Below are 140,730 nucleotides of genomic sequence, written 5' to 3' on the forward strand. Positions count from 1 at the left end.
GCCCTAACTGAGGATTAGAACCCACAATCTCAGTGTTACCAAGATGATGCACTAACCAACTGAGCTACTCAGCCAGGCCTTGCATTCCTGTTTGTTAACACCACCTACTAACCGAGGTAACCCTAAATCTGCTAAAAGGTTTTAAATGCCACTGCCCTGGTGTTTTTCCTAGTTGTCCCCAGTTTCTGCCCCCTGTGTGCCTCCTAACTTATAACTTTCCTTCCCTGGTATGTGGGTTGCTGTGGTTGCACAGGTGCGGGTGCTGTGGGCATTAAACCTCAAAGGATGGCATCTTATTTGATGGGGATGTGAGTTCTGAAAAGAGCCCTGTTGAAGCTCCACCACCCCATTCAGGTGCAAAATGCAAAATTCACTGCAGGGATCCCTTTACAGATCCATGAGACTGGCTGCAGGTGTCCCCCAAACTGCAGTGTGACCCCTAGGAAGAGCTGGGCCGTCCTCCATTTCACCCCCTGGTTCCTACCACATAGGAGGGCCCCCTCGGGGCTCTGGCCTAGTCATTTCTTGGACTGGCTGGTATCTAGGCCCAGCAACCTTTGGTGGCCTTTCCCGATGCCCTTCCACCACCCTGCTCAGGGACACTGCGCAGCTTCCGCCACCTCTGTCATCACATGCCCTGACTGATATTCCCAGCAGTCACAGTCCCTTATCTGACTAGTTAGCTAGGAGCTCTGCCCCTGACTCAACCCCAGTGACTTTGAGCAAGGGCTGGGAAGTTCTCCGACCAGTTTGCAAAAGGAGGGGCCTTTCTTCAAGGCCCAGTGTGAGGGTTAAAACGAGACGATGAAGGCGAAGCACTCCGTTTAATGCAGGTGAGCTCATGTACTGTCTGTCTAGTTGGCTGCAGGACCCGCTCAGTCCAGTCAGCCTCTGCCCTTCCTCTCAGTGGTACCGGCTCAGTCTCCTGTCCATTCCCCCTCGTGGAAGCCACCCAGAGAGAAGTGATGATGTCTCAGGCCCTGGAGCCAGGCTCTTCGACTCCAAATCTGGGTTCTCTCACTGGGACAAGTTTGAAGGGAACAGGTTGTTTTGCTTCTCTGTGCCTCAGTTTCTTCATTTGTAAAATGAGGATGTTAATAGTACCAACCTCACAGGGCTGGTTTAAGGATGTGGCCAGCACTGCTTTTGCTGGATGCGCCTGGAACTCCACCGGTTCGAAAAGAAACGTCATTTTCACTGTGTCAGATGATGTCAAAGCAGAGACCGTTTCCGGTCACTGACGCTGTGGAAGGCTGCACTGCAGGTGGCGGGCGGGGGTAGCCGGGAGTCGGGGACTCAGACATAAATCACGTTGGATATGTCCAGTGTCCGGTTCGGTCCACACCGGCACCCTCTGTCTCACCCCATTTCTGCCTCGCTGGGCCCTTCTCTTGTGAGGACAAGAGGCCCTCGGTCTCCCTGCCTCTCCGTCCCTTCTCTCGCCCCATCCTCGCCACCCCCTGACTTCCTGCAGCAGCTCCGAGGTCTTTCCCTGCTTCCTTCTACTTAGCTCCTGTGGGTCCCTCCCTTGCACCCCATGTGACCCAAACTGGAAGCTCTGCCATCTCCCCAAAGGAGTCGCCATTTCTTGCCACCAGGGCTGTGTTTCAGTCTCCCCCACTCCTTAGAACTTTCTTCCACGTTCGCCGTGTCCACATCCGCACCCCGTCATACCACCTCTCCGTGTCCCTGACTGCAAGGAGATCCCTCTTGGGCCCCGGCTCTTCACTCCCCAAATGTTTCCCGAGGGCACGTCTGAGTGTGTGTGTGTGTGAAGGGGGGCTCAACTGGTGAGGCCCCTGGTAACTTGGCAGGACTGCAGGCAGAGTCCATGTCCTGTTCTTTGACAGTTGTGTTTTTCTCCTTCCCGGGTTGCCAGTACTTCGAAGAATTTTTAATGATGTGCTTGTCCCAGGCCTGTCAAAGCGTCAGGAACTGCTAGCCAGGTCGGGATGGCTTATTAACATAATCCCCAGGTTCACGGGGCCTCCGCATCCTTGACCCTCTGAGCCTTATCAAGTGTTGGTTAAACAGCGGCCCGGCACAGGTGGGTTACTGGTGGGACTCTGCGGCCTGCCTGCAGTAACCGGATCCATTCGCGCACCAAGCAGGCAATTCACACACGCAGGTCCTGCCGTAAGAGTGGGGGTGCCGCGGGAGGAGGCAGCGGAGTTCATTAGCCCCCTCATTTGGGGTAAAGGGGATCCGTGTGGTGACAAACAATTGTCCGGGAGGATTTAGGAGGCTTTGGCCAAGTGTCCCTGTGGGCCCCAAGCCTCGTCCTAATCCGGTCCACATTTCAGACTACTTAGGATCGCATTAAATGTCAAAGCCGGCGTTTAGGGAAATATCTACATTTCGTATGCATCGTCCGGGTCAAAAGAAAAGCTGAAGCGAACCTTCGAGCACTTGGCCGGAGAAGCGCTCTGTGTGGTCCGGAGTGTGAATGGGGCGAGGGGGGCGGCGCCCTCGCGGCCTCTGGGCCCAGGAATGCGGGCTTTTCACATGTAGAAAATGCTAATGCTTTGTTCCAGCCTCGGCCTCCCGGAGGCTCGGAGGCGCCCGGCCGGATTGTCACAGCTGCATTTGCATGTGAGCGGCCCCTTGTCCCCGGTCCCCACCCCCATCCTCCCCTCCCCCACCCCAGCTCCCCTGGGGGACTTGCTGGGACAGAAGGAAAGGCCGTCTGCAATGTCCTCTGCCCCATTAATCCCCGCCAAAGCCACAGGTACTATTTGGGAACTTTCTGAAGAGCTTCCCCCTGAGGTACCAGGCAGGTGAATTGTTTTTTACTCCAATGTCGAGATGTTATTAAACACCTTCGATTATTTTATATAAAACAACGTACTCCGTCACGGAAGATCAAAGCGTTGGCTGCCCAGTTGCACATTCACGTGGGAAGAGCCCTGCATTTGATGTGACACTTTGCAGGGACTCCAAGCCAGCCAGTACGTGGCCCGTGCCCGGAGTGGGCCGCCGAGAGGCCGCCGGTGGCGGGGTGAGGAGGGAGACGCGCAGGGTTAGGGGGCGGCGGGGGTGCAGACGCGCGGACTTGGAGCCGCTGTCCCGGCGGCCCCGCAGCGCCTGGCGGGCTGGGGACCCGGGGACCCAGAGCGCCACCTACCGCGACACGGCCCTCCGCCCGGCGAACGAGCCCGGGAAGACCCGCGTTCCGGTCAAGCCCGCAGCGCCCCATCTCCCCGGCAGGGCTGCGCACGTGGGGGCTCGGAAGCCCACCCCGGGCGGAGGGAGGGGTGCAGCGTCGGGACCCAGCGCTTCTCAGCGCCGAGCTTTGCCTCTGGCCGACAGCCGGGGCCCGGCGATGCTGGCGGAAGAGCGCATCCTGCCCAACGAAAAATACTGCTGTTTCCTTCAGTGATTGTGGCGTTTATTTAATTTCCTTTCTTTTCATTTAACTTATTTCCTCTTATTTGTTTAGTTTTATTTATTTCCTTTTATTTAGTTTTTATTTCGTTCATTCCATTTTGTTACTTTATTTGGTTTATTTCATTTCACATTCGTTTCACTAATTTTTGTTTCATTAATTTCATTTTTATTTTCTCTACTTCCTTAATTTAGTTTTAATTTTGTTCTTCACTTAATCTCATTGTTTACTTTATTTCGGTTGTTTTATTTGTGGGTGAAGGAAAGACAGCTACCTCTTTCATGCTATGCTGAGGCTTACATGTTTTTCTGCCTCTGAGTCTTGAGTGAAAACAAATAATACCAGCTAATTATTCAGGTGTTAATAGGCTGAAAGTTATTAATGAGCACTTCCTCCGCTGACACGGTGTCAAACACTCACTGCCTGTCTAGACAATTCTGACTGTTCAACTCCATGACGAGATTGTGCCATGCAAGGTGCGTGGCCGGGGATATGGGACAGAAGACCAGGCAAGAACACATGGTCCAACCTAAAGAGCTCTAAGCCAGCTGGACAGAGAGGAGCAGAAAGCTGCCACAGGTAACTGGATGGCAGGGGACCTGCTCCAGATCCATGACATGGAGGGAAGTCCTGTGTCCCATTGCAGAGTCAGGGGCTGCAGGGAGGAGGGTGGTCTGTAATCTGAGGTAGGCAAGGGATCTTCCTCCAGGGAAGTCTTGCTTCCCTGGCTCTATGGTTTCCCGGGTTTCCTGGAGGGTCTGAGCTCCTGGGCCGACTCCCCTGAAAGACCTTGTACAAAACGGGGTGTGTCCTGGGTTATCTGGGGAAAGGGGAGCACCAGTCACTACTGATTTGCTATCGAATGCTGTGAATTGCATTTCTGAATGTTTACCTTATGTTCCCCAACCTTTTCTTTGGAAAAAAAATATATGTTATGTTTATAAATGTAATACATTAAATATATATATTTTAATAACTTTTGAGAATTAGGGTGTGGACAGGATTCTTCTTTGCTGAATGCTTCGCCTGCATCACTAAGAACAGGACCACTTTCTACGTAACCATAACAATAATTCCCAAGAAATTTAACATTGATACAAAATTTTATTTAATTAGACATGGTCCATATTGAAATTTCTTCAGGTGCCCCTCAAAATGTCCTTTATTGCTGTTTTTCGTTTAGGTCCGCCATCCACCTCAGGACGCTGCATTGTATGTGGCCGTCACGAGTTTTAATTCAGAACATTTCTCCAGGCTTCTGGTCACTTATGACTTCGAGAGTTTTGAGGGCTCCAAGCCAGTGGCTGTGGAGAAGTGTCCTCCACCTGAATAAATCGGATTATTTCTTGATTCTGTACAAGACACGGTCCCTCGCCCCCCAACTGAAGGACCTCTGCTCAGAAGCCAGGGCTGCAGCTTCTTAAAAGTTTTCTCCTCTTGCTTTCCTGTCTCTTCAGATTCCAACCCCTCTAGCCTTACACCACTGTCAAAACAACCCAGTAAGGAAGGCACCGAGACATCCAAATTTCCCTTTCTATAAATGGCTGTTTTCCAAGCTGAGAAACTCAACTCTATTCCCATTCTGTTACTGCGGCTTTCATTAGCACCGAACACTGCAAAGGCAGGAACCTGGGAGCTGTAGGAAGTGGCTGCACACCCAGGCCACAGGTCGGAGGCCAGCTGGAGGAACCCTGTGGGATCAGGAGATGGACCCCGTGGTGAGGAGCTGTGAGCTATGCTGGCCCTGCTGAACCTGCCTCTGGTGCAACGGGAGGTAGACAGCAGTCCTGAGCTGGGGGCTGATCCACCGCGTGTACGGGCGGGTCTTTGCAGACCTCTAGCTCACCTGGGGCTTTGAGATTGGCAAGGGGAAGGAGTGAGCCGGTATAAAGATCGAAGCCTCCTTCCAGGGCCTGGATCCTGTGGCTCACAGGGCCACAGTCAACAGCAGAGCCAAGGAGCCTGCTTGGACAGGATCCCTGCTGTAGCGGAGGGAAAGGGCTCCTCAGGAAGGAAGGGCTGAAAAAGTACCCAATGAAGATGCTGCCCAGGCCTGACTCCCTATGCGGCTCTCATCTGTCAAACAGGGCGAAAGACCGGCTTCCTTTCTGCGAATTTCGGGAGGTGCCCCACTCTGCTTTCTTCGTAATTTGTGAGGCATTCACCTGTACACCCTCTCCTCCGCGGGGATCTGGCTTCAGGGAAGGTCGGAAACAGACTCTGGAACCCGAGTGCCTGCGCCCAAGTCCCCATTCCACTACTTCCCATGGGACCTGGGACAAACTACCACACGTCTCTGGGCCATGGATCTAAATGCTATGAACCTCATAGGCCTGTTTTGAAGTGTCAATGAGCTAATATTTGAGTGCCTAGCTCTGGTGAGTACCAGATCAGTGACGGCTAAATAAATTAATAAATGCTGGGGCTCTTGTCAGTGCCATGCAGAAATCCTGAATCCAGCCCATGGAAAAGGAAGGATGGGCTCACAGAAAGTCGTGGGCCTTGGACTCAGACACTGTTAGAGTCAAAGCCCAGCTCTGCAATTTTTTGGCTGTGTGACCACGTGCAGGTTGCTAGCCCTCTCTGGACTTCAGGTTCCACATCTGTAAAACGAACTCAGTGCTCACTTTGCAGACCAGCTTAAGGAGGAGTGCTTTCCTTTAAGGATGCAGTGTAAGAAATGAATGGCCTCCAGCCATTTCAGGAGTGGTTCTGAGTCTCTCTGATTTCTGCCTGTTAAACTCTGCTCTGCTCGGGCGTAAGGAGCGGATGGGAAGGGGCCTCCCCTGGCCTGCCTCTCTCTTGCCTGGAGCCCCCAACTTTTCTAGGCCTTCTCTCGCAGAGAAGGAAATAGGCCTTTTCTTCCTTTCTGGTTGTCCCTAAGAACGGTGTAAACACCCAAGAGTGGCTCCATGAATTAGGACTCTGAGGTCACCAACAGCCCTCATGTGGCCTCTGTCAGCCCCTCAAGAGGCCACAGAAGCAGTGGCTGTTGGCTAACCCAGCGTTTCTGTTACAACTGTCCTCTCAAAATCAGAATGTTTTATAGAATTCTGAATATAGGTTGGCTTACCCATGCATCTATCACTTCTCTATCTATCTGTCTATCTATCTATCTATCATCTATCAATCATCTATCTATCTGGTACCTTTAACTGAAATCGGCTAGGCTGCTCCTGAAAACGAGGGCCGGGTTCTGGGAGGAAATGACAGGCTGTCAGCCTCTCATTCACTCACTCACTCATTCAGTAAAACTCATACATCAGAAGGACTCAAGGTTTCCAGAAACCTGCCTGAGCCCAGGGTTTCAGAGAGAAAGTCTAGCCTTTTCTTGGCACGATATTGTATTTTGGGAATTTCGACTATGTTTCTCTATACAAAAAAGTTTTAAATCAAAATAAAAAGTGTTTTTGTTTTAAATTTGTATTGTTTTGTTTTCACGAGGGTGGAGTTCTGAAAGGGGCCGAGCAAATGGAAGAAAACCAAGCCAATAGGAAGGTGACTCGGGCCACAAGGGAATGATCTTAGCCACCGCCCCCAACAAGTCAAAAGGAGAAAAATCAAATTTGAGAGGGTGCGTAGACCGAGCCTGAGAAAGCTAGTGGTTGGTTTCCCTTCCTAGGCCATCCTTTGCTGAGAAAGAAAAGGGGACTTTTTCATTATGACCCAAAATAGAGGTGAGTGTGGGGTGCCGCGCGGCCAGATTCCCACCCTTCGAACCCCCACTCTGCTCGGAAAAAGGCTTTAAAAAGGTGTAAGAGGCCTCTCTTGCTCGACCTGGGTAGTCGGTGCTCCTTTTTCAGAGGGCGATCCTACTGAATTAAAGTTCAATTAATCCGACTTTAAGGGCAAGAAAAACTGTTTGTGAAAAATCATTAAACAGCACATAAAACCCTTTGAGGAGGAGCGCGGACTGGGGGCAGTACAGCCCGGCTTTTGTTAAGGCGCTTTGAGCCCAACGAGTTCACTTTTTTCAGGAATTTTAACAAGATAGTGGTCAAAGTGGAATTTGTTCATGTAGTTTATTTAAGGTTTTACAAGGCCCTGCAGAGAGTCCCTCCCCTGAGTCTGGACCAGAAGAGAGTTGGGTAACAGCGTGGTGAGAGGTACAATCTTAGGGACGTTTTGAAACCCCTGAGCAAACAAAACCACTGGCCTGGATGCTTCTGAAAGGTCGGGGTCCTGAAAAACCAGGCAGGGCTGGGGACCGTGCCGGGTTAGAGGGGGCTGCACAGACGAGGACCCCTGAAGGCAGCTTGTTACCCCACACTGGGTCCTGGGAAGGACAAATGTGCCCAGAAAGGATGTTATTGGGACAACTGGTGAAAGGTGAATGCAGTCTGGGAATTAGATAATAGTGTTGTATCAACGCTAAATTTCCTGGTTTAGATAATTGTGCTTTGGTCATAAAGATACCGTTTGTATCCCTAGGAAATGCACAAGGAAGTGATTAGGCACAGAGGGGGCATTGTTACCCCCTCCCACACGTTTCAGAAGAACGTAAAACATGTATATACATATATGATACAGACACAGTATGTACGTGTACTATACACATATAAGCGGAGAGGGAGAGAAGGAGTAAAAACGCAAATGGGAAAAATGTTAACATTTAGGAAATCCGGGTGAAGGGAATACGGGAGCTCTTTGTCCTATTGTCATTTTTCTCTGCATTTAACGTTATTTCAAAATACAAAGTAAAAATAGGTAAAACTAAATAAACTTGAGAAGAGATAAAAGATTAAAAAGTGAAAGAAAGCAAAGGGGCAGGATGCAAAGAAATCAACCAAGTGTTCGCATCCAAGGACCACACTCACTGGCCCCGCGCCCCCACCCGCCGCTCCCACAGCTGAAGCCCTAACACAGGTGCCAACAGGCTGCACTCGAGTTTGGGGCCGCCCTGTGGGAGGTTTACACCCCCACTGGGCAGACCTAAGGCACCTGCGTGTAGTCACTGAGCCTCCACTGTCATCCACACACCCAGCGGCCAGCATTCAACAGTCACTGATGACTGATGCGCTGGCTGGTGTGGCTCAGTTGGTTGAAGCATCATTCCATAAACTGGGGGATCGCAGGTTCAATCCCAGGTCAGGGCACCTGCCTGGGTCAGGGTATGTTGCAGGCTGGGTCCCAGGTCGGGGCAACTGATCCATGTTTCTCTTACATCAACGTCTCTCTCCTTCTCTCTAAGCATGTCCTTGGATGAGGATTAAAAAAAAGAAAAAAAAAGAGTCCTGGTTGGTGTGCCTCAGTGGACTGAGTGCTGGCCTGTGACTCAAAAGGTTGCCGGTTCAATTCCCAGTAGAGGCACGTGCCCGGGGTTGCGGGCCAGGTCCCCAGTAGGGGGCACGCAAGAGGCAACCACACACTGATGTCTCTCTCCCTTTCTTTCTCTCTCTCTTACCCTATAAATAAATAAAAATCTTACAAAACAAAAAAGAGTCACCGAGGGCCACTGGTGCCCAGAGCAGAGTTTGGGACTCAGCCCCTGCCTCCGGGGACTGGCCGTTTTATAAGGAAGACAGACGTGTGTGAATTTCCTGCCGTGTGGCTTGGCGGGCACTGTGGTGGCAGCATGACTGTGCGTGCGTCCGGGTCTGGGTCTGGGGAAGGAGCCTACCAGAAATGACTGACTTCTCGATGGGACACTCGAAGTAGGCTTTGAAGGCTGAATAGAAGTTTTCCAGGAAAAGGGGGCTGTGAGCAACAGTAGAGGGGGCAGTCTGTCAGAGCACAGAGGTGGGAGAGAGAACGCGACCGCGACCGCGGGGCAGTGTTTGAGCAAGGGCCCACTGAGCAAAGGCCGCAGGCTGGAGGCTGGACAGCTGAGTCACTGCTGGGAGGCCTGGAGGAGGCCAGGGTTTCCGAGCTGGGATTTGAGGAGGGAGATTGCTACGGATGCATAAAAACCGAGTATTACATACAAATGGAAAGAATGCCTGGTACAAAAGCGCAGAGGTCAGCAATGAGCAAATCCCAAGGTGAAGGCTGGTAAACACCCTGGAGCCGGGGAGTCTGCACAAGGTGGGGTTGTGCAAGGTGTTTGCTTCTCACCTGAGCCTGCATGCCTTCATGTAAGTCCTCGGCCTATGGTCAGGCCTCGGCCTCGGTCCCATGGTCAGGGTCAGCTCAGAAAAACAGAGCTGACTTTACATATTTATACAGAGGAGATTTAATGGAGGGATTTAATTGGACAGGTGATGGAACCCAGAGGTCAGCTACAGCAGGAAACTGCTGACACTTCTTGGCTGGAAGGTCAAAGAAGCAGATGATGTTACCAGAGCCCAGGCGTTGGGGTCACCTACTGGAAGCTGAAGCCACAACAGGCATGAGAAATGTGTCCATGGCTGGAGACTGGAGTTGCTACCAAAGCTCAAAAGCGAACGGGAGAAACACCATGGCTTCCCTTCTTCCCACTTCTCCAATCTACTGCCAGACTCCTGTTTGCCAAACGCAGGCAGAAGTCAGCTGACTCAGGAACCCAGGCAACACTGCAAAAGTCAGCCCCTCTGTGACACAGGACAGAGCGGCGGAGGGCAAGGAACAGCTCTGAGGGCACTCAGGCCCAGAGGCAGCCCCGTTAGAACTTGTCCGCAAATTGCTTTCTGTCCGGTACATTCAGTGCACAGTCCCCTAATACCGGTACCAGCATAAACTCATTCAAGACCCCCACCCCCAGCATCTGCAGCGCAGGAAGTGGTACCACCATTTACCCAACTGTTCAGGCCAAAACTTTGGAGTCACCCCCACTCTCACCTCTTCACCTTCTCTCATTCAATTCTCCTTTCAAAATATACTGTAGCCAAAGCAGTCTTTAGAAAGAACAAAGCCGGAGGCATCACACTCCATGATTTGAAACTCTATTACCAAGCTATAGTAATTAAAACAGTATAGTATTGGCATTAAAAACAGACTTATAGGTAGTGGGACAGAATAATCAGCCCTGAAGTAAATCCACACATATGTACGGTCAATAAAGTCATATACAACCAAGGAGCCAAGAATACACATAGGGGAAAGGTAGTCTCTTCAATAAATGGTGCTGAGGAAATTGGACGGCCACATGCGAAATAATGAAACTGGATCACTAACTCACGCTATATACCAAAGCTAACTCAAAATGGCTTAGACGTAAACACAAGAGTTAAAACCATAAAACTCCTAGGATACAATATAGGCAGCAAGTTCCATGAGACAGATCTCAGAGATGAGTTTTTGAGTCTGACACCAAAAACAAAATTAAGAAAAGCAAAAATAAACAAAGGAGACTAGATCAAATTAAAAACAGAGAAGAAAACCATCAAGAAAATGAAAAAACAGTGTACTGAATGGGATTGAAAAAATATTTGTAAATCACCTATCTAATAAGGGGTAATATGCAAAATACATAAAGAGCTCATACAACTCAAGAGCAAAAAGACAAACAATCCTATTTTAAAAATGGGCAAAATGGCCCTGGCTGGTATAGCTCAGTGGATTAAGCACAGGTCTGCGAACCAGAGAATCGCAGTTCAATTCCCAGTCAGGGCACATGCCTGGGGTTGCAGGCTGGTTCCCTGCAGGCCAGTTCTCAGCAGGGGATGCATGAAAGGCAACCATACATTGATGTTTCTCTCCTTCTCCTTCCCCTCTAAAGATAAATAAATAAAATCTTTTTAAAAAATGGGCAAAAGTTCTGAATACACATTTTTCTAAAGAATACAGACACATGGATAGCCAACAATACATGAAAAGATGCTCAACACCATCCGGGAAATGCAAATCAGAACAAGGAGGCTATCACCTCACACCTGTGAGAATGGCTGTCATCCGAGAGACAAGGACTGTGTCAGCGAGAACGTGGAGAAAAGGGAACGCTTGTGCTTTCCTCGTGGGAAGGTACACAGGTGTGATCACTACGGAAATCCTCACAGTAGCTCTTTGAAAAGTTAAATGGAGAACTATCATGGGATCCTGCAATTCCACTTCTGGGTATTTTTCTGAAGAAAATAAAAACACTTCTTCAAAAAGATATCTGCACCCCCATGTCCATTGCAGCATTACTTACAACAGCCAAGACATGGAAACAACCTAAGTGTCCACTGATGGATGAATAGACAAAGAAGATGTAGTATTGCCCTGGCTGGTGTGGCCCAGTGGATTGAGTGCCGGCCTGCAAACCAAAGGGTTGCTGGTTCAATTCCCAGTCAGGGCACGTGCTTGGGTTGTGGGCCAGGTCCCTCCCTAGTTGGGGGCACATGAGAGGCAATCATGCATTGCTTTTTCTCCTCTCTTTCTCCCTTCCTTCCCCTCTCTCTAAAAACAAATAAATAAAAATATTTAAACCTATGAACCCCAATGTTCATAGCAGCACAATTTACAATAGCCAAATGCTGGAAGCAACCTAGGTGCCCATCAGTAAATGAATGGATCAAAAAACTATGGTACATTTACACAATGGAATTCTATGCAGCAGAAAGAAAGAAGGCGCTCCTACCCTTTGCAACAGCATGGATGGAACTGGAAAGCATTATGCTGAGTGAAATAGGCCAGGTGTAGAAAGACAAATACCATATGATCTCACCTTTAACAGGAACCTAAACAATAAAACAATCAAACAAGCAAAATATGACCAAAGACACTGAAATACAGAACAGGCTGATAGTGTCCAGAGGAGAGAAGGGAGGGAATTTCAGGAGATAAGGGGAAGGGTTTACAGGAACAAGTATAAAAGACACATGGACAAAAACTAGGTGGGGGGGGTGGAAATGGGAGGGTGGGGGAGGGCTGGTTGGGTGGACTGGGATGGGAGTAAAAGACCGAAAAATGTACTTGAACAACAATTAAAGTAAAATTTAAAAGAGATGTCTTGATCTAAAAAAAAAATATATATATATTCTAAAAAGTTGATGTACTGCTTATGTATACAATGAAATATTATTCGGCCTTGAAATAATGAAATCTTGCTATTTGCAATGACACGGACAGAACTTAAGGGCTTTATGTTAAATGAAATAAGTCAGACGGAGAAAGACAAATATGTGGAATCTAAGAACAAAAACAACCACAAGCAAAAAATGAACTCAAGTTCACAGACACAGAGAACAGATTGGTAGTTGCAAGAGACAAGGGGCGGGTGGGGAGAAATGGGTAAACTACTTTTGTTTAAGTAAACTGAATACATTTTAAAAAACCTCAAACATAGTGTATTTCATCCATCTGAAGAGGCACATTTTTTCCGCATGATGTTACTGAGATTGGGATTGATGGTGCAGAATAGCAAACTGGAAGTTTTCTTGTTTGTCTGTTTTTTAGTGATGGGTAATAATGGTATATGCTCCAGTTGTCCACTGCTGCTTAACAAACCATCCAGAACTCGGCAGCCTAAAACAAACACCATTTTTCTATGCTCCAGGATTAAGGGAGTCCGGGGTTCAGACAAGGCGCAGGGCGGCGACGTGAGCTGCGTGAGCTTCGCCAGGCCTGCAGTCTCAGCTGGGAAGGCCCAGTGGCTGGGGCGGCTCTAAGGGGTGGAGACTAGACTCATTTGGAGACAATTTCACTCACGTGCCTGGCTCCTTGGTCGGTATGATATGAAGAACTGGGGCTACCTGCCTGCCTGTCAGTCTAGCTTATCTATCTAATCTGCACACAGTCTCAGGATCCTTCAGGTGGACTCTCTATAGAGCCTCCCACGTGGCCTTCTGTGACTGAGCCTCTGAAGTCGTCAGGGCCACTTCCACTGTACCCGTTGCCTGAGGCAGTCACAACCTGCCCAGGTTCTAGGGGAAGAGACACAGACCACTGACCTCTTCGCGAGGAGAGCTGCCACAGTCGACCTTGCAGTCAGTGGGGTCTCGAGAGTCCATAGAACACAGTATGCTTTTTTTTTAAAAGATCTTATTCATTTATTGTTATTTTTAGAGAGAAGGGAAGGGAGAGAGGAGAGGGAGAGAAACACTGATCAGTTGCCTCTTGAGTGCCCCCAACCAGGGACCTGGCCTGTAGCCCAGGCATGTGCCCTGACGGAATGGGGGAACGGGACAGGGAATAAGAAGCATAAATGGCAGGGAGAAAATAGACAGGGGAAGTTAAGAATAGTGAGAAATGGAGAAGTCAAAGAATTTATATGTACAACCCATGGATGTGAACTAAGGCAGGGAATGCTGGAGGCAGGAGGATGCGGAGAGGAAGGGTATAAAGAGGAGGAAAAAAATGGGACAATTTAGCCCTGGCTGGTGTAGCTCAGTGCATTGAGTGTGGGCCTGCAAACCAAAAGATTGCAGTTTGATTCCCAGTCAAGGCACATGCCTGGGTTGCAGGCCAGTTCCCAGCAGGGGCCAGTTCCTGGCCGGGAAGTTCTGTCCCTGGTTGGGATGTGCATGGGAGGCAACTGATTAATGTTTCTCTTTCGCATTGATGTTTCTCTTTCTTTCTCTCCCTCTCTTTCTAAAATCAATAAATATATAACCTCTGGTGAGGATTTGTGTTTTTAAAATTATTTATTCATTTACTTTCAGAGAGAGGGGAAGGGAAGGAGAAAGAGTGGGAGAGAAACATGAATGTGTAGTTGCCTTTCATTTGTCCCCTACTGGGGACCCGGCCTGCAACCCAGGCATGTGCCCTGACTGGGAATCAAACCGGCGACCCTTTGCTTCACAGGCCCATGCTCGATCCACTGAGCTACGCCAGCCAGGATGGATTTTTTATTTAAAAAGCAAAAGGTCTGAACAGACACTTCACAAAAGAAGACCTATGATTTGCAAACAAACACATGAAAATACACTCAACATTATTAGACATTAGGGGCATGAAAATTAAAACAATGAGATATTACCGTATCTTGTATCTTAGAATGGCCAAAATGAAATCGAACACAAAAACGTTCGTAGAAACTTTTGGTAAGGACGTGGATAGAACTGAACTCTCACACACACTGCTGGTGCAAATGTAAAATGGTGCAATCACTATTTACAACTATTTTACAGATCAGATCCTTGAAAAGGTAACATACACCTACCATATGATCCAGCTCTTCCACTCACAGGTATTTTTCCAAGAGAAAAAGATATGCTTGTCCATACGAAGACGTGTATACAAATGCTCCTGGCACCCTTACTTGAAATAGCCAAAACTGGAAAACAAACCAAATGACCAACAGGTGCTTGAACCAACAAGTTGTAATGCATCCACGCACAATGGAATCCTACTCAGTAATGAAAAGAAATGAATTACTGATGCACACAATGGGGATGAATCTCTCAGTAACTATGCTGAATGAAAGAAGGCAGATCTCCACCCCAACCAAAAAAGTACAAATTGTACAAAAAAAAAACAAGAAAAACCCCAAACCATATCATATGGTTTCATTTAGAGAAAATGCAAACTGATCTACAGGGATAGAAAGCAGGTCAGCGGTTGCCCAGGATCAGGCGGAGTGGAGGGATTATCGGGGATCTCCAGAAAACTTTTAGGGGTGATGGACACATCCGTTCTCTTGGTTGTGGTCGTGGTTTCATGGGGATATCCATCTATCTAAACTGACCAAATTGTACACTTTGTTTGTTTTGGGGGTAAGTTTTGATTTCTCTTTTTCAGTTACAGTTCACAGTATTATTCTGTACCGAACTGTACACTTGAAACGTGTGTAGTTTGAGTGTCAGTCAGACCTTAAGGCCATTAATCTGGCAAAGCGTGGAGAGTGAGCTGGAGTGCAAGTGTCCGTGAATCATTTATTGCTGTGTAACAAAAGACCCCAAAATGTAGTGGCATAAAACTACCACCATTTTATTATATTTCACAGTTTTGTGGGTCAGAAATTTGGGCTGGCTCAGCTGTGACACCCCATGGCACCAACCTGGCACTCAGGCTAGATGGTCGGGAGGTGCCAAGAATGGCGTCCCTCACGTGCCTGGCACCTCATTCTGGATGGCTTGGAGGCTGAGCTCAACGGCGCCTTTCCCTGTCCATGTAGGCTCAGCAACTCTCCGTGTGATCTCTCCAGAAGGGATGTCAGACTGCTCACTCGGCGGTTCAGTCTGTAGAGTCCAGAACCAGCGGAGCATCTCTTCTGCCATATTCTACTGGTCAGAGTAAACCAGCTCAGATACTAGGGTAGGGGCAATAGACCCCACTTCTCAGAGAAAGGTCTGGGAAGGGGAAGAGGCTAAATTGGCACAGCCAGAATCAGGCAGAAAACATAACGGGGTCCTAAGCAGTTGAGTTTGGGAATATATGGAAGGTGGACAGGACTTTGTGGAACAGGGGATTGGGGACAGAGCAGAGAGGTCCTTGGCCATCAGGTTAAACCATTTGAGTTAACTTTTTTAGATAAAAGGAAGCCCTTGAAGTCTGGAGCAGGTGGAACAAGTGAGGGTCAAGGTCAAGCTGAAACAGGGATAACTTGAATGGCATAGAGTCTTTCTGCTACAAAATCAGAGAACATTTGCAATAAAAAGTCTTAACAGTAGGTAATGACTTATACATCTTTCGATTTTCTATTTTTAAGAACAACTTTTATAGGTTTTTTTTTGCCCCCTTCTTATGAAATACACGTTTCCTCTTTAGAAAGTTGAGGCTGAGAGCTTAGCTAAACCGTAATATGAGGGCCATAGGCAGCCGCAATGGGGTCTTGAGCAGAGAGTGACCGGAGGCAAGGTTCCAACTCTATTACGGAGGGGAAGGAGTATGTAAATGAATGTGTGAGATTCTAAGGTCCGGTGAAGGGTGGTGAGTAAGTACTGGCAAACTTAAATGCATGGACAGGCACTTTGCAGAACAGCCTGCTGAATAAAGATAATAAAAACATAAATATTTAAATGTGTGCTTGAGATGTGATTGGTACTATGCTAAAACTATACAGTTAGTAGCTCACTAACCCTGATTGGCTAGGTACTGGTACCAGTCCCGTTACATGCATGAGAAAACTGAGGCACAGAGAAGTAACTTGCCCAAGGTCACAGTTAAGAGTGAAGAAGCTAGGATGTAAGCCTCGCTGAGCTCTGAACTACTTTCAACTAAAGCTGGATGTTGACTTTTAGCTTTCATATGTGCAAATCAAGTTTCCTTACTATCATTTCTGAAGATCTAAGTGACCAGAGCTTACATACACTCTACCATCTGACTTGTTGCTATTCTGAATTCTGGGACATGGAAAGCACCTGACACACATCTGTTAATGATGCTAAGGCCAGAGTCAGGGTAGAGTCAAGAGGTGGTCTGGAGTGTATAACTCCATCCCCCCTCAACTGGCAGGATGCTAGCAATGCCTCACCCGAAGGTGGTCTATTAGGCTGGTACCCACCCACCTGCATAATTCAAAAGAGTCGTGATAGAATATTTGTTTTAACGTTTAAAAAAATACTCTGGTGTGTTATGTTTGAAAATAGTATGTGAATACACTCTGAGGATGATGGTGAAGGTGTAACTTTGACATCAAGACAAGTGGGTGCATCAGGTGTTTAATGAAAAGATCGGCTGAAAAAAAAGCAGGTGCAAAGTCACTCTGATGAAAATGGGGTCGAATCTCCAACCCCAGGTCAGAGAGCAGCAGCGTCTAGCGTCATCTTTGGAAACAAAATACGATCACAGGTAAGACAGAGAAAGAATGCAAATTTAGAAAGAAAGAAGGCAATATGGATGCCCTTTCTCAGCAGAGGAGGCTGCATACTCCCCCCTTGCTGAGAAAGGGTGTTTATTAGCTAGGATGCAATGAAAATTTTAATGCTAGTTTACAGCAGGTGACTGTCTTTGGCCTTTCATCTGGATATAAGGCTTTCGTTCCTCTCGTGGATAAGCCTAATTAGAGTGGAATCCTAACTTGTTCTTTATCATTATACCAAATTAAAAAAAAAACACCATAGCTGTATTTCTGTACAATTAGACTAAATTACTTGCTTTCAAGAGTTCCCTCTTTCCTACTACCTACAGTACATTAAATCAATGGAAATTAGGAATGTGCTAATTTAACAATTTGTATACCACGGCCCTCTTTCCTGACAGGTCTGTATCAATTCAAGGAAAGGAAAGCTATTTCATGAAGAGAGAGCAAAACCTTTCTTCCCCTAACTCCCCTACTCTCTCTTTTTTATCCCTTTTAGCTTACTCTGAGCAATTATCTTCAGGAAACTAACTCACCAACCACCGGCTGCCAAGTTTGATTTCTCTTTCTGGAGTTAGGCCTTCTGGCTCCTCCAAGTCTTTCAGCTGACTTCTCCTGTCATCTCTGCTACCCACTTGCAAGGTGCTTAAGGGTCGCACGATCAGAACTGTTCAGATCTGCCCCCAACCTCTTCCCTTTACCATCTCTTTATTTTTTTAAATAAACCTTGTAGGATGCTGGTGGGTGGGGCCAACCAACAGGGAGACAGCCGGTCTGGACCATCCTTTTTCTGACCCTCTGGGGCCGCCTTCCTCCTGGCAAATTCTCTTCCCCCATCTGTTTTCCTATTTTTTTTAAAGGGGGGGGGGAGGAATTAAAAACAAAGAAAGGAAAAGAAACCAACCCCAAATACCTATGACACCTCTAAGGCAGGGCCAGTGTGGTGGAAAATTCTACAGGTGTGTGTAGAGTCCTGTGTGACGTGAGCATGTTTACACACAGGTGTCAAACCATGGAAGAAACTACGAAATTCATAAAGGCAATGCGTGGTAGCATGAGACGCTGCTTTCTGAAGTAGAAACTGTTTACTTCTCTTCCCATTGGCAAATAAGGAACCCTGTTTTATTTTCCAGGTTTATTAAGATATAACTGACATATTTTGCTTTTATTTGTTAACAATTTTTGCACCTATCGGTCAATGTTCCCTGAGTTTGGATGGACCCCAGGTGTTGAGGAGACGACACCTAAGGGTGGCTGACGCCTTGGGCCTTCCCAGAGGGCCTGCCAGGCGCAGGACAGCACTTGGGCCCCAGGCTTTGTCCCTTTAGGGAGGTGTCGAAGCCTGGGACTTTTCAGCACATTTGTCCCGCTGAGTTGATTTAAAGGGTCTCTTTCCAGGTTGCTCTTTTCCTGGAAAACTCCCTGAATTCTGGTGAGCAAATTCACAGGAAGAGCTTGGGATACTAATGTAGTTCGTTTATTTATTTATTTATTTAAAGATTTTATTTATTTATCTTCAGAGGGGAAGGGAAGGAGAGAGGGAGAGAAACATCAATGTATGGTTGCCTTTTGTGCATCTCCTGCTGGGAATTGGCCTGCAGGGAACAGGTCTGCAACCCAGGCATGTGCCCTGACTGGGAATCGAACCTCGATTGTCTGGTTCGAAGGCCCGCGCTCAATCCACTGAGCTACACCAGCCAGGGCTCTCATTTATTTTTTAAATCTTTATAATCCAGGCATGGTTACTCAGGTTGGACACCAAATTATTATTTTTTCACTTCATTGAAATATAATTTAAACAGTAAATTCTGCATAGATCTTAAATGTCAGATTCACAAGTTTTGACAAATGTAGACACCAATATATAATATTTCTATATCATTACCTTAGATCCCTTATTCCCCTCTTCCAGTCAAGATACCTTCACCCCCAAGGATAACTTTCCTATCCCCATGGCTTAGTTTTGCCTCTTCTAGAATTTCCTGTAAATGGAACAACAAAGTATGGGCTCTTGTGTTTGGTGTCTTCCTCCTAACGTGATGTTTCTTAGATTATCCAGGTTGTTGTCTATAGAGGTAGAATCCGACGTGTCACTCATAGCTTGGCAGTGTTTAGAAGGGGACGACTGTTCAACCCCTTGGCCTCCTGATCAGATACCTCTAAATCCCGGTAGTATGTGGTCCTCTCTGCTCTTCCGAGTCAGTCTCCCTCCCGGGCCAAGCCAGTTCCTCTCCCAGAACCGCCCAAGCAGCCAGAGGAACCACCCAGATGGCCAAGAGGCCATCACCCAAGGAGCCTCCCCTGAACAGCTGCCCTCTGCCCCCACCCCTCATTAAAACTCGAAAGGAAACCGTCCCCTCCAGAGATCGGAATTCAGATTCGTTTAATTCCACCCATTCGACTGCACACAACCGAATGTTTGGTGTTGATCACGGATAAGCAGAATCCTTAAGAATACGTAAAAAAAAAAATAGTAATGAAATGAGAGAGAGAGAGAAAGGAAGGAAGGAAAGGTGGGGGAAAAAACTCAGATCTCACGGGCAGTGGATATCAGCTGCTGAACCAGTATTCAGAATGAAATCTTTTCCTTTCCTTTCTTTTTTAAGTAAACGTGAGTCGCTCTTCGTTCCTCGCTCGGAAGGTTTCAAAGGTCGTCACACTGAAGCTTGGGGGCGTTCATCTCCCCAGCGGCCTGGAGAAGGGAGGAGGTTGGAGGGAGGAGGGAGGGAGCACACAAAAGCGAGCCATGCAGAGAGGGCTAATGTTTCCTGTTTGCCTGGAACCCCCTCCCCTGTGTCCCCTCCCCCAGCCCCCTCCCAACACTCGGGCGGAAGTGAGTTTGCTCCTTTGGAGATTAAAAGGATTCCGAATTCCGATCAGTCCCAATAACCGGCGTACTAAGAAGAGGAGGAGGAGGACAAGGAGGAAGAGGCGGCAAAGCAGAGAAAGAGAGGGCTCGCGCGCGCGCGCGCGTGCACGCACGCAGTCCGAATTGGGGGAGTTGTGCAAAGCCCCAGGAGGTCAGGGCGCACGGCGCTAGCAAAGCCTGGTAGGCGCAGCGCGGCCGGGGCCACCGAGTCTTACACGGCGACTGGTTTCAGAAAGAAGATGACGCGGGCGCGGGCCGGCGGCGTTGGCCACGCGGCTCCAGAGCTCACCGCGCTGGGCCGTTGCCGGTTCCACTGATTCCTGCGCGGCCCGGAGGAGGTTCCGTCCCTGCGACTCGGGATCGGAGGGGGACTAAGGCGAGGGCGAAATGGCCCGATGACAAAGGAAATGTGATCCCCCTTCGCTGCCAAGGTTTCAGAGAGGACGGACGTGAGGAGGAGGAGGGGCGCGGGGCGCGCGCGGAGCTCGGATAGCATTGCACGACGGCTCGCGCGGAGCGGGCAGCGGGTACATCTAATATCTTCCTGCGGATGAATAATTCAGGACGGCCCGCGGGGACCTGCGGCCCCGCGCTGCAGCGCAGCTAAACCGAGAGGAAGGAGCGCGGGAGGTGCCCAGGCCGGGCAAGGTGGGGGCACGAGGGCCCTGAGCCGCGTAGGGTGCGCGTGCGTGTTAAGTGTCGGCAGCCGAGGCCAGGCAGGCGCGCGGGAGACTCGAGGCGCGTGGGACGCGCGTGCGTAGTACTACACGCGTGCGGCCGCGGCCGGGCCCGTACGACCTGCAGCTGCTGCGGGGCCCGCGCCCGGCGGTGCGCAAGCCCGAGCGCACACTCTGGGCCACCCAGGAGTCCCTGGCCGCCGCGTCATGCGGTGGGGTGGCCGGCGTCGCGCGGGGGGACACGGGCTTGGCGTCGCGCCGCTCCCACCTTTACTAGTTTGGGGGAACGTTTCTCTCCAAAGAAGAGACTAACTAAATCCGTTTAAAGAAAAGCAACGCACCAAATACTCGTCAAACCAAATTTTGCTTCTCCCGCTGGGACTGGGATTGCACATTGGACTTTAGAGGATTTATCTTCGCGAGCGAGAAGCTAAGCTAAAGGTTCAGCTACTCTAGGGAGTCCTCTGACCTCCCTGCCCCCGCTCTCCCCTCGCGAGTCGAGACTTGTTTCGGCGCTCCGGGTTCATAAAGCACGCAGTCCCCACGTCGTCCGGGAAGAATCTGTGTCACCTCTGGGTAGTGGCATTTAATGCCCGCAGCGTCGGGGGTGGCAGCGCGAAGGGCCGGACGCGCGGAGGCCAAGGGGGCCGAGCCACTCTGGTGCGGGCTCCTGGATTGCAGGCCTAATAGATGCATTTTTCTGAGTGAGTCGGCGGCTCCCCCACCCACCTCGTCCGCGCTCTCCTCTCCTCCTCTTCCTCTCTGGTCTCCTCCCTCCTCCGGGCCTGGTTGCAAATGGCTTCGTTCCCCGAGACCGACTTCCAGATCTGCCTGCTGTGCAAGGAGATGTGCGGCTCGCCCGCGCCGCTCTCCTCCAACTCGTCTGCGTCGTCGTCGTCCTCGCAGACGTCCACGTCGTCGGGGGGCGGTGGCGGGGGCCCTGGGGCTGCGCCGCGCCGCTTGCACGTCCTGCCCTGCCTGCACGCCTTCTGCCGCCCGTGCCTCGAGGCGCATAGACTGCCGGCGTCAGGCGGCGGCACGCCGGGAGAGCCGCTCAAACTACTCTGCCCTGTGTGCGACCAGAAAGTAGTTTTGGCTGAAGCGGCAGGCATGGACGCCCTACCCTCGTCTGCCTTCCTACTCAGTAACCTGCTCGACGCTGTGGTGGCCACGGCCGACGAGCCGCCGCCCAAGAACGGGCGTGCCGGCGCCCCAGCGGCCGCGGGCGGCCACAGCAACCACAGACACCACGCGCACCACGCGCACCCTCGTGCGTCTGCCTCGGCGCCGGCGCTCCCGCAGGCACCGCCGCCGCCGCCCGCGCCTTCCCGCTCCGCGCCTGGAGGACCTGCTGCCTCCCCGTCGGCGCTGCTGCTGCGCCGTCCTCCAGGCTGCAGCTCCTGCGACGAGGGCAACGCCGCCTCGTCCCGCTGCCTCGATTGCCAGGAGCACCTGTGCGACAACTGCGTCCGCGCGCACCAGCGCGTGCGCCTCACCAAGGACCACTACATCGAGCGCAGCCCGCCGGGTCCCGCCGCCGCCGCGGCCGCGGCCCAGCAGCTCGGCCTCGGGGCGCCCTTCCCCGGCCCGCCCTTCTCCATTCTCTCGGTCTTCCCCGAGCGCCTCGGCTTCTGCCAGCACCACGACGACGAGGTGAGTGTGTGGCGACTTTCGAGGAGGCTTTCCGGAGTAGGGTTTGGGCATGCGTGTGTGTGTGTGTGTGTGTCCACCCGGGAATCGCGGGAACACTTCCAAAAGGGCTGCGGGACGCATCCCAAATCTATGGGTGGGTGGGTAGGTGTGGGAGTCCTTTCGGAATGCCTTTTTCTCGTTGGCTAGGTGGCGGTCATAGCCACCGAGAAGGTAGCGGCTGCAGTAGTAGTGCGTGTTTAGAGGATAGGCTTTCTGTGTGCATTGCAGCGAGGTGTCCCCCTCGAGGAGTCCCAAAACGCGGACTTCCCTTCCCCCCTTTCCTCCTGATTTTCCGTGTGGCAAAACGTGGTAACCGTTTTTCTTTAATTAGGTACGAGCTGGGGAGAATGAGGTGTGTGTCCGTCTAGACCTGGTTTCCTTGTGAGGAGGTTCCCGCCGCACCCCCCCCCCCCCCGGCCCCCGAGGTTTGAGGACACCCCCACCCCCTCTTTGTGAACTTTGATTTCCTCACTTCATTTCTGTTTGACAAAGCGTACTTGCTATTGCTTTAATTAAGACCAGAGGTGGAAAAGCATGTGCTGTATATCTGCAGATGGGTCTCCTTGTGCGCGCACATTAGAGGCCTCTCAACGTACTGACGGTTCTATCCCTTCGTTTCCCCTTTTTGCTTGTAAAACTCCTACATGGGTTGCTTTGGGGTAGGGCGTGCAAGAGTCAGGAAGAGATGGTTGTGGTGGGGGAGGGTGCGTGAGACTCTGTAGAACTGGTTTCCGCGTGCGCGCTTATGAGAGAGGACTTTTTTTTTTTTTTTTTTTCCGTTGGGACACGGTGGCAGTCGTTGTCTCTTAGCGTTGGGTCTTGGGGCATCTTGATCTTTGACGGTCAAGGGGCCCTCGGTCTAAAGCCCTTCCCCGCAGTTGTTTACTGCATTGTGAGAAAAACGTATCATAGGCCCAGGGCCTCTTGGGCCCGGGGTTGCGCCTTATAGAAGCGGAATTTGGGGGACTATTGCTCTCACCCGGCTGGCGGTCCTTCGGGCCTTTCCAGACGGCCCCAGTTTTGATCCTTACTGGAACGGGTTCCCTGGTTTGTAGGTATCTTCACTCTGCTCAACCAGGGGCTCGACTTCTCTTGGGGGGAAAAAGCTGCACACAGCTGCCTGCGGCCTGAATTCTAGGGCTGCACTGCGGTCTGTTGGCTTGAGTTCTGTTTTGGCTGTTACTTATTGCTGATTTTTCACACCATCCTGTGACACTTTTCCACTCTTAGGAACCATGATTGGAAAGGGCCCAACATTTTTAGCAGCAAAGAGGGTCGGCAATTTACGTAATCTCTGTAGACCCGTGAGATACTAGGTGTGTGTTTGGTCCAGTCTTGGCGTTGGACGGAGAGCAGGAGACAGTAGAGGCTTTAAAAATCATAGTGGGAGTTGCTGCCTTCCCGTAGGAGGGCACGTGCTGGCAACACGCCGGGCAGGGGCTTGCAACGCAGCATGTCCCACTACAGAGCTGTTATTCCGGGAGGAAGGTGGAGCTGTTATTGCCTGGCGATGGCCTTAAGCCGGGGTCTCCTATTGGAAAAAAAGTTGAAATTCTAATCTACTTGTGGATGCTTCACTTTAAAAGTTTTCTCCTAGGGATGAAGATAAGGAGAAATGAGTCTTCTCCTTGGTTTTTAAGCTTTGAATGGACTCATTAAAATTTTCCACATTCGTGGGTGAATGTAGTATGTTCTTTAACCACTTTTAGAAAAATGATTGAGCTGAATATCAGTCCGCATCTCAGGAAAGATAAAGAGGGAGGGATAAAGATGAGAAGGGGGCGCTGGCCGGGTGCAGGCAAGAGGGGCTTTGCGTCCAGCACCGCTTTCCTCCTGGGAGTGGTGTTGACTCAACCCTCCTTCCCACCAGTTGATTTTAAATGTCGGGATTTGTTTATATTCCCAGTTAAAGATCCACATAATGTTTTATTTGGGCTGAAACAGTGGATGCTTAGTGTTGCCAGACTTGTAAAAGGTTTATACACTTTTTAAATGATAAAACCATTCAAATGGGATGGGAGAGTGTAAACTGCAAAATGAACCTCCCCTCACCCTGGGAGGTACCTGGCTGCCCTGAAATTTTACTTTTTAAACGTGCTACACTAGGTTAAAGTTGTTTGGCCCAAGTGTGAAGATGTTACATTGTTAAACTAAAGGTCCTTTAAAAACATGAAACTTTTAAGTTTTGAGCAACCCCCCCCCCACTATTAAGTTTTTCATTTAAAGAAAACTTGGAAATTGGATTTAGAATGGTAGAAAACTTGACGTCAAAGGTGACAAACCAGTGCTATGAATAAAAAGTAGGAAATGGCCTTAAGTTCACACACGGCCTGAAGTTCTCTTTTTCCTTGGAAGGAGGTGATGGGTAATAGTTTTAAAACACCGTTGCATTGAAAAGCCACCCCTGCAACCGGGCAAAGAGCAGCCTCCATCTGTGACGGATCTGCACCCCTAAACTCAGGTATATGGCTGTATGTACAATGCACCTCAATTTTAAAAACTCGCTACTTTGGCGAGTTGCCTGTCGGGACAACAGGCTCCATTAAATAATTCAGGGCGCTCTTGCTTTGTGGCGACTAACGCCACCTGACCTTGGGGAGGTGGTCTGACTAGGTGTTTGTTCCGTAATTTGGGGGAGGGCGCCTCCCACAGTTGGCCGTTCGGGGGAACACGGGAGGCTTTCCTCAAGCATCCTCCCCTCCCCCCGTTTCTGCAGTGGCTTCTCGCGATTGGCAAAGTGCTTTGAGCGCTTGATTTAAAATTAACTTTAAAACCTTAACAAGTGACGGGGGAGTTATGGTTTGCAAGGCATTAAAAGTTGCGTGCTCCCACTCTTCATAGCTGGTTTATAAGAAAGAAAATAACCGTTTAGGATTTCCGCCGGGCGCAGGTCGAGATGGCCAGCCCGAAAGGCCCGCAGGCACCGCGCCCCGGCGGCCATCCAGGCCGGGAGTCCGGCCCTCGACCCACCGGCTGCGCGGGTCCCGCGAGAGGCGCCGCGGAGTCCAGGCGCCGCGGAGCCCGACTGTGGGCCTGCGCCGCCGCCGCCTCCGCCGCGGGGCCCGCCCGCAGCCCCGCAGTCCACAGCCCGCGGCTCTGGTGACGCAGCCCGACCCGGGCCGCCGCTCCTTGGCCCGCGGGCACCCGAGAAGGAATTTGGAAGAGTTTGCTCACGAATGGTCACGAATACGGAAGAAGAACGCGAGGGCAAGGGAGTGCAGTGGTCAGAGGGCCCCGAGCCCGTGAGCGCGCTTTTCCAGCTGCTCTCGAGTTGCCCTTTAATGATGTATTAGGGGCACAGAGGACGCGACCCCTTTGCTGCCTCGGACGCGCCACTGGAGCAGGTTCAGGGTGCGTGGTGCGTGTAGAAGAGGTGGGCGCCAGGACCCTGCGAACGGCAGAAGGCCGAGTGGGGTCTGAGCGAGTTCCGGTTCCCAGGAAGGGCCTTGTCGTTAGCAGTGTGGGTGATGACACAGCTCGAGGGACACACTTGTCATGTTAGCCGAGAGACATTGCAGCCCATCTCATGGAGGATGGCAATAGTTGTTTTACGGTTTGGCAGGCCAGCCGCGGGATTTTCCTAAGCCCCTTAGATGGGAAAGTGGGGTGTAGGTGTTGGCGCTGTTTATATCCAGTCCCCTGTTTGGTCTTAAGAAAAGAAAATCCTGCTGGAAAGGAAAGTTTTAGAATTTCCGACCAGTAAAGAAAGACTCTGAATAACGAACCATTCTAGGTCTGGGGACTGTATTTCCCTGGGAAAACACTCCCCCCAAATTAACCTCAAACCACTTTGAGGAAGGCACTTAGCTGCCTAAAATGATTGGTTGTAGAATAAATTCTTGTCTTGTCTTACTTTGAATAATTCATGGTGAATGGGGATTGTACTGCCGCTGACGACGAAATACGAATTTATCGAGCATTCGCAATGTCGAACCTTTTTCAAGCAAGCATATCCAGTGTGTGCATGTTTAAGATGATGTGTGTGTTGCGTGCGTTATAAACCTATACCAGAAGACTTGGCAAGGACAAGAGAAAAGTATATAAATATATATTCTATTTCTGCACCCCATTTCCAAGCCTCCTGTGTAGGACTTACGTGGGGTGCCTATGTGTCCGCGGAATCAAGTCTTAAAAGTGTAGGGAGAAGGAATAAAAATTCCCATTTTCCGCCACAGTGTTCTCTCCCAGTGTTAGCTTCTTACAGATTTCAGGACACTGAAACCAACATTGGAATATATAGGTTCTTGAATCACTACTTTTAAAATGGAAGCAACTTTCCATCCGAATGTAAAATTTCCAGCATAGCCATTCCACTTTTTGTTTTCAATTTTTAATTCTGCATATAAAGGAAGGATGTTAGCTTTTGGGGAAGCAATAAATGAGGTGAAATTGTTAAAATGCTAAGTCAGGAGGGAAAAGAGTTTATAAGGTTTCTGGATTCAAGAGAAATTTTAACTTATTTGGTACACTCTATAGCTCTAAAACTCAACCCCGCCAAAATTTTATTTCCTTTGGTGCTGACCGAAAAGCCTTGGTTTGCCTAATGTTGCCACTTCTCCATCCAGTTCCTCGAGTGGGGCCAAGTTTGTTGTAGATGTTTCATCCTTGGTGTATAGAGGACCATTTTGGCGTCATTCTTCGTGAGCAAAAGGTTGAGGTCAATTCTACCGTGCAGGCAGTTCCAAAGTAGTGTTCTCTCCCCATGCCCCCCTGGCGCTGACAGTGACTTAAGGGCTTGGCTCACAAGCCTGTTTTTGCCATCTCTGTTATTGCCATCTATGTTATTTGGAAGAGAGCAAGAGAAAGCTTGGCAAAGACTTACAGTTGCCTAAAGGGGGCAAGACACCACCCATTGCAGTCCACCAGATTGACTGTTTTGATGGACAAGCCTCTGACTTAACAGAAAAATTGGAAGGGGTGGGGGCCGAGCTATTTACATCTGAAACTGACTCTCCACCTTATTCCAGTGCAATTCTTTCTCTCTTTAGTTGCCACGTTTCGGTTTGCTTGCAAGAGGCTTTGAAGGTAGGGCGGCATCCAGTGGGGAAAGACCCTGCCCCCAACTCTTCCTGTGTCTCATCTCCCACTCAGACCCAACTGGGATTTTGGGAGATCCACATTTAATCTGAAGACATCAGGCCAGTATTTGGTTTCACTCTCCCTATTGCAGATTTTCTACTAATCCTCAGGGTAGTTCTTTCCCCCAGCATCACTTCCCACCGAGTGAAATTTTCAGTGAATCTGGATAACGACCCCAGTTTCAGAATCAGTAGGCAAAAACATGCTAAGGAAGTGGTAATCTTTAGTGGTAAAAGTTACTGCTTTGGGCAAATTGAAGTTGTCAATTTTGGGAAGGGGAAGCTTGGCCATGAATAAGGGGATATTTCTTAATTGTGATTATTTACCAGGATAGACTCCTGCAGAATAGCACATTTTTGTCAACATAAACAGAATTGGAATGACGCAGAGCAGTGTACACTACAGAGAATCAAGTGGGTGAGAATTAGTTTCGTAGACTGAGGGGTATCCCCCTGTCATGGCTTGGCCACCCTGTGAATTTTGAGGCCCCCTGAGTGGACTTTGGAGCCTGGGAATGAGAGAGGAACCCCTCTGCCTTCCTACACGTGTGTCAACAGCTGTATCCTTTAGTTGTTACTTCTGAAAAGGGTGGCCAGCCGTTTCCTTCTAGCCTTGACCATTTGCAGTTAAAAATGTTTTTCTTGAAATGCTTATGGGTTTTGGGACCATCTTTCATATTCTGACTAATTGGGGTAATTATAAAAATGCTGTTTATAAAACAAATTTGCAGTTAGATTCTGCTGCTGGACATGGATCAGCTGTGACTACTTTAGCATAGTGTGGGGTTTTTTTTTATCCTCACCAGAGGACATTTTATTTTCAGCTCTTTTAGAGAGAGAAAGATACATGGCTTCATTGCCTTCTCTTACTCGAGCCCCAACCAGGGATCAAACCCACAACCTGGGTATGTGTCCTGACAGGGACTAGAACCCTGCCACCTTTTGGATTATGGGATGATGCCCCAACCAACTGAGCCACGCTGGCCAGGGCAGGTGTTTCAAAAATGAAAATGGTGGCCTGGCCAGGTGGGTCCATTGGTTGGAGCGTTGTCTGGTACATCAGAAGGCTGCATACGGAAGGCAACGATCAATGTTTCTCTCAAATCAATAAACATATCCTTGGGCGAGGAGTTAAAAAAAAGAGAGAGAGAGTCGTGAATGGTGGATCAGCAGTGAAAATTAATGATGTGTTAAGACCACATCTATACATTTTGATCTGTGCCCTCTGTCTCTTTGAGATCAATGTCAGAGGGGACATATTTCTCTCTTAACTTGGGGTCATCTACAGGCTTGTACTGAAAGTGCACACACACTGACCTGTGTGGGTAAGTGTTGAGCAGGAAAGGATCGGCAAAGAAAATTTTAGTGGTAGTTGAGAAAAGGGGTTTCCTGATGTTTCGTATTCAAGGTGCCTGTTTATCTGAGCCTGAGACAGCGTGATTCTAGGTTGAGTTCTTGGTGGTCTTTAGTTTTCTCGTGTGGCATCACACTCTTCGTGTGTTGTGAGGATTTGAGGCAACGTAAAATGTCACAGTACAGGGTTGTACAACGGAGGGCAACGGTGAACATTTGTAATATCCGTTATTAATAAGCTACGTACTAGAGTATTGAGGCAGACTCCTCCCTTGCTTTTCCTCCCTTTCCTTTCTCCTAAAAGGGGTTCTTGTCAGAGAAAACTAATTTGGGGTGGCAGAAATTGCAGCCGAGCTGGGCTTTGATCAGTTTACCATTATCTAAAAGATGATGAGGCAAGGTACACTGGAGAAAAATGCGTAAAAACTTGGAATCAACTTCAACTTCTGGTCTAGACCATTTTAGGGTTCTAAGGCTCCCAAGACCAAGGAGAGAAGATGGGTGCAAGGATGTTTATAGGCTATCGCAATACCTTCAGCTTTTTATTTTCAGATGGAAGTATTTGAGGGCCATTAATCTTTGAAGCCGTGATACTTCCCCCACCCCCAACGGGGTTGCTCAGGAGACAGATCAACTTGCTCAAGGGAACAGTCTGATTTCAGGGGCTGAAATATTATATAAGCTTTAATTTTACGTTGTTGTCAGGTGTGTATGTTGGGGGGGGTGGTTTGGAGAGGCATCTGAAGAGGAAAACTTAAGTTATTAGAGGGAAAGCTTAGGTCTCCATATGGGGGGGAAAAAAACCCTACTTCACAAGCCAGGGATGGTGATATGACTTCTGTCGGTCAGGCTCTTGTCTAGTCTGTTCGTCTTTACACGGTGACTGCTCCGAAGTCACCGTATTTGGCAAGTTTGTGTTTTTGAAACTAGCCCTTAAAACAGCTGGTATTCAACACACAACTTACTTGAATATTTAGCTTCTTGTGTTTTATTTTCTTATTTTGGAACCTTTCTAAGTTGAAGTAGGAAGTTAAATATCATACACACGGATGGGCCATGGTCTCTGCAAAAATGAGTGTGACATCCTTACTCTGGGTCTCATCCCGAAATTGAGTGACTTAATGTCAAGTGTTGCCAGAACAACCATATAGCAAGAAACAACTAAGTCTCAAAGGATATCCCCGCAGTAGCAGAGCGAGAAGAAGGTGCTGCTTCTGCCAGGTGCCATTTGTGCCATAGGCACAGTCTACTCTGGGTCTCAGGCCCCCACCCCAGTTCACCCACACTCTGGCCTCAGCTCAGCACCTCAGAGAAAGTACTTTGGTGGCGGTAGTGGGTAGGGGCTCTTGATGGATCTGGCCTCTGTGGATGTTAGTGGGTTTTAAGGACTTGATCTCGAAAGATTTTGCCGGATTGTCAATTTTCCTTGGTGACTGATGCAAATTCGGTTTGACCTTCAGAAGATGCTTATGCTGCTGCCAGTTTATTTCTTTGCCAGGAACAAAGGAGACTTTTTAGTTTAAAGCCAAAGGAGGAACACCCTTGAAAATATTAGGTTCTGATATTTGGAGCTTTCTCTCACCTTATGTGGGATGAAAGGAAGAAATTGGAAGATGCTTGTAGGTTTTCCGTGTAAAGGCAAGAGTATGAGCTCTTTAGAGTAAAAAGACCTGGGGTTCAGGCCGTGTTGCCCTAAAATAGCTGTGTGACCTTGGAGAAGTCATTTAACCTCTTGATCTCTGACCTTTTAGATGGGAGCAGCAAGAATGGAATGGTTACATTTTACCAAGACCTACCTATCTGTGGGAAGAGCTGTAATTTACATAAAGGTGCTTTGGAAGGCACTAGGGAAATTTGTTTTAATAACTTAGGTGCAGACCACTGTGTTAATATCCTGGGGAAAGCTTTGGCTTCAGCTTTGCCTGCGAGTTGCTGCCAAACAGGTAAGCTTTCTATTTCATGAAATTAAATATGCTGCTTATCTTTCTTAAATACTTCCCTGTGGGTGGCCGAGCGATATTTGATGCTACAAAATAATTTGTGCCATTCCTCATTGCTGACAGGACTTGATGTGTTAAGATTTGTCATCCAAATGTTTGAGTGTCTTTGCTGCCTAGAATTGTACTCCGCGTTAAAGATTTAAGGCCGGTCTGCCACCTGGCCTGTCCCCGAGCTTGTGGTCTGTTTGGGAAGGCAGAACCGAAAGGGAGATGAGTGGAGAGAAGGATTCTTATCTTTTCTGTGAGGGTGCTTTGTGTGTGTCTTGTTTAAATTCCTGGGTGAAGTCAGTGCTCAGGCTCAGGGCATCTGAACAGAAGTTTCTAGAGGGAGGTAAGTTTGGGCTGAATGAAGGAAGAGAACTGTGGCATTTAGGTCAGAGGCGTACTGACAGGCAGAGGGGCTTCTAGGGACTGGGAGTGGATGGACTTCAGAGGAGGGCGAGTCATCAAAATCTGCACCTAATTTTTCCTTAATCCTTTCAACATCTCTCAGGAGCGGGCAGAGGGTGTCAGGGTTCCCCCCTCTTAGCCGCTTCTTTTGGACGGATTACTGATAGGCAGAGGAAGCTGCTGGTGTGTCTGTCAGCAGCCAGAGCCACATTTCTCTTTCTCTCTTTAACAGGTAGTTTAGTGTAAAGAACTGTTGACTGGTAACCAAGTTGTTAACTAGGAAGCCCATAGGCAAGGTGAGAACACTAAGATATCTGGGAGGTAGCAGCCGTGGGAAGCGGCTGGCACCCCAGGATTGGGACCCACAGGGGAGAGGTTGCAGGTACTGATACTTAGGGGAGGGTTTCTGTGGGTCTGGCCCCTCGGGTGGGTGTGGGGGAGGTGGTGGCGAAGCGGAGTCCTCCACTGAAGTGACCCAACAACTCTGTTGCTGGTTTGCCGGTATGACCCAGGAAAATCCCCCCTTCCTGTAGCATTCCCTGTTGTCCCGAGGCACTCTGTGACCCAGGTGACAGGGGTAGAGATAGGCTTTGCCCCATCTCAATCCCTCTTCCCCCAGTCACAAAGGGGAGGGGCACAGAAGGAGGATGGGCGATGGGCTTTTGAGTTGAGAGACTAACTCAGGGAGCAGCATAGCTGGGAAGATGGCCTCCCATTCGGAGGGGCCGCGGCTCCTGGCAGTGGCCACCTGGCTTGATTTCATTGAGACTTCTCGTGAACGATGTGGGGGAGACCTCAGAGCGATGAGAACCAGAGCGTGTCCCCGGTTTTCAGTGCTGTTCTTCCCAGTGGTCAGCTTCTCCTCAGCCCGCACTGGCCTCCGCCAGCCCCTCTCCCTGCACCCAGCCCTCGTCGGAGGAGCTGTGTGCTTCCCAGGGGCGATTGCTGTCTCTGTGCGTTGTACTTGCTCCTGTAATTACACAGTTTAAGACAAGGTGCGGGGAAGGCAAGAAATTGTCATTTCTGTGCAAACAGGCCTGAATGTCTGGAAACCACTTGGGTAGAGGAGGAGGCCTTGGGAATCCAGCGGCTGGCGAAATAGCCCCAGATCCCTTCCTCACAGCCGATTTGGTATTGGGTGATCGATCCCCCCACCTTCCCTCGAGGTTTGACTTGTTTGGGGCCCCAGGGTGGGAGATAACACTGGTCCACAGAGCGGGCACCTGGTGTCCCCCGGTGCCAGCCCATTCTGGGTAAAATCTCGGGAGTGAGCTGGGGAGTCTCAGTCCGGGTTGGAGGAAGGAGCCTCTCCTTGCCCTGCTTCCCTTCCTGCCCCGCTTTCTTCAGCCTTTAAGATACTGCCTCCCCCCCCTCCCCGCCCCCCAGCTTTGTCCTGTGGTTGAGTAAAAAGGCCTGACTTCTTCTGGTCTGGTGTTTCTCTAATTTGTTTTTGTTTATTGAGGTACATAGTGTATAGTTCTACACATTTTAACAATAGTATACAATGTATAATTACCACAGTCAAAACAGTCCCATCACCCCCAGAATCCCCACTCCACCTCCACCCAGCCTCAGGCAGCCACCGCTATTCCTACAATTTGGTCCTTTCTAGATTGTCGCACATACAGTGGGACCATGGCGTTACAGGTTTTCTCGGTTGCCCTGATGCATTCAGGAGCCAGCCTCTCAGAGTTGGGCCTCCCTTTGTAACGCCGAGTACTTCTCCGTTGTCCGAATGTACAAAAGTTAACAAATGACCCATTGCGGGACACTCACGGTCCCCGTGTTTTGGTGATTGTGAACATTTACTTGAATGCCTGGCTTGTGCACAGAGCTGTGTGGAGTGGTGGTGGTCAGTCCTTAGTGCCGGAGACCCAGGTTTGATCCAGCGCAGACATGCAAGATTTTAGCCTCAGTTTCCCTGTCAGTCTGTAGGGGCTGGTAGTATTTCCATTAGTGAGCCTCAGGCTCACTTTTTTAGTTTGGGAAATCAAGTGAAGTATTTCTTGATGAAAAATTGCCATGTGCCCTGTGCTTAAATTTAAGTGGAGACCTTTGAAACAAAAGGACTGATTTGGGAACAGTGCTGCGGGGGTGGGGGGGCCAGTCAGTGGAAGCACCTGCCAGACCCACTCTTTTTTTTTTTTTTTTTAATATTTTATTTATTTATCTTTAGAGGGGAAGGGAAGGAGAGAGGGAGAGAAACATCAATGTATGGTTGCTTTTCGTGCGTCCCCTGCTGGGAACTGGCCTGCTGGGAACTGGCCTGCAGGGAACTGGTCTGCAACCCAGGCATGTGCCCTGACTGGGAATCGAACCGCGATTGTCTGGTTCGCAGGCCCGCGCTCAATCCACTGAGCTACACCAGCCAGGGCCCACTCTTTATTTTTAATAACCTGCTAGAGAAATTCCCCCTCGTTTTTATCTCCTTTGGTTTTTGTTGTTAGTTTTATCAGAGGTTTTAGGGACTTAGAGGGCTATTCTAAGAGGAAATTTTATTTCACCAATTTAATTGGATTCTTAAAATGCCACATGGGTGCAAATAAAAAATTAAACCCATAGCTGTGAGTCAGCTGGGGACCCAACCCAGTTATAGCTGGAGCTTTTAAGGGAATCTTGGAAAAGATCCCTCCACGTGGGGCGGATGGAGGAGGGTTTGAGTCCGCACGTTTAAACCGAAGGTTAGTTAGGGGAGAAGAGGTTTTGTGTTAGGGTTTATTTTTGGTGATAAATGGAAAATCATTTTGAAGGGGAGTTGCAAAGGCATCTCCTAGCAAGAGATCATGGTTAATTCTGGGCAACCTTTGGGACTTCGCCTCAACAACTGCTTAATGTTGTTGCCTTTTTCATCCCTCTGTTGGTTGTGCAATGAACGGATGGGCCTTGATGTTAAAGAAGTGAACTTCTCTTGCCTGTCTTCATCTGTAGCATTCTTCCTTTACTCTTGGTTTTCTGCTAACTGAATTTGTGTGTTCATTGTGTACACAGGCGAATGACATGCAACTACACGCGATGAAAAGCACTAACTATATTTGGACATCTCTCAGTGCAGCGTAACTTTGAAAACAAACATTTCCCTCTCTCGTAAAATGAGGGGCGCCGTGTCCACCTTTGCTGTTCCCAGCATTCGTACGAGAGTGGTTTTTCCTCTGGTGATTGTCTAGGGTCTGCCGCGCAGCTGAGCACAGTTTGTCTGAATTTTATGACAATCTGCATCGTTCACCAGTGCCTGTTTTTGTCCCCCGGCCCCCTTAAAACTTATTTTCAAGTTTCTTTTGTTTGCTTTCTAGAACACAAGACTAATTTTGCTCTTCACCCAAGGAAGGGGGGAGGTGGCGGGGGACAGGTAAAGCAACAAATGGAATGAAATTAGAAAGCCGCATGTGACATCAAGTCATGCTGATGAGGAGGAGGTGATGTTTGGCCCTGGTTTGGCCTTAAAGGAGATGGGGTTGCAGGCTCCATCGGGTCCACTTGTTGGCTTGTAACTTGGTGGTGGTGGAGGTGGTGGAGGTGGTGGTAGAGGAGGAGGAGGAGGAGGAGGAGGAGGAGGATGTTTCATGGGGGGCCCAGAATGTCAAAGGGGTAACTTGCTGTGGTTCCAGCAGATGAAGAAACAAAAGTCTTACAAAACTAGCTTGGGGGGGCGGGAAACCTAGCTTGGAGGTGGGGTTCTGTGCTGCCCGCCAGGTCCCCCCAGGTCCCGGACTCGCAGCCAGGACTTACCACTGTTGTCACTGTGTGAGGCTCTCACCCTGTCTTGATGCTGAAGGCAGACAGGTCTGCCCACCAGGAACAAAAAAGAGGAACCAGACCAACGTGCGCCTGATAAAAACTGCAGAAGATGCGCAGACACTTCACAGAGGTTAAAGGCGGGGGGGGGGGGGAGGGAACAATTTTGATTTAAATTTGTTGTTTTTAGCAACATTTAAGGTTTTTCTAAGCTGGCCTTATGCTTGACTTCACAGTCTCCCCCCATTCCTACTTCCCAGAGTGTTTATGATCTGGGTTTGTGCATTTTCTTTTTAACCTTAAACACACAGAAATATGGTCGTTTAAAAAAAAATCCTTTTGGTGATCTGTTTTTAAAAAATTAAATGTATTGGGGTGAAATTGTTGGTCATTCCTGCTCCGAACTTGGTGTTCCTGGTGTGGCATTTATTTAGCTCTTCCCTAACTGGGATTTTCTCTCCATCTGACCATTGCCATCCATGGGCCCCCCCCTCCTTGTCCCTGTTACTTCCAGAGGGAAGATCCCTCTCCACCCCCAGCCAGGGAATTGCTAGGAAGCTGGAGAGACACATTTGAAATGTTAATTTGCTCCTGAGAGCTTGCCTTCTACCAGCCACATTTCCTCCCACCCCACCCGTCCTTGTTGCCATCCATTTAACAGAGAAAAATGGCTTGTCCTGTTGTTTTGCCCTGCATTTCCGCGATTGCGGCCAGGTGGGCGTCTTTTTTCCTATGTTTATTGGCCATTTGGGGTTCCTCCCTGGATTGCCTTGGTTCCTGGGCCTATCCTGGGTTTTTAAAAAATCAATTTGTAGGATAAATGTGGAGTACTAGTTGTCGTGTCGCCAAGGATTTCTCCGACTACGTGGCTCACCACAATTCAGTTTAGCTCGGTGGGCATTTTAAATTTCAGGGCGGCAGATGGCGGTCACTTATTTTCTCTACATTTTGAACCTTGATTCCCACTTCAGTGCGTCCTATGAAGCGGGATCTAATCGTATTTAGAACGAATGATGGCCCTGACGTCCTGACTGTGAGCGAGTGGTCTCATTTCCCCCTTCGCTCTGAACGTCACATTTCTGGGAAACAGTGCGGAATATAGCTGTTGGCTGGGAGTGAGGAGTGGGTGTATTAAGGCCTTTACCTTGAGAGTGCCAGCTGGCTCACACAGTTTAATGTCTGTCACATTCTGGACACTCCAGTGATCTCTTTTCTAAAAAAATCTTGATAACTTGCAAACAGAATTCTCTGCAGATGCAGAAGGTTCAGTAGCAACACATCAGCAGCAATGCTTACGTTGGTCTAGGCCTCTAGACCTAGGCTGGGCCTCCTTTATTTGGCACGTTTCCTGCATGGTTGCCCGTGTTACACCAATTCCTGGGCAGGGCCTTTCCCCCCTCAATTTTTATCTTCATTCGGTTTTTACATCTCTAGAGAAGTAGTCTTTCTACCACCGGCAAATGCTAAGTAGCTAAACAAACAAACAAACAAACAAACACAAAATACAGCTTGCTAATTCCATTCCCTGGTTGTAATTGCTGTTAACAGTTTTGATTGTCGTATTTCCTATGCCACCTTATTTTTACGACGGTCATTTAATCATGCACACACTGTGACGATGATGAAGTTGCCATGAAATGTGTCTGTGTGCAGCTGTGGGTCTCCATTTTGTTTTTTAAATAATAACAAACCCAGCCCGTTCTTGCACGACAGACAGCAGGCAGCTCGTTTGTTCATCGTTTGTAGTGAGATACAGTGTTTTGTTTTTTTTTTTAAAGCAAATGCCCTCATTTGGAGGACTTAATGACAAATTTCTCTGTGTATCTGTGGTACTGCCACCACAATCGGGACAGAACATCTCCAGCATTCCAGAAAGTTCGCTTGCCATGGTGCCTTTTAGTGCTGATCTTGGGGGGAGAATCGGGCCTGCTACTCTGGTCACGGGTTTTGGGAGGATGTTTGGAAACTAGAGTGAGTGGGGGTGGGGGTTTGGATGAGAGCGAATCTGGAATGGTGGAAAGTTGCAACCTCTGATGTCCTGGTTTATCGTGGAAGGCGAGCTCACCCTTGAAATCTTTACCCTGAGACGTTTTAGCCTCTACCAAGAAGGCCCAGAATCTTTTTTTTTTTTTTAAACATTTGCTGTCTCAGGGCCACAATGCAAATGGCCATTGTTTTCTAGTGAGCAGATGCCTGGTGGGAGGCAGATTCCTCAAGGATTGCTTGGAAAATGTGGAAGTGAATTCCGTTCAATCAACATACCTCCCATTGAGCATCTGCCATGTGCCTGGCTCTCTCCGGGTGTTTTGAGGACACAAAGGGCTGGAACAGAGGTCGCCTCTGGGGACTCCTCACATCACCATAAAGGGAAATAGAATTACTCGGCAACTTTGGGGACCGTGCTGCACAATGTCCATGTAAAAGCACTAAATTATTTCGGAGCAGGTATTATATGCTCTTTTATACATTCAGGGGCTCAGACGGGGTGTGTGGTGCAGAACCGAAGTCCTAGCGGCGGAGCACCAACTTCCTGTGTTCTTCAGAGCCGGGTGGGTGTCAGGGGGCCAAGACTGTCCTGTCCTGGTAGTCCAGGCCCTTGGTGGTAAACACGTAGGAGAGAATTCATGGCTTTCCACGGCCTGCCAGGTCAGTGGGAGTTGACACCTTGGTGGCTTCCATTTCCAAAGACTCTTCTTTCAGGAAAACGTTGGTTTTGAGTTTCTTAGAAAATTTCACTCAGGGGCGGGGGGGGGGCAGTTCCTTGCATTGGCCCGACCATTGTGTATGTCACTCAGAACCGCCTTGCGCTGATTGACACGTGACCCCCGAGCCTGAGAACTTTACCCCAGGTTTGAGGCAGTTTCCTGTGCACCAAATTGTTGAGACCTCAGTTTAGAAAGATTGTTGAGCTTTGCTGTGGGGGAGGGTCCCGAACTGCCCAACAGCCCAGATTCAGAGTTGGTTTCTCTGCTCCCCCCTTCCCCTCAACCATGTCTTTGGTGTCTGCCCCCCCCCCCCCCAGAGAATCCACTCTATTGAAATAAATAGCAGGTTGCTGACCTGGAGCTGGAATGGAGCGTGGGTTGGATACTGTGAGAACCAGTTGTGAATCATGAAAGCAAACTTCTTTTGGTGTTGGGGTGTGTGTTGGGGGGAGACAAGGCCTCCAGTGGTGTCACAGGAAGGAAGACCTGGGAGCCTCTGAGGAGCCTGAAAAACTGGGAAGCACTTTGCTGAGGGTTTCTTTGGCGATGGGAACTTTATCTGCAAAGCAAATGTTCAACTAGTGTTTACGGAGTTAACTCAAACAAGCTCTAGGGAGCTTTGGGGCCCCATGAAAAAACCTGTGGTTGGGGACGGTAAGGGGGGGGGCGCTTTTCATGGGAATAGTCACTCGGCCCTCAGGCCCTCAAAGCAAAAGGCAACCGTTAGTTGTGTGAGTCTGCCCCCAGACTTCTTTGCAGGCGCCTTTGGAAGCACAAGTCTTCTAATCTTCCTTATTAGCTGTGTGAAGATCCCATCCACCACCCAGTCAATTGGGTGGGTGCACCAGCCTGCAGGAGGGAGGAGAGGTTGCTTTCATCAGCTTCTACTCCCCCCTTCCAAAGGTCCCTCTTGCTGGGGACCCCTGATGGGAACCTCCCTGAAATTATCTCCTATGGAATTATCTCCCGTGGCGACATAGAAGCCGCAGCTGAAAAAAACCAAGCCAACAAAATCCACCTTCTCTGTTTGGAAGGACAGCAGCATGTTTGCATTGGTTAGAGTAAGAGCCCAGTATATATCATGAATACAAAGAAGACCCTCAAGATAAAGTTAATGATTAAATTCAGAGGTTTTGGCCTAGTTCCTTTGGAGATTTTTCCCTCTTGAACTTTACTCCATCGCAGTGAGAGAGAGAGAGAGAGACTCAGCCCCCAAACGGCACACCACGTTTATAAAGTCCAATTTTAATGCCTGTGCTGGAGTCCGCTCCTTGGCCTTCCCATTCCTCTGGCTTGGAGGGAGCGGGCTTCCTAGGTCCCTGTTTTTCTGCCCAGTTTTGTTTGGATACCACCCCACCCCCCAGGCTTGGGGCAGCAGGAATTCCTCCTCCAGCTCTTTGTTCCTGCTGAAGGGCGGGAATGGCGGCCTCCTGGAATGTTGATCGCCTGGGCTTGAGTGGCGAGCCCCATTGAAGCCTTCCCCTCCTGTTCCCGGGGAGTTCCCAGGGCTCCAGTGGGCGATAGGATGGGCGCGGACACAGGCCCTGGCCCGGGTGGGTGGCCTCCCATCTCTGTCACCCCTGGGTTGCATTAGGTGAGCCAGAAGTACAATCAGACTAACCTCCCTCCCCAGTAAAAATGCTTAATAAGAATTTGGTGCTTATTTCTGTTCATTGGCTTAAATACATTCGTGGTTTCCCTTTTCTAGATTTGTGGGGCCTCCCCTAACTGGGACATCCGCCAGGACTGGCCAGAAAGTCTCCTGATCAGTGTTGCCCCCTTTAGCCCCACCTTCTGCCAGTTCACAAACAGTAAATAATTTTATTTAGTACAATTATGTACTGTGCAGTTTTGGGGACATACTTATACTAAAAATTGTCTGAAGTTTTAACTGGCCAATGCTGTTGTGTGTGTGTGTGTGTGTGTGTGTGTATTTCCCATGGTGATTCTAGTTCTGACATTCCTCCAGAAGTTATCATGGAGGCTGAAATTCCCAACATGAAAGGCTTCTCCCCATAGGATGTCCCCCTGGTCCCTTCCCATGACTCTGCATTTGGGCCTTATGAGATCATTTAGGCCTCCTCATAGATGACAGCAATTTGTCTCAGGACGCTATACCTGAAATAGGACCATTCTGACTCCCCCCATCCCACCAGGTTCTGGTAAAGAAGGGAGGGTGTCCCGCTAAGAGTGTGGTGGGAGATGGGAACCAAATGCCAGCCAGGAAGGGGAGGGAGCGCAAGCACCTCCCCCCACACTCCCCGCCATTCCTGGTCCATCACTGCCAGACACTCTGGGGTTTTGGTGCCCCCACAGGCCACTGTGTGTCATTAAGAACCATTCTAGTCTTCAGGGGTTTGAGCAGCAACGCATAGAGGAGAGAGGTTCTGGTTCTGGGTTTCTAGAAGAGGATTTTTAGGGTGCAGTTCTTGGCAACTTGATTACGTAGGATTTTATCAGGAGTTTCCACAGCTCAGAGAGCAGGTTATATGTGTGTGTCTGGCCGTGTGTGTGGGGGGCTGCCGGGGAGTGGTATTTAAGGTTACACTACCATGTCTGCATTTGCTGCCAGGAAGACTCTTCGTTCTCTCAGAGTGGTGGTTTGACAGTAACACAGTTGTATAGTTTTGCTCATTTTGCTATGGCTGCCAGGAAGCTCAGGGACCACACTCCTGGTCCCAATGTGGGAATTCTCAGCGACACGTTTCTCCTTTCTTGACTCATACTGCTTGTTTCTGTATATTACTTGGCTTCCTTTGACAGTTGCTCATCCTCGATTTGATTTGGGTAAGAACCATTGCTTGAAATAAATTTCAGTACGAGTGAGAAAGATGAGGGGGTTGTAAGCTGCCCAGGATAGTGACAGTTTTCGATCCAATAAATCTGGCTGATGAGCATGTGAAAGAATCAAGCCATTGTACCAGTGTACTGCTTGTCAGACAAACACGTAATTCTCATGTGCGCGCCGTCCCTCCCTGGACAGAGTCCAGACCTGTGCCGAGGGGCAGTGAGGAGGCTTTGGGAGAATGTGCCTCAGAGCTGCGGGGCAGCAGGACTACAAAGCCTCATCTGTAAAAATCAAAGCAATTTGAGAAATCCCAGGGTTAGTCATGTCCCCTGGTGGAGGTGTAGGATCGATCTTCTGACCCGACTCCTTACCCCCACCCCCACCCCCACCCCCGGGAACCCTCTATTCTGCAATTTGGTAAAGCTTGAAACCCCTTCTTGAGGGGTGGGAGGAAGTGGTTAATCCCCACTTCCTTCCCTGGGAGTTTTATGGGCCTCTGGGAGCCTGCCTTACTCTGGCCTTAATGGTCATAAATGACCCTCTCCCAGGGCAGGGGCCAGGGCCCTGTGAATCTTTGCCCAGATTCTGGGCTGTTAGGTGTTTAGTAAATGTATTTCTTTGGTGATGCTCTTGGTCTTAGGTAATTGGGAAGTGCAGTGTGGGAAGCTTTGTAGGTGGCTCTGGAAAGACGCTGTGACTGGGCAGGGTTGGATGGAGTTCGAATGGCAGGGGAAGCCCGGAGGGGCCAGCACCCCATCGTCCTCCTGAGGACCCTGTGCTTCCTGCTGCTTTCAGTCCCCCAGGTCTGGCCTGCGTGATAGCGCGGGCAGAAATGCGAAGGGAACCCTCATTGAGGTTTGAGTGATTGTTGGCTTCGGAGGAAACTGCCTACCCCCCCTCCCAGTTTCTCCTTTGCTTCATTCACCAGAGCTTTAAGTTTAATTTTTAATGAAAAAAGCACTCGGAGTGGCTCAGCTCTGGGGACAGGTTTGCCAAGTGGCCTTTTAGTAGGGGACACCTACATGGAGTGGTGGCCTTGCCCTGCTCAGCACAGAATCGAGCTAGCAGCCCCCTTCGGGAAGGAAGTTTCGTGGGGGGGGGGGCAGGCAGCACCTCTGCAAGCAGCCCCCTCCTTTCCGCCTACCAGCTAATCCCCCTGCCTCCCGTTCTGCAGGGTTTTAATTAACTGTGTTTAATCTTGCTCGGGAAGCGGGGCTGCCCTGCTGGGTTTTCAGTTCCAGCCCAGCCAAGGACAAGTAACATTCTGGGAAGGGCCATTTGAACCTCCCTGAAAATGCGCCTGTCTTTCCCGGAAGGTGGGAGGGTGCAGAGCCGACCCAGAAAGCAACCCGGGTGTGGGCAGGGGTCAGTCTGGGCTGTGCCCATGCGGTATCCCGGACCTCCTTTGTGCTGGAGCTCCATAAATCCTCGAGGATTAAATGGTATGCAAATCACTCCAGATAATGCACGTTGTCCGTCCAGGCGTAGAGAGGCCTGGAGGTGAAGTGTAAAAAAACCCCCCCAAAAAACAAACAAAAAAAAAACAAGTGTCCTAAACTATTAGAGCAGAAGTATTTTATGCATTTTTAGTGACTGCCTACTATGAACTTTCTTATGTTTTCTCATTTCATTCCTAAAATTCGCCTCTACCCCTTGAACAAGGACGGGAAGTTGATAACCCTGGGCAGCTACCCTGTGGAAATTCTTCTGATGCTTTAAAGCTGAGGTGGGAACCAAATTTGCATTTTTAACTAGCACCTGGTATAGGTGACCTCTGAGTAATAGATTTAAATGGTACTCTGGAGAGGAGAATTAGGTCATAGCTAGTTCTGAGCAGTTTTGTTTTTTATATTAACATTTAACCCCCAATTGTCGGCCATAAATTATCTCTATTTCATTTATCCCATTTAAGTGATTGCACCTGAGTTGTTACACCTGTTTATCATCAGGTGCCCTGATTTTTAAGCAGCCCTTGATAATACATGACTTATCATTATTTGGTGTTTCTTCAACTTTAAGCCCAAACCGTATCACCTTATAGCCAGCCCCCTCCTCTGAGACACCTTTGAAAAAAGAGGGTCAAGATGGAGAAAACATGAGGTTTTTAAGATACTACACAATATTCTCCAGATTCTCCAATCTCAATGACATTTGGGATGAAAACCCAATTGAGACAGGTCAACGAAGGCAGTAAGTTGTTTGGGCCTGTGTCGGGATGAGACCTCCCACAGTCGTGCGTGCAGAACTCAGCCCGACATACACAAAGCAGCTGGAAATAGGTTAGCCGCTCCGTGTCCACACAGCTGCCAAGGGCATGGCTTCGTCCCTCTGCCAGGTCTTCAGCTGCTGGTCTCGCTGCCAGTTGGCATCTCCTTTGTTTAAACAGAGTCCTAGGGCGGCCATCCGGAGGCCTTCCAGGTACCTCTCTGTAGGGCACCGAGTCCCCAGGGGTGTGGGGGGACCTCAGGGCAGCTCCCGGCAGAGTGGAAAGGCAGTCATCCCCATGAGGGGTTGGGGGAATGATTGTAGTGCTCCCCCGATTCGTCAGGATCGTGTAAAAGCGGTGCACACCCAACTTGAATTTTGGTTTAAGAAACGATCTTTTTAGAGCTACACTGTTTCATTCTTTCTTGGAAAATTCACCTGTTAACATTGTGTGCTATATCCTAGTATTACTGTTTATCATCTCCATGTTTCCAGGAAATAGTAAAACTTGGTAAATAACCTTTTTCTTTCCCCTCAAAGCCGACTGACATTGTTTCATTCAAACTCCTCCCCCGGAGCCATTGACAAATGAAGGGGGGGATGTTCAGCTGTGACAGATCTTCCCCAGGTGTCCTCTTGATTTTGAACATTCTATTAAAATGGCTTCTCCTGTGCTATGGAGAAAGAGTGCAGTAATTTTAAGACACAGCTGAAATGTTGAGGCTGTGTCCCCCGGAACAAGCCAGGGCTGCTGGTCACTGTCCAGGGTGACATGTGGGAGCATTTGTGGCTCATACCCTCCTTCTGACACCCTGCTTCTGACTCGGAACTAGACCCACAAAGACCTCACACAGATGTAGGAATCCGTGGGAGCCCCGGAAGGGGTAGGAGGCAGAGGGTGGAGGGAGAACGCAGCTGCTGACGCTCGCGCATTGCGAGTGGCCCAGAATGTGTCCCCACGCGTTCATCTTCGCTGCCTCCCTCTCACCCTCCCTCCTCTCTTCCTTTATTCCCTTTCAGTCTTGCCTATAAAACTGGTAGCTCTTGCACAAATCAATAGCTGTGCCTTTCGCACACCCTAGCAGATTTGTGGGGAGTTGTTCTGATTTACTTACAGATCCAAACCTTTTCTTAAAAAGCTGTGGACACTAGGTAACTGAGTTCTGCGAGAGCATAAGCCAATTGTGCATATTGTGGGTTAATTATATTTCCTCGCCCTGCCCTGTGTGAGAAGAAAGTGCCTTAGGGTCTTGCATGACGTTTCTGGGTCAGATTGCATACCCGAGGGGTGACATGGGTGTAACTGTGTTTCCACCACCTGTAAAGTGGTGGTGCGACCTCTGTCTCCTTAGGTTGTGCTTTTAAAAATAGGATGATACAGGGGAGCGCCAGCTCAGTTCCTGACCTACTACATCCATCCGTTTGGCAAACGTACGTGGAGTACCTATTGTGTGGGCAGTTGAATGTGGCCCCCTTCCTTCTCTGACAAACCTGCGTGCTGACAGCCAAAGAGGCCGCCCCCTCCCGCACCGGCCTCTGAGTCTGGGCTCGGGTTGCTCTCTCTGTGGGGCTGTGTTCTTGCTGCTTGTGATAGCACATGTTTGAGAGAAGTACCGTCGACTCTCAAACAGCTCTGGTGTTGGGGCACTGACTTCCGTGCAGTCAAATTCACATGTAGCTTTTGACTCCCTCAAAACTTAACTAATGACTCTTAGTCCACCATTGGCCGGAAGCCTTATTGGCAATATCAACAGTCAATGAACACATTTTATATGTTATGCGTATTATAGTCTGTGGTCTTAACAATGAAGCCAGAGCAAAGAATGTTACTTAAGAAAATCATAAGGGAGAGAAAATAAAGTTACAGTACTGTATGTAGCTGTTGAAAAAAATTCATGTGTAGGTGGACCTGCACGGTTTAAACTTGTGTTGTCCAGGGGTCAACTGTGCTGTGTTTGGGTGTGTGTTTTCTCCTACAGTGTCAGAGCAGAGCACCACTTAACTGCTGGGTGACCTTGTGCAAGTTAAAGTTAGTAAATCTCTCTTTGCCTTGATTTCCTTATTTGTTAAATAGGGATCATGGGAGCCACATTCCTCTGTGCACAGATCTGAGATGCGTGCGTTTTGGCAGGTGTACACCCCAGGGTAGGGTTCCTTTCTCTCTGGCCTCTTGGTTCAGCAGGACAGAGGAATCCTGCCAAAGGCGTTGCCCGCGCCCATAAACTGTTATCACTGTCTTTCCAGAAGTCAGCTGGTCTTCTATCTCCTGTTCCCTGGGGTGGTGAGGGCCTGAGTCATCAGGTCCTGGGGTTGTTGGAAGGGCCCCTCCAAAGACACACAGACACGGTTGGTGCTGTTACTTCATCCTTTCCCATTTCCAAAGATTGCTTCTTTCCATGCGCAGACTGGGACATGAGACTCAAAAACATACTTCACTTCGTTGGCTCGTGGGCAGATGTCTGAGGTGGCTTTCCTCTGGCCATACTCTTTTAAAGGGCCTGGGTCCTCTTCGTTTTTGGCCCCCCCCAGTCATGGCAGGCCCAGTGAATCCTGCCCAGAGAAGGAGCCGAGATCCGAGGCTGCCAGGAAATCCAGAACTAGGCGAGTCTTTTATGGCTGCATCACCCTGCAGCGGATGTACTGTTGTCCCCAAACCCCGACCCCAGCCCCAGTCAGTGAGCTCCCTGCAGCCACCGTGTCTGGGGGTGGGTAAGAGTTAAGATACTGCTTTAAAATTCTTCAAGGAAATAGGATCCTGGGGGATCCTGACCCTGGGAGGTCAGGGGGGCAGAGCTAGGGGGATGGTCACGATAACTGCAATTTCAACTTAAAAGCCACGCGTTAGAAAACGGCCTCGGTTTGGATGAACAGGGTCAGGAGGAACCGGATCTTCGGGGGGGGGGGGCTGCCGTGAAGTCTTGGTCAAAACATCTTTTCATGGGGAAGGCAGAGCCGGGTCCTTCAGGTGATAAACCTGGCATCCTGGCCCCGCCAGCCCCTCTCTACGGACCCGTTTAGACCAGTTTGTAAACGGCAGGGATAGAGGAAGGAGGAGCCTGGATAAAGGCCAGAGGACCACGTCCTAATCCTCCTTTCATTACCCGGCCCTGTCTCACCAGATACACCCGCCATCTTCCCCTCCCTCCAGTATGTCTGGTGCAGTGACGGCGTTGGGGACATTGACTACGAATTTTCCCTTTTGGAAATCAGGAACCAGAAAGGCGTGCACACTCCTACATTGTGGGTTGCACCAGCTTACAAGATTTTGTGGTTCAGAGTATTCTTGGGGACTGTCTTCAGTTGTTTCAGCAAGGTAGTCAGTCAGTCCTCTGTTACCCTAAGTTTTCCGAGTGGACCCCCCACCCCCACCCCAGCCTGGACGGCTTCAGACTTGAGCTCCTGTGGCGGAGACCCACCTCCGTGAAGCCTGCTAGGCCCTGTATCTGCTTCTTGAGGGGATAAGGTAGGTAATGGGGCAGAAAGGTGTCGAGGCAGTTACGAGCTTGTTTAAGATGCCAGCCCTGTTGGCAAACCTGGGGAAAGATTTGGAGAGAGAGAGTGGTGATTAGAGGGGGGAATTTGCATTAGTAATAGGAGTGCTGAATTTGACTCCCGAAGGGAATTGGGGCGGGGGGGAGCTAAGAGGAAAATTGCTTCCCAAAGGATTTTTGTTACGCATTCCCCTGCCCCTTGCGTTTCACCCACTTATGTACTTTCAGAGTGTTGATGTCCCAGCATTTCAAAGGGATATTGTATGTCTTAACTGGTAACTTCTTTTAAGTGGGCCTAAAATATCCCATCTCCACCAATGACAGTGGGCCCCCTGTAGTACTGGGAGTCGTCAGAGGAGGTCGGAACCCTCACCCCTCATGACTGGAGTCATTCTCCCGCCCGATTCTGGACCCCCTTTGACAGCGGCTGGCGTGCCATCGGCCAATAAAAATAACCTTTACGGAAATCGAGCTGGTGTAGAGGAAAGTTCTCTGGATTTTAAAAAATGTGTTTGAAGATGAAATCCTGAGAATGGGTTGGGGGGAAACCGTGCTTAACTGGAGTGTTTTTTCCCCTATTAGTGGGGGTTTCGTAGGGAAGCCATTCCCTGCGCCATCCGCCTGTTTCTCTTGTGGGATTAATCATTTCCTTTTGACCCCGTGCTCTGCCCCTAACATGTTGCATTGATCAAATCCCGAAATCTCAAGTCATTTCTCCTCCCCCACCCCCCAGCCCCATTCAAATGAGAAGTCCTGAGGTGCAGGGGGGGGGAGGTTTCGATAGAAAAAGTTATTTATCGAAACTACACAAAAATGGGAAAGGTTGATTGTTTAAAACAATCCTTCCCACCTTTCTGGGTTTTTTGGGGTTTTTTTGGAAGCACTGTTGTTAACAGGCCGTAATAAAAAGCCTCTTTTCCCAAAACATGAGTGGGTAGTGTCACCAGTTCAACTCTTGCATTTTAAAAAACCTTGTGCGGTTCTTAGGAAATGGGGAGGAGTTGTTTGGTTTTGTTTTTTTTTTTAAATAGGTGTTAGGTTTCCGTTCCCTCCCCTCCCCCACTCACACTTACAAAAAATCCAAGTAGATCCTGAAATTTAAATTTCTGCATACAATCAGCAGGAGAACTGCAGTCGGTAATAAGACCACTAGAGTCAGTGATGGTGCTGAATGCAGTTAGCAAAGAGCTGAGTCAACAGCAAGCAAAGGCGGAATTGACTTTGATTGTCTGCTTTCCTCTTTGAGAATCCACTCAACTAAAATACAAAGTTATCTGAAGTCTCTTAGTTGGTGTGATCATCACCTTTTATTCCAGTTGGTAAGGATGTTAGAGCTGGCACCTTTAAGAGGGGAAATTCTTGTTTACATTATTTAACTCTGGTGTGACAATCAGACAATTAAATTTGGGGAATGTAATGATTTCAGGGAGACAAAAAGGGGGGGTGGTCCTGAAGAGTGTATCACAAGGCAAACAGGGAAAAGAAAGAAGAGAAACCCGATTTTACCATCTAGGCACAGCTAATCTCTTTGGGGTGGGGTGGGATGGGGTGGGGTGGGGAGGGGAAGGAATTTTCTGTTCACTTCCTGCTTGCAAGAAGCAATAAAGTGGGAGAATGTACCTGGAACCTTCTTGCTGGACCCTGTTTGGGGGAACCTGGAGGAACAAAGGTTCTGCCTTGGGCCAGCTGCCATCTTGGACCATCTGTTATGTGATTGGCCCTAAGCTCTGGACTAAATTGATCGCAGACCCCCTGGGAGGGGTGTCCCCTTTTGGATCCAGGGGCCAGGAGTGAAATTAGGGACAGGGACAGTCTTGTGTCCTAATCGCAGCCCCTGGGGGCACATCCTGGAGAAGGACTTTGAGAGCTGTGTTCCTTTCCTCTGACCAGAGGGGGGAGGGGGGAGGGTCCGGAGACAGATAAATGGGCTTCTCCAGCCTCCTCACCAGTCCACTGCTGGGCTATGCCCCAGGGAGTTGTATAGAAATTTGAGGTATTAGGCGCCAAGATGAATGGTTGGAATAAATGCAGTGTAGGGAGGGAGGGAGAGGCTCCTTAAGAGCTGGGAGGAGGGTGGGGCCCTCAGAGGTGAGCATGTAGGAGCAGAGGCCCACGTAAGATGAGAACGTTTGGTCAGGGGTTGTATCATAAGTTCATGTTACAGTGCCCTGGGAATGTGCTGTTCAGTTCAGGGACACTCAGCTCAGTGAATTTATTCCCAGCCTGCAGGCAGTGGGGAGTTACTGGGATGGCGGAGTCCTTGTGGGCACACAGATAAAAAGCCTGTCCCGTGGGTTTCCAGAACCCGGCTGGGGTAGTTGGAAGTTTTTAGAGGTATTTCAAGGTAGTGGGTGAGGGGCGGGAGTGTTGTTGCGGTTCGTGGAGGCCGCAAAGCCTGGTGGCTGCTGCGTTGACTCTGGGGCCAGGTTCCAGCACTTTGTACTTCTGTGCTTGGGCGAGGCACTGTCTAACGCCTCGGCTTCTTCATCTATAAAATGGGGATGATAACAGTAGCTACCCCGTTGGGTCATGCAGAGGGTTAAACAGGTTTATAGGTCTAGTGCCTGCTTCAGGGATTGAGCCTGGCCAACACCGAGAGAACTGTTTGCCATTAAATTCCTTCCGCATCCGACAGAGCTTGGGAAATAAACCTCAGAGAAAGCCCCTTGGTTCGGTAAAGCCCCCAGTTATATATGCTGTGTGTGGAAACTTTCAAAATACTATGAAAAAATTAGCCCTGGCTGGTGTGGCTCAGTGGATTAAGTGGTGGCCTGTGAACCAAAGGGTCTCGGGTTTGATTCCCAGTCAGGGCACATGTCTGGGTTGTGGGCCAGGTTAGGTCCCCAGTATATGGGGTGCACGAGAGGCAACCGCACAGTGATGTTTCTCTCCCTCTCTTCCCTCTGTCTAAAATAAGTAAATAGAGTCTTAAAAAATAAATAAATAAAAATTAAATTGTTGGTCATCTTAACTAAGAGATAACTTAACAATTTTGTGTGTCGTTTTTTTTTCTTTGATGGCTTACAGGATAATGGGGCTCCCTCTGTTAACCTACTAAGGGCATACTGTTTTTTCATTTCACAATAACACATGTTGATAAGCTAGTATCTATTTAGTACAGCAGTAATCGAATGTGTAGCTTATCTTAGCAAATACTGTAGGGATGTAAGGGAAATAGCAGTTTTATTAAGTTCTAAGTTACTACTTAAAACACATCCCAGTTTGTCCTGGAAGGTACCCAGTAGTGTTCTGCAGCATCCAAACCACATCCAGGTGCACCCCTCTCTGTAGAGCTGGTCAGCAAGGCGTACTTGAACCCATTTTTCTTCCTTTACACTAACAGTAAGTAGCATTCTGTGTGCGTTACTCCATACGTTATCCATAATAATGCACTTGCAGATCATTCTGTGGGTCTAGAGCATTTCATTTTTTTGCATGTCAGTCAGTAATTGATCTACGTAACAGTCATTTAGCTGCTCCCCTACTGATGGGCATTTCGTGCGCTTCCCGTCTTAAACATGGAGCCATAAATCATCTGTCTGTTCAAGGAAGTGCCCGGTTCCTAGCCTACTGGCTTGAACGTAGAAAGAACTACCCTGTCACTTGTAAAGGTTCTTGTTTACTGGAGAAAGGAACACCCTGTCTTTTTCCTGAGAAGCAGTGGAGGTTAAGGCTCTTCCCGAGATCACACTGGGCCAGCGGTGAGAATAAAAACAAGAGCTCTGGACCTTGGATGTGTCAGAACTAGAATTCGGTTTTTGTCTGAAGTGTGTGTGAGAGAGAGAGTGGCCAAGGGAGACCCACGGAAAAGACGTCTTAGGGTTGGCGCCTCTGGGATCTCACCGGGGATTTACACCGTGTCCTTCCTGTTTAATGGCTGCGGTTTCTACCTCATTCCATGCGTGGTTATTTCTAGAGAACCATCAGGTTGATAGATACTATCTCAGACATGGAAGGATGCTTCCAGACATACTTAGCAGACTTGTGAGGCTCTGAGAGCTAGACACCAGCCCTTGGGGTTTGGGAATTGGAATTGTCCTGTGGCTCAACCTCCGTGGCTGCTGCCTGCCTGACCAAGCCTTTGGAACGGAGTCCGGGAATCAGTTTCGATGGAATTGGCCATGGCAGGGCTAAGAAGGAAGGAACCGTTTTGTAGATCTTGGGCCTCAGTCAAGGAGAAAGGGACTGTTCAGCAGTATCTGGCTGGGAAAAACCTAGCCCTCAGCTCCTACTTGCTGGAGAACTGTTTTATCTTTTTAAAATAAAAACGCTTTTCTCATGGTTCTGTAGGGCAGACTCAGCCCAGAGTCTTCTGTCCTATTTGTTACTGGAGGTGGAAGGCCAGCGGAGCGGAGCTAGGAGGTCCAAGTGGCTCGCCCACCTGGCTGGCGGTCCGGTGGGGCTGTCGCCCACCTGGCTGGCGGTCCGGCGGGGCTGCCCACCAGTGAGCCCAGGCTCTTCTCCCGGTGGCCTGGGCTCCAAGAGTGAATGGCCCCAGTACACAGCAGCATCGGCTGCGCTGCTGGGAGTTTGCGAGCGTGACTTGCACCACATCCGACTGGGCAAAGGCAAGTTGCAAAACCAGTCCATTCAAGGGGAGGGGAAGCGGACATTTTGATGAGGAACAGCAAGAAATGGGCAGTTGGCCACAAATGGCTTTTCCGGGAAACGTTCATAAACTTACCCAGATACCACCTCCCAGTGGTGGGAATTGGAGTCTCCTCACACAACCTAACTTCTGTCCACTGTTTTAGAATTGCAAACTGCGGGACCTGATGCCGCTGGCATGCCTCCTGCCCTGTCTTCGTCCACTTTCCCTGTTTTTTTCTTTTTAAGCTTTTGATTCAGGGGTTGGAGTGGGTGGGTGTTTTCATTAGGCAGATTGCTAAACAAAATGAAAGAAGTAGCCAGAACTTCCCAGATCACTGCCCTGCAGATGTGCTGTAGAACTTGCTGGTAGAGCTATGAGACTTTTCTAAGTTGCAGTTTTTATTCTGGTGGGACACGATGCTAACCGCCACCTAAAATAGCTGTCCGCGTATGTATTGAGCAAGCCTCCACGTGCCAGGCACGTTCAGGGGCTGGGAATGAAGCGATGAACAAGACAGAAATCCCTAGCCTTGGCAGTGCTCAAATTCTAGTGCAGAGACTGGCCGTGAACGAGCAGATAGATGATAACACTTTCGGGTAGTGAAAAAGTACTCCGAAGAAGAAGAAAACTCCGAGGATAAGGGGATGGACCCAGGACCGAACCACCAGTTTTGTGGTCAGGGGCAATGTCTTGAATGCAGCAAGGGAGGAGGGCGCGTGTATGTTGTGTGTGGGGGAGAATACAGTCAGCAAGTTCAGCTTGTGTCAACTGGACAGTGGGCTGAGTGGCCTCCTGATGGGGGGACCCCCCCCCCCCCCGCCCCACCTCGGGCTGGGATGTGAGGAGGGGGAGGAGTACTGTGGTCCATCTCTGCCTTTTTCAGAGGTGCTCTCTGCGTGGGCAAGAGACCTGTAGGGCAGGGATGGGAGAAGCAGGGAGGCCCTGGGAAACAAGTCCCAAGCCTGCTGGTGGTCTGGTAAGGGGTGGTATGCCTGGGAGTGTCTGAGAGAGGAAAGACTGTCTTGTCCCAGAATAAAAAGGTTCAGGGGTGGTAGCCGGGCGAACACAGCAGGGGCTCTGACTTGAGGGAGAGAGGAATGAGCTCCCAGGGACACATCTTGGGCAGGAAGGGACCCTGAGTATCAGGGCTGCCCCACCTGAGCTATACTGCACCTGGAACTTTCCTCCCTCCCCCCATTCCTATTTGTGACATTAACATCGCAGGCCCAGTGCTTCCTGGTTTTCTCCCCCCCGCCCCCCCGAAATTGCTGGCCTTACTCAGCTGTCCCTCCTACTGAACTGTCCTCCTTGCGGGCAAGGGCCTAGGGGCAAGCATGGTGCAGTAAGGAAATATGCATCTTGGGAAATCGTGTTAAAGACATAATGGCATTTATTGGTGGAAGCTAAAAGAGGCTGATGTCACCAGTCATGAGTTGGAGGGACAGAGGTGAGTAGGAGACAGGGCTAGGTCAGAGGTTGTCACCCAGGACCCTTTCCATTCGTGTTCATGGAATCTCGCAGCATCTTTGCAGTGGGGAAGTAAAGTAATAGCCCTGGAGAACACTGGCCCAGAAGCCACTGGAGTCTGCTACCTTTTCAGACGCCCCTTGCACCCAGCTTGCAAACGCAGGCCTGGAGTCGAACTTGCTCTGCTGACTCCCCTTGTGCTTGAACCCTCGGGCAGCCCGCCATCCCTCTACTTTGTGTTACAGATGGTCAGCATTTGGGTTTCCTGCACTTTGTCTGAAGAACAGCTCTTCACCACCATCTGCCCATGGGATGAGTGTGTTATCCCCACTTTATGGGCAGAAACAGAGCTCAGTAGCCAAGTCACCCAAACGAGCCAGGGAAGGAAGGGACCACTTCAATATTTGAACACAGGGTTTTTGACGACTCCACAGAAGATGCCCCAGGTGGTGTGCCCCCGTGTTGTGTGCTCGTGTCTCCTTGCACGTCTAGCTGAGTGCCTGTTCCAGTCACTGTAATCTGTCCCTTCAAGGTCACCCAGCTGCCATAAGCCCCTGCTCAGAAGCTTGCTTTCCCGCCCCATTCCTCACACCTGTGGCTCCCTCCAGTCTGCTCCACATGCTTCCCCTACACCCCGGCCCGAGAACAGTGTGCGTCTTCCTTTGCTCAAGTTGTTCATTTAATGGGATATCTGAGTCTTCTACCTGGTCCTCTTTTTGTTCCATTTTTAGAAGTCATTTTTGATTTACCTGCCCGCCCCCCAGGCCTCGGTGACCACGGCGAGCTGTGTGAAGTGCATCATTTTCTGGAGGGCAGATTTTTCTCTCTGCTCTTGAGTATTTTGGTAAATTCCTCTTTTGTCTGAATGGCCCTCTCCAGCAGGTTCCCAAACTGCCCTTTCGGAGAGTGAGAGAGGGTGCTGTCGATACTTACACCGGGACAGCAGGAGCAGGCTGGACCTCCCCAGAAAAACCAACCAAGATTGGAAGCTTCTTGAGTTGTTTTTTAATCTCCCAGGGCCCTAGGAGCAGAGCCTTAAATCCAGTGTAAATAGTAAAAAAGAAAAAGAGAGAAATAGCGGTAAACATACAGCACACTCTATAAGGGTCCCATGGCCTTGGACTCACCCATGCACAACTGGGGTGTGGGCTGAGGAGGAAGAGAGCTGACTCTACAGCGTGAAATCGACCACCCAGGGGGCTCCCCACAGCTGACCAGAAAGTGGACAGGCCAGCCTGAGTCCCAGGTCAGGGCCTCTTGGGGGGGGGGGCAGTTCCTTTGAGTTTCAGGTGCAGCCAGATCAGTGTTGCAGAAGGACTGCGAAAAGCCTCATGGGGCCAGAACTTCAAAACACAGCAAATATTTGGATTTCGCCTGCCTCGAATCTCCTCTTTATCTAGTGTAGGTGCTCCCCAAAGTAGGGGTGACTTAAAAAACGTCAACACAGGACCAGATGAAGCTGGTTAGAAGTTTTAGGACCCAAGCAGAGACCTGATTTCCTTCCTGAAATTTTAGATTACATGACTGAGATTCTACTTTTTTTTTTCCCCCCTACCCTATCAGGTCTGGCTTTCCTTATCTCTTTCAGTGTATCCTTGTATCTGCCTTGGTGGTGATGAAGTTCTGTAGAACCAGGGTCCCCAACTTCCAGGGTCCCTGACTGGTAACTGGCCCAGGCCTGTTAGGAACTGGTCACCCAGCAGGACGTGAGCTTGAATCATCCCCAAACCACTTCTGCCCCCCAGCCCGGGGTCTCCCACAAAACCAGTCCCTGGTACCAAAAAGGCTGGGGACTTCAGAAGATGGGGGGTGCGGTGCCTGATTTCATTCCCTGCTGAGACCAACACGCCGGGACAGTTTGCAGAGGTGCCTCACGTTCACAAGCTTCATTTGTTGGGACAAAGTGGGATTTCTGAGAAAGCTCCATATCTAGGACTTGGAATTATTATTTGTCATTACCATCATTTTCTTAATTTTCGGTGTGGGGCAGGGACACTGAATGATGAATGGTCCTGGGAACTCCGGCTTCTTAAGGAGGAGTTTGACTCCAATGGTTTGCCTACATTCTCCCTGAACATGGGCCTTTTTTTCCCCAAGATTGTATCTTATTACTAGTTAGTTGGCATTTTTCTGCCTGAAACCCTGGTGGCCTGGGTGTGGGGCTTCCCTGACTCCCTGCCAGATCCGACTGTAATTAGTGCTTCTTTAAGAGCACAGCTGTTAAGAGCCTTGCGCCCTTGTGGGAAGAGGGATGGGTGAACTCCCAGGGACGAGGGCTTTGCTTCTGGCTTTCGCTGGGCCCCTCTGTGATTCCTGATTGTCTGGTTTGGCAGCTGAATTGATCCTTCGCAGTTGGTGGGTTTATCCCGGTGTGTCCCCTGTGATTCCAGCACAGGTTGGGCCCTTCCTCCCCAGGTCACATCACTTAAGACTGGAATGCAGCTTTTCTGCCACCCAGTTCTTTTCTCTGCTGGACCAGTTTCTACTGGTTTGCGTAGGCTCCTTGTCTCACCCTTTGTTGAGTCTGGTTTCTGTTTCCCACACCCTTCTCTAAAAAGGCCTTTAAGTTTTAATTGTGCTTAATCTGAGATAAATGTCTTGCTTAGTGTTAGTGTCTTTCTGCACTGCTATCCCCACCCTACCTGTGCCTGACCTAGGACCTCTGTACAGTTTGCATCCCTCCCCCCCCCCCCCCCCCCCCCCCAAATCTGGGGCAGGCAGGGAGCAATAAGACCCACCCGGTAGGTAGCATTGCCTTGGATCGGGGAACAGCCCTGGGGCTCCCAGACCTCTGGTAATGCCCAGTGAGGGCAATAGGTGACTCTGAATTTAAGCCTGGTCTCCTTAGTCTGTCTGTGATTCTGGCCAGTGGTGTCCCTTTTTCGGCCTTTGTTGGAAGGAGTATCTTTGGAATTAGGTTTCCTATTGTTGGAGTAGAGGGGTGTGTGTGTGATTTAAATTAATCAATTGCCTAATGTAATGCTAGTCTTAAGCCCTTGAAAAAGGTTTAAAAAAAGATTGGCCCCCAGCTGTTGCACTAGAGGTTTGGTTTGAGCCCCCTCTGTTCTTGCTCAGTTTGCCTTTTACAGAAGAGGCCCTGGAAGGGCCCCGGTGATTCCTGGGGAGCAGGAGGTGCTGTGAGAGTGTGCCCGGCCTCTGTATGTAATGCCTCCTCCTGGGGCAGTGCAGAGGGTGCTGCGGAGAGGGTCTGGGCCTGGGGCTTGGGCTTGGGCTTGGGCTTGGCCACAAACCCCCACACTGCTTGCAGACACACACTGTCCTTGCCTAAGCCCCTCCGAGGCTCGGGCACTGAGTGGTATTGAGAATTCCCAGAGGCCCGCTGCCGCCTCTGTGATTGGTTCCCTCCCCAATTTAAACAAGTCCCCGCCCACGGACAACTCTGGATGGAAACAAGATTTCTACAGCAGTAAATACTTGGTTAACCTATTGATTTGCAGGCAGTGCCTGGTAAGGTAACCTGCTCTTAAAATTGTCAGCGGATGTGACAGAGCCTGTAAACCTGGGCCACCTGGGAAGGCCGGAGTTGGGTCAGACCCTTCTGTCTGAGGCTGAGGGCAGCTGACTAGCAGGAGCTTGGCTACTCCGAACATAGTAGAACTTGCTGGGATGGGGAGAAAAAAAGAACAAATCTTTATTGCGTTAGGTTGGAGGGAGAAACTATGCCTAGAAATGTTTTAAAACCTTTTTTTGTTGTGAATCGTATTCTTATCTGTGTCTTTACTTTTGCTTCCTTCTTTCCTTCTCAAGATAGTCGTCCCCGTCCCCCCCCCCCCGGTGGTGAAGGCCTTCCCTTGCTTTAAATCCACCTGCCTGTGTGACCTCTGCCACCCAGGCAACTGAAACCCCTTTGCGACTTTAGGAAGTGAAAAGGTTTCAGGTGCACAATGTCGCCCACTGTTTAAGAGGTGAGTGAGGACTGAGTTACACGGCCACCTACAGAGTCTCACCATTTAAAAAAAGAAAAAAGGCAGCCTCCAAGCACTGCCGACTCTTCTTGTCCAGAACACACACTTGGAAACTGTGCCTCTCTGCTTTCGAGACCTCGGAGGCAACGGGAAAACTGTGTCTCTGTGTCAAAAATCTATCTTCCGGGGTCTCGTTTAAAAATCTATAATTTACGTGGACAGCGATCTCGTGTTGGAACAAATCTTGATTTTATTTGCTGCTGGAAGCTGCATGGGCCACTCATTAGTACATCAGAGGTCAGATGCATGCAGGGGCGGCAGCTGGGGCAACTAACGATTTTATACAGCTTTGTATGCGCACAGGCCGCCTGCGGTGCTGTAAATCGGGCTCAGGGCTCTGATTTTTTTTTTTCCTCTCCCAAAACCTCCAGGGAATTAGGCCAAGGCTTGTCTCTTGTGAGCTAGAACTTAAGATAATATTTATAGTGGAGGGCAAAGGAGAAATCATACCTAATGGGAACATTGTGGGGAAAAGGGTAGCAACCTATTCAAAGTAAATTACATGGGGCCATCGGAGTAGCTCATTTAATAAGCTCAACGAGTATTTACTCGATAGCCAGGAAGAGGGCCACGCCAGGGCCAGGCACCGTGCTTCGCCCCGTCAGCAGCACGAGGTTATTGCTGGGTGGGCTTCCCCCTTGCTTTTTTTTTTTTAAGGTGTAATTTCCATAAAATAAACAGATTATAAATGTGCATTTTGAGTTTTGACAATTATATGTACACCTGTGTCTCCATCAAGATACTAGAACATTTCTATCACCCCAAACAGTTCCCTAACTTCTCTGATTTTTTTTGCCTTAACACACATGGAATTATGGCACTGTGTTCTTTTTTTAAAGGCTTTATTTATTTATTTTTAGAGAGAGGGGAAAGGAGGGAGAAAGAGAGGGGGACAAATATCAGTGTGTGGTTGCCTCTCATGTGTCCCCATTGGGGACCTGGCCCACAGCACAGGCATGTGACCTGACTGGGACTCAGACCAACGACCTTTTAGTTCACAGGCAGTGTGTTCTTTTTTGATTCTGGCTTTTTTTTACCAAGCATATGTCATCGATGCAGTCATACCAGTAAACCTCAATGACATATCACTAATTTGTTTTCATTGCTGAAAAATAGCCTGTTAGGATATACATACCACAGTCTGTTTCTCTGATGTGGAAGTTTTTATTTCTGAACGGGAAGAATTTCTAAACACCTGTTATATTTTAAGTAAATAGCTTTATTTGTGAAAGTATGTTTGGTAGGTGGTTAATCTAGAACACAAGTCTGGCATGTTTCAGGTGTCCCTTAATGTCATCGTAACCTGGTTCTGTTGCAGGAAACCCAAGTGCAAGTGTCATTTGCCAGTGTGGGCGCAGGGTAGAGCCTTCGAGAAACGTGAGGGAGAGTCCACACTGCCAGTAGCAAACTGTGCTGGCCTTGGTGGGCATGGCCGGCCATCAGTGTGCTTCAGGCCACGTGGTGGGGCCAAGGAAGCAGGCTCCAGCCTGCAGAATCAGACCAGAGGGACGAAGCTGGTACAGGCTGGGTTCCAAGAGGCAGGAGCTGGGAGCTGGGATGGTGGAGGGAGCAGATGCGGGCCCAGCAAAGGCCTCAGTGCCCACAAAACGGAATGAGCCTGACCCATAGCTACAGAGTTGCGTGTGTATTGTCCCACACTGGCTATTTTATGACATCAGGTTCATACTTTCAAAGATCAGGTGTTCCTTGTGATTTCACAAAGGCTCTGAGAAATGCTAACATTAGCTCATTGTGGGACGTGCTGTCTTTTGCCCATGAGTTTTTCCGCCCAAATCCCCCTGCACCCTCCCCACCTTGACTTCTGCTCTTTTAGCTCACTTGGACGTTTTTTCCCCCTGAGCTGTTGAAGTAACTGCAGCAACCTGAGTAGGGTCAGGATGCCAGGAAAAGACATGCATGGGTTATACTGTCATTGTTGCATCCTAAAGCAACACCCCTCCCCTTATACAATTTTTAAAAATTCATTGGTTCTTTTTTTTTTAAGAGAAACATCAATTCGTGGCTTCACCCATCTGTGCATTCATTGGTTGATTCTTGGAGGTGCCCCCGGCCATGGAAGAACATGCAGGGATGAAGGGAAGCCCCCCCCAGCTTATGGGGACCTCACTCACACCAACTGGGCTACCCGGCCAGGGCCTGGAGGCCCTTCCCTGAGTCAGGCAGATGGACTGCTGCGCCCTCAGCCCCAGGGAGGGGGCTGTGTGGTAGGAAACATTGTGAAACTAGTTTGCCTGTGTGACTCTGGCAGAGCTGGTGGAAGGCGTGTGTGCTGTGTTTCTCAGGGCGCCTTTGTTCTCTGGGTTTCATCTTTGAGCCCTCGCTAGAGGGGAGATGCTGTTCTTCCAGGGTGAACGCGGTTCCCTACATTTGAATAGTTCCAACAGCTCTGTGAGGCCCAAATTGGGTCAGTTCTCATTTTACCAAATCCGCAGCTGAGCTCAGCCAAATTCCGCCATCCAGCTAGGGAAACAGAATTTACCTAATTATCTGTCCCTTTGTATTTGGTCTGAGCTTTAAGAAGGTAATCTTTCTGCTTTTGCATATGCTAATGATAAAAGCCTTGTGCTGGGGGAAAACAAGGGCTGTGATGGTCAGCGGGGAGGGTCCTTGGTGGCGATGCTAGACTCTAACGTGGGGAACCACTCTGTGTGCCCGGGTCTGGGGCGTTGGGACCTTGTCCCAGAAGAAGCAGGGCGACAGGTGCTGGGAAGGACCTGCACACTGCTTGCGCAAGTGAACAACACGCGGCACCAGCAGCCTCACTGAGCCTGACGTTGTTAGAGTGAAGGGCCTCCCCCTCTGTGTTCCAGCTTTTTTCATGTTTGCCCGCGAGGCCTAAAAATGTGGTCTGGAGTGGAGCCCACTGTGCTTGGTGCACCACCAGGTACTCTTGACACCGTGGCCTGGTGAGAGAGCTGGTGATGAATTTTATTCAGCTGGATGGTCAGGCAGGTGGTATATAATTTGTCCAAGTCTTTTACCCTAACCCTTGGGATCAGATGTGCCTCAAAATCTCTGATTTTAGAAGGAGTTAATAACTGTGCGTGCGTATCTGCTCGTAACAACATCACAAAATAATGAGTATTACCATTTCTTCAGTGAACATATGAAAACTCACACTCAGTGGTAAGAATCATAAACCATTTTCATGCCAGTTCCAGTTTTGCTGTCAAATAACTTAAGTGAAAACTTTGGATTACCAGGGCCCTGTTGGGTTTTAGAATTGCAGAAAGGGGACTGTGGGTTTGTATGGGGGGTGGAATCCTTAACACCCTTCTTCCTGTGCATTGTCTGAGACCCCTTCCACCCACTGTCTGTCAGGTGCCCCCAACTAGCACCTCCTGCCTTGCGTGTGGGGTGGTCCACAGCACCCACTGTGCAGCACAACAAGGCGAGCTTTCTGCAGCTCCTCTTCTCGGCCTTTTTCCAGTCTCTCAGGCATCCACAGTAGCCACCCCTCAGTCCCCCAGCCTCCTCACCCGGCGTCCCCTCGCTGGCTGTTTGTGTTCGTTTGGGAGCAGAACCTGGCACTTACCAACCTGGGTCCACATGGTTGGAGGTCGAGTTATTATTCAACTGGAGAATCGTGACTGCCCACACTTAACAGGGAGGTGTTAACAGGGAGGTAACAATTGAACATGGTACCAAGTGGTAAATTTGGGTCGTGTGAAGAACAAGCATAGACACTGTGGCGTTGCTCATAAGACAGGCTGGCCTGCTTGACCTGGAGTATTCTCCAACCTGATACGTAGGTAAGGGAGGATGGCCAAGTATGATGTACAGGTATTTGTCTCTAAAAAATCCACACGCACGGACTCGAGCATGTCGTTGGACGATTGTGTACATCGGGAGAGATTTAAAAGTGTTGGCATGTGTGTATCTTTTTGCGTTACACACACATGTTATGTTCCCTATCAATAGTTTTTTTCAGACACTTCCCTTTTCTCCACCAAAAAACAAAAACAAAAAACAAAAGAACAGGGGTCCCGTTCCTCTCTCTCCCTCCTCCCCTCTGTCCCTCCTCCCTGTCCGAAGCAGCGGCACGTGGCCAAGGGTGTGTGGTGGGAGCCCCCACCTCGGGTTTGGACTTCGTATTCAGTGTCTTTTCCATAAATCATGTGAAGCCTGGTTTTCGTGTTATTGAATAGACTCAGTTTCTTGGCTGGACTTGACTCCTTGAACTTGGCTCACCACTTTTAAATGGGAGAGCCTGCGTAGCGGCACACACCGATAAGGCTTCTGGTTGTCATCAGCCATTCCTCACTTCATTTCTACAGTGGGGAGTGAAGCAGCCCTTTTGGATGGTTGGACACCTCCTTCCGTCTCATTGAGAGTTAGTGGGAAGCCAGAAGTCCCCGGTCATTCCTAAAGAGCTGCAGCGGGGAACATCGCAAAACTAAGTTTACAGCAGCGAATGCATTGTGTTTCGCTTGGTATTTTGGTGATGAGAGGCCCCTCCGTCCTTTGAGCCCACCTGTTTCTCACTGATGTGAGCCATGGTATTTAAAGCCAGAAGCCCATTCTTACACAAGGACGGTGTGTTTGAATCCCTTGTTGGATTGCAGGTAGTCTGAAAAGGAGGTTTCCAGAAGGCGATTGCGTGCACAGCATACAGTCATCTTCCTTAACAAAGCACTTGATTTAAGCTCTGGCCAAGGAAAACCTACCTACTTGGTATTTTTATTTATTTGTTTTTTCTCTAAAACTCCCCCTTCCTCTCCCGCTGGGCCCACATTCCTAGGTCTTTGTCTCCGCTTGGTATTTTAGAAATTTTGGGGAGAGGAAGGCAGTGGGTGGGGCCTCCTGGAAGCTGGGGGCAGGGAAGAGGGTGGTCGCTCACAAGGTCAGAGGTTGAGCCTGCTCCATTCAGCTGGGGCAGCCAGATTGTCGCCATGCAGGGGCGGGGGCGGTGGGGGTGGGGGCTTGTGCGTGCATCTGCCTGGGAAGCCCCAAACAGGCAGCCCCAGGCCCTGGAATTCCTCCCACCAGAGGCCTGAGCCTCTCCCCCACCCCCTTCCTGGAGCCATAGTTCGTGGCCTCTGCTACATTTCTGGCCTTGGACCCTCCACGCAACCCTTTCTTCGGAAGACGTGGGTTCCAACTTATTCTGTAAAAATAATCTTGCAGCTGGTCCAGAGAGCTGTTCCCCCCACACACCATCACCTATTTACGGGTCCTGGTTACGGGTCCTGGTTCACAGGCTCTGAAGTGGTGGGTTTTCGACCTCAGGCGCCAAGCTCGTTAGTGGGTTGAAAGTTCTACTCCAACTTTCTGCTACAACGTTTATAAAATTGGTCACGTTTTCCATATTTAGACAATGTGTTTTTTTTTTCTTTGAAAAGAAATCAGTGGTTTATTGATCACTAGCACCGTGATGCGGTGCGTTACTCACCCATAGCATTTGATGATAGACTAGCTGGGTGCTCCCCATGTCCAGCACCAACGCCCCCTGGGCCCGCACTTTTGAAGTCACAGTGTGATCTCGGACACCTAGGGTGGGGGGGTCTGCCCGTTGTGGAGGGTCTGGGCTCCAAGGCTGCACACGTGAGAGGCCTGCTGCCAGGGGCTTCTTTCTGGTGTTGGGACCCCAGAACCAGGGCTCCTGGGATGTCGGAGGTAGAATGGTTCTCCCGAGGCACCTAGTCAGACTGGCTAGGTGGTCCCGTGACCAGGTAGTGCCAGGCTCAGGTGAACAGCCTGAGGGACTTGGCCACCCCCTGCCTGTGCAGCTGAGCGGTTACACAGCACAGCGGGGCGTCCCGAGCACACAGCTGTCCCAACAAGAGGCTGGTCCTGAGAAGGGGCAGAGGAGATTGCTTCACTGATTGGCAGGAGGGGCAGGAGACAGAAGGTTCCAAGGCCCGCTTCCTTCTGATTTAAAAGGAACCTTCTGACGGAGGGTTTTCACACCAGCTGTTAGCAGAGGAGTGATCCCTTTATTCCCTTGACAAATGGAAGGAGCAAAGCAAGGGAATGTGGATGGAACCTGTGGGCGAATTGCTTTAGCATCACATCATTTAAAAAAAGAAAAAAGACTGTCCGGGAATCACCACCAGACTTGAGAACTTTAGGTTTATCAGATCAGAAAGATGAGCTCATCTCTCCATGGTGGCCCTGCTTTTGAAAGGGATTGGTCTCGAAGAGGGCAAATTGCCAACACTTGGTCGCAGTCTACCCTGGCTCACAGAGAGAAGGGTTGTAGGAACCGACAAAAAATGGTGGCAGAGCCACGACCCTGAGCACATTTCCCCCCTCTTATAAAGCTGAGTCCGTAAAACTTGCTGCGTCGGAGCCACTTCTTAAAAGTAGGAACAAAATCTCCTAAATCTTTTCCTCTGTCAGAACCCGAAGTTCCTGGAGAAGCAGCCTAACCCACACTGGATTACTTATCTCCCTGTTGTAACTGTTAACCTGGAGCGGGGCAGGCCTGTCTGCCAACTACCATTTGAGAGACTTTCCTAGTGGATGCCTGTGCTCCACACAAAGACTTGAGCAGGTTAATGAAATAACCCCGGGAAGGAGAGAAATGACCTTCTCACTGTGCTTCAGGGCTGCTTCTGTGGAAGACTTTCAGCCTTACAGGAACTTCCTGGCCCTTGGGGCCACCCCACCCCCCACCCCCCGCCCAGCCCCATGCTGTTTCTCTCTATCTGTCTCTCAGCCAGGTCGAGTTCTTGTACTGTTTCATGTCTTGGACCTCCAGCATGCCTAGCAAGGTGCTGTGGGCTCTGCATGAAGTAGCCGGTACCAGGCATGTGTGGAAAGCAACTCCTTAGGAGCCTCAGGTTGGCCCTGGCTGGTGTGGCTCAGTGGGTTGATTATGGGCCTGCAAACCAAAGGGCTGTCGGTTCGATTCCTAGTCAGAGCACACGCCTGGGTTGCAGGCCAGGTCCCCAGTGGGGGGCACGTGAGAAGCAGCCACACATTGATATTTCTCTTCTTCCCTTCCCTCTAAAAATAAATAAAAACTTTAAGAAGAAGAAGTAGAAGGAGTCTCGGGTTGGCCTCTGTGCTCTTGCCTTGCCCTTGCTAACTCTGCGGCCTTAAACAGCTTGCAGCCTCTTGTCTGCATGTGGGGATTCGGTCCGTTGTGTATGTGGGAGAGCTCCCCTTGGACACGGCTTCTCTGCCTCCTGTTGCGTGCCGGCTGTCTTTCCCTCACACCCAGGTGTACCAGAGGCAAATTTAAGCTCTGCTCTTGAAAGCAATCCAGCAAACATTTACACGGAGTGGCGCTAAGTGCCCTGCTCTGTGGAGGGAGACAAGACTGACCTGGTTTTCTGTGCCAAGGAGCTGTCGCTCCTGAGAGCTCCTCATTTATCAGCAGGTGGAGGTGGTGCCAGCCCTCCTCTCCCGCCCTCCCAGCACGCTGGGCCCCAGGGAGATGGAGAACATCGCAGAAAGCAGTTAAAGCGGTTTTCTCAGCATGGGCTGCCTCCCAGGGTCAGCTCCTTGGAACAACTTGGCAGGAAGAAGAAAAACAAGAAGCTGGCTGACCTTACCACTAGCTTTTGCCCTTAGCTTGCTTGAGTGCCCAGAGGACCACACTTTGCCTGTTGTGCTAATCTCCTTGATGGGAGTGGGGGGCAAAAACCTGTGGTGTGAGGCCCATTAATTCTGTCCCCCACTTGCTTTTTACATGCCCAGAGGCTGGGGTGGCAAGAGAAATTTTCTGGAATAGTCTTTCATTTGGGCCACGAATCTCAGTAATAACATAATCTTAGAACTTTTCTGGGTGAGTAATCTAAGATGCAGGGAAACGTTAACGCCTTTGCAGTGTCTCAGTTATCTCGGTTGTCTGTCCTTTGACCTGGGACAGGGGCGGGGAAGAAGAGCAAGCTGTGCTCCCAGACGAGTACCCTGCTCCCCGTCCTCAGAGGGGCTGTGCCCCTTCATTGGGAACGGAGTGGGCGGGAGTCTGGGATGCAGAGCGCCCTGCGGCTGTCCTGCCTGTCCCCAGTCCTGCATCGCTCGTTAATGCCTGTCCCGGTTTTGGTCCCCAGGTGCTGCACCTGTACTGTGACACTTGCTCAGTGCCCATCTGTCGGGAGTGTACAATGGGCCGGCACGGCGGCCACAGCTTCATCTACCTCCAGGAGGCGCTGCAGGACTCCCGGGCGATCACCATCCAGTTGCTGGCCGACGCCCAGCAGGGCCGCCAGGCAATCCAGGTCAGTCCTTCCCCACCCTTCACCTAGTTCCCTTGTTCTTCCTTGCCCAGAAAACCTTCCCGCTCCCTTCCAGATGGCGTGTGTAGATTACTGGGCAGACACCAGTGTCGGGGGAACGTGGAGAAGTGGCCCAAGTGAGCCACTGTGATGACCATACCGCACCTATCCTTGGGTCCCTGGGGGCTGCGGGGAGACCTCCTTGAAGTTTTGTGCAGATTGGGATGTGGCCAGAGTTACCGGCCCGTCTGGGTTTTTTCCAGACACCTAGCCTGGGCCCCTATCACACCATCTGTCTGGTCCCCAGCCAGGCCCTCCCCAAATCCAGGTGGATTGCTGAAGGAGGGAGCTCAGTGCTTTTCAGACAGAGGCCTTTGCTAGTCAGAGTTTGTTTGCTTGTTTGTTCATAGGTGAGAAATAAGTGAGCATGGGAGATTTCTCAAGATTCAGAGTCTCAAACTCTTTTTCTGGGTTGTAAGGTCACATCCTGGTAATTTAGACTCTCCATCTGCTTGGGGTTAGGAAGGGGCACATGGAACCTGGGAGCATAGCGAAGCTCTCTCATAGTCAGGTTGCCTCGTGTGCCAGAATTGATTTTTAAATCTTCTCTCCTGGTCCAGGTAACGAGGTTTTGGTACAACAGGAAAATACTGAATAGGAAGCTGTTGTTATTTACATTCTAGAGTATTTGACCAAGTGAAATTTTTAAAAAAATATCTTTTAGGAAAATGGTTGACCATGTGCTCTAATTGAGGGGCTCAGGGGTGCTCAGCCTGTAGCCCAACACAAAGTTGTAAATTGACTTAAACTGCTCTCAGCCTTTTTTTTTTTTGCTTACCAGTTTTTATTAGTGTTTGTATATTTTATTAGTGTTCGTGTATTTAATGTGTGGCCCAAGATAGTCATCTTCTTCCACTGTAGCTCAGAGACTCCAAAAGGTTGGACACCCCTGGGTTGGATTTGAATAAATTTCTCCACAGCTATCACATTCCTCTGCGTGATCATGAAGAAATCTTTCTAATGTGTCAGATTCTCTGATATGCAAGTCATAACATTGGAAGTTTGAGAGCCTGTATTTCTGGAGTCACTTCTTCTATCGTATTCTTAACGCCTTCAGAGTGTCTCTTGTTTGCTGTTAAATCTCTCTTGTCAGCATAGTTTGGTGTATAGTTTTTATTTCTATTTTATTTTAGTGACTCTGTTCCTGCAGCTAATGTCTGAGTGTGTCCCGTCCCCCCCCCCCCCCCCCCGTCCATTGTGGTATTATCTGACAAACCCCTTTCTGTCCTTGGAGATTGAGGACACACAGGGGGTCCTCAAAACATAACCAGAGAATTGCTGGTGAACTCTGCTCTGCCGGCATCTGTCGCTCAGGGGTGAGGAGGATGTGTGGTTAAAATGATGAATTCTCAGGAAAGGACAAACTCGAGCTTTCCGTGGGGAGGAGAGAGAAGAGCGGGTTTTGCCTGCCGCTCCCCACTTTCCGAACATGGCCAGTGGCAGCTGAGAGTCCGCTGTTCGGTTAGTGAAAAGGACATGGGCGTGAACATCAAATACTGGCTGGTACTATTAATAGCTGACACGGGTGCACATGCTGGATCGTGGGGCATTTGGGGGGGAGGATCCGAGTGGCAGGGTGGGCATCTGGGTTCTTGGGGTGAGTCGGGGTGCTCACTGTGTTAATAATCTGTATGGCCACACCGAGAGGCACCTGCTGAACGCCAGCCTCGGAAGTGCTTGTGTGTGGCCGCGCGCATTTGGGGGAAGGTGCGCTCTTTCCTGGCTCCTGGTTGTTACCCTTTCAAACCTGCATTCAGCCAGTGATTGGAGACTTGGGGTGTAATCGGACACCCGTTTCTGTCTAAAGTTCTTACCGTGTTGCCAATACATTGACCATTCCGACAAAAGTATCTGAAGGCCTCTGTGAATAGTAAAGTCCGGGTTCTTCATACCTGTTAACAAAGAAGTCCCTGGATGTTGGTAGAAAAACACAGCCCCTTTTCCTCTGAGTTGACTCTCTGATGTTGGCTCACACCTTTGGAGGCTGGGAGAGGAAGTCGAGGTGAAGATTGAGGACAAGTTACTATAACTTTGCTCAAAAAACATTTTGCTGAAAAGAAATTCTCTGTCCCCAAAGTCTGAAGACAGGTGTGATCTGGTTTCCAGTGTGAACAAGGGTTTGTTCCATTTGCACTCAGTTCCTTGGACCCATAACTCTGGTTGTCCTGACCCCACACAAGAAAGCCATGTCCGGTCCTAGACTGGTGGCTCAGTTGGTTGGCGCATCATCCCATACGCCAAAAGGTTGCAGGTTCAATCCCTGGTCAGGGCACACAGCTACATTGTGAGGTAAGTGTCCAGCTGGGGCACATACAGGAGGCAGCCAATCAAAGTCCTTCTGTCTGTCTGTCTGTCTCTGCCTCTCTCTGTCTTTTTCTCTCTGTCTTTCATCCCCTCTTTTCTTCTCCCTCTAAAAATAATGCACATATCCTGGGGCAAGTATTAGAAATAAAGGGAGGAAGGACGGAACCAAGGTCCAAGAAACTGAGTGAGAAAGGAGGAGAGTCTGCACGTCTTCAGCAGATGCTCAGCCGCGCATCTGCAGTGTCACAGGAGAGCACTGTTCCGGGAGCTTCGGGGGGGGGGGTCCCTGTTAAACCCAGATGTCACTTTTAAAGTATATCTGGAAAGACTGGGAAAGGCAGGCAGTATATAGTACAAGGTATGTTTTTGATTATATAAAAGGATTCTTAGATTTGTGTGTGGACATGCAGGTGTTTTCTCCTCCGCAGTGGTCACTGAGCGGTGGGCAGAATGGCAGCCATTGACATCTTGAGCCATGCCCACCCCACGGGCTACTGACATGGTGGTGAAGCGCCGTCAAGTAACACACTGATTTGGGTGGACCTGCTTCAGACACTTGGTTTCTTCCTGCAGTCGGTCGAAATGTTAAGTGAAGGGCCCAGACACACAGTATTTACACTGTCACTCTATAGCATTTATATTAAAAAGTACAGCAGAGATGGTAGGGAGACTGTTCTGTTCTTGATGTGTGAACATCAGAGAAGGGAGGAAGGAATATAGTCCATGAACACAATTTTGGAAGAGTGGTAAGTTTCTTGAAAATATACAGAGAACCACTTCCTTTAAAATATTTTTATTTACTTGGTTTTAGAGAGGGGAGAAGGGAGAGGAATCAATGTGAGAGAGATACACATCAGTCAGTTACCTCTGTCTCACCCCCACCCAGGGGTGTGGCCTGACAGGGAATCAGTCTGCCGACCCTTGGGTTCACAGCCCGTGCTCGATCCACTGAGCCACACCAGCCAGGGCCACCTCATTCCTTTTAAAAAAAAAAAAATCACGAAATACTGAATCCTTCTAGTCACAGGGTAAGAAGAGATTCTGATTCGGAAGTCATCGATCTAAGAAACTGTCCTAGGTTTGTGTAGTTGCTCATAATAGTGTTAATGTATTAACTATGTCATTTGAGGCTTTTAAAAGCCATTATTTGTACTGACAAATTGGCAGATCCAAGGAACAATAGATATACCAGAAATAGGCTTTATTTTGCTACTAACATAAGACAGTTAAGACATCAAACCCTGGGGTAGAGAACACACAATACAGTGTACAGGTGATCCGTTGTGGAATGGCGCACTTGAAACCTGTATAATTCTGTTAACCAATGATCACCCCAGGGTACATTCAGTAAAAATGAGCAAAACACAAAGACATCAAACCAATTATAAAGCATGGTAAAGGAGGGAGAAGGAATAGATTTTAATCAATCATAACAAACACCAAAATTCAAACCTAGCTAGATTAAAGGGTTACATGGAGAGCAGGGGGGAAAGTGTTAAAAAAAATACAAGTGGATACTTATGTATATTGAACACAAACTAGAAAATACAGCAGATGGTTACTCTGAAAAGATCATAAAAGTAGTTAAAACAGGAAGACATAAAGGAATGAAAGAGACAAAAACACACCTGTTACAGAGAGAAAATTCAGCAACTCAAAATATTTACCCCGAGCAGCTATCCATTTAAAACAACACCAGAACACTCTTTTGGATAAATAGAACGCACCAGAACACTCTTTTGGATAAATAGAACGCACCGAGCTCACTCTTTGTGGGCAGGAGAACATGTTTTGGAAAATACCCAGAGCTTTAAACGTGGGCGTAACTCATTTCTCTTTTGGGAATCTCCTGAGACAGGGCCCTGCATTTCAAAGGTATTTGTTGCACCATTATGAATCATCAGCAATAGGTATAAGGGTGTTTTTAGCTACTTAAATTTATAAAGCATTTGTGATCACATTAAAAATAAATACAGTGTTAAGTAAAATGAGAACGCTCTTTTAAGTGAAGTTGGTTCAAGAAAATTTAGGCAGACCCAGAAAAGAGTGCACAGAAGAATTGGTAGTAGAAGTAGATCTACACAATATTAATGTTTTCTTAGAAAACCATGATTGTATTTCATTGTGTAACTTCTGTACGACCCAAAGATAAAACACCACAGTAAATAACAAAAAACTTAGTATTTCATTCGCAGTGCATAACAGATGGCTAACAACCTTTTGTCATAAACGAGCTAGTAGTATTTTCTTTTAAGGTGGGACTGAGGCAAGAATGTTTCATATTTATTAAGGAAAACATGGACAATAAGCTGCACGTATTTAAGGTACCACATGTTTGGTATCTATTTCACCCATGAAAACATCACAGTCAAGATTGTGAACATGTCTGTTACCATCAAAAGTTTTCTTGTAACCTTCACTCTCTCAATCTCTCCATCTCTCCCTCTCTGTTCCAATGTTCCCAAGCAGCCACTCATCTGCTTTCTGTCATAGGTCAAGAGTTTGTTTTGAGGAGTTAGGACGTGAATTTAGCAACTAGTAACAGGCCTTCACTCTGCTCCCAAAAAGTAATGGTTTAAGGAAATATTCAAGGTTTTTAGCCTCTCATACTAAAAGATATACAGGTAGTGATTGGAGAGTCCTTTATGTCTGCCCTATTGTTCCTGGGTGTTGACATTTACCTCTGTTCCCCAGAATGGCTGCTGGAACACAAAGCCTTATATCTATGTTTCGACCAATTGGATGGAAGTAGGCATGCTCTTATTTTATAGAGATTTCCCATATGTCTTGTTTTTTTAAATTGACTTTGGAGACAGAAAAACATAGATTTGTTCCACTTACTGATGCATTCATTGGTTGATTTCTTGTATGTGCCCTGCCTGGCATCGAACTCACCACCTTGGTGTGTTGGTGAGATGCACTAACCAATTGAATACCTGGGCCGGGGCTCCCAGAGGTCTTGCATAACACATTCACTGGCCAAAAGCCCAGGGTCATGACCACATCAGTTGCGAGGGTGTTTTTATCCAAACTCACTGCAGCCTTAAAAAAAAAATAGAGCTTCTGTTACTTTTTATCGGGTATTAGCAATGAGTCAGTAGTAGGACAGACAGGACAGAAGTGAAACGGGTGTTCTAGCCAACCAGCTGCCTTTGCCCTGTTCCCTTCCTGATTTCCTTTATTGGACATGACTTCTCTACCCATTAAAAAAGTAAACGCTACTCTTCCTGTTAAAGCAGGAGTGATAGATATCCTACCATTTAGCACCCAAATGAAGAGAACTAAGCTTAATGATTAAGCATAATTTTCATTAAAATTTGTTTCAGCGGGGGAGAAAGAGGGAGAGAAACCTCAGTGTGAGAGGGAAACATCGAGGGGTCACTTTCCGTGTGCACCCCAACCAGGACTTGAAATGACGACCTTGCGCTTTGCAGGGTGACACCCAGCCCACTGAGCCACACTGATCCAGGGCTAAACATGATCGTTTTAAGTTGTACAAATGAAATTCTAAGTTAGTCTAGACTTTTTCAATTATTTTGGCCCCTTCTGTTTTTCTGTTACCATCTTAGACCAAAGTCAGCTGCAGGTGCACCTGCCTGCCGTGCTGGAAAGTGAGGACAGGGAGTGCTGAGCATGGCTACTAACTATCCCAGGAAGTAGGTCAAGGAAACAGTTTTTCTATTGCAGATATGGAAATGGAAGGACAAAATACCAGATCTCCTTAATCCTTAGGCCTCCCTTTTCGCCAGCAAGAGTTACCAGCCATGTTTACTGACCTTCAGCTTGGTCCCAGGCACTGAAATAGGTACTTGATGCATGTACGCAGGGGCGCCTGGATGGTGTGGGTGTCGTTCTTTCCATTTTGCAAAGAGAAGACTTTGCTGCAAAGAGGTTAACCTCAGGTAACCTGCCAGAGGCACATTGGCAGTGCAGAGAAGTGCAGTTTGTTTCCAGATCTAATGGATGCTCTCACTTGCGAGGCAGGTGTTCACCACCCCCTCCCCACCAATAGGAGTGAAAAAAATCATGATTAAAACAACTTGAATACATCATGACCTGATTTAAAAATTTCCCATGCTCTCTTAGTTAGGACTCTTGGTCAGAGTCAACTCAAAGAGGATGAATAGTCTCAGGTGACCGGGTAGAAGAATATTGACGGATCAGGCTTCAGGTATCCAGGGACGCGGGCCTGGGCGCCAGCACCGTCAGGCACTTGGCCCTGCCCCTCTCTCCGTGGCCATCTCATTCTTGCCAGTGGACCCGGGCTCGTCCGTGCAGTGGGGAGAGAAAGGTGGGCTTTCGTGGAGATCTCTTCAGGCCCGTGCTGTCCAGCAAGCCGTCCTCGGGGCAAGAGTGTGGGGTTTCTCTTTTCCCTCTGTCTCTCCATTTGGTCGGGAGGGGAGGAGGCTGGCATCATCCAGACGTAAAATCCCAGGGAAAGTGAAGAATATTGGGCAGCCAACTCTGCAGGTGAATTTAAGTCTTGATCAACTTTACACCACCTTTCCACCACCTTTCCATGAGTATCAGTATCCTAGAATTATATCCTACGTTGTGTGTGGGTTCAGTACAATTTGGGAACTGGGTGTTTTAATTCCCATTTAACAGCTTTTGTTTAGAAAAGCTCTTGCAGACACTCTATTCCCTTTCTTCACCCAGGGACATTTATTAGTTTCCCCTCCACAGTTGGAGGTAATACACGCTTACTGGAGGTTGAGCAGAAGGGCGTTTTTTGTTGTTGTTGTTTTGTTTTGTTTTTTTTCCTTTTTCCAGTCACTTCTGGACCCCGCCTCACACCGCAGACCCACATTTACATGTTTGCGTTGGTGCCAAAAGGTGTGAGATTTTCATGGGCTCCTCTCCTGCGGTAAGGAGGCAGCCCGGTACGGTAGGCAGCGCGTGTATTAATCTCCCGAGTGGGGCCCTCTTGTCTCAGACACCTCGTGTTCCTCCCAGCCTGACGTCTTCATCCACGAACGTTCAAGAGAAGTTTCTGTGTGAGCATCTAATAAATCATTTCTGGATGGGAAGGGCAGATGCAACAAAGGCACATCTCCGCCATTGCCTTTTTTCATCCAGTGTCAAACTACAAGTGTTCCACGGACAGCTGGGTAGGAGCCAGGGTTCCTACTTTGTGCCTCAGAGAGAATCACAGCTTGGCTGTGTGTAGCTCAGGAGTCTTAGTTTTGACAGAGCACCCAGAGGTGACCCCTTCGGTTGATTCAGTCCATACCTAGTCCCGTGGAGGGAATGGACCCCGACAAGGGTCTAGAGTTACAGCAAAGAAAGCCCGGAAGACATCTGTAGTGGGCCTTGTTTTTACTGCTTTTTAGAGCACCATTACTTCGACTCTTCCCGAAAACACACTTTTGGTCACCGAGGTAACTAGAGGATTGTGTAAGGTGCCTTGTTTACCTGGGGGTGTTCATAAGCTGGGTCAGGGATACCCTTGCTCTCCACATAGGAGAGCCTTGATTCCTTACTTTCTTCATCACATTTAAGGCGCCATTGAGTATAAGCTTCGTGTTTATTTTACATACGACTAATAAAGGGAAAATCCTACCGATAGTTTAGGATAAACCCATGACAAAGACAGTAAATGTGACTAAAATTGTATGTGGAGTGCACCACGGCCTTTTTCACATCTGGTGTGGCGGACTGAGTTTCTGGGTGCTGTATCGGCACTATTATGACCTGCTGGTTGTCAGGACACTGTACAGCACCAGCCACCAGGCCACCGCTGGTCTCCATAGCAGATGCCACTAATCACTGAGTACCACTTAACTACACTCTTCCCCAGGAAACCCACAGTAGGGCCTCAGGTTCCTCAGCACAAAGTGGCCATCGCTCGGGTCCACTGGACCCTCAAATTTCCAGTGTTTGCTTGGATCTGTTAACATTTAGAGCATGATGACATTTTTTCTCGCGCCCCCCCCCCAACCTGTGCTTGTCATTTTTTGTTTTTTAACAGCAAAGTGTACATCTGTTTTCAAAGTTTACCCAGCCCCTTCCCCCACTGTTCACGTCCCCCAACCCTCCTGCCTCTTGCCTCCTGCAGAGGCCTTGCTTTCGGTGATGGGAACTCGTTCCGCAGGTCCCAGTCTGCGCATCCTGCAGGGCAGTGCCTGGCCGCCTTGTGTGCGGTTTGGGGAGGGAAGATCCATTTTGTCTGTAATATAAAGCCTTTCTGACTCTCAACCCGGGGACTGATGACTATCTTTGCCTGCGTGGGGATATCACAGTAAGAGCTTTCGTACCTTCCACCTGCTTGAAAAATGGAAGTGGAAGAGACAGTTCCTAATAGAAGGTTCTAGACCCAAGGGCTTGCAGGGGCCTGGCTGGGCAGCAGTAGGGGAGAGGCGAGCAGACAGTCGCGTGCTAAACATGCCTCCCGCTCCCAGCCCAGCAAAGGCGGGTGGTCATTGCCCTCCCAGCCTTTTCTTGCCCCTGCAGGAGTGTGGGCCTGTTACTTCCTTCCATTTCTTGTGATTTTTTTTTTTAACAGAAAATCAGTTTGGTAAATAAGATGACATTGGTATAAATAGAAAGCAGTTTGCCTCCCCTGCTGACCATTGAGGAAACATCAAGAAATATGGGCATAGACTTGGTTGCATTGGTCAGATTTTTACTTGGACACCAGCTCCTTTGCTAATGATTAACCAACAAAACAGGGTGTGCCGAATACGAATCGCTCTCCCACCCGTTCACACGAGCGCCACGGGATGCCGGGCTGCGGCACTTACTTCCAACCACGTACCTGAAGTGGGAAGAAGAGATTCACTCTTCCTTCTTTGTGTTCTGATCAGGGACATGTTTTTCATCCTGTCTGCAGGACTTGGTTCCGATTTCTAGCTTTTTCCTCCCCAAGGATGAGCTGGGCAATGTCTTCTCTTTTTGTTCTAGCCCTAGAGGTGGTGGCTGCTTCCTGAGGCTACTATTTATATCTATAATCCTCAGTGTACCCTTTGTCTAGCACCTCTCCAATTCCTGTTTAACCAGATTCCCTCTGTTAAATTGTACCTGTTTAAATAAATGTCTAGTGAGGTCTCTCTTCTTCTGAATGAATGACTGCGGGCCTGAGATTTTTTTTTAAAAGATTTTATTTATTCATTTTTAGAGAGCGGGGAGGAGAAAGAGAGAGAGGAAGAGAAACATCAATGTGCGGTTGCGACTCATGCTGGGAACCGGCCTGCAACCCAGGCATGTGCCCTGATTGGGAATCAAAACATGGTTGTTTGGTTCTCAGGCCTGAGCTCAATCCACTGAGCTGCACCAGCCAGGGCTGAGATATTTGAGATCTATTAACCCCGTATGATATTTGCTTATATGTACACTTTTTGATTGGTCATTCTAATTTTTTATCTTAGGGATAATTGGGATGTATCCATCAGCTTCCATTTGTTGGCAACTGTATCAGTTTCCTGGAGGGTTTGCTACAACCGATGATCACCAGCTGGGTGACTTAAAAACAACAGGGATGTACTGTCTCAACAGATCTACAGGCTAGAAGTCCAAAGACAGGGTGTCAGCAGGAGCAAGTTCCCTCTGAAGGTTGGGGGGAAGGACTCTTGTCTTGCCTTGTCCTAGTTTCTGGCTGTTGCCACCAGTCCTTGGTGTTCTGGGTGTCACTCCCGTTTTCTGCCTGTCTTCACATGGCCTTCCTCTTGTGTGTCTCTCTGTCTTCCCTTGACCCTACGCGGGTGAGTACAGTGGATCTAGTTCTCACCCTTGTCCATTTTCACCTCGCGTTAATATCTGCGAAGACCTTGCTTCCAACTAAGGTCACATCCTGAGGATTTAGATGCACCTGAATTTGGCAGCAAAATGGGCAGTGTTTAGCCCAGTACAGTTACCTGGTGCTTTGAGGAACACAGCTCTGTCCATAGACATGAACAAGTTTGAAATGCATAGATGATCGTTGGTATTACCAGTCAGAGGCTGTGTACTTGGCCCTCACTTGGTTTGATACATAATGATACTTGTGGTAAGATTGTAAAGGTGGAGCAGAAGGATGGTGTGACGCTGTTTCTGAGCTGGGTTTTGAACCGGGTGCATTTGGAAGAGGAGGCGTTGGGGCAGTGGCCGGCCTGTGGGCTCTGCCGGTCCACCCACGGGCCCACGCTGATCAGCTCGGCGGAGCCTTAGGTCTCACGAGGACTGGAGCTGAGAATGCAGTGTGGGGGGTGGCTCTCCCGCCATGCAGGCTGAGGGCATTAAACCTGGTAAACAGGGGCCTCAGTTTTACTCTATTTTATTGGGGGAGTGGTTTTAAATGACTGAATGAGTTGTGACTGTTCAGCGGGACTGTATTCATAATAATAAGGTTGATTGTGGGTTGTTTGATTCTGTAGGTTATGGTTGCCTGGGGGGCAGGGTGGAGCTGGGATGGAGAATGACTGCTTAATGGGTGCCATGGTTTTCTTTTGGATTGGTGGAAGTGTTGTGAGTTTAATGTTCTGTATTTTGCCACAGTGGGAAAAAAAATAAGGCAGGATGTGTGACTAGGCCTAGGTGCTTGTTATCCCGCTCGTCTGACGAGGGCTGAGTGGGAGGAGGGGGGGTGGTAGGGTTTTGTTGGAGGTGTTTTCTGAGAACTGTTCGCAATCACCTGTGTCCGGTCTGTGGTCTGCTCCTTCCACGTCTCCCGTTTACTGTTCTCACAGGCCCCCTTCACCGAGGTTGGGGCCAGGAGCTCTATTCCAAGTTCTTCCAACTAGTGGGATGTGGAGTCTGGATCCCCGACTCCTACGGTTGACCGTCAGCCTCGTTTCCCCCATATTATCCCAGTTTTGGATGTGCTCTATATTCCAGAAGTGCCTCGCTCCAGGGTGCACGGGTGCTTGGTCACCCATGACCAATTCCTGGGCCCAAACTCTTTTTTTTTTTTTTCTTTCTCTTTTAAAAACTTTTCATTATTTTTAGAGAGGGGAAGGGAGAGCGATGGGGAGAGAGACATCAGTGCGAGCACGTGCCCTGACCCGGAATTGAACCGGTGACCTTTCGCTTTGCAGGACGGTGCCCAAATGCCTGAGTCCCTCTGGTTGTGGCAGCTCCAAACTGCACACTTCCCTGAGCCCGTCCTGGTCTTGGACACCTGCTCTACAACTGTTATTGCACCCTCAGCAGTCGGTTTGGAATCTCTGATTTAATACCTCAGTGTCTCAAAGAAATCCTTGTGGCTTTTGAAGACGTGTCATGTAATATTAATGAAAACATGAGGCCTTCTGTCTGGATTAATTTTTTATGAACAATAATACGTCTGATTAAACTGGCTGATTTACTAGAGCTGGTGGTACCCGGTGGGGGGGGGTGCAGTGGTGTGTAGATGGTCTCCGACCACAGGGCACGGTTTCTTAGGTGACCAGTATTCCCAGTATGCACTCGGTGTTGGTTCTGGGTGGAACTGACATGACAGGGAGAGGATGGATGACCGCTGGGCTGCAGCCTGTCTCACGATGCTCTCACCCAAGGGGTGTGCCCAGCCTTTGGGGTCCCCCCCAGGCAGGCAGGGCCTGAGGCCGGAAAGTCTGGGGAGTTAGTCGTGTGCCGGGGGAAGTGCATTTCACATCTGATCCTCATCCCCAGTTTTCGGCTGTGACCCAGCTACACTGGTTTCACTGTGTCAGAGTATCTTTTAATAGTCCTGACATTCACTGCGTAGGTGCCATTTCTCATACAAAGAAACCCAGCGCTTGCCAGCAGCTCCTTTGGTTACATGTCAGACAGATGCCATTCTCTCCCTAAGTGCCTGCTTTCTTTTCCAAGGAAGTGAATCCAGCGGCCTGGGGGGCCCAGGGTGTTGGCTTTTCAGGTCTGGGGAGAAAAAAAAACAAGTCTTGAGTGTTTTGTCTGAGGCCTGTGAAGGTCCTTCTAATGCCATGTGACTGTTTTTGGTCTTCCAGCTGAGCATCGAGCAGGCCCAGGCAGTGGCAGAACAGGTGGAGATGAAGGCCAAGGTGGTACAGTCGGAGGTCAAAGCCGTGACGGCGAGACATAAGAAGGCCCTGGAGGAGCGGGAGTGCGAGCTGCTCTGGAAGGTAATGGACGGTGCCTGTCCACCCCGGCTCTATTTTTAGAGTCCCTGGATCCCTGTGGGTGCTGTCCAGGCAGTAAAACAACAAGAAGCCTTTTCAGAAGTAGTCTGGTACCAAGACCAGAGGAAGAGTCCCGAGTGTTCTATTGCACACACGCAGAAGGAAGCAGAAAGGCAGTACAGTCGCAGCCGTTGCTATGGAAGCAGGCTGGTAGGAAACATCCTTGTTTTTGGAGTCCTGGCTGGATGCGCTTCCTGAACCCTTGGGGAAAGGCAGCTTTTCCACTAGTGAGGGCACGAGCGTGTGCCCTTTCTTCCTGTTGGGGCAGGAAGGCGTGCTGAGCACACTGGCGTGCTGTTGAGATAAAAATCAGCTGGGAAGGTGGCTCTCCCCACCCAACTCGCCATCCCAGCATTTTCTTCTCGGATCTTCTACCCCAGTTCTGAGGGAGGAGGGTAATACGCCTGCGAATGGGCCAGTCACGCCATTACTACACTCTCAGAACACACAAGTAAGACCGCTGCACACAAAGCCGATTTAAAAGGCTGCACTGAGGTGGATGCTTGCTTGTTTTTATTTTTAGAAAGAGGGGAAAGGAAATAGAGAAACATTTGTGCAAGAGATCCACCAATCAGTTGCCTCTCGCACATCCCCAACTGGGGGCCTGGCCCCCAACCCAGACATGTGCCCTGACCGGGAATGGAACTGATGACCTTTTAGTTTGCAGAGCGACACTCAATCCAACGAGCCCCACACCAGCCAGGGCTGCATGCTTATTTTGATCATCCCAATTATATGATGGTAGAGGTGACGTCTCAATTTCTGAAAGTGACCCTCACCAGTCAGAACGCTCTCTGGAAGGCCATCTCGGATTCTGCATTTTCCATTTAGTTAGCTTTCCGCCTCTTCAGACCTCTCAAAAACTGTGGCTTCATTGCTCTTGGACAAGAAGAGAAAGACTCCATAGGTAGAAACAAGTGTGAGATTTAATTCGGCACCTATTTTATTTAGGCACCTTTGTGGCCCTGACATGGTTTTCAGGCAGTCCGATGTCCCCACGGTCTGTCGGTCTCGTGCCACCCACGAATGTTAATTATAACTGAAAGGGGCCCGCTTCTTGCAACCTGAGAGCTCTGTGGTGAACTCGGCCACAAACTTGCTCTTCTGGATTTGCTGATGAAAAGGCCTTTGTGTGTTTCTGCAGATCTCACCTGAGTTATCCTCCCTCCTGTGAGGCTGACTCACGGCCACTTCTGCAGGCAGCGCTCTAAATGGAGAGCATGTTTTCGCTCTAGGAGAAGCAGATTTGGAAAAAAGAGTCAATTTCTCCGTGCAGTAAACTTTGTTTCTACTTGCCTAAAAACTCATTCTCAGATTCCTCCAAAATAGGCTTGCTCATTCTGGACACGCCTCAGTCCCATTGATCTTCACCTTTTGCTCTGGCACCTTGCTCCAAATCACGTGAGGATACCTGTTCTCTTTTATTAATTACTAATTTTTCTGCCCCAACCCAGCAAAGTTTTCCTGCTTGTATCTGCTTGGGCACCTCTTTGATACAATGTTGTATGTGTTTGTTTGTTTTGATAAAATATTACTGAGTGCCAGGGATACATAAACAAATTTATGTATCCGGATACAGCTTTCCCTTTTTTTCTTTAACTCATCAAATCATACACTTTATATTTTCTTAGATTTATTTATTTTTAGAGAAGGGAAGGGAGGGAGGAAGAAAGGCAGGGAAACATCTATGTGCAAGAGAATAGATCAGTTGCCTCTTCGCAGGCCCTCAACTGGAGACTCGGCCCACAACCCAGGCGTGTGCCCTGACTGGGAATCCAACTGGCAACCTTTGGGTTACAGGCCAGCACTCAATCCACTGAGTTACACCAGCCAGGGCACCTTTCATTCTCGTGGCTTATAAATTTCCAGTGTTCTTGGCTTCCTCTTGGAGTTAGCTACAACTACCTACCTAGCTGAGCAGTCAGAACTAAAGCCTGGAGGTTTGGTCCAGTGCAAAACCAAAAGACAAAGCCTGTCTTTGATCTGTTCCCACAAGATCCTCTCTGCACAGGTGTGTCCTGCTTCCAGAGTGGACAGATGAAAAAGCACATTGCACGGGTCAGAAATCACATCATCACTCCCTGAGGGAAAATTCGATTAGAATCCAGTGCACCCTTATTTTGAATTAGGCTTTCTGTGGCTTTCAGATCAGCATCGCACCCAAATTCACTGTTCTCTGCAAAGCAGCATGATCTAGCCGGGTGATCTGTGTATTCCCTTCATGGAGGAAATTACTTGAAATTAGAGGACTTTTAGTAGTTAGTTAATGCAAAAGAATGAAGAAATGACTCTCTATTTCATTGGTCAGACAAAATCTCTCATTCCCGAATAGTATGGTTTGAGAACCTTAGAAGCGGGAATTACTACAGCAGGTCAGATTCCATGTTTATTGTAGCATTTTAGATTTAGAGAGCTCCTTTCTCCAAATTTTCTGTGTTAGGCCTTTTGAGTTCCTTTTCGAAGGTTTCTAAAACTTGTTCGTTTTAGAGGGTTGGAGAGAAGAATAGGGGAGGTGTAATCTCACCAAATCCATTTTCTCTACCTAATCATGTGGGGGGCTGGGGGAGAGGGAGGATGGGGGGCTATCTTTCAAGACATTTCAGACTCTGTAGCTGCTTTGAAAAGTCAGTCTTTTGCTCTGGCTGGTGTGGCTCTCAGTGGATTGAGTGCCATCCTGCAAACCAAAAAGTCACCAGTTCGATTCCCAGTCAGGGCACATGCCTGGGTTGCAGGCCAGGTCCCTAGTAGAGGGCACTTGAGAGGCAACCACGCATTGATGTTTCCCCTCTCTTTCTTCCTCCCTTATCCTCTCTAAAAATAAATAAATAAAATTGAAAAAAAGAAAAGTCGGTCTTTTTAGAGTGCAAGACTGGCTAGTCAACGGGAAGTCCTGCTGGTTCTGCCTCTGGTGTCTTTTCCGGCCCCTTCACAACCACCTCCTTTGCCAAAGGTGCCGTCACCCCTCACCAAGGTTGATCGCCGTCTTCTCCTTCCTCACTTGTCTCTCCAGTGCTTGGTCCACACCGCTTATATAAGAACAGAAATCTGCCCTGCCTGGTGTGGCTCAGTGGAGTGAGCACTAGCCTGCAAAACAAAAGGTCACCAGTTCAGTTCCCAGTCAGGGCACATGCCTGGGTTGCAGGCGAGGTCCCCATTTGGGGGCACATGGGAGGCAACTTACTGATGTATCTCTTGCATATCAATGTTTCTCTCTTTCTTCCTCCCTCCCTTCCCCTCTCTCTAAAAAGTACATAAGTGAAATCTTTTAAAAAGAAAAAAGCTCCCAGCCCGTTTCTCTCCCTCTCTCCTTCCCTTCCCTTCTAAAGAAATAAAAAATACAATCTTAAAAAAAAAAAAGACACATCTTCATTTTCACCAATAACTTTATTAAAAAAAAAAAGGAAAGAAAAAGGAACATAAACCTACTCATATACTCCCTAGGAAGAACTATATAGTTTTGTTGACATTCCAAGCCAAGCACCCACCTCCAACGTCTTCGTGCTCCGATCACTTTTACGTTCAGCCTCCCTGGGCACTGTCTTGCATCCCTACCCTATTTCTGCTGTTAGACGCCCCCAGCATCACCTGAACTTGGTCTACAGTATTTCTCTGTGTGTTTGTTTAAAATGTGACCTCTGAGGGCAAGGACCATACTTTCTATTGGTCATTGGGTGTCCCCATGCCTGGCACAAAGTAGGTACTCAGTAAACAGTTGTTAGGTGTCGGCTCTTAACTTTCCATTTTATTTAATTTCTGACGTCACGGGAAAGTTGTAGGTGTCAATGATAGAGGAACTCTGTGTTATATCTGTTAACCCAGATTGACCACTCATTTACATTTTGCCCCGTTTCTCTCTAAATTCTAAACTGTTTATTTCCTCTGAGTGAGGACATTCTCTTAACTAATCACAGTTAATTAACATCAAGAGGTTGGATCTCGACTCTATACTGGTACAGAATCCTCCGTCAACAGTCAGATTTCACTAACGGTACTTTTAGTAGCATCTCCCCCAACCCAGGATCACTCGCTGCACTTAGCTGTCATGTCTCTCCAGTCATCTCCCGTGTCTGGAACGGCTCCTCGGCCCTTTTCCACTTTTGGAGTCTGCCGTGTGCGAGGAGTGCAGGCCGGTAGTTTCTGTGGAATTAGCCCTCAGCACGGGTTCCTCTGAGGCTTCCTCCTGACTCAGGCCAGGGGATGTGTTTCTGTGCTCGGTTCTAAGCCTCTGTCCTCTCTCCCTGTTCTCGCCTTTCTCTGCAGGTGGAGAAGATCCGCCAGGTGAAGGCCAAGTCTCTGTACCTGCAGGTGGAGAAGCTGCGGCAGAACCTCAACAAGCTCGAGAGCACCATCAGTGCTGTCCAGCAGGTCCTGGAGGAGGGGAGGGCGCTGGACGTCCTGCTGGCCCGAGACCGCATGCTGGCCCAGGTGCAAGAGCTGAAGACCTTGCGCAGCCTCCTGCAGCCCCAGGAGGACGACCGGATCATGTTCACGCCCCCGGACCAGGCGCTGTTCCTCGCCGTCAAGTCCTTCGGCTTCGTCAGCAGCGGGTCCTTCGCACCGCTCACCAAGGCCACAGGCGATGGCCTCAAGCGGGCCCTCCAGGGTAAAGTGGCCACCTTCACTGTCATCGGCTACGACCACGACGGGGAGCCTCGTCTCTCAGGGGGCGACGTGATGTCAGCTGTGGTCCTGGGCCCCGACGGCAACATTTTTGGGGCAGAAGTGAGCGATCAGCAGAACGGGACTTACATGGTGAGCTACCGGCCCCAGCAGGAGGGCGAGCACCTGGTGTCGGTCACCATGTGCAACCAGCACATCGAGAACAGCCCCTTCAAGGTTGTGGTCAAGTCCGGCCGCAGCTACGTGGGCATCGGGCTGCCCGGCCTGAGCTTCGGCAGCGAGGGCGACAGTGACGGCAAGCTCTGCCGCCCTTGGGGTGTGAGCGTGGACAAGGAGGGCTACATCGTCGTCGCCGACCGCAGCAACAACCGCATCCAGGTGTTCAAGCCCTGCGGCACCTTCCACCACAAGTTCGGCACCCTGGGCTCCCGGCCAGGTCAGTTCGACCGGCCCGCCGGGGTGGCCTGCGACACCTCCCGCAGGATCGTGGTGGCCGACAAGGACAATCATAGAATCCAGATCTTCACCTTCGAGGGCCAGTTCCTCCTCAAGTTCGGCGAGAAGGGAACCAAGAACGGGCAGTTCAACTACCCCTGGGATGTGGCGGTGAATCCTGAGGGCAAGATCCTGGTCTCCGACACTCGGAACCACCGCATCCAGCTGTTCGGGCCTGATGGAGTCTTCCTGAATAAGTACGGCTTCGAGGGGGCTCTCTGGAAGCACTTTGACTCCCCTCGGGGCGTGGCCTTCAGCCACGAGGGCCACTTGGTAGTCACCGATTTCAACAACCACCGGCTCCTGGTCATCCATCCCGACTGCCAGTCGGCGCGCTTTCTGGGCTCCGAGGGCACCGGCAACGGGCAGTTCCTGCGCCCGCAGGGCGTGGCCGTGGATCAGGAGGGGCGCATCATCGTGGCCGACTCCAGGAATCACCGGGTGCAGATGTTCGAGTCCAACGGCAGCTTCCTCTGCAAGTTTGGCGCTCAGGGCAGCGGCTTCGGGCAGATGGACCGCCCTTCCGGCATCGCCGTCACCCCCGAGGGGATGATCGTCGTGGTCGACTTCGGCAACAATCGAATCCTCATCTTCTAATCGCATTTTCTAGGCTTCTGTGTTTGGGGTGTGCATGTCTCTCTCGCTCTCCTCTCTGGTGCTCTGCGCTCCCCCCCCCGCCCTCCCCCCTTTTCCCTTTTGAATTTCAAAGAAGAAACAGTCTCAGGGAAATTTCTTTTTTTCTTTTGTTTAAAGAGAACAAGAAAAGTACAACATTGCTTAAGTCCTACCTCATCTTTATTTTTTTACAGATGAATGTACTTACCTTTTCTGCAGGGATTGAGCCTGTGAAGTGATAATTTCTATCTACCTCACCACTCTTCACATTCCCTCCTCCAGCAGGTCCTCTGCCCACCTTGCACCCTTGCTCAGTGGAGCTCGCGTCCCCTCTTCCCTCCGCAGGGCGTGACGTGCACAGGCCTAGCGTCTCTGGCTGGGGGGGGGCACTGGCTATGTGTGGTGGGCTAATATTCTGTAGATTGAGCCAAGGAAACATGAGGAAAAAAACTACTAAGAAAAAAACAAAAAAGTATAAAATGGAAAAAATAGGATTTTAAATGCTTAATTATAGATTATTTGTGTTCTTGAGAATACTGTGTTTATGGGGTTAGATTGCATTTTGTGATCTTGATCTTTTTGAAAAAAATCTTTTTTTTTTAATGCTGCAACAGAGAACGTTCCTATGTTCTCCTTTTATACCTCAGCGTGTTTATCTTCCTGTTCAGCATCTTTTCTTGTTCCTAGAAGTGGCTGTGGCTTGCTAGCCAAGAAAAGCAGACTGTTCCTATTTTAGGGTATGGGATCTCTCTCTTCTTTTTTTTTTGAGGTGGGGGGTGTATGTGTGTGTGTGAAGCCATCCGACACCAGATTAGTGAAGCCGAAGATGATACACCTCCTCCCAAAGAACCTTTCTTTGCATACTTTAGTGTCTAAAAATAATAAAGGTAGTTCAGGTTTTTTGATTAATCTCATCCTCAAAAGTTAAGTTGCTGTTGCTTATAAAGAATGAAGTGAAAGAAAGAACAAAGCGTGCCTCTTTCTCAGAAAGAGGGCTTCTGGACATGGCCTGGTGTTCGGACAAGAGTGGACCGGCACGCGTGTGCTGAGGTGTAGTCAGTTGGGGAGCGTGAGGCAGGAAGAAGTCACCTCCAAGCTCTTCTGGACTCTGCGGGCGGGTGGGGGTCCGTCCCCAACCCGAGACTGAACGGTGTTCTGTTAACGGAGACATTTCTTTTTCTAAGAAGAGTAGGCAAAGGAACGAACTTTTACTTTTAAAAGCACAATTTTTTTCCTGCCTTGGAAGTTCAGGGAAATAGACTGTTTGAAATGAATAGAACAGCCCAACCCCGTGTTCTGTGCGCGGGTCTCTTCCCAGAGGGGTCTGCTCCGGAGCCAGGAGCCACGCTGTCGGACCTCGTGGTTAACACCCCCCTGCCCCTCAGGCCTTTGAATGTAAAGGATTTACAAACTCAATTGCCACCAACTGAAAATGTAGGACGAAATGAGTATCTTTTGTTAAACCTGTATCTCGGTACCAAAGAAGGAACATGTAAGCCAGGCTCCCACTGCAGAACTAACCGGTGGGATGGCGTCTGTCACTTTACAGGGTTGGTTTGTTGTAACCTGGACATGGGTACACAAACCGTGTGCTTCTGTCCACCGCCTGTCTTTTCCGTGAAAATTCAGTGGAGCTAATACCCCCCCGCCTGTCAGAACCCATATGGGTCCCTGCATTTCCCACAAATACTGAAGGAAGAACCAAATTTGAGAATTGCACAGCTCAGGACAAAGTCAGGCTTCTCAGAAGGCGAGGGCTTACAGGAAGAGCTCTCGTTTGACCAGAAAGACCACCAGATCGCATTCTGTTCCTGTGTTTCAAAGAAATTCCTTTTGCAATGTGGATGTAGTTTTAAACGAACAGAATAAACTGACAAGTGAAGCAATTTGTTCTTGTCATCCCCAAAGACGGGAGGAGATGTCGGGGACAGTGTAGCCAGTCAGTCAAATGGCTTTTCCCACCCAGCTGTTTGGAAGTCTAATTTACCACTTCCCCGCTCCCTCCTGTGGCTTCACTTGTAGGGTATCCGAAAGACCAAAATGGGGAAAAACTCCTTTCTTAATGAACTGCAGTAGAGTATTCAAACACTAAAGAAGGATCTGGAACCTGCTGCCTCAGCTGCTGTGTTACGGAGGGAGGGAGGGGGCAGGAAATCTCATTTTGTGAAAGCGCCTTTACTTTTACCGGAGAACTTGGTAGTGAATCCTTCATTTTCTATTCAGTTGCCTTTTATTTTGTCCCTGAACTCTAAGCTCTTTGGTAAAGAGCTTGTGTAATGAAGCTTTTTTATTGTTTTTTTGTTTTGTTTTGGTTTGGTTTTTGTGTTGTTTTTTTTTATTATTATTTTAGAATTACTTGGTGCTGGTTCTCTTTCCCTTACCACTCCCCCCCCCACCACCACTGCCTAAAAAAATCACCCTCTAAACACCAAAGACGATGGTTTTAAATGCTTAAGAAATATTTTTTATTGAGGAAATGGGTCTTGAAAGTTCTTGGCCATGCTCAAGACACCTGGGTCATGATTGTGGCTGGGATGGGTCATCTCAGGTCATTTGATTCTTCCTTTGATTCTTCATCTTTGCTTTCACTGCCATTTCTGCTCTTGCCCTTTCTTTCCAGTCTCCTGCATGTGGAGCAATCTTGGGTCCTGCGTGGGGCTTATTTATTTTTTTGGTGAATAGCTGTAACTAAAATGGCTTAATGTAATGCTTTCCTATGGATTTGGTTGTAAAGCCAGGGTTTCCACGTGTCACTGAAATGACCAGCTTTTACAGTTAATACACTGACCAATTTGCCAGGCTTAAAGCTGGTAGGTTCTCCCTGAGATGAGTGTGTAGGTGGGTGGAGCTGCCCCCTTTCACCCTCAGTGGTGGGCCATCCGTCTCCACACCCAGACTTGTGTATCACTGCCATTCGCAAAGCATGGTCACCCTTGGGGAAGATTCTGTTTTTAAAACACTGGCCATCTGTGGCCTGCCACACTTGACTTCTGGCCCACGGGGATTGGTGCAAAGCACTTTGGAGTGTGTTTATTGGTTAATGCAGAATGCTCCAATCAAAGAAAGAGGAGAAAAGCCAGCCTCTGGAACTCCCTAATGTGCATGAGGCTGTTCAGATTAGGTGTATTTAAATGCATCTCTCTTGTGTATTAGGAGGTGATGCTATTAGGTGGAAATTGGGTCAAAAAGGGAAGTCTTTACCACAGTGAGAGGATAAGGTCCTGGGTGCTGTCAGAGAGGAGGATACTATGTTTCCAGTGAGTAAATGGGATGTTTAGACAACAATACCCCTGCATGTCTGATGTGGTCATGTGGCAAACTAAGGTGTAAAGTCACCATATGTGAAAAAGTTTTGCATGTAGGGATGGCTGAAGGATTTCCAGGTAACGCACAGAGAAAAACCACTTCTGGTTGCCACTGACTTAACATTTCAGAAGTGTTAAACTTTTGTTTAAAAAAAAAAATCATTTCTTTGTAAATTCAGTCGTGAGAAGCCATGCTCTCTCACCCTGTGCTGTCTGGCGGCTGGCACGCAGGTTGGCTGGAGCCCAGGGCCCTGGGCCACGCCCCAGGTGCGCCGACTCTTTGACTGATGGATGCCCTTTTAAGTCTAACTTATTTGGGGAAACACAAGGGTACCATAAACAGAATCTAAATTATGTGTTGGGCCAAAAAAGTTTGCCAGATTTAAGGCACTTTGTGATAGAGCTATAAGAATAGTTTGAGATTGGCTCAGTCTGTCTTATTCCAGTTAAGCCAAAGCTTAATGATTTGAGAAGAGAGGTCTTTTAGGCTTGAAGCATCAGAATACTGTTTGTATATGTGTTGTCTTCCTCTGCGGGAGATTTACGATTGCTGTGTTCTGGTAGATAGTGAAAGAAATGCCAAAGTTAATAGGCTCTTTTGTTTTCCCCCTGTTCTGTTAAAAAAAAAAAAATCTAATGGTGCCAAAAAATGTTTAGGGTATTTATTGAAAACATCACTGTTGCGTTTCCAACAGTCTGGGGCTGTATAAAAGTCAAGCTCTTCCACTTGCATGTGAATGATAACCACAGAGCCACAACCTCCCAAGGCTTGTTCGCCTTCTGGAGCTTCCTGCAGGCCAGGGGCACAGGATCCACACCCTTCTGCACACCACACCGTCTGTTTTGTTTTGGTTCTACCTCACTTTTGGCAGAAGTCATCTACCTCGGGTCAGCATCTGACGGGTCTCAGGAGAGAATAGTGTTAACCCACTGGGGAGCGGGTGGGAGTGAGAAGCTACCTCGAGGAGAAAAGGTTTTCATGAACCCCAGACTGATTTCTCTCAGGAGAAAACATTTCCTTGACCTTGAAAAAGACACTCTGAAACCAAATATTCCTATACTCAGGCAAATGTAGTCAGAAGTCCAAGTGTCCCTTACCAACCTGGCTCCCTGCTAACGCACACTGTGACCACGTTGTTTAGTATTACGGAACTACTGGTTCATCTGACCTATTGGAGGACTTAACTGCAAGCAAAGACCTTTAGGTCTCTCTCTCTCTCTCTTCAAGAGAACAGTATTTGTATTTTGAATGCTGACACGCATACCCCTTTAGGAGCAATTCTAAGGGTCTTCTTGTTGGAAACATCAGCTATTTGAAGGGAATGAGAACCTGTAGACTCCTGATGGTGTTTGTAGTTTTCCTGGACCCAGCAAGGGTCTTTCTCGCCATCACCGTGACATTGCAACAATCGCTGTTTCACTGGGCAGTGACTGGGAAAGTGTGTGTTTTTGCGTTTTAATATTTTTTCCCTACCAAAGGTAACATGTTGACGGGTTGTTCTTTTCCTCTGCTTGTTTATTAAATACTTGATAAAGTTGAGAAGCACATGACCATGATATACTGTATTGCCTGTCCGCCTTTTCTTCCCCTAGTTAATTTTTGTTTGGGTTGTAGGAGAGGGTCCTAAGACCACTGTAATGGTTGTGAATTGGGTTTTAAATGTCATGGTGAAGAGATGCCTCAATGATGTCTATTTTTAAACTGATCTTACGGGTCAACACACCAGCCTGGTGGGATGTTTTCCATCATCATTTAACCAGTAATGGTTCTAAAAGTTTTGTCTCTCCGCATGGTCTTAGACCTCCTTTTAATGATTGTATTAACTTACAAGCTCAGGTAGTATTTTTCTTAAGGCTCTGTCTTGGGGCGCACTGACTGAATGCTAACGTGTGTAGCAAAGTGTTTACTTTCTTTAAATAACCAGCTCTGTGATAGTTCTTTATGTTGCTAGGAGTCTGTAGGTTTCTCGCGCTTCTGGGGTTTTCTTGTTTTTAGGGTGCTAAGATTTCTTTCTTTTTTTTTTCTTGTTTCCCCCGCCCTTAAGAATCAATGCAGGGGAGAGGGTGGGTGGGGAGGGGGTGTTGTTTTTAACTAGCATGTTAGGTATACTTGGGTGGGTGGGAGGGTTTGTTAGTGTTTTTTAAAAGATAAATCTTGTTTAATATTGTCCATTAGCTGTCATGCCCGGTCAGCGAAATACTTTAAGTGTAGAACACATGACTCAGTTGAGTTGTTTTTTGTTTTTTGTTCCCCCCCCCCTTTTTTTTTTTTTTTTTTGGTGAGAAAGTAACTGCAGAATTGGAGAAATTAACATGGGCACGTTTCCTGGTGAGACTAAGTAAAACTTTTATTTAAAAAAAACTTTTTTTCCAAGGCAGACCTGAGGTGTTAAGGAACGTGCACCCTTGGAATAACTGTGGCCCAGGCAAACTACACCTGCAGGTCCATCTCGGGTGCTTTACTGCCTCTGGACACTTGTAAATGGCATCACAGTGGTGGGGCAGATCCCGCCAGTTAAGTGGAGAATGGGAGACCAAAAGTTTTCCCTCAAGCCTTTGAAGTGGGTGTTTGTTTGGGATGCGTTCTCCTCCCCGCTGTGGATTTTTACTTTTAAATCTTAAAATGTTATACTGCAGGCCGCAGGCATGTCAGGCAAAGAACCAATGAGAAAGTGTTCAAAAATCCTGTGTTGGCTAACGGGCTTCTGAATGTATCGCTTGGTCCACGGAGAAGGCTGGGGAAGGTAGCAAGGAGATGCTGTATCAGCTACCGCAGCCTTAAAACAAAGTTGGCATCTCTTTGGACTTTAAAATTGTTCCTATGCAGCTTATTTTATTTTCGTTTAATCAAATAAACAAGAGGGTGTTCTTTTTTTTTTTTTTTCCATGGAAATACGTGTCTGTGTGATCCTTTAATCCAGAATAAATACAGATGTGTGTGCTGCCTTTATGAAAGGGATTCCATGAGGGAGGGAGGTGGGCCAACAAGTGTCATCAAAGCAGGAGGATACAGCATTTTTTTTTAAATGGAGGAAATATTAAAGAGTCTAGATGTTTTAAAATCTGGACTTGGGGAATTGGGGGGAATTTCAGATCCGGTGGCCTCAGGCCTAGCTTTTCCCAAGGAGCTGTGTAGCAGATGTCTCTTTAGAGGGACAGAAACGTGGTACCTGCCCTGACCAGTGTGCTCAGTCATTGGGCGTCTTCCTGTAAAGTAAAAGGGTCCCTGCTTTCATTGCCACGTTCCTCTTCCCACTCAACCTGCGTTTACCCACGGAGACCACCACCCCAGTGGGCACTGACCTTTTGTCAGTGCTCACAGGTGCGTAACCCCTCTGCCTAGGGCCAGGGACCGACTGGGGTCTAAACTCTGGCTGGGGTAGTGACCCACACATGCAAATAACTTCAGCAGCGAGCCGCTGATGCCAGGTGGATGAAGACTCCTGTGGAGCTCACTGTTAGCAGCTTCGTTTTTCATCTCGCTTTCCTCCTGGTCTTTGTCCCTTCCCTGCTGTGATAATGGACGGACGCCCTGACGGCAGTGGGTCTGTCCCCTGCAGCACGGGGAACCTCCGGTCTTCCCCCAGACCACATGCTGTCCCCCACTGACACATGCTGGCATTGAGCGTTGACACGGTTTTGCCCCGTTTGTGCCTGCAGCTTCAGAACTGTGACCAGTCCTTCGCTAGCAGAGTCCTCACAGACTCCTGATGGGAGTGCAGCCGGAACTCCAATCCCAGTTCTCCATTTCCTTCCCTGTCCACTGTTTCTTGTGGACCCGGGTGGACCTGGTGGGAGACCGATACATAAAAAGTTGGGTGAATGTACTTTTGTCTTTTAAAAGGAAGGGTCGTTTCTCCTTAATCCTCAGAAGACTCAGGAGAAGCAGCCAATAGAATGAGGCAGGACCCACCGTTGAGGGATGTGCGAGGAAGGAGAGTAGAGAATCCACACGTGGTCTTCAAGACACTCCCCTCCCCATCTTCCCACCCCCATTCCTTCAGCCTCTTTTGGGGGGGGGGTCTGACCTTTTGGTGTTCATGGGCCACCCTGGAAGAAGAGTCATCTTGGCCACACATTAAATACACAAACACTAATGAAAACTAATGAGCAAAGAAAAGGTTTTAAGTAAATTTACGGTTCTGTGTTGGGCGGTATTCATAGCCACCCTGGGTCGTAGGTTGAGTGAGCTTGGAAAAACTCAAAACTAAGGGTGATTACACTCCTTGGCAGCTGGCCGCCGAGGTCACCCTTAAAAGCCCAAATCCAAAACTACAGTACATGGAGTAGTCGGAACACTCAGTATGCTATGGGGTGTAAGATGGTACAAACACTTTGGAACACAATTGGGCAGTGCGAAGTGTTAAGGAAGACCCAGCAGCGCCATTCCTAGATGGTGTCCGAGAGAAGTTACTCCTCCACACCGTGACCCGTGTGTGAACGTCACGGTGGCATTTGTAGCTGCCAAAACGTGGGAACAACCCAAATGACAGAGTTAATCCTGATGATACAGGATGGTATGTATCCTTGCAATTGACTACTATTCAGGCATAGAAAGGAATAAAGTGCCAGGACATGTTACAACACAGGTGAACCTTGAGTGTAAGTGAAATCGGCCAATTACATGACACCACATACAAGGAATACCCCAAGTAGGAAGTACATAGAGATGGCAGGTCAGTGTCAGGGACTGGGGGCTTGGGGGGAATTGGCAGTGACTTGCAGGTTTTCTTATTTAGGAAAAAGTTTCAAAGATGTCTCAATTAGCTAATGATAACTCGCAATGAATATAAACTGCTTACAACTCCTATAAAAGATTTTTTCTCTTGTTTCATTGATTTTTATTGAATTTATTGGGGTAACGTTGGTTAGTAAAATTATATAGGCTTCAGGTATATGGTTCTACAACACATCTGTATGCTGGATTGCGTGTTTGCTACCCCAAGTTGTCTCCTTCCAACACCATTTATCTCCCCTTCACCCCCTTCTACACCGCCCCCCCATCCCTGCGGAGCAGTTGTAGTTTCACATCAAAGTTGAGAGGAAGGTCCAGAAACCTCCCATGCATCCCATATTCCCGCCCCCCCCCCGCCACACACATGCAAACCCTTGGATTATCAACACTCTGGGGGTTCTTTCTGAGATAAACTGTTCTAGAATCTGGTAGTGTTGATGGTTTTACAAATAAGTGGGTGAATTTTATGGTATATGAATCTCAATATGAAAAGATACAGGCAGCAGGTACAGTCATTTAGTTCTATCTGGTGGGTTGGAGTAGCTGAGATTTGGTGCCCCTTCCTCGCTGGAGTATTTCACGGGCGGGGTGAGCCTTTTCAGAGTTCTGGTGCCTCTCCCGTGACCACAGGGCAGCCAGGATTTGGGAGGGGCCAACCAGCCAGCCAGGTGCGTGCATGTGGTCAAAATACACGTAGTTATTTGTTCGAATGTTTTTAAAATCTGTCCAATGACCAATTGAGAAAAACAAGCTTCAGTCTGAGAGAAGATACTTTATAAAGGTGTAAGTAAAGGATTAATATCCCCAGTCAGTAAGGAAAACAACCCAATTTTAAAATGCGAAGGATGCATTTAAGTAACTTGCACAGTTCAGCTGCACTCGGGCAAATATAAAAGCAACAGTAACATACAATTGCATACCCGTCCATTTGATTAAAATGTAGAAGACTAATTGTAGCAAGTGGTGTTGTGAAATGGGAATCGTCCTACACAGCTGGGGGCGCGGTAAAGTGCATCCCCTTCAAAGGGGAAACTTGTCAGTGCCAGGCGAAGCCAGAGACACAGGTGTACATTTGGATCCAGTGCTAATTCCACCTCCGAGAATATTCTGGGGAGAAACTGCAGCACAGGCAGGCAGTGACCACCCCCTGTGGCCTGGATTAGGCAGCATATCGTGTGGGTGGAAGACTGAATTTGATACTTATTCAATGGGAGTTAAAACCAATGGGGGCGCTAACTGGATACATCTAAGTATCAACAATGAGTGAAAAGAGCAAGTTCCAAAATGACTTCACAGTATTTGTCTGACAGGGTGTTTGAAAAAAAAAAAACCCACAAAACAATGCTACATATTTATTGCAGATTTGGTTTTTGTTCAGAGAACACGAAGTGGTTTGGTGGGTTGCAGGTTGGGTTTCTTGCCAGACAGAAACGTGAAATTGAAAGCAACCAACCCCCTTATGGCCACGAGAAACAGAATGACCAGGGAGGTAAAGAAAACCTCAGAATTTTTGTTTTCCCCTCTCTCAGTAGAGATTCCGACTTGCTCATAAAATATGACATTGGAGTCAGAAATATAAGAATAATGACGGTAGAGCTTTGTGTTTGTAGAAAGAGGTGTGAAATGGTGTAAGCAGCTGCAGATTTCCTCAGGGTACTCAAGTGAACCCCCTGCTCCACTCCACCACCCCCTTTCCTCAGACATGTTGGAAGTTTGTTTTCTCTGTCTGTCACGGGAGTTCTTCCTCCCGAAGTGTGTACTGCTAGACTTAAGCTTGCTTCGAAGTGAGTTTTAGGTCTCCTAGGCAGCAATGTTAGTTATTAAGATTTAACGGTGAGCTCCACCATAAATCACCACAAGTATATAATCTAATGGAACGTTTAGACAATTCAACTTTTCGAGACTAGCACTTTTCATTTTAAAAGTTTGGGTTTACAGACAATAAATTTCACTTTTTGGAGTACATACCTGCCTGTGAGTTTTGACAAACACCAATACCACAATCAGGACAGAAAGCAGTTTCATTAACCCCCAAATTCCTTCAGCGTCTCTTACAGCTGATCCCTACAGCACCCTCAGCTGGGCAGGCAGTTTTGTTCCGGGGATTTTTTTTTCCTCTAGAGCGTCACCTAAATGGAATCACTCAAAAGTTGCCTCTAGATTTTAATTGGGAAACTGGTTAGAATAACTATTGAGCAAAGAATCATGTTGACATGGCTTTTACACCTTCATGCTTATATTAAGAATCACATGCATTTTTTCCATAATGCAAACACCAAATACTAATAAAAGCTTGCACACATTCCTGGCTGATGTAGCTCAGTGGATTGAGTGCAGGCCTGCAAACCAGAGGACTGCAGTTCGATTCCCAGTCAGGGCACATGCCTGGGTTGCAGGCCAGTTCCCAGCAAGGGACACACGAGAGGCAACCACACATTGATATTTCTCTTCTTCTTTCCTTCCCTTCCCCTCTGAAGATAAATAAATAAAATCTTAAAAATAAATGCTTGCACACAAAGTAAGGAAAGAAAAAAATGCCTAAACTTATTTTCTTTCTACCACACTGCTCCAAAGAAACATAACAACAACACAGGCTGACACGCCAGGGCCCCAGTGACTGAAGTGGGGATCTGAGGGTCCAGGTGCGTGTGGAGTGGCCTTGCAACCCAGGGAGGTGCCGTCTCCCCACTGCCTTTCTCAGCGTCAACCATTTATTTGCTCCCCCTGAAACGCACACTGTCATTATAAAAAGTCAAACGTCCGTGAGTGGTTTGGGTGTGAAGATTTTATTGGGTTGGCCAAAAGGTTCATTTCGTTTTTTCCACACGATGGCTCTAGTAGTGTGCTTAGTCGTCCTTAACTTCATTTGAGACAGTTTTGTTAGGTTGTATCGTGACAACTGTCATATCAGTGTACATTTACAAAAAAAACAAAACCCCAACTCATTAAAACTGGTGAATTTTTGTGCAGCTATTTTAATATTGAAGATGGAAGATCTGCAACATTTTCAGCATATTATGCTTTATTAGTTTAAGAAATGTAAAAATGCAACTGATGCAAAAAAAATGAGCAGTGTAGGAAGAAGGTGCTGTGACTGATCGAACGTGCCAAAAGTGGTTTGTGAAGTTTCTGGGTACTATTGACATTTTGGTCAAATAATTCTTTGCCGTGGGGCTGTCTTATTTATGCATTGGGAGATGGTTAGCGGCCCCCCGGCCTCTATGCACTAGAAGCCAATAGCGGGAGACAGTTGACATACTCAATATCCAAATCAATAAAGTTATTGGTGAAATGAAAAATGTGTCTCTTATTTTACAGGAAAAAAACACATGAACTTTCTGGCCAACTCAATATTTATTTATTTTTAGAAAGATGAAAATGGAGGGGAAAAGAGGAGAGAGAAACATCAATCAGTTGCCCCTCTCATTCCTCCAACCGGGGACCTGGCCTGCAACTCAGGCATGTGCCCTGGCTGGGAATTGCGCTGGCGACACTTTGGTTCGTGAGATGGTGGCCAACCCACTGAGCCACGCCAGTCAGGGCTAGAAAGAATTCATTTTCTTGCCCTGGTTGGTGTGGCTCACTCAGTTGGAGTGTTGCCTCATAAACAAAGGGTTGAGGGTTTAATTCCCAGTCAGGGCACATGGCTAGGTTGTGGGTTCAATCCCTGGTCCAGGCACCTATGATTCCAGGGCTGGATGCATACTGGAGGCAACCAATCAATAGTTCTCTCTCACATAGATGTTTCTCTCCCTTCCTCTCTCTCTAAAACAGCAACAGCAATGGAAAAATGTCCTCAGATGAAGAATATATAGATAGATAGATAGATTTAAAAATCTATCTATATGTATATTTAAAAAATGATCAAATGAAATTACCTTTTTTCAAGCTTAATTTTGTGTGTTCATTGAATTACCACTTTCCGGAGACTTTCCCTGGACAGCTTCCAGAGAGACCTCGTCGGCAATTCTACCTTCCATGAAAAAGTACTATTGGCTGGAGCAGCGTCCCATAACCAAGGGTTGCTGGTTCCCCCTTCGACTCCTGGTCAGGGTGTGGCCCCAGGTTGTGGGATCGATTCCTGGTGGGGAATGTGTACAGGAGGCAGCCAATTGGTGTTTCTCTCTGGCATAGATGTTTCTTTCTCCCTTCTCCTCTCTCTCGAATGAAAACACAATAAACCTTAAAAAATTTTTTTTTGTTTGAGAGAGGGGAAGGTAAAGGGAGAGAGAAGGAGAGAAACATCAATGGGCTGCTTCCTGCATACCCCCAGCTGGGGACCAGGCCCACAACCCAGGCATGTAGCCTGAGTGGGAATCGAACCAGTGACCTTTTGCTTTGCAGGGAGACAGCCAAACAACTGAGCCACACTGGCCAGGGCAGAATAAAATAAACCCTTAAAAAAGGGTACTCTTGTCCTTTTGTGTTTAAATTTAGGCACTTTATTATATTCTTTCACAGTGCCCTCTCCGCAGCCCAAACACTTCATCCAGAGGGAGGGCCGAACGTTAGTTGGTGGGAAGTGAGCTATGCTCAGGGACATCAGCAGGGTCTATTGGGGGACCGAGCAATTCCACATGCAAGCTGGAGCTGCGTTCCCATCTGCAAAAGGATTTGGGTGTGTTTGCTTGTTCCTTCTCATAATTCACATTCAGGGAGTGATGGATCATTTAGTTTAGGCATTTTCTAGGATGACTTCAAACTGATTATAGCCTCCTCGCTTAACCCACTCCCGGTGTTGGGCGTCATCCCCCACGTCTAGCCTGCCGCCGGAACGACGGCGCTGCTGGCAGGAAGGGGGAGGGTGGGAGGGCAGGCCTTCGGTGGGGGAGGGGGAGGAGGCGTGGGGAGTTTGGAGCTCGGGCTGGGGGAGAATACGTCCTGCAGCCCCGACAGGCCTGTGATGGGGATGAGAGAGAAAGGGTGAGGGGTTCCCCCAGAACACACTGCCCCACACCCCTCCTGCCGGGCGGGCTGGGCAGGTACCGGCGTGTTGAGGCTCCCAGCACAGCCTCAGGAACAGGCTCTGGCGTGTGATACCCGCTTGTTCTTGCTACACCGTCCACGTAAGGACATCACCTCGCCGGAAGGTCTCCCTCTAAGATACTTTTCCTAAATCAAGGCAGAGCAAGCATCAGGCGGAAGCCCATTTCCACAGAATAGGGAATAATGTGGCAGACACAAGGACGGCCCAGTGTGTGGCTTCGGGGGGCTGGGCAGTTTGCCCAGAGGGGACACAGGCCAAGCGGCCCCCTCTGTGTCGGAAGGGCCACTCCATACTCACTTGGCTTCCTTTCTTGTCTGGTGAAAATGCTTCTATTCTTGATCACATCAGGTATGGGTGTACGTGTGTGCACGATGGTGAACATGAACGTTCATCTTCATACTTGTCGGTTCTCCCGGAATCTCTGCCGTCACCACACGGAAGGAGCTGTACAACTGAGTCCCTCTTCCTCTCCTTGCCAACCGGCTTCCCCTGGCAACCTCCTTCCTCAGGCCTGCCAGGGGTGCTTCCATTGTTACACTCATACCAGGGCGTTGATGCCATTTGTGTGTTCACTGGTTCATTCAGTAGCCAAATAGTCAGCCTGGCCAGGTAGTTCAGTTGGTTAGAGTGTCCTTCCCGACAGGCCAAGGTTGCAGGTTTGGTTCCTGGTCAGGGTACATTCAGGAATCAGTCAATGAATAGGGATTAGGTGGAGGAGCAAATTGATGTTTCTTTTTCTCTCTGTCTCTTCCTCTTTCTCTAAAATCAATGAAAGATTTTTTTTAAACAGTCGAATATTTGTTGAATATTTCTCTTTATTTTCTTTCTCATTTTTTTTTACTAGCATGTATCAGTATTTTAAGATATCTGGTTCCTTGATTAATTTGTCATTTTTTATCACGTCCCCCTCTGTTGAGCTCATTCACTGCTGCATTTCCATGTGAGAGGCAGTCACACATTGATGTTTCTCTCCCTCTTTCTCCCTCCCTTCCCCTCCCTCTAAAAATAAATAAATAAAATATACATAAAAGAAAGAATATCCTCATTACTTTACCATACTTGGGAGAATGTTCTCATCTTTAATAACCTCCCAAGCAGCTTAAAGACTGTATAATATACTATGTTATGTGTGCTCCATAAGTAATTGATTCATCCTCATATTGCTTGGCCTGGTCTTTAGATTAGTAATATCTATGCACTGTTTCAATAATGCCACCATGTCTTCCTTTTACATTAAACTTCATGATAAGCTCTCATTCATTCTGAAAGAAAAATTACTGGGAATAGGATTCTTGGGTCAAATGGTATACATTTCTGGCTTTTAATACATATTCTCAAATTTCCTATAAATAGGCTGAACTAAGTCTCTCACAAGAGTCTGAATGACTGTTTGCCTATACTTTATCAATGAGAATTTTCATGTTTTAAGAAGACTTGTGCCCTGGCCAAGTAGCTCATTTGGTTAGAGCATCCACCGTCCATGGACACCAGGGTTGAGGGTTCTGTCCCAGGTCAGAGCACACACAAGAATCGACTAGTGAATGGCACCAATAAGTGGAGCAACAACTCTCTCTCTCTCAAAAAATAAAGTTCTTGTATAACTGAGTTGCAAGCTTAAGTAACACTTGTTTTATACAATTCTCCTGTATATTTTAAAATATTTTCTGAAAATAAGTGTTCTCTTTGGGATTCAAAGGCACAATTTAAAATCGTGGCCAATACAAACTGGAAAATGCTGCTGTACCTGCTGCCCTCTGCTGGCGGGTTCCATTTCCTGAAAACAGCAATTCTCGAACTTCGGTCCTATGATCCCTGGGGGGAGAGAGAGTAGGTTTCTGTGCCCCTTTCCAGGGGATCCGTGATATCGAACCTACGTTTGTAACACTACCATCACTTTCTCTTTTCCACTCTGGTGATGTATGTGCTGCTAGTAAAGAGCAATGGTGGGTAAAACCACTGGGACCTTTGGACGACAAATAGAGGCAACAGACTTGTACTACAGACAGACAGACTCTTCACTGCCTGGCGCTCTCAGGGCCAGCTCTCCTTGAACTTGTCCTCCATGAAGCAGAAGACTTTGTTTTCTCTACCCTTGAATTCATGTGGAATTCCATTTAAAATTCCACCAACAACTTAGAATTTATGATTATTCAAACAGGAGTTTTGTAGACATTTGATTAAAAATGAAAGAAGCAGACCAGTCATTTCAAGTAAAACAACGGACAGCATTTGTTGCCAATGATAACATTTGAGCGTTCAAGTGAAAATGATCATCTTGGGCCCTGGGTGGGTGGCTCAGCTGTTCGGAGCATTGTCTCATACATCAGAAAGTTGTGGGTTCAATCCCTGGTCGGAGTGTGAATAGATTCGATGTTTCTCTCTCACATTGATGTTTCTCTCTCTCTCTCGCAAATCAATAAATATATTCTCAGGCGAGGACTAAAACAGGAGTATAATCTTGGAAAACTTATATTTACTATGATGAATATGACGACTTCTTAATCTTTAGAGTTTAAAAAAATATTCTATTTATTTATTTTTAGAAAGGGAAAGGGAGGGAAAAAGAGAGAGAGAGAAACATCAATGTGTGGCTGCCTCTCACATGGCCCCCACTGGGGACCGGGCCTGCAACCCAGGCATGTGCCCTGACTGGGAATTGAACCGGGGACCCTTTGGTTTCCAGGCCGGCACTCAATCCACTGAGCCACAGCAGCCAGGGCTGAATATGACAACTTCTTAATCTCTAGAGTTTTCTGATGAGATCAGTGGTGATATGACTGAATGCTGATGTGGTAAATAGAATCATGGGCCTTCGAGGTGTTTGCCTCCTAATCCCTGTCACCAATGAATGTGTTACCTTAGGTTCGAAAGGGATTTTGTGCAATTGATTTAAAACAGGGAGAGTATTCTGGTCTATCTGGGTGGGCTCAATACAGTCCTAATCGTCCTGAATGAAGAGTCAGAGAGGAGGGGGGGTGCCCCACTGCTGGCTTTAGCCACGCACCTGGTCTCCCGGAGCCAGAAACAGCGAAGAAGTGGATTCTTCCCTGGAGCTTCTTGAAGAAACCCGCCCTGCTTCAAAATCATTTCTGACTTCTGACTGCTGGAATTGTGAGATCATAAACTGAGGTTGTTTAAGCCACTTGGTTGTGTGACAATTAGACACAGTAGCAGCAGAAAATGAATACAATGGTATTTGGCTATTGTGTAATAAAATGACAATTTCACACTTTCTAATTTTTGTCATTCAGCTAAACTTATGGGAACCTTGACCAAATGGATCCCACTTCTCAACTCCAGGTAAGAGAGTCATTGACCAGCATTCAGTAATTAATGACGCCTGTCTTATTTTCCCCTCTTAGCAACCCCAGAGACTCAAAGATCTATCCTGGCATCATTCACAGCGTGTGCCTGCCCCATAAAGGAAGATGAAGCCAGATCCTAAATAGATGTACGGCGAGGGGCCGGCCACACTGCTGTATCATGTGTGTACTTTATCACGAGAGCCTATTGTATAGGTGTACCTACTGCTCACGTAAATAATTTTTGCACTCAAAACTATGTGTATATACACGTGCACACACACACTTGTTTGATAAATTGTTCCTGCTATCATTTTGTGATCTTATATAGAGTTGTAAATGTTTGCAGAGAAAGAGGAAATCATTTATTGTAAATTAAACTACCGTCTTTATCTTGGTTGGTGTGTCTTAGTTGGTTGGAGTGTTCTGTGAACTGAAAGGCTGCAGGTTCTATTCCTGATCAGGGCACATGGCTGGGTTGTGGGTTGAGTCCCCATTTTGAGCATGCGCCAGAGGCAACCTATCTCGATATTTCTCTCCCTCTTTTCTCCTCTCTCTTAAAAAAAAAACAGTAAGCATGTCCTCGGGTGAGGATAAAAATAAATAAACTACTATTTTTTGGAATTATTAATACTACATGAAAAAGGTTTTAAAAAAATGTTTTGTTTTTTTTTTGTTTTTTTTAGGGAGAGGGGAAGGGAAGGAGAAAGAGAGGGAGAGAAACATCATTGTGTGGTTGCCTCTCACATGGCCCCCACTGGGGACCGGGCCCCCAACACAGGCATGTGCCCTGACTGAGAATCGAACTGTGACCCTTTGGTTCCCAGCTCATGCTCAATCCACTGAGCTACACCAGCCAGGGTGAAAAAGGTTTTCTGATTAAAATTCCATTGCACATGAGACATCGCTTACCTTGGAATGTCCCCAAAGGCCATGGCATGAGGAAGCCAGGGTGGAACTGCTCAGTCACTCACATTTCATCTCCCCTCCACGCTGGCATCTGGCACCATGTGAGGCTTAGGACCCCAGCCTTAGCCCCGGGGTGCTGCTGTGTGAGCAGAGTCGGGCAGGAGCCTTGAAGAGGGTGAGGGTCAGGGGAATGGCAGGGCTGAGGGGTGGGGGGGAGGGGTGGTGTTAAGGGATGGGAGAGCCCACGTTTGACAGCTGGGTGGGAGCACCGAGAAGGGAGTACCCCTGAGCGTATTCTAAGCAGTCTCATTTTAACTGTTGTACACTCTCCAGTGTAGGCCCGCTTTGTGACCCATCACGGCGCCCTCATTTTCTGACATTGTCTTCCTCCTCTTCTTACCCTAGACCAAAAAAAGAAGCCGCAGAGGGTGGTGCACCCGTGTGGCCTGTCTTCCAGTCTTCCACCTCCTGCTTCCATGGGTTTCACCCCAGGATTCTCAGAACCGCAGGAATAAGATTTTCCCCCTCAACTTTCATCCTTGTGGTGACTTATGCCACCATCTTGGAGGCTATGAAAACTGTTTCTCTGGGCTACTCTCTCACTGTACCCCAATGTATAAAATGGCACATTGAACTGGTTTATAGTTTTAAAATATACAAACCTATGTGTATAGACTTTGTGTCTCTAACTGTGTTCAACAGGGAAGGGATAGAAGCTGGCGTTAGGGAGGGAGGAAGAACCTGAGCCAGGGCTGACTTAAACATGGAAAGAGGGGCTGGGTATTCCAAAGACAGGATTTAGTGGTTTGCAGTGTGGGTTGGATGGGTGGGGTGGGGACGGTGCAGAGAATGTGCCCTAGAGAACTGTTACCTTGTGATGGAACGAACATCTTGGTATTTGAGGGTGTTCAGGGGGTAGCTCTTCTTCGGGTTTTAACCCATCAACAGTCTCTCTGGGTATATTTTTATTTTAAGTTCCTGTGTGTAGGGGCAGGGGTGGGTGCTGATTTCACACATGAGGCTTCAGTCTGGGGAGTATGACATTTTGGGGATTTAAAAAATAAAAAATGTATTCAGTCTGTCTCTAGAACAGTCACTGCAGTTCACTTTTGGCCACTTTATTTTGTGTCTATGTTCCTATCCTTGAATCAGTACCATCAATATCAGTCAGGTTGTTTTTGGTCTTGTTGTTGAGTTGTAGGAGTTCTTTATATATTTTGGATATTAATGCCTTATCAGAGATTCGATTTGGAGAGAGAGAGAGAGAGAGAAACATCAATGTGAGAGAAACATCAATCAGTTGCCTCCCGTACATACCCCGACCGGCAATGGGACCTGAAACCTAGGAATGTGCCCTGACCGGAGATCAAACCCGCAACACTTAGGTGTACGTGGCAACACGCCAACCAACTGAGCCACCTGGCCAGGGCTCCACTGTTTTCTTCTAAGACTTCTATAGTTTTAGTTTTTACATTTAGGTTTTTAATCCATTTTGGGTTAATTTTTGTTTCTGTTGTCTGTAATCTAAAGGCCCAACTTTATTTTTTTGTGTAAGGATATTCAGGTTTCCCAGCTTCGTTTGTTGAAAAGACTGTCCTTCCCTATTGAATGGTCTCGACACCCTTTTTGAAAATAATTTGACCACATATGTGAGGGCTTATTTCTGGGCTCCATTCCATTCCATTGGTCTGTGTGTCTGTCTTTATTGCCATTAACCTATTTATTGATTAATAGCATGCTATTCGGTCTCCATTAGTTTGAATATTTTTGAATTTTTTCCCTTGAGGTTGGTTTCTAGTTTCAAGCCCTTGTGGTCCAAGAAAATACTTGATATGATGTCAACTTTCTTGAATTTGTTGAGGCTTGTTTTATATTCTGACCATATGGTCAATCTTTGAAAACATTCCATGTGCATTTGAAACGAATGTGTGTTTTGCTTCTTTGGGATGAAAAGTTCTGTACATATGAGGTAAGTCTATTTGATCTAATGCATCATTCAGTTCCACAGTATCCTCGTTGATATTTTATTTGGAAGATCTATCCATTGTTGACAGTGGGGTGTTAAAATCCCTAACTATAATTGTATTGCTGTCTATATCTTTCCTGACATCTTCCAAAATTTTCCTTATATATTTGAATGCTCCTATGTTGGGTGCATATATGTTTACAGTATTTATGTCTTCTTGATGAACTCTTCCCTTGAGTATTATGAAGTGTCCTTCTGTGTCTCTCTTTATGGCCTTTGTTTTGAACTCTATTTTGTTTGACATAAGCATTGCTACCCTGGCTTTTTTTTTCCTGTCTGTTTGCTTGGAATATTTTTTCCAACTCTTCACTTTCCATCTGTGTAGGTCTTTTATTCTGAGTTGGGTCTCTTGTAGGCAGCATATGTTGGGCCATTCAGCTACTGTATGTGTTTCAATTGGAGCATTTATTTCATTTACATTTAAGGTTATTTTGATAGGTACTTTTTCATTGCCATTTTACCTGTTTGTACCTGTTTTCCCCTCTCTTTTTCTTCCTCTTCTTAAAGCAGTCCCTTTAGCATATCTGTAATACTGGTTTCATGGAGGTGTATTCTTTTTAGACTTCTTTTATCCAGGAAGCTCTTTATTTCACTTTCCATTTTAATTGGGAGCCTTGCTGGGGAGAGTAGTCTTGGTTGCAGGCCTTTGCTTTTCATAACTTGGAGTATTTCTTGCCATTCCCTTCTGGCTTGAAGTGTTTCTGTTGAGAAGTGAGCTGCTAGCCATTTTAATGATGATGTGTCTGGAAGTGGGCCTCTTGGGGTTCCTCTTGATTGGAACCCCCTGTGCTTCCTGCACTTGTGTGACTTTTTCTCTCATCAAATTAGGGAAGTTTTCCATCATTACATTTTCAAACAGGTTTGCTATCCCTTGCTCTTCCTCTTCTCCTTCTGGTATCCCTATTGTGCGGATATTATTACGTACCATGTTGTCCTGCAACTCCCTTAACCCCTCTTTGTTTTTTCTGAATCTCTTTTCCTTTTCTTGCTCTTTCTGGGAGTTTTTTTTCTACCTTGTCCTCCAGCTCACTGATTTGATCCTCTGCTTCATCGAGCCCGCTTTTGATTCCTTCTACTGTGTTCTTCAGTTCAGAAATTGTATTCTTCATTTCCTCTTGGCCCTTGTTGATTGTTTCTATGTCCTTTTTCATGCTGACGTAGTTTGCAGTACGTGCCTCATAGTTTCCCTGTAGTTTTTGGTAATTCTCTGTGAGCTCATTTAGCTTCCTTATCATCATTGTTTTGAACTCAATATCTGATAGTTTACTTGCCTTTATTTTATATAGCATTCTTTCCAAGGCTTCCTACTTTCCTTTCAGTTGGGGGGGTGTTTCTTTGTCTTCCCCTTGCTTGTGAGACTCTTCTTGTTTGTTTCTGTTTCTTAAATAGATCTGTTTTGACTTCTTGGCTTTGTGGTGTGAATTTCTGTGGCAGGAGACCCGTGAGATTCAATGGGGCAGTCTCCTTGATCTCCTAAACTTGATGCTCTTGGGATGCCCTTTATGTTGTTTCTGTTGGTTTTCTGGATATAATCGCATTTTGATTGTAGTAGGGTCTTTCTTTGGTGGGTCGTTCCTTCCAGCTGGTTGACTGAGGGTCACTCCGCCTACCAGGTCTTGTGTGCTTTTGCACAGCCTGAACAAAACCACAAAGCCCAGGAAACAAACCCACATTTGCAAAAATAACTCCCACCCATAATCTCACTATCAATAGCAAATTAACCAGTATTAATAACAGTGTAAAGAGATTAAGACTATTTTAAGAAAGGACAGTGAATATGAGATGACTTACTGAAAGAAAAATAATTTTGAAAGGGTAGAGGGAAGAGCATTAAGAAGAGTTGAGAGGCAGAGCAATGTGAGGAAAGTAAAATTTACATCATGAATAAAAAAGGGAATGAAAAGCCCTGGCTGGCATAGCTCAGTGCATTGAGTGCTGGCCTGAGCACCAAAGGGTCACGGGTTAAATTCCCAGTCAGGGCACATGCCTGGGTTGCAGGCCAGGTCCACAGTAGGGGGTGCATGAGAGGCAACCACACATTGATGTTTCTCTCCCTCTCATTTTCCTTTTTTTCCTCTCTCTATAAATAAATGAATAAAAATCTTTTTAAAAAAGGGAATGAAGAATGTGGAATGGAGTATGAGAAGGGAAGCATATAGTATTAGGTTTAAACATAAAATAAAATAAAATAAAATAAAGTGAGAGGGAGAAAGAGGAAGGAAAAAAGTAAATAAAAAAATAAAAATATGGGAGCCAGCCCTGGCTGGTGTAGCTCAGTGGATTGAGCACAGGTCTGCGAACCAGAGGATGGCGGTTCGATTCCCAGTCAGGGCACATGCCTGGGTTGCAGGCTGATTCCCTGCAGGCCAGTTCCCAGCAGGGGATGCATGAAAGGCAACCATACATTGATGTTTAAAAAAAAAATGGGAGCCAAATTGGAGCGAGATCCACCATATCACTATCAGCAACAAATGAGCTGAAATTAATATAGGTGGTATGGGAATAAGAGGGAAAAAAGAAACAAAGAAAAGCTTAAGAGATGTCTAGATGGGAGGTCATTTTGAAATGACAGAGGGAGGAGGAATATTAAGAATGAGAAACAAAAACCAGGCTAAGACAGGGAAAAATTAAAATTTGAGATAAACAGGAGAAAAGGGGAGAATAAAGAAAAAAATGCAGGATGAAAGAGAAATAGAAAAAAAAACAAAAAAGAAAAAAACAACTAAGAGAAGGCAAAATTAAAAATTTGAGATGAAAAAATGAGTAGGGGAGGGGACCAGTAAAATTTGATATTTGAAATACAGAATTAGTGAAGATCTAGAGATAAAATTGAAAAAAAAGCAACAACTACCCTACCCACAACCAACTAGCAAAGATCGCTAAAGGTGGAGAGAGAACGTGGGTATTTTAAGAGCTGGGAAAAAGGATGTAAGATGACCATTGACAAGAAAATCAGTCTTGTGTGTCTGGATGGCGGAGAAATAGTAAGAGTGTGGGATGGAGACGAGCTGTAGCAAGAGGGAAAACAATATTTACAATGAAAATAATGAGAGGAAAGAAGAAGGTAGAATGGGGTAGAAGGAAGGGGCAAACTATGTGAACTGAAATAAACTATAGTATAAAATCTAGTGCTTTAACATGCAAAAATTTGCTGAACAAGAAATGAATGTTAAAAAGCTATGCAGGAAATAAAATATCTCAAATCATGGAGAAGACCACAGTGGATTTCATCTCCGTAGCCTCTAGTATTTACCACTGTGTTTTTCTTTCTAGATCCACCTCAGGTGATGTCAGATGTTGACCCCACGTGACCTTAGGCAGCCAGTTTGAGAATTCTAGTGATTTACCGTCAGTGGCTGTCTTCTTCCCTTGTTAATCTGGGCACTCTGCACGTAGCAGTCAGATTTAAGCACCGTAGGGCAGAGTCCCTCCTGGGGTGGGGGCTGTTGTTTCCCCTCAGGCTGCTGTTGCTGGGAAGGGAGAGGTCTGTCCAAGCAGGACGGCTGGCGCCGTGGGGGCGATGACTCAGCACTGGGATCCCAGTGTCTACTCTCTCAGTTCTCTCCCCAAAGCCTTTGTCTCCAGTCTCTCCGCAGTCTCTCCGTCTCCAGCCTGCTTTGCCTGCCACCTCTGCTGGAGCCCAGGTCAGTGCCTACAAATGAAAATTTGTGCATTGGGCCTTTAAACATTTCTCTGTGTCTCCAGCCATCCATCTCTGGCAGAGAACAAGCCTGCTGCTTGCTGCTGCTTGTTTTCTGAGTACTTTGGGGGCTCTGGTGCTCTCTTCTGGGGATCTCAGTTTAGGGGTTAGACCCCATTCTTCTCAAGGGGCTCCAACCAGTTGCTCAATTATCCCTCGTGTTCTGCCACCTGTGGGCACCAAGCCAGCCCTCTTGAGTGTCCACTGCACTCCTTACCAGTCAGTTAGTGCTAAAGATGATTCTTTTGTCTGTCCCAGATTATAAGGCTTCTCTCTTGCTATTGCTCAGTTTTTTGTTCTGGGTGACTTTTCCACAGTTTAGCTGTCATTCCAGATTGGTGGTGGGAGGAGGTTAGTGTGACTTCCATACACTCCTCCGCCATCTTCCTGAAATCAGCCATCTTACTGTTTTCATAGTTCATACTCTTTCCATGTCAGATGTCTCTTCTCTTTTATTCTGCTAATGTCCTGAGTTTTATTAATAGATTCTCTAATAGTAAACCAACTTCACATTTCTGAAATGAGCTAACTTGGCCAGTATGTATTTTCCAACTTCAGTGAGCTTGGTTTATTAATATTTTATATCAGATAATTGCATCAATATGTTCATAAGTGAAATTGAGTAATTTTATTTTTTCATTTGAACTGGTTCTTATCAAGGTTATACTCACTTCTTAAAAACGAATCCAGGAGTATTTTAATTATTCTTTTGTTAAGTTATATTTCATTGATTGTGCTGTTAAAATTGTCCTGTTGTTTCCTTCTTTGCCCTCTTCACTCCGACCTCCCACTCCCTCAGGCTGTCCCCCACCATTGTTCATGTTCATGAGCCATGTGTAGATTCTTTGGCTACTCCATTTCCTCTACAGTACTTTACATCCCCATGACTATTCATTCCTTAACTACCTTACCTATTGGTACTTCTAAAGCCCCTCACCTCTTCACCAATTCCCCTACACTCCCCTCCCTTCTGGCAACCATCAAAACACTGTCCATATCCATGATTCTGTCTCTATTCTTCTTGTTTGCTTAGCTTTTTAGATTTAATCGTTGATAGATATATGTATTTTTTGCTATTTTATTGTTCATAATTTAGACCTTATTTTTCTTAAATAAGTCCCTTTAACATTTCATATAATAATGGTTTGGTGAGGATGAACTCCTTTAGTTTTTCCTTGTCTGGGAAGTTCTTCATCTGCCCTTTGATTCTAAATGATATCTTTGCTGGGTAGAGCAATCTTGGCTGTAGGTCCCTGCTTGTCATGACTTTGAATATTTCTTGTCAATCCCTCCTAGCCTGCAAAGTTTCTTTTGAAAAATCAGCTGACAGTCTTATGGGGATGCCCCTTAGGAACTAACTGCTTTTCTCTTGTTGCACTTAAGATTCTTTTTTTATCTTTAACTTTTGGTATTTTAATTAGGATGTGTCTGGGTGTGGGCCTCTTTGCATCCATCTTCTGTGGGACTCTCTGTGCTTCCTAGATTTGCATGTCTATTTCCTTCACCAAACTAGGGAAGTTTTATTTTATTATTTTTCCAACTAGATTTCCAATTTCTTGCACTTTCTTTTCTCCTTTTATCACTCCTCTGATGTGAAAGTTGGACAGATTGAAGTTGTTGTGGAGGCTGTTTACACTATCCTTGTTTTTTATGGATTCTTTTTTCTTCTTGTTCTGATTGTTTGTTTTTTGCTTCATGTTCCAAATCATTGCTTTGATTCTCAGCTTCATCCACTCTATTGTTGTTTCCCTGTAAATTGTTCTTTATTTCAGTTAGTGCATCCTTCATTTCTGATTGGATCTTTTTTATGCTATTGAATTCCACACCAAGTTCCTTGAGCATCCTTATAACCAGTGTTTCGAGCTCTGAATGTGATAGATTGCTTATCTCTATTTTGTTTAGCCCTTTTTCTGGAGTTTTGATCTGTTCTTTCATTTGGGCCAGGTTTCTTTGTCTCCTCATTTTGGCAGCCTTTCTCTGTTTGTTTCTGTGTATTGGGTAGAGCTGCTGTGACTCCCTGTCTTGGTAGTGTGGCCTAATGTATTAGGTGTCCTGTAGAGTCCAGTGGCACAGCCTCCCCTATTACCTAAGCTGGGTACTCAAGGTGTGCCCTTAAGGTGGGCTGAGTACACCCTCCTTTTGTACTTGAGCCTCAGTTACTGTTGGCAGGTCAGTGGGAGGGATTTACCCAGGTCACTCAGCTAGTTAGTTAGTTAGAAAACTAACACCACCTGCTTGGAAGGATTGGCTGTGGCCACTGGCCACCAACCTCCGCCTTTTGTGTAGGATCAGCTGTGTGCAGGGCAGGGTGGTGCTGCTCTGACATGGTCTGTGGCTGTGCACTGGGTGTGCAGTCTTTGGGACTTCCTGGGTAGTACAGGTCCAGGTCAGCCCCTACCTGTGTTTTGCTCGGGGCCGCCCTGCCTGAGCTATAAAGTAGTCTGAGATGGCTGCTACTTGTATTAGGCTTGGTGATTCCTGGGTGACGCCAAACTGTGAATCTAGGCTGGTGGTTGCTGGTGCCAGGCCTGTGGCCTCTTAACAAAATGTATAGGGGCTGGGGCTCTCTGAGGCAGGCTGTTGCTTGTTTGAGAGGATTTAGTAAGTTGAGAAGCATGAGCCAAGACCAGCCATTCAGATGGAAAAGCAGCGAGGGTGGGCCCATAAATTGGATGGGACAGAGTCTGAGGGGATCTCCAGGGCAGGACAAACTGTGTTAGCTGGGTTGACAGTCTCAGATGTGGCACGAGCCCACCTCTGCAGGCTCTGTGGTTCTGTGGGGGGGAGAGGTCAGAAAAGGGACAATGGCTCCTGCTCGCCTTGACGCCAGACACTTCAGTTCCTCCCAACTGCTCTCCCAGTGCTGGAGCTTAGAGGGGGTGAGTCTGAGTAAATCTGCGTGTGGGTTCTTTAAGAGGCACTGCTTGGGATTCCAGGAGTTTCTTCCACCCACTCCATCCCCACTGATTTTTGTAGCCAGAAGTTATACAGACTCATCTTCCTGGCATTGGCGCCCTGGGCTGGATGGTCTCGTGTGGGGTGAGGACTCTTCGCTCCTGAGATATCCTTCCTGAATTTTATTCGGTTATAAGTATTTTACATTTTCCATGATGATATTTTCTTTGCCATTTAGGTTACACGAACACATGTTTTCTAATTTTCAAAAGTGCAAGGATTTTTAGTTATCTTAAAAAAAATCAATTTGTAATTTGTTTACAATCTTCTATTTCCTTACCCAAATTTTACCTGTTTATTCTGACCTCCCCTGTAACATAGTTTGTTTAAATGCTGTCTTGACTCAGTTTGAAGCCCTGGCTGGAGGTCTGTCAGTTCCTCCTTTGAGGCAGGTAGGTCCATATTGACAGTAACTTCCCATAATATCTTCTCATTTTCTGGGGTCACCATGCACCAGCCTCTCTGCTCCGGGCCCACAGAATTATTGAAGTTAGCCAACTGACAGAGAACCCATGAAAACTAACTAACACCACCTGCTTGCCATACATTATTGGCCCCTCTGGTGCCAGTTGGCTGTATAACCCAGATGCACCCAGTTTTGGGGTATCCACCCCCACCCCTGCCTTGTATGGCCCTGCTTGGCAGCCTTCTCTCATTTTAACCTGTGACAAGTCTGGCACCACATCTTTGATGCTTTGCCATCACTGTTTTACAGCGCAGTCCCTGAGCTCCTCCTGAAGGCCGTGGGTGGGTATGGCTTCCAGTGTCAGATACTATGCTGGTCCCTGTGGATGGCTTTGGTCCTGTGTGGGCTGGGTGAAGTACTTGGATGTCTTTGGTGTTGACTCCAAAACAAAAAAAAAAAAATTTCTCCTACCCAAAAAAAAAAAAAAAAAAAAAAAAAAAAACAAAATAAAAAAAAAATTTACCACCAAAAAAAAAAAAAAGGCTTTGTATCAAAAAAAACACCAGGGGGCGCTGTAGTTTCACGTTAGCGCTGTCTTTCGGGAACGCCCCGGCTGCCCCGGCTGCCCGGTGCTGCGCGTACCACCTGGGTTGGGAGGAGGGTTGCCCTGGGATATTTTTCTTGAGCTGCTCCTGTTTAGTTTTCAGAAACTCAGTCCAGGGGACAACGGTGTCCGCGAAAGCATGAGGAGTGCAGGTCCTGTGTCTTTGGCCGAGCACACCACCTCTCCTCTCCAGGTTCTGGTTTCCCTGTCTATGAAATAGGCATTACTAAAAACTTGATCCTTTTTTGGGAGGGCCTCAGGGGGTGGTGGTTAGTTTTGAAACCCTTTCCCGAGGGAGGACCTATTCAGTGTTTCTTCAGGACAGTAACCTTAAATCTGAATGCTGACGCTTGCAACTTGCAAACCTGAAACCTTTTTTAAATTTGAACACCGACTCAGAAATCAAATGTGGCCCACTGAGTCTAAGTCCAAATATTACTTGACTCCTAGTTGCGGCAAAGGGCAGCATGCCAGGCTCAGCTCTTTCAAGGGAGAAAGTCGTTCCTGTGCATTTTATTCGTCCCACTAATTTTCAGCACTGCTGTCACGGTTCTGCACCTCTGCACTGGGCATCCTACTAAGTGCTTCACAAACAGTAGCTCATTAATCTCTCCTCAGTCCTCATGCATTATCACCCTCCTACAGGTGAGAAATTGAGGCCCCGTAGCTAGAAAGTGGTGGCACCGAGCCCAAACCCAGAGTGAGCAGACCTCCAGGCAAGTGCTCTCAGCCAACGTGGACACCGAAGCTCATGGTCTGGTTTCTCTCACTCCTGACCTGTGATGCCCATCACATGGCCAGATCCAGTCTGGGGAGCACTCACGGGCTTTTAAGGGATCAGCTCAGGACCCAATCTGACCAATGATCACTTACAGTGGTTTGGACTCTGGATATTTATCACATGCTCTAGAACCTTAACAATCCCGCCCTGCCAGCCAGGGGCCCGGGAGACTTGGGCACTGTGCTCAGGTGGTCATGGCCATGGCCTTGCTGGGGTGTGTGCTTTCACACCATCCGCACAGTGCCCCTCAGCTCTCCAGTTTGTCCTTTAAGGTCTATAATTCCATGATAGAAACTTCCTCAGCCTCCACATTAAAAAAAATGATTATTTTATAAATTGCTCTGAGTAGTGGGTATAGATTCACAGGGACATTTTCATTCAATGCCTGCCTTCCAGAGTTCACAATGACATTAGCATTGGAAAGCCACGGGGAAGCATTATAGTCAAGAACTGTATTTAACCTGAACCCAAGCCCTGCATTAGCCAGACTGATTTGACCACAGATCTCTATTTGTTTTGCTGTTTTTCAGAGTATCTGCGAATCTGGATGCATAGTTCACACTCTGGGGAACATTGGTCTTGCTCAGGGTTTCTCACCCTCAGCCCTATTGACATTCTGGGATGGACAACTATTGCGAAGGGGATCTCCTTTGCCTTGTAGGACTTTAACAGCATTCCTGGCAAAAATTTGTCCTTAGAGGTGAAAAAATTTTTTTTCTATGTGTAAAGCACAGATACACATATATTACGTAAACAGATATATGGTTTGTGGTATTACAAGTTCATGGGGAGGTGATTCGGAAAAAACAACCGAAAAGACTCCTTGTGGGGGTGATAATGAAAAAAGTTTGGTCAACACTGCTTTAGGTCAATCTTTTCGTTTCTATGCGGGCAACTTCCTCAAGAAAAATGACATGAGTGGCTCTTTCAAGCTGAACTGCAAAACTAAGCAGTTCTGTTCATGTGGAGAAACAGCGTTTGAAAGCTGGCAGAAGCTGAGGCTAGATACACTAAAGACAGGACTGGCGTCAGCCGCTTGGCTACCAACTGCTAAGCAAACCCAAAAGGGACTCCGCCAAGATCACGTCAGTAAAATCACCACGATTTCTAAGAACAAGGGGCTTGGGGGTGGGGTCTTCCCATCGCCAAAGAGGCTTGAAAGCTACACTGTTCTGTCCTGTGCACAAGATTGAGGATTTCTCCACTATTGAATGTGGTTGACTAAGGTCTCCCAGATGTGTATATTTGCACACATTTCCCTTCTCTACCTGACTGCCCTTTTGCTTGAGTATGTCTGACTTCTTGCTCTGACTTCTTCAGACGCCACTTGTTCAGAGAATATCACATCACACCTCTTGACTGTTTGCCGCTGCGCATCCATGGTGGGGAAATAATGAACAGCCCCCTGATCCAGAAAGTCCAGAATATAAAGATCCCTTCTGCTGCAGACAGCCTGCTAAAAGGAGTGTTTTTAAATTAGAAATACAGCAGATCAATGATTTTTTTTACAGGTTTATCTTTTTAATAATTTACTTCATTTTTCTCCATCTAGCTTTCAGTTTTGGGAAACCAGTGACTAAGAGTCACTAAGAGTCATTAAGAGTCATTTTCTCTTTCTTCTAAAAAAAAAAAAAAACCCACTTGAACTCAGCAGTGATGGGTGAGGAACAGAGTCAGAGCTCACAGGAAGACATGCCCTTCAAAGGCACCTGTCTTTCTTGATTCTGCTTCTTGAGCAAGTCTGGCACTGCCTCGCAGACCTTCCTCAGAGCCACTATCAGAAAAGCAAGGTAAGTGGGGACAGATGGGGCCATTCCCAGGGCTTCATGCTGTGGGCTGATTTCTGCACAGGCGTGAGGACTTTGGAAGCCCTGTAGCTGGCCAGCCACCCCCTCAGTCCTATCCCTCGGGGGTCTTGGTCGGTCCAGTGCTCAGATTTGGCTCCTATTTTTGGAGGTCATACACGATCTACCCGGACCCACACCTTCTGAGTCCTCATCTGAGGGCACTCACTCATGCACACACCTGGCCTACGTCCACATGCTCAGAATATGCAGACAATTTTCACTGAACATACACACTTTTCTGACTCTTGCTTCTGCAAAGACTCCAGGTCAAGAAAGACTGCACAAATGACGCCAGAATAATTCCAAACACCTACCGGCTGTGTGTACTTTTGTGGGTTTTGATAATTTCCTAATTCCTCAGCCTCTTTTGTTTCTTGAATTTTCACTGGCAATAGGGTGCAGAAAGTCTACAATTGCTCTTCATTTCAATAGAATTGCTATTTGTTGAACACATTTTTTTTTGAGACCCTGAGATGCATCAGTCTTCAGCATCTGTTTGCAGGAGTAAACCAAAATCTCTCACTTGAGAAACAGAGAGTTTAGGTGTTTGGGTGTGTGCCAGTGAGGGTGGGAGGTAGGGAATAGCTGTGAATTACTCAGCACTGTGAAAAGGGTTTTAATAAAGAGCCTCGGGGTACCATTAAGGAGAAAGGGAGAAGAATAAAGTTAATAATATCATAGTAACTATGTATGGGGCCAGGAGGATACTGGAAATATTGCGGGGGGGGTACTCTGTAAAGTTCTTGATTGTCTAATCACTATGCTGTACATCTGAAACTAATACAGAATAATACTGGATATAAATTGTAATTTTTAAAAAAGGAAGCAAGAGGAATTGCCTTTGAGTCAGAAAGCTCGTTCCTCAATTGCTCTGATGCACATGTGAACTTGTGTGTGACTTTAAGGTTTTAACCTCCTCATCTGCCGATTTCGATAGGAGAGGAGAGTGTTGTGAACTTGTGTGCAACTTTCAGTAGGTTTTGACCTCATCTGCTGATTTTGATAGGAAATGAGGGTGGTGGAGGATGCAGAGATTTCATTTCTGGCTCTGATGGGTCTTTTCAAGATCTGTTATAGTAATCTCCACTCAGAGGATTCAGTGCATGGGATTGATTTTCACATATGATTTCGGTGAAAAGACCAGACATTTCCCTCAGTTTACCCAGCTAAGTAAGTACTGTAACCTTTGGAAGGGCCTGGAGAACAGGTTTGCTGCATTGGTGTCGAATTGGCCGGGGAGAGGCCAGGCTGGAGGGCCGGGCGTGTCCCCACCTGGGACGATGCTCTGGTGGGAACGTGAAACTGAGCGGCGGGGCACAGGAACCCACTTGCGCCAATACTCAGGAGTTGGTTGTGAAACATTCAGGAATTTTATGAGGCAGTTGGTAGCTCGACCTTGTCCGTGATGGGAGTATTTACACCATGGAAACCAGCAAAAACCATAACTAGGAGCCCTTCCAATCTCAGCACCCCTGACCAGCTTTGCCAGTGTATCCTGGGGCTCAGAGCCTGACAAGCAAGCTCTGCATATACCTGCGTGGCCTTCGGAAGTAACTTAACTTCTCTGAATCGTTCATGAGTTGTCTGCACAATGGCCCAGTATGCTTGGTTGGCTGAGAGGAGCAGTTTTTGTTGGGATGATGGGGTGCTGGGGACAGGAGCGTGGGAGCGGGGGGTAAATGGACGATACCAGTGAATGTGCCTTGAACTCTAAGAAGTGCAAAGCATGTAGGAGGAATGAGAATTTTCATATAAAGGCAGTTGCTTCCAGCTTAGTGATCACCTAATGCTTACTGAGTTTTTGGAGTTATAATCTAAAGGGGTAACAGAGGCAGATATTAAAATACTTTCTTTCTGTTTGTATGTTGGAAAGGCCCTTGGTGTAGTGCTGTTGGGGGATGTCAGCTAGTCTCGAACTTCCTGCAAGTGACTTCAGTGACCCAGACTACCTTTTAGAAACACATTCCCACCTCCAGAGGAGAGAGCTGAAGCTCCAGCACAGGGGCAAGCTCGGTGGCAGAGCTGGAATGTGGAGCCTGTCTGACTCCAAAGGGCAGGACTCTTCTTTTAAAAAGGGTTTTAAATTTTTTTAAATTTTTATTGATGTATTGATTTAAAAGAGAAAGGGAGCCGGGGAGAGGGAGACATTGATGTGAGAGAGAAACATTGATTGGTTGCCTTCCATAGGTGCCCCAACCAGGGAGTGAACCTGCAATCTAGGTGTGAGCCCTGACCGGAAATTGAACTCCCAGCCTTCTAGTGTACAGGCTGATGCTCCAACCAACAGAGCCACACTGGACAGGGCCAGAATTATTTCATTGGGCTGCACTGACCTGTGAGAAACTGAGCCCTTGAACATGGGAAGCTTGGAAAGGCTGCGGAATGATCTGGGGCAAAATATGAAGCAGCCGTTCACTGCACTCAGCACTGTTTTGACCTGCTTTTGTTTTTACAGAAATCCTGTTTGCTCTCCTCCTCATTCACTTCTTCTGGCTGGATTCCAACCTGCCTTGGGGAGCCTCTAGATTTGAAAATGAATACCACGGATGTAGCAGACACTACCATGGATGACAGCATCTACAACAATTACTATCTCTATGTCAATATCCCCGAGCCTTGCACCAAAAAAGGCATCAAAGCCTTTGGGGGAATCTTCCTGCCCCCGCTCTACTCCTTGGTCTTTCTGTTTGGTCTGCTTGGAAATTCCATGGTGGTTCTGGTCCTGTTCAAGTACAAGCGGCTCAGGTCCATGACTGACGTGTACCTGCTCAATCTGGCCATCTCGGACCTGCTCTTCGTGCTCTGCCTCCCTTTCTGGGGCTACTATGCAGCGGACCAGTGGGTTTTTGGACTAAGTCTCTGCAAGATTATTTCCTGGATGTACCTGGTGGGCTTCTACAGTGGCATATTCTTCATCATGCTCATGAGCATAGACAGATACCTGGCGATTGTGCACGCAGTGTTTTCCTTGAGGGCCAGGACCGTGACTTATGGGGTCATCACCAGCTTGGTCACGTGGGCAGTGGCCGTCTTTGTCTCCCTGCCAGGGCTTTTATTCAGCTCTTGTTACACAGAGGAGGGGCGTACCTACTGCAAAACCAAGTACACGCGCAACTCCATGCGGTGGAAGGTTCTGAGCTCCCTGGAGATCAACATTCTAGGGCTGGTGATCCCCTTAGGAATCATGCTTTTCTGCTACTCCATGATCATCAGGACCTTGCAGCACTGTAAAAACGAGAAGAAGAACAAGGCGGTGAAGATGATCTTTGCCGTGGTGGTCCTCTTCCTGGGGTTCTGGACACCGTACAACGTGGTGCTCTTCCTGGAGACCCTGGTGGACCTGGAGGTCATCCAGGACTGCGCCTTTGAAAGACACCTGGACTATGCCCTTCAGGCCACAGAGACCCTGGCTTTTGTCCACTGCTGCCTTAACCCGGTCATCTACTTCTTCCTGGGGGAGAAATTTCGCAAGTACATCATCCAGCTCTTCAAAACGTGCAGGGGCTCTTCCGCGCTCTGCCAATACTGTAGGCTCCTCCAGATTTACTTCCCTGACCCCTCCAGCTCATCTTACTCACAGTCCACGGTGGACCACGACCTCCACGATGCTCTGTAAAAATTGGGAATGCCGAAAATGGAGTTAATCGGCTTCCCAAATGAAGAACTTACTTAAAATTGTGTTATAGTAAGACTTCCCTGAGCGAGAAAGTGTCAGGGAGAAGATGTACATCCGCTGCAGTAAGCCGGGCTTCTCACCCTGCAGTCAGCTTTCCTCCTCTGCACACAGGTTCCCTGCAGCCAGAGCTCACCTGGGCTGAGCTGTCCTTCCCTGCACCAGGCTGGCTGGTGTGATAAGTAAACCCGAGGGGAACTCGGAGCAGCTTTTCAAAGAAGCTAGGAATAATGCTGGAAGGAGAAGACCATTCGCTTCTAATCTGACAGATGGGGTTCTCCTGAGGAAGTAGAAGAGATAAATTCTCTCCTTGAGAATTCGCTACTTCCTGCTGGGAAAAAAAAAAAAAAAAAGGTCTTTTTAATTCATTTCTAGCTTTCACGGAACAATATAGAAAGCTTTGACATGCTGTCCCGGGTTTTTTCTAATAATATATCTGAAGCCAGGTGTATGCAGAAAGGAATAGTGAAGTGATGAACTTAGATCTGATCCTTTGAATGTAAGTGATTATTTGTTAATGAAAGCCAAACTTTTAATGCTGATTCCGAGTACAAGTATACAAAGATGTTAGTATGGTCTGATCTCCAAATACAAAATTCAAGGTGTTAAAAAATCCAAACATACTTGTGGAAATTCAAATACTTTGTTTTAATTATGAGAGGTGAATATTGAAAATTGAAAAAGGTCACATAGTTCCTGATACATTTATTTGCAGTCTTTTGCTTATTTACAAACAGTGCCTTCCAAAGTGAAAATAACAAGGATGACCGAAGCATGACAATGCCCCCTTTGTCCCTTTGAAGTGTCCGCCATCCAGGCAGGTGAGAATAATCAGCAAAAACGTTTTCGTTGACGTGACATAAAAATGACTCAAAATGATGAAATTGTGAGAAGTGTCATCCTCTCTTTTAAAACATTGGCCCCGGTTTTTAACTTTGGCGTGACTCAAAAATGCAGTCATTTCCTGTCACTTTAATCATGTAATTCATCATTTTACACCATGAATATCGTTCTTACAGCCTTAATTCACCAGTTATGTAAAGACTTGAACAAAGTCTGGGCACGCTTGTAAAACAGGGACACTTATAAGCCCTCCAAAAACAAAAGCCTATCTTGCAAAAAAGCCTACCTTGCCATTGACTGAGCAACCCCATTCAAAACTGCTTCTGTAAATTTACACATTATTGCATGCTCTACATTGAAAAAGAATGCATTCCCCGAACATTTATTTTTAGAAGAGTGATTTGAAAAGGGTATGTTGATGTTGCCTTCACAGAAAAAACATAAAATAAATGGGTGTACAGTCCCATGAGCCTTTTTTCCTGATCGTGTTTGTTTCTGATCTGAGGGGGATGAGAGTCCCAAGCAGCCGAGGTCCCCCTGGGCTTGTCTTCCCTACATCAGCTGTAAGATGAAGATGCTGTGGATATGCCCACGGGGAGGAATCAGGGGGTTTGTTGTTCAGATCTCCACTTGGGGTGGGAGATAGAGTTGCTATCTTGTTCCAGTGCACTTGGAGATCAGGGTCAGTACGAAGTGGGGGTCGAGGGGCAGGTTCCAGGCAGATTTCTTTAGAAAACCCCTACGTGGTGTGCTGGGGCCTGCCGCATTCCCACTTTGCACTCCCTTGTGAGCCTGGGCACGTTTCCTTCCTCTCTTAGCCTCTGTTTTCTCTGGTCTGCCTCCTCTTTCCTGGTAGAGCATGTGATTTTATTCATTTAATCACAGGGAGACAGACCAAAAGACAAGGACTGGCCAAAGGGGTTACCATCACTTCACTCCCGATCACACAACGCTAACTAAGCAAGGGTGAGGTGCCAACCACACAGCTTCCAACCCTCCACCAGCAGTGGGGGGTCATCCATCACCTCAAGTCACTCGGGGCTTCCCTTGATCCAAAGCTGGGGGGATAGTTCCTCAGGATGGGACAGCAGCACCTCTAGGGACACCCAAACGTGACCTTCTCGGAACACTGAAAAGAAAGGTCCCTCCCAGTCAGTAACAGAAACATAGAAATGCAAGCCAGCGTGATTTCTACACACAGGTGGGCTAAACGATGAATTTTTCAGACATGAGGCCCGTTCCTTTGTTGTTAGGCAACATGCCTAACTTCTGGAAGAGTGGGTAGCATTTGTTTAAGAACAAGAGAACCAGGTTTGCTTCTGGGCTGATGTAAATGTTTTGAGACTGGACAGAGGTGGTGTCTGCACAGCGCTGTGAATCTGCTAAATGCCACTGAATTGCACATTTTCAAATGATTGGCTTTGTATTATGTGAATTTACCTTAATAACACCACCACCAACAATAAGAATAATAGGAAGGAGCTCTGGCAGCACCTGTCCATAGTAAGTGCTCAGATGAAACGGAAAAAACAAATATCATTTTTTTCCCAGGAGAGGAAAAAGTACAGGGTGATGCCAAAGTGTCTGCAGACCTTTAGGGAAATATTTCCTAAGAAACCCTTAGAGCAATTTGGAACATTGGATATAATTCCTATTTGTTGAATGGCTGTTTGGTGCCAAGCAGAATGCTGGGTTATGGAGAGAAGAATAGTATGAGAGAGTAAGTTCTGCACTCATCGAATTCACGATCTGATAAAGGATAACTCAAACACCAGCTCAACTATAATAGTAAACGCAGCAGATACGATCAGAGACTTAGGAACCACACGCTTTGGGACCCCAGAGGACGGACACGTGGATTCGGTTTTGAGTCTTTATAATATAATTAGGTTTTGAAGTAGGCCTTGTACACGGAGCTTGGTTTTGATGAATGGAAGGGAGAAAGGACGTTCTAGACTGATGAAATAGCACATGAAAAGGTAGAGTGGTGTTAAGAGCACACTGTGCATTCAGGGAGTGGTTGGTAGGTTTTTGTCAAGTGCCTGTGTGGGCGGTGGGGAAGAGCAGCAAAGTAAGCAAAGATGAGAGAGACAGCAGAGGCTGCAGTTCTGGGCCTGGGAGCCGCAGCGACCCTCCACCGGGCAGGAGGAGACCATCAGTGAGCTTGGACGTGTGCTGCGCGTACGTACACTCCCGTCCAGGACCGGAGCGCGCGTGCTGCGGCCACCGGAAGCACTGACAGGTGACAGCTCTCGGCTGGTTCCCTTTCAGAATTGTCCTCTCTGGGCACAGTTCACACCCAGTGAGTAGAAAATGACCGAAACAAAACACCTTCTTGCCTTAATTGGGGACAACTCCGAAGAGCCATTTCAACTCCAGAGCTCCCCGTAAGGTTAGCGGAGGCCTCTGTTGTAACTGACCTTGCAGTTCGCCTTTGCCTGTTGGTCTTGTCCGGCTTCCTTCATGCTCTTACGGGGGCTGCTCCCAAGAGGGCTCCCCGTCAAATCTGGATGCTGATCTGAGACCCAGCGTCTGTTTCCAGGAATCCCAATCTAAAAGGGGACTTTTGGCCCTGGCTAGTGTAGCTCAGTGGATTGAGTGCAGGCCTGGGAACCAAGCAACCATGGTTCGATTCCCAGTAAGGGCACATGCCTGGGTTGCAGGCCAGTTCCCAGCAGGGGACACACAAGAGGCAACCATACATTGATATTTCTCTCCCTCTCTCCTTCCCTTCCTCTCTAAAGATAAATAAATAAAATTAAAAAAAAAATTAAAATAAAATAAAATGGGACTTTTGGATCACAGAGGGGGCAAGTGAGCACCTAATATAAGTGGAAATAGAACTCAGGTGTGGGAACATGAAAGGGCATACTCTTTGCATCAGGAATGTCCTTCACTCATTGCCCTCTGACCATCAGCCCCAATTTGACTCTTGGTTCCAATGCTTCCTTTAGTCAGTCTTACATTTGCTCCCACAATTTGCCTGCCTCATGCCCTCAAGACCCTCCTGTCTTGTCTACCTGTGGCCATGCCTCAGTCATCTGACACCCTATATCCTTTACCTGCCAGTGACTTCCTTGGTTTAAATGAGCCAGACACAGCTCCAGCCATTTTTGTGGTCACAGTACTATACTCCTTAAAAAATTTGCAGTGGGGAAAGCCGAATTCCTCTGGGATGCATGGAAGTAAAAAGACAGCTGGCTCTCTGGCTCACGGGCTCTCTAGCTCCTGGGCTGGCTCTTTCAGGCTATCTGTCTCTTCTTTGAGGATGCCTGGATGATGGTGCTGCAGCTGCCTGCATTTCCCAACAGGTGGTATTTGGGATGGGAAGGAACTCCGGGAGCAGCCTAGGACTGGGCTGGCCTGGCAGAGCGGGGCAGGGTTATTCTCTGGGTGTTCTAGAGGGGACAGGCTCTGAAGCAGAAGCCTGCCATTCTTCCAAAGTTGTGTACATTTTGTATCTTATGTTTTACTTTGTAGACTAACCCTAAAGAAATAAGATAACTAAAAACAGGGGGAATTCCAGGAGAACCCAGGTGTTAGAGTGTAGCCTTAATTGACAAGCTGGAAGTGACTAATGCATGTGGACAGCTGTTTGTCCAAAACTGAAGCTTTTGAATAAAGACTCCTTTCCTTTATCACCAAAAAAAAAAAAAAGTTTATAATGGCTCCAAATTTCCTTTCAGAAAATCAGAAGCTCACTAAGTACTTTCATACATTGAAACTCTTCTTAAAGTAGATAAATTTGGTTTTATTCCCCCAAAGAGGTTCAGGGGAAACCGTATTCTAAGCATGAATTAGACTAACTCCACGGACAATAACCACCAGCTAAACTGCCTAGCAAAATGCCTTGTGCAAAGCAGTTCTTTAGGTTTTTTGGTTTTTTTTTTTTACTGAATGAGTGAATTTCCTTATCTCTTCATCAAGTTCTCTGCACGGTGATTCAAGTTTCTATTTCACCACGAAAACTTCACCAGTCCTCTCTCCAAAACCCCCATTAGGTTTCTAATAAAACTTTATGTGACACACTTCAAAGATTGATTGAATTGCCCCCTAGTTCCAGAAATTAGTAGGCGGTCTTTGGGTCAAAAATTACTTCATTAAGACTCTTGGTATGAACACAGCTGCAGAAGTCTGCATTTTTGCCTTCTCTGGGAAACTGCAAAATAACAGCAAGAAGAATGAATTTAAAACCCCACAAATCCCATCCTTGGTCAAATGGGGAAAGAGATATACCTTTCAGAGTCCAATATCTATGTAGTAAGTTCTACTAAAAAGCAGGTCAAAGCTGTGGGAAAAGATGACAAGAAGCAGGGAGAGGGTGCAGCAATGAACTTCAGGAAGAGCTACAAAGACCCATTTCCTGAAGCCTGGGGGACACCACGAGGTGCAGGAGCTGAGCCGAATAGGGTTGAGTCAGAAGTCCTCCTAGTCCCATTTTCGTTGAGATTTGCCAAGTTTCAGGTTTGCAGGAGGCAAGTCTGTTCTGTGGCAAAAGAGCCACTGGGGCCGTGAAACCGCTAGTCTGGAAAACTACAGGAGCCCTCGCCCCAAACACAAGTATGTTCAATAATTCAGAGATGGACTCTAAGAAAATGATCAGGATAGGAGTACTACAGACATCTAGGAATATGATATCAAATAGATACCTGTCCTGGCTTCAGTGCTTAATGAGGCACTGCAGAGGTGTCCCAGCAAAAAACGAAACAAGATAAGAAGGTTTTGCTCTGACCACGTCTGCGTAATATCACACTGCACGGACCAGCTCTGTGCTGTAAGAGGAATAAACCAGAGGGGTACAAACTGGACCAGAGGGACATTTTACAAAATGCAGTAGTCCTCAAAACTGTGAGCATCCCCAAAGACAAGGAAAGTCTGAGAAATCGTAGCCAAGAGGACCCAGAGGCAACTAAATGTAACTAGCTCTGGAAGAGGAAAAGGACATTAGCTGGAGACTAAGGAAATCTGAATAAAGTACGGCCATTGGTTAATAATAATGCATCAATATTGGTTCATTAAGTACATAAAAAATGCTTCATACTAGTGTCAGATGCTAGTGACGGGGACATTGGATGTGGGGGTAAAGGGGAATTCGCTGTACTTCACAGATTTCTGTAATTCTAAAACTGTTATAAAGTATAACGTTTATTTAAACAAAAGATAAGGTATCTCTAGTTGCAATGATAGTGTTAATAACTATAAAAATCAAGTTATTACTATAAGCAATAAGGTAATTAAGCAAGTTAATAGGGCAAAATATTAATGCACCCAAGCCCTGGCTGGTGTAGCTCAGTGGATTGAGCACGGGCCTGCGAACCAGTCAATTGCGGTTCAATTCCCAGTTAGGGCACATGCCTGGGTTGCAGGCTGGTTCCCTGCAGGCCAGTTCCCAGCAGGGGATGCCTGAAAAACAACCACACATTGATGTTTCTCTCCCTCTCTCCTTCCCTTCCCTCTAAAGATAAATAAATAAATCTTTAAAAAGTATTAATGCACCCAATTCAATTATATTTATATTTACAAGTAACGGTAAGAAGAGATGAAGAAAAGAAACAGCCCTGGCTGGTGTAGCTCAGTGGATTGAGCGCAGGCCTGCGAACCAAAGGATTGTGGTTCAATCCCCAGTCAGGGCACATGCCTGGATTGCAAGCCAGTTCTTATCAGGGGACCCACGAGAGGCAACCATGCATTGATATTTCTCTCCCTCTTCCATCTCTTCCCCTCTAAAGATAAATAAATAAAATCTTTAAAAAAAGAAAAAATGAACCCATATTTTGAAAGAGAGCAGAAGAAATCTTCATTAAAATACGTATTATATATCTGAAATATGTAGGAAATAGGTGGAACTTTCCAGAACACTCCCTGAGAAGCCAAGGAGTGGCGGCTTTCGGAGGTGAGCACAGGAATGCGTTATTTTCTGCTCCTTCACACCTGCACTGGCCCACTCACCTGCTGTCAAAAACGATGAAAGAAACCACTTGCTATGATGTTTTGGGTTCAAACCCAAAGCCACTCAGGAAGAACTGAAAAAGACTTACAGGAAGCTGACCTTGAAGTATCACCCACATAAGAATCCAAATGAAGGAGAGAAGTTTAAACAGATTTCTCAAGCTGCAAAGAAGAGGAAATTATATGATAAAGGAGGAGAACAGGCGATTAAAGAAGGTGGAGCAGGTGGTGGTTTGGGCTCCCCCAAGGACACCTTTGATATGTTTTTTGGAAGAGGAGGAAGGATGCAGAGGAAAAGGAGAGGTAAAACTCTTGTGCATTGGCTTTCAATAACCTTGGAGGATTTATATAATAGTTCAATGATAAAAACTAGTTCTGCAGAAGAATGAAATTCGTGACAAATGTGAAGGTCGAGGTGGTAAGAAAGGAGCAGTGAGCGCTGCCTCAGTTGCCGAGGTATGGGGATGCGAATAAGAATTCATCAGATAGACCTGGAATGGTCTAGCAAACTCATTGTGCGCAGGAGTGCCAGGGCCACGGGGGACAGATCGGTCCTAAAGCGAGATGCAAAAGCTGCAATGGAAGGAAGATAGTTTGAGAGAAGAAGATTCTAGAAGTCCATATTGACAACGGTGTGAAAGATGTCCAGAAGCTAGCATTCCATGGTGAAGGAGACCAAGCAACAGCACAAGAGCCAGGAGATATTATCAGTGTTTTAGATCAGAAGGACCATACTGTTTTCACTCTGTGAGGAAGAGACCTTTCCATGTGCATGGACCTATAGCTGGATGAAGCCTTGTGTGGCTTCCAGAAGTCAGGAGCTACTCTTGACAATTGAATCACAGTCATCACCTCTCCTCCAGGTCAGACTGTCAAGCATGGAGATATCAGGTGTGTTAAATGAAGGCATGCCAATTTGTCGTAGCCCTTATGAAAAGGGTCGCCTAATCATCAAATTTTAGGTAAACTTTCCCGAGAATGGCTTTCTCTGTCCTGATTCATTCTCTCTGCTGGAAAACTACTACCCGTAAGGAAGCAGGAGAGACTGATGAAGTGGGCCAGGTAGAGCTGGTTGACTGTGATCCAAATCCAGAATGATGGTGCCATTACAATGGAGAAGCATGTGAGGGGGACGAACATCATCCTAGACTGGCGTTCAGGATCAGAGATCTAGATGCGGCCAGTGAACAACACTTCCTGCCGGCACTTTATATGCAGTAGTGAATGGGTGAAGGACTATAACCATAATCGGCTTGCTATTTGCTGTTGTTTTTGTTTTAATATTCGACCACAGTAGTGCTTTAAAAATTAAATGAAGGATAAACTCAAAGTATAAAAGCTCAGAAAACAAAATAGAATACATAGGAAATAGATGCAGAATATATTTTAAAAATCCACTTTAAATCTGTGTTGCTGGACACCAGAATGATCTAATGAAAAGGCCTAGATGTTCTTGGACAAGAAGTTTTGAAGTTATAAAAACATTAGTTTTTCCTGGGATGGGAGAAATAGACAAAAAACTGTACTTGAAAAATAACTAAGTAAAATTAATTAAAAAAAAACTTTAGTTTTTCCTGTTAAATTCTAATATTCAATATTATTTTTCAAGACATATCAATGGTTCTTTTAAACTACATACAATGATTTAAAAATTCATGTAAAAATGAACAAGAAAAGAATAGCTAGGTTCACTCTGAAAAGGAAGAGCAATAAAGATATACGCAGTATGTTATTATGTGTATTAAATTAATCAGTGAATTGAAATAGTATGGCAATTGGCCCAAATGAGAAATATAGTAGTCAATTAAATTTACATGGGAATTAGCATATATTAAAGGTGGCATTTTAAATCAAAGGAGAGATACAAAAAATTATTTGCTTAAGAAGTGGACCGAAGGAACTGTCATCTGGGAGAAAAATTAAGCTTGATTTATGTCTCACATCGGTTACCTGGTTACACTGCAAGAAGATGAAATATTCACATGCAAAAATGGAAACAATGAAAGTTCTAATAGGAAATACTGGGAGAAAGTCTGAATAATTTTGGCATGGGTGAGGTCTTTCTCAAAATTCAGAGGTCATAAAAGAAAAGATTCTTAAAGTTGACTCTGTGACTATAAAAATAAGCATGAAAAACATCACCAAAAGAAAAATCAAAAGACAAAAGACAAATGGGGGGAAATATTGGTCATTGAACTGTTTTCTAATAACTCAGTGGCACATGGATGCTTATTACATTATTTTTAGTACTTATATATGTTTAAAACATTTAATAATACAAAAATAATGTGTATTCATACTACAAACTATGTCATTAGAGAGAATGACTTCCAGCTATATACCAACTACTCTGTAGAAATGTCCAAGTGCCTTTCATTTTATTTAAATTTAAAAAGTTTTTTATTTATTTATCTTTAGAAAGGAAGGGAAGGAGAGAGGGAGAGAAATATCAGCGTATGGTTGCTCCTTGTGTGTCCCATGCTGGGAACTGGCCTGCAACCCAGGCACGTGCCCTGACTGGGAATCAAACCGTGATCTTTTGGTTCACAGGCCTGTGCTCAATCCACTGAGCTACACCAGCCAGGGCCCAAGTGTACTTTAAAAACCTGGAATGATAAACCTCAAATTCAAACTCCAAACTGTTAGCCATTAAAAAAAATTTCCCCCTGCTCTTTTGAGATACAATTGATGTGGCCTATTCTCCAGAGGGAAAAATTATGCTTTATAATTTCTAGATTTCTTTATTTCTTTGAACAACATACATAACTTTCAAAATCTGTCCAAACAATAGAGATATTGTCATTTCAGGGAAAAAAATTAGAGGAAGGGCTCTGTGATTATGGGAAGCTGACTAATGAACCAGAGAGGGATTCTGAAACCTCAAGGCTCACAGGTGAGGTAAGCGGGCGGATGCTCCTCCTGGCACACTGACTGCCTACAAAGACGTGCAGTGCTTTGAAGGAGATGCTGACATAGGTCCGGGAGATGGGTAGCAGAGTTTACAGTCTGAGATGGATACAAGATAGCTGTGGGAGTCTGCAGAATGGTTGCCCTCCTTTGATCGCACAGGAGATAAACCAAAACCATAACTGGAGTCCAACGAGGCACAAAACGGATGTGCGTCAAGACTGGACTGAGAATTCACGGATGAGGTATCATGAAGTGGTACACTCGAAACCTATATAATTTTATTAACCCATGAAACTCCCATGAATTCAATTAAAGCAACACTTAAAAATGTGTGTGGGGGGGAAAGACTGGATGGTATAATCCCCACTTCACAGTTGCCTTGGTCAGAGGGAGTCCTCCTAATTTTAATGACATCAGCATGAACATATCTCATGCAAATAAAGTGGACAGTGGTTTGGGTGGTACGTTTTGTGGTTTAGCTGGGTTCCTTTTGGGAGAATAACTGAAGAGGAACTTGGGTGGGTTTGCGCAGTGGACGAAGTGAGCTTATGAGGAAATGGATTTAAGTGGTAAATGAAAGAATTGTCCCTTGAAAAATTCTTGAGGGTCACAGACTTGTTGAATCTACCACTTGGAAGCCGCCCAATTACGGTGCAGCAAGGAGTTCGCAGTTTAGAAGTTTTTCTGTTTCCTGAAATTCATTGGGATGATAGATAGAAATATAACAAGAGGGATTTAAAAGACGGTTGGGTACAAAATTTACCATGGAAAGCAATTTGACAGTTCTTTGTAAGGTTGAACGTATACCTACTCTATGATCCAGGAATTCTACACTAAGGTATTTGCTCAGGAGAAATAAATACCTCAGTCCATAAAAGATCTTGTTCAAGAATACTGATAATATTTGCCCTGGTTGGTGTAGCTCAGTGGATTGAGCGTGGGCCTGTGAAGCAAATGTGGTTTGCAGTTCCCAGTCAGGGCACGTGCCTGGGTTGCAGGCCAGTTCGCAGCAGGGGATGCACAAGAGGCAACCATACATTGATATTTCTCTCCCTCTCTTTTTCCCTTCCCCTCTAAAGATAAATAAATAGAATCTTTTAAAAAAGAACACTCATATCATCATATTTAGTAATGAAAGACTGAGTGCTTTCCCTTTAAGAGCAGGAGCAAGACAAGGATATCTATTTTTGCCACTTTTATTCGTATTGTACTAAAGATTCTTTTCAGGAAAAGAAAAAAAACATTCAGATTGAAAAGGAAGAAGTAAAATTATGATTATTTGCCAACAACACAATCTCTTATGCAGCAAATTCTAAGGAGTCCATAAAAAACAATTAGAGCTAATAAGTAAATTCAGCAGACTGCAGGGTACAAGATCAATATACAAAAAATCAATTGCTTTTCTCTATAGTGGCAATGAGTAATCCAAACATGAAATTAAGAAAAAAATTCAATTTATAACATCAAAAATAAAATATTTAGGAATAAATTTAATAAAAGAAGTGCAAGACAAGTATACTGAAAATCTAGGAAACATCACAGAAATAAATTAAGAGATCTAAAAAAGTGGAAAGATATTCTATACTCACTGATTGGGAGATTTAATGTTTTAAACATGGCAATACTCTCTAAATTATCTCCAGATTTAATAAAATTTTTGTCACAATTCTAGCTGGCTTAAAAGAGTTTTCTTCTTCTTCTTTTTTTCTTCCAAAAATCAACAAGCTGATTCTACATGGAAACAAAGGAACACAGAAGAGCTGAAATGGTCTTGAAAGAGAACAAAGGTGGAGAAATCACACCTCCTAAATTCAACACTTCATCACAAAGCTACTGTAATTGAGACAATGTAGAATGTCCTAAGGATAGACATATAAGTCAAGGGATTAGAACTGAGAGTCCAGAAACAAACCTTCAAGTTGATGGCTAATAGATTTTTGACAAGGGTGCCAAGATAATTCAATGGGGAAAAGACTGGTCTTTTCAACAGCTTGTGTTAGAACAACTGGGTATCCACATGCAAGAAAGTGAAGTTGGACCACTACCTTCCTCCGACAGAACAAAGTTAAAATGGATCACAGAACTAAATGTAAGATCTGAAACTGTCATGTTCTTAGAAATACCTAGTTATAAATCTCACGACCTTGGGTAGGCAAATTTACAGAGACAAAAATAGAGTAGTGGCTGCCTAGGGCTGGGAGGAGAAGAAGCTGGAGAGTGACTGCTGAGTATGGGGTTTCTTTCTGGGGTGATGAAAATGTTCTGCACTTAGATTATTATGGTCATGGTTGCACAACCCCGTGAATATACTAAAAATCACCGAACTATATATATATATTTGCAATGAGTACATTTTATGGTATGTGAATTACATCTCAAGAGCAATGTTTAATTATGTTTGAAACAGCTTTATTCGTAATAACCAAAAAGTGGAAATAATCCACTTAGCCATTAGCAAGGGAATGGATAAACAAGCTTGGTATATTCTTGCGATGGAATACGACTCAGCAAGGTAAATGAAGGCATCACTCATGGACGGACACAACAACACTGATAAACTTCAGAAATGTTACTTTGAGCAAAAGAAGCCAGGCACAGAAGGACGTATATTATATGATTTTATTTATCTGAAGTTCTAGAATGGGCACAGACTAACCCAGGGAGAAAAATATTGTAACAGTGTTTGCCTTTGGTGTGTGGGCGTCAGCACACAGAGGAATAATCTGGGTGTTGAAAATTTCCTGTATCTTATTGGGTGTGGGAGAGCTGAGTAAATGTTTTTATTAACTTTTATTATATGATGCACTTAAAAACCTGCACTTCAGTACATTTTGTGACATGCAAATTATATAATACATTAATGAAAATAATATTGCCGGAAAGTGATAGGGTTAAGTATCTTTGAGGAAGGACCACAGGTGGGACAAAAAAGCAACATAGTGAGCAAAGCCAAGACCTCAGGTCTTCTGTGTTATGGGGCATGTTGCTGGCAGTAATTTCCAGCAGTGTGGATCCTGTGGGGTAACTGCTCCAGACAACATGGGGGACTTAAAGTCAGTGGTGATGGCAGAGCATCTCTGAAGGGAGATGGCAAAACTGCTTGTTGGCAACTGTAGGCCTCGTTAGGCTGGAAGATAAATACAAACTCCAAAGGAAGATTCGAACCAAGCCCAAGCCCATGACTCAATAATCAGATAGATATGTGATACCCCAAAACCACCACTGGACTTCAGATTTCAACCACAAACATAAGTCCTGCTCACAGGCTGACTCTAAGCTGTTAACTGGAAGGACCTGTGGTTGGGTTCTTTAGAACCTAAGACAGATTTCAGTGAGAGTGATTTGTTGGGGGTTGTTCACTGAAGAAGTGGAGGAGGGATGTTGGACAGGGAAGGGGAAGAAGCTAAGCAAAGATGTGTTCTGTATTAATTAGGGTTTTCCAGAGGGAGGGAGGGGGAGAAAGAGAGAGAAAGAGAGAGAGAGCCCCCATTATAAAGTAACATAAATCTGTCATTCAAAATGAGCAAGCAAACCAAAATTCCATCATTCAAGGAAGAAACATAATTCTAAAACAATGAACAAGATTAACAATCAAAACAAGAGTTTACCTGAGATGAACTCAATATAATGTAATAGTGTGGAAAGTACTTTAAAATAAGTATTCTGGTCTACTTCCAGCAAGTAATAACACACACTAACAAAGAACAGAAGGTTCTAACATACTTACTGACATCAGGAAGGACTGATTTTACCTAAAGGTGTTAGGAATGACATACATGGGTGTCAACAGTGAGTTTCCTCTAGAACTGAACTTAATTTGTATCTTGAGTCCCAAGTCTCCTGGGAATCAGAAACTGAATCTCAGTCAATTTGGCGTTTCATCCACTCCCTCTTCCCTCAGTAACATTAGGAATTACAATTATGGTCTTTGTCATCACTGGAGTCAGCACTTCAACCTGTCTGGGTTGCAAGCATCAGTCCGTGAATCGACCTGCCGAGTTGATCCACGCTTGCATACAGAACCCCCACAAGGCTACTTCCCAGGTATTATGCACTCCTCAGGACACAAGACACACTGAATTTCCTCCTGCTCTACTCTGTGGTCTCAAAGGGCTTAGTAGGGCTATCTAGAGCCTTTGCTACATTATTCTGCTCTAGCTGGTATGAAACCATCCTACTCTCTACTCCGTGTCTGGTTTTTGGGGACCCTTTGTCCATGTGCAAACATCCACTTACATCCGGACAGGGAACTCAGGGATCTTGCTTCCTCCCCAAGCTGGACTCTTAGGAATGATGTCTCAAAAGCACTGTTTGCTTAGATCTCAAAACCTTAGGGAAATTCTATTGTCCTTCCCAAACCAGGGACGAAGCCATGGGAAGTGGCAGGGCCAGGACTCGTCTTGAGGATGCTCACTCCCATCTGAATTTTTGCTTTCTCTGACTCCTCTCTTCCTCTCTGTTAGCCCATGGGTTTCTCATGCCTCACAGGGCCCCTTCCTAAGAAGCTGGACCTCGAGGAGAAAGACAAGCATGTGTCACTTCAGAAATACATGTAAGATACATTTAGTTTTAAATGATTAGAAATTCAGAGGTGGGAGTGGATCAACCGGAATATCTAATATTTAATACTATTGAGCTTACGTAGTTGCAATGGAGACTGCTTCTTGCCCTAATCTCTTCAAAGCTTCCGAAAAGTTCTAAAGACAAAAGGCCCCGTGTGGGTGAAGTTTTTGTGAAATTCAAGGGACTCAGTTCCACATTTGAGTCATGGCGCTGCAAGAGAACGTGTGGGACGTCGAGATCACTTAATTCGCTTCTGAAATTCAGTGGAAGCAGAGGCAGAATGTCTAGCCAGAGGAAACTGAGAAAGTGAGCCCCCCACCAGGGTTCACAGAAACCTCGGGAAGGTCTTAACGACAGATCTTATCTAGATTTTTAAAGAGAAGGACACCTCGGCTGCCATCTCTGTTAGACATGCCTAAAGCAATGGGGAGAACACATGGACCCACTCTCAGCCTGTGACTGTTGCCACGGACACATTCTTTCATGCAGGAAGCATTAACTGAGGACCTACTATGGACTGATTTCGGAAAAGGAGAATTAAAGCCATGTAGGACTTGTCATAAAGGCTCTCTTGGTCAGTGATACACAGATAACTACAATATTGTGAGCTTAGTGCCAGAGAGAGATGTAACCTGAGAAAGATTGACAGCCCCTGCACTAATAAACATCAAAAGAACGTAGCTCTAGGAGGCCATGGGAGAGTTTACTCTCTGTCCTCTCAATTTCTTCCTCTGCCATCAAGGTTCTCAGAATGGTTCACCAATGGGGTCCTAATCCACAAGTCTGAGTTTCTGACATGGTGTCCCTGGCCTAATTAAAAGTAAGTTTCTCTTCTTTTTTGATTATTGTTATTATCCTTAATTATCGCTTTGTGAGCACAGAACTACGCTGTAGAAGCTCCATGACCACCACTATAATGATGCTGCTGTTAAGCTAATAGGAGAGTGCAGATAAAATATTAACAACAGGTGTCTCAAAAACAGGAAATTACCCATCACCTCAAAAACCTTCTTGTGAGAAAGCTGCCTTGTTTTGATTTGCGTTTTCCATCTTTTGACTTTCAGCCTTTTGGTATCCTTATATTTTCATTTGCTTTCTTTTTAAATTTTAAAACACTTTTATTTTAAAAAATTTACTTTACTTTTAAGTATATTTTATTGATTATGCTATTAGTTTTTTCAACTTTTCCCCCTTTCTCCCCCCTTGGCCCCAACCCTCCAGCATTCCCCTACTTAGTTCATGTTGATGGGTTGTACATATAAGTTCTTTGAATCCTCTGTTTCCTATATCATTCTTTACCTCTCCCCATCTATTTTATGCCTACCAATTATGCTTCTTATTCCCTGTACCTTCCCCCCATTCTTTACCTGCCTCCCCAATGAAAACCCTCCATGTGATCTCCATTTGTCTGATTCTGTTCCTGTTCCAGCTGTTTCCTTAGTTTTTCTTTTCGTTTTTTAAGGTTCGGTTGTTGATAGTTGTGAGTTTGTTGTCATTTTACTGTTTTTGATCTTCTTTTTCTTAGATAAGTCACTTTAATGTTTCATATAATAAGGGCTTGGTGATGAGAACTTCATTAATTTGACCTTATCTGGGAAGCACTTTATCTGCCCTTCCATTCTAAACAATAGCTTTGCTGGATAGAGTGATCTTGGATAGCGGTCCTTGCCTTTCATGACTTCAGATATTTCTTTCTAGCCCCTTCTTGCCTGTAAGGTTTCTTTTGAGAAGTCATCTGATAGTCTTATGGGAACTCCTTTGTAGGTAACTGTCTCCTTTCCTCTTACTGCTTTTAAGATTCTCCCCTTATCTTTAATCTTGGTAACTTAATGAAGATGTGCCTTGGTGTATTTCTCTTCAAGTTCAATTTCTTTGGGACTCTCTGGGCTTCCTAGACTTCCTGGAATTCTATTTCCTTCGCCAGATTGGGAAAGTTTTTCTTCATTATTTGTTCAAATAAGTTTTCAACTTCTTGCTCTTGTTCTCCTTCTGGCACCCCTATGATTCTGATATTAGAGTGTTTAAAGTTGTCCCAGAGTTTTCTAAGCCTCTTCTCATTTTTTTGAATCCTTGTTTCTTCATTCTGTTCCAGTTAGGTGTTTATTTCTTTCTTTTGTTCAAAATCATTGATCCCAAAAGGCCTCTAAACCAGTCACCACAACCAGCACAACAAAATATGAGACCTTTTTATACTGTTACTGTCTTATAGTTCCTGTTTTTGTTTATTGTAATTCAATATTGTGAGATCCACTGGTCATTACTATTATTGAATCATTAATTTAATGTTTTTGAATATTTACAAGTGGACTTATCACTTTTTTCCTCTGTTCTTTTTTACATTCTAGACTTTCCTTCTAGAGTCATTTTCCTTCTCCCTGAGGTATATGCTTTAGTAAAATTTTAGTAATAGTCTCTGTTTATGCTTTTCAAAAATGTCTCTACTGGCCCTGGCTGGCGTAACTCAGTGGATTGAGCGCGGGCCTGCGAACCAAAGGATCGAGGTTCGATTCCCAGTCAGGGCACATGCCTGGGTTGCAGGCCAGTTCCCAGGAGGGGACGCATGAGAGGCAACCATACATTGATATTTCTCTCCCACTCTTTCTCCTTCCCTTCCCCTCTCTCGAAAAATAATAAATAAAATATTTTTAAAAAATGTCTCTACTGCCCACCATTTTTGAGAGATAGCTTTATTGGGTATAGAATTTTAGGTTGACAGTTGTTTCCTTAATGAACATTGAAGATATCATTCTGTTATCTTTAGTCTTTTATTTTTGCTTTTGAGAAATCATCTTTCAATCTGTTGCCACTCCACTGAAGGTAATCTTTATTCTCTGGCTACTTTTAAGATATTTTTATTTTTTGCTGGTATTCTTCAGTTTTACTATGATATGTCTAGATATAAACTTGCACTTAATTTAAATGTTTGGGATTTGTTGGGCCTCTTGAGTCTATGGACTGGCACCTGACATTGATTCTAGAAAATGCTCATCCATTGTTTCTCTAAATGCTACCTCTGTTGCATTCTTTCTGTCTTCTCCTTTTGGAACTTGTTCAACCATTTCACTCTGTCCCCCATGTCCCTACTCCTCACCACACTATATCTGCATTATTTTTTTGATCTATATTCCAACCCATTTATCTTCTACTGTGTCTAACCAGCCCCCAAAACCCACACTGAGTTTTAAATTGTGATTTATTTTATTTTGAAGTTCCGGAAGTTCTGTTTAGTTCTTTGGCAAATCTGTGATGTTTCATCATAGAGTTTCCTATCCCCTGCCAATATTTTCAAGGTTATTTAGTTGCCTTTAAATATTGTAGAATATTTAAAGTTTATCTCATAATTTCAATATCGAAAGCTGCTGTGGTCTTTTTCTGATGGTTCTTGTTTATTTTGCTTTGTTTTCTTGTGCACTTGGTTATATCTGGCTGTGACTACTCTTTGACCTTGAAGATTATTTGGGGGGATTTCCCAAGATGTAGGATAATTAGTGCCATTATTACAAAGATGATTTTGAATTTGCTTCTGTCAGAACATAAAAAGGCATTATCGACCCTGTATAACACTTTACTTCACTGCCTGAACTTTAACGGACAATCTCAGTGATGCAAATTTAGACCATAAGTCCCTGACCTTTGCTCATAACCTATCAGGGATGGGTTGTTAGTTATTTCTGCCTTGCTCAGAATCAAGGTGCTTGTCCCTACATCTCTTGGGAATTCGGACAATGGAGGGAGGTTTTCATTTATTTCACTCCTGAGAATTGCAGCTACCTACTTTAATGGGGACCGGTCATCTGTTAGACTTTCTAAACTTTATGAACACCAGGCATTGACTTCTGTGTTCCTTGCCTCATGACCCCAACTAAAAATTGTTTTCAATTTCACCGTCAGTTTACTTTGGATCATCAAATGCAAAAATGTCTCTGAATGATTTATTTATCCTGTCAGCTTTTCAGTGCTCTATGATAGAGGGCTATTAATTTCTCCCTGTAGTTCAATCAGTTTTTCTTTATATATTTTATGTATAAGTGTTTACAATAATATAGCTTCTTGATGAATAGTCATTTCATAATTTTTGTGGTGACACTGTATTCCTAATGGTGTTTTGAAGGTTAAAGTCTGTTTTGGTTGTTTGTGTTTAGTATCACTTCAGGTGGAGGCTTTGAGAGTCAATGTGTGATTTCCCACATTCTCATCTGCCTTGTTTTGGGAACTGTGGAAAGGAAGTTCCAGGTGGTGACTGCTCTGCCACCCTGGGTCCTAGTGTGAAAAAAACAAATCAACAGGAAACTGAGATTCCCCAGCTGATTGGCAAAGAACATGTAGCAAGAATGACAAATAAATCTTGTTTTAAATTACTAAGGTTTGGGTGTTGTTTGTTACTGACTGATAACAGAACTACCGTGCTAATACCCCAACCATGAGGACGGTATAATATCCTCATTATACATGTAAAACACTTCACGTGTGGCTCCCTGATTTTGCTGCAGCTCCAGGTGTTCTCAATAGTGTCCCTCCCTGTCACATACATTTCTGCGAATGGTCCTGCTCTCTCTGAGCTCTGGCCATCTGCCTACACTGTTAACTTTACCTGGAATGCTTTCCCCCACACACCCTCCATGGGATTGACTCCTCAGGTCTCAGTTTAGTACCCATAGCAGATGCTGCTCATGCCTGCCCAAATCTCCTGTAGGAACTGGTGCACCCCGTGTCAAGCTGCTATGGGCATAGGCTTCTAATAGGGCATTGGCCTTCTCTTGTTTTTAGACAATCCCCCACCACTTTCCCATAGTTCAATAGTTCCTCCTCCCCTCAGTGGCAGCCTGCAGCCAAGGGCTGCTTGACATAGCAGATGGGTATAAAAGTCTGGCCCCCTTGAATCTACATGGTGCACTTGAATCACCAACTACATGGTGCACTTCATATATGTGAGTTTTTCTGAAACTAGCCAGCCCAAGCTGACCTACTGACTAACCTCACACGCATGGATGAGCTAAGCCAGCATCAGCATAGCCCTGTCCAAACCGGAACTTCCCAGGAGAATTATGAAATAAATAAGGTTATTTTAAGCTGAAGGTAGTCTCTGTTTTTATTCCCCTGCCCCATGTTCTTCCCCTACCCATTTCCTTCTTATAGCGCCCCCTCTATAAAGCACATGTGTCCAAACCCTTGTCTTAGGTTCTGCTGTGAGACAGAGTCCCTGGCTGCCTGGGCCTGGGCTGTGAACCCTTCCCCCGACTCTGGGCTCTCCTGTCCTGTACAGCCCATGAGACTGCCTTGAACGTGTCTGTTTACCACTCCTCTCATTATAAACCTCTTGGAGTCCTGGCCACATTTTTATTATTATTGCTATTGATAGTAGCTCTATACTTTCAAAAGGAGTCATTGAGAGAAGGTGTTGTGCAGCAGTTACTATTTTGCCCTCAATGTCTAGCATGTATTAGGTACTCACTAGTAGCTGAATTAATGAATGAATGGATGGACGAATGAAGGTTGTCCTAGATTTAACAAAGACATGGAGGCTACAGGCACTTTTGTGGAGCATTTTTAGAGATTTAAGCATTTTCATAAAGAATGGAGCTTGGAGACTTTTCAGGTTCAAAGACCAAGGACTTAAGTGATATGACATCTGAAATGAAGAAGGGGCAATTCCAATGTATAATAACATGGGAGCAGGAAATGGCAGAATTTTGTTACCAAGAGAAAGAGGAGCAGTTGAGACTAGTATGATACTGAAGGGTCCTGCTCAGTGAGAAGGGACTGAAAGTTTGGTTCACTCCTGCTGGTGTGGTTTTTGCATTCTGTATGTTACTAGTCAGGCACTGAACTTTTACACCTGAGTGAGGACTTAATTCTTCTCAAAAGCATGGCGTTATTTGAAAATCAGAGATATCCCCCGCTGCTGTGGCTCGGTAGATTGAGCATCGGCCTGCGAACCAAAGGGTCGCTGGTTTGATTTCTAGTCAGGGCACATCCTTGGGTTGCAGACCGGGTCTGGTCTCTGGTGGGGGTTGTGTGAGAGGCAACCACACAGTGATGTTTCTCTCCCTGTCCTTCTCCTTCCCTTCCCCTCTGTCTAGAATAAATAAATAAAATCTTAAAAAAAATAAAAGAAAAGAAAACAAAACCAGAGAGAGATGATTCCTTCCTACCTATCAAGAGGAAAAAGTTTGGTCTTCGGAGCAGAGAAAAAGACCAGATTATTCTTTCTATCTTCCACTTCTGCCTTCCTGAGCAATCAGAATTCCATAGGTAACCAGACTGGCCTCTGGAAAGTTTGTAATGAGACTGCTGTGAATCTGGGACCTAAGGACAGGGCCTGAAAGACGTGTTCCAATAAATTCTGCCTGTTATCAGCTTATCAGGTGGTCACAGAACATTTTAATAGAAAGATAGAACTAGTCTTCCACCCAATTGTCTTCCATCTGGCCCTTCTTTCCCATGGATATTTAGTAGAGCAGGTCCTCAAATAATGCCTTTTTGTTCAACATCATTTCGTGACAATGTCAATCTTGTTTATATCCATTAGCTCGTGGTACAGTTGGTTTCATTATACGTTGTTTCACCACATTTCCCAGAACCCACACACAAAGGTTTAGCAAGGACTTACCGTACTGCAAAAATCCCATCTGGTGGAAGGATTGGCATTTAGGTTCTAAGGGGTCTCAATTTTAGAATCAAAACCATGAAAGCCTCATGCAGGGCTTTGGAAACGGTCCAAGGACGTGTGACCCATTATAAATGAACTCTTTGCTGTGGTTTCTCAAGTCCTTTACCGAGTGTGTTCTTTGCAACCGAGTGTTGGTGTCTACCCAGCACGGCAGGGATTGAACAGAGGAGTGCAGTCACCCACAAGGCATGTTGTGAGGTTCTTACCTCCCAAGTGCTGGAGTGGACGTCAGCCTGCAGGGCTTGTGTGTCCACTCCCAGTCTCCTCAGCCCCGTCTCACCGCTGCGAAGAGCTCCTTTCAGAGGAAAACCCGGAGTCACTATTGGACTTCTCAACTACAATTCCATGTAAAGTCTCTCTGGTCACTTCGTTCAGAGAATTCGGTCATGGAACTCTTTGGCTAAGTTCCCGGGGAAATTTGCTGAGTGTCAAAGAACAAATTAAAGTGGAAGAGAGGCTGGGCTCTACAAGGGTGGTTTTGTGAGAGAGGAAGGCCCAGCCTTGGGAGCGAGCCATTTACCTGTGTGGGGGGGTTCCCTGCTTCCTGACCTGTGTCCATGAGGGCCCCACCCAGACAGGCCACTCTGCTGTCCTCACCCCACCTGTGAATATCTCACAGGTCATTCACCAAAACTGCAGCTCACATCTGGCCTGATAGAAACCAGGCAGTGTGGCTGAAAATATCATTCTTCTGTGTTTTGAGTTTTCTCAAATGGAGTACAAAACTTTTTCCCCGCAGCCCCATCAATCAAGGTTTCCTGCCTTTGAGAAGATTTGGAGGCAAGAGTCTCAGTTTCGGCCCTCCCAATTTTGGGTAAATCACAATCCTTCCTACCTCTCACTTTCCTAAATGGCAAATTGGGCTGCGTAGCACCTGCCCCATTTCTTCAAAAGGTTCTTACAAAGACTCAGTGAGACCCTGGCTGGGTAGCTTAGATGGTTAGAGTTCCACCCTGATATGCTAAGGTTGCAGGTTTGATTCTGGGCCAGGGCACATACAAGAATTAACCAATGAATGTATAAATAAGTAGAACAATAAATTCATATTTCTCTCTCTCCCATTCTTCTTCTTTCTCTCTAAAATCAATCAATATAACTTAAAAAAAGACTCAGTGAGATATTGCATACAAAATTAAATGTTAAAAGTATTTTACAATTGTTATTTATTTATTATTATTTTTCGCATCATCACAGGAAAAAGCCGCGTGGAGATGCTTCAGCTGACAGACCCAGTCTGAGCTCACGTCCAGTCGGCCCAGCCCGAATGCCGGACACGCGAGCGGAGGAGCCCCCAGACGATTCCAGGAGCCAGCAGAGGCCCGGGTGCCACATAAAGAGGACAAGCCCCTCTGTCCTGCCTGTGGAATTCCAACCCCGAGCAAGCACAAAACAGCTGTTTCATGTCACTTATGCAAATCTGTTGAGGTGGTTTGATATGCAGCACAGACAACAACCAAAACAACACACAGTGATGAGAAATGCCCTTCGGGCTAGGAAGTCAGCATGTGGGCCCTGGAAAGTGCTTAAGTGTTGAGGACAAGGGAACAAACAGAGGCTCTAAGGAAGCGGAGCACTGAAGAAGTCCATGCTGAGAGGTCTCTGAAGTCCAAACCGGAGATGTCCAGTCTTTCCCAGAGTCTCAGGCCCAGCAGTGTCAGGTTAATGTCATGGCCTCATCGGGCGATGCGCCTCCCCCTGTCTGTGCAACCTCCTCCTCCGTCTTCCAGTCTGCGTCGTGTAGTGGACTGTCTCCTTCACCTTTGCATCCTTAGCCAGCACGGCGGCTGGTCAGGAGAGGGACCAAGTTGTTGAACCTGGCAGTAAGGGATGCGGGAAAAGGGTGGTGTGTCCTGGGGGGTGTGTCTTCTCCGCTTGTCCCTCGGGTGTCCACACGAGCCTTGCCCGCTTCGCTGGAGGAATGTGAGTGGAAAGCCTCACACTGGCCTCATCCAGCCAGTTCCTACCACATGGCTGGGGCCGTGTTGGGAGCTTTCACAACTGCTGCATTTGGGTGAAACCCCCCATGAGGTAGAAACCACACTTAGGAGATGAGGAAATTGAGGCTTATGGGTGAACCAGTTACTTGAGATCTCGCCACTGGTGAGTGATGGAGCAGGAGCATGAACCCGCGTCTGCCCTGAGTCTGTCTCGTTCGCTTGGTGAGTCAGTGCCACTGTCTCGGGAGTGCAGAGGACTGAGGCTTGTGGGAGGCTTCCTCGCACGTGGGAAGTCCCCCTGGAGGGTTAGCAGAGCAACTGTCTAGTGGGTAATCGGTGCAGAATCTCCGCTGGGCATTTACAGGCAACCAGACGGCCACCGGGTGTCCAGTTGACAAACCCCGGGACCAGAAGGCTGGAAGGCAGTGGCTAACCGGAAAGTTATGCTCAGTCAGACCAAGAGCAGAGGCTGGGCTTGAACTCAGAACCACCCACTCCAATGCTCCGGACACTGAGCGGACTTTCCTCGTGGCCCATGAGCCTGGTCCCCACTAGCTGTCTATTCTACCACAGACCAGACAGAATCCCTCATCCTGACTGAAAAAGGGAGTTCAGAAAATGACTTTTTTTTCTTATGCGGCAAGAGCCAAAGACCATAGAAGATCATTTCCTGTTTGTGTCATCTGACAGATGATGTATTGCTTGTTGGGGAAACAATGAAAAAAAACCCAGACTCAGATTAGTGGCAAACAATTTTCCTCTGAATAAACTGGATTTGCTGAGACGCAAAGATGAACAGAGGCAAAGAGACAAAAAGAGAGAGACAGTGAGCAGCCCGAGGTGAAGCAGGGGACAGAGAGGACCGGAGAGGGGCCTCATGCTCCAGACCGGACTGGGCTCTGCTGAGGGCCACTCGCCCGCTATTTTGTTCCTCGTGAGCCCCGAAAGAAATGTTGTGAAATTGTTTGGCAGTTTCTTCAAAGGTCCAACGTGCATTTACCATATGGCTAAATAATTCCGCTGCGAGGTATCTACCCGAGGGAAAGGACAACAGATGACCACACAAAGAATGGTGTGTGGATGTTCAGGTCAGCATTATTCACAGCCGTTCAAAACGGGAAACAATTCAAATGCTCATCAGCTGACAGGTAGGTGGACAAAATGTGGTAGGTCCACGCAATGGCACGTTCCTCCGCAATAAAAGGAACACGCTCTTCGTCCTGGCCAGTGTGGCTCAGTTGGTTGGAGTTTCATCCCATTCACCAAAAGGTTGGGGGTTCGATTCCAGGTCAGGGCACACGCCCGGGTTGCAGGTTCAATCCCCAGTTGGGTCATATATGGGAGGCAACCAACTGATGTTTTGTTTTGTTTTTCTCTGTTTCCCTGGCCCCTTCCTCTCTCTCTCAAATCAATAAACCTATTTTTAAAAACTTTAAAAAGGAACACATTTTTCAACATGCTACAACACAGATAATCCTCAAATATACTACGCTAAGTGAGTGAAGTCAGACACAGAAGACTTCCCCATTGTGATTCAGTTATAAGAAATTCCTATAAAAGGCAAAACCATATAGACAGAAAACAGGTTGGTGTCTGCCTGGTGTGGGGCAGGAATGAGAACATCCTGCCTGAGAGCTTTCGGGGGCGGGGGTGTGTGTGTGTGTTTTAAAACTGGACTGTGGAGATGGCCGCACCACTGTGTAAATGCAGTAAAACTCATCAATACGGGCGTACCTTAATATGGGTGAATTTTATGGTGTGAAAATTATGCCTTTATAAAGCTGTTTTAAAAGAAAATGTTCTGTATCCCGGGATGCAGATAACCAATGGTACAAAGGAGAGGGCCGAGACATTCATCACAAGGACGACTGAGAATATGGCAATGTTCCAAGATCCTCAGTGTTATGGCTGGGTTAGCACAAGCCTGCTGAGAAAGGCCCGGAATATTACAATCAGCTTAGAGACAAAGTTACTATAAAAGGTTTGCATAGCAGTCGATGAAGGCACCGCCTTTACTATTTTCAAAGGTAGCATCTGTACACAGAGTTCAGATATCAGGAGGCGTAAAAGGCACATCACATTTTGAGAATGACATTGTAGAAGGTGAACGTATGCCCCTCAGAGGAAGCATAGAGAGTTGACGGGTTGGGAGCAGAGTCCAGGTAGTACTATTTATGTATCAAGACCCTGTTTTCCAGAACATGACACCCTGGAAAAAGGCAGGCATGTGCTGTAGAAAGGGGCAGAATCCAAAGATTGCCTC

The 140,730-nt window shown here is 47.0% G+C and overlaps 2 protein-coding genes and 1 pseudogene across 2 annotated transcripts; all 3 read left to right on the top strand.

Moving 5' to 3' along the window:
- The first annotated feature begins 21,305 nt into the window (after nucleotides 1-21,305).
- On the top strand, nucleotides 21,306-82,347 carry TRIM71 (tripartite motif containing 71). The gene is made up of 4 exons (XM_037148220.2): nucleotides 21,306-22,163; nucleotides 64,013-64,180; nucleotides 76,444-76,578; nucleotides 80,896-82,347. Exons 1-4 carry the CDS (start codon nucleotides 21,306-21,308, stop codon nucleotides 82,345-82,347), a joined length of 2,613 nt encoding a protein of 870 aa, XP_037004115.1.
- A 29,399-nt stretch (nucleotides 82,348-111,746) lies between these two features.
- On the top strand, nucleotides 111,747-116,883 carry CCR4 (C-C motif chemokine receptor 4). The gene is made up of 2 exons (XM_037148196.2): nucleotides 111,747-111,865; nucleotides 114,378-116,883. The coding sequence occupies exon 2, from the start codon at nucleotides 114,456-114,458 to the stop codon at nucleotides 115,536-115,538; it is 1,083 nt and encodes a 360-aa protein (XP_037004091.2). The 5' UTR covers nucleotides 111,747-111,865; nucleotides 114,378-114,455; the 3' UTR covers nucleotides 115,539-116,883.
- Nucleotides 116,884-122,402: 5,519 nt separating this feature from the next.
- Nucleotides 122,403-123,418, top strand: LOC119051514 (dnaJ homolog subfamily A member 1-like; annotated as a pseudogene).
- Nucleotides 123,419-140,730: the final 17,312 nt, after the last annotated feature.

Source organism: Artibeus jamaicensis, unplaced genomic scaffold (genome assembly GCF_021234435.1).
Source record: "Artibeus jamaicensis isolate MK-2021 breed Jamaican fruit bat unplaced genomic scaffold, CSHL_Jam_final contig_519, whole genome shotgun sequence".
In the NCBI taxonomy this organism is placed as follows: domain Eukaryota; kingdom Metazoa; phylum Chordata; class Mammalia; order Chiroptera; family Phyllostomidae; genus Artibeus; species Artibeus jamaicensis.

Bases quoted from the DNA above. Each gene is read 5' to 3' on its own strand.
- TRIM71 (XM_037148220.2), top strand. From the start codon at position 21,306: ATGGCTTCGTTCCCCGAGACCGACTTCCAGATCTGCCTGCTGTGCAAG. The intron at 22,164-64,012 runs GTGAGTGTGTGG...TTTGGTCCCCAG, and splicing joins GCCAGCACCACGACGACGAG to GTGCTGCACCTGTACTGTGA. The intron at 76,579-80,895 runs GTAATGGACGGT...CTTTCTCTGCAG, and splicing joins AGTGCGAGCTGCTCTGGAAG to GTGGAGAAGATCCGCCAGGT.
- CCR4 (XM_037148196.2), top strand. From the start codon at position 114,456: ATGAATACCACGGATGTAGCAGACACTACCATGGATGACAGCATCTAC.